The sequence below is a fragment of the Lissotriton vulgaris genome, chromosome 10 (assembly GCF_964263255.1).
Source record: "Lissotriton vulgaris chromosome 10, aLisVul1.2, whole genome shotgun sequence".
Lineage (NCBI taxonomy): Eukaryota > Metazoa > Chordata > Amphibia > Caudata > Salamandridae > Lissotriton > Lissotriton vulgaris.
Genome location: NC_141698.1, coordinates 1,037,996,640 through 1,038,140,818, shown reverse-complemented (window position 1 = coordinate 1,038,140,818; position 144,179 = coordinate 1,037,996,640). Strand labels below are relative to the sequence as shown.

General features: G+C 47.2%; 1 protein-coding gene across 1 annotated transcript in view; it reads right to left on the bottom strand.

The window, feature by feature from the left end:
* Positions 1-139,670: 139,670 nt before the first annotated feature.
* Positions 139,671-144,179, bottom strand: part of ENTPD3 (ectonucleoside triphosphate diphosphohydrolase 3) — a 140,715-nt gene continuing 136,206 nt past the window's right edge. The window contains exons 9-10 of the mRNA XM_086942082.1: positions 142,974-143,111; positions 139,671-141,912 (exon numbers count right to left, since the gene is read on the bottom strand). Coding sequence (XP_086798208.1) covers positions 141,724-141,912; positions 142,974-143,111 — 327 coding nt within the window. The 3' untranslated portion in view covers positions 139,671-141,723. The remainder of the gene's footprint in view (positions 141,913-142,973; positions 143,112-144,179) is intronic.

Here is a 144,179-nt window from a genome sequence, read left to right as displayed (position 1 = left end):
CACGTGAGCATGCTCGCACGCAGCTGCCATCTCTCTCCTTTACCGCCATCTGTCTCCTTTGCCACCATCTGTCTCCTCCGTCACAGGTCATTAAGTTGCTTGTTTTTATTTCCCGTGCTTTCCCCTCTGTCTCTGTCCTATCACTTTAGTTTGAATCCAAATGTAAATTACCATGGTGTGCAAACTTTTTCGAGTTGCATCAAAATAGTCTTATTATTATTAGTCTTATAAATAAACGTATTGGTCTCAAATTTTGTAGTCTTTTCCGTGCACAACCACGTATTTACTCTGCTTGTCAATGCCTACCAACTATACAAATTGGTATCGGGCCTAATTTAATTGCTCCCAACATGCAACTTGCATGGATTACAGTACGCACACAACCACACACAACCGCACACACATAACCACACAAAACCACCCACACAACCACACACAACCACACATATAACCACACACACAACCACACAAAACCACACACACAAACACACCCACAACCACACACAACCACACAAAACCACACACACACACAACCACACACACAACCACACCCACCACACACACACAACCAAACACACACTACCACAAACACACACAACCACACCCACACACACACAAACACACACACAACTGCACACACAAACGCAACCACACACACAACCATACACACACAAACACACACAACCACACACACAACCACACACACACAACCACACACACACAACACATAATCAACCACACACACAAACACACACCCAAACATACAACCACACACACAACCACACCCACACACAGCCACACACACAACCACACACACAAACACACACAAACACACACACAACCACACACACAACCACACCCACACACGCAACCACATACACACCACACACTACACACAACCACACACACAACCACACACACACACACAACCACACACACAATCACAATGCCACACACACAACCACACACACACACAACTACACCAACCACACACACAACTACACACAATCACATACAACTGCTCAACACAACCATACACACAACAACACACAAACACACACACAAACATGCACACACAACCACACACACAATCACACACACACAACCACACATAACCACACCCACAACCGCACCCACAACTGCACACAAAACCCCACACACACAACTACACACACACAACCACACACACACACACAACCTCACCTACATCCAACCACACACACAACCACGCACACACACAATCACACGGCCACACACACAACCACACACACATACAACCACACCCACAAACCAATCACACACACACAACCACACACACACAACCACAAACACACACACACACAACCACACACACAACACACACACACAACCACACACTAACACAACCACACACACACAGCACACACACAGCCACACACACAGCCACACACACACAACCACACACACAACCACACACACACAACCACACCCACACAACCACAACTACACACAGCCACACACACACAACCACACACACAGTCACACACACAACCATACCCACACAACCACCCACACAACCACACACACAACAACCACACACACAACCACACAAACAACAACACACACACACAACCACACACACAACACACACACACAACCACACACTAACACAACCACACACACACAGCACACACACAGCCACACACACAGCCACACACACAACCACACACACAGTCACACACACACACACACACACAGCCACACACACAACCACACACACATCCATACACACAAACACACACAAAACCACGCACACAACCACACACATCAACCACACAGACACACAACCGCACACACAACCACACCCACACACACCCACACACACAACCACACATACACATACAACCACACATGCACAACCACACACACACAACCACACACACAACCACACCCACAACCACACACAAACACACAACTATACACACAACCACAACCACACACAAACACACAAACACAACCACAGACACAACCACACCCACACCCAAACCCACAACTGCACACACACAACCACACACACAACCACACACACACAACCACACACACAACCACATCCACACCCAACCACACACACAATCACACACACACAACCACACACACACAACCACACACAACTACAACCACACCCATACACACCCACAGCCACACAACCACACACAATCACACCCACAACCACACCCACAACCACACATGCAACCACACACACAACCACACACACAACCACAACCTCCACAACACCCTGTTTTTAGGTCTCAGCCTGATCCAGCGCATGTGCTGGTCTGGCCGAGACATTTAGTAGCTGCTTTGGAAAGTGCTACTTTCCTGGCGACCAGCTTACTATCACGCGCACAAGTGCAGGCGAGCATGCGTGTAAAGCAAGCTGGTGGCCGGCCAGGTAGCACTTGTGGTGACGCTTGTGCATTCCACGCGCGTCACCACTCCTAATAGGGCATGATTTCCTTGTTTTCTTCTTTTTTTCCCACCAAAGCTCGTCAGAAGCTTCCCACGCTTCCGCCGACAAAGAACGGGCAGGTGAGCCTTGCGCCTTAATCACAGCATAAATTACTGAATTGCGGTCTAATGCATGAACATGGACTCCTACAATTGCATGTAAGAAAGAGCATCCATGGCAGAGCCAGTCTAACCCTAGGTTTTGAATGCTGTTGTGAAGTGCCAATCACAAATGCGGGATGCAAATGCAAGGTGTTTACCCACAAGTGGCAGGGCGCATTCTTATTGGTCCCGTTTGTCGCCTCGTGCCACCTCATAATGCTCTGTACTTTCATATTTGTAATTATTACTGGAAGCCCTTCAACTGGACATTTTATTTTCAGTCATAACCTGAATTACGTCTGTTAGATCTGGGGGTCTCTCGTTGGCAGAGGTAGGTACCACTGTCCAAATAGGGACCCTTGCTTCTAGTCAGGGCAAGGAGGAAACCCTCTGAGATAACCCCATCTCACCCTCTAGGTAGCTTGGCACGAGCAGTCAAGGCTAATCAGAAGGCAATGTGTAAAGTATTTGTACCAACACTCACAGTAACACAGTGAAAACACCACAAACTGACTCCACAACAGTTTAGAAAAATAAAGGTATTTAATCTAAACTACACAAGTACAAAACGACAAAAATCCAACATACTCAGTTCAAGAATATGTTTTCAAAAGAGTTCTTATGGTTGCAATAAAAAATTCTTTAGGTTGCGATAAAATAATCCACAGTTGCGTGAAAATTTCACAGTTGCGTCACGTTTCAGACACAGTACCTTTAGTTGCGACAAAGTTCCAAAAGCAGAAGCTTGTGCGGTGGAAAACAAGCGATGCGTTGCTCCTGAGACCCTGGGGAAGCGATGCGACAGCCCCGCTGCAGCAGCGGGCGTGTTGTGATGAATCCGATCTGTATGGGGAGGAAGGCCACTTGTATGGATTCCGGTGCGTAGGTTCCTTAGGAAGTTTGTTCTCGCAAAGGCACGATGCAACGATCTTTGGAGTTGCGACGATCTCCAGGGCGACGATGCGCAGACCAGCGGTGATCTTCTCTCTCGCAGCTCCTCGATGCGATGGCTTCGGCAATGACTCTCGCAGCGACGTGATGCGGTCCGCAAGCAGGCAGTGCGGCGATCTCACCCAGCGACGACAGGCTCTGCGACGACACTCGCAGCGACGTTAGGCTTCCCGCACCGATTGAGTGCATCCCACAAACGAAGGATGCGCCGGCTCTGACAGCGGCAACAGGCGCTGCGAATATCTCGACCTTCGTAGCGGTGGGAGTTTCCTCGCACTGTCGGGGATGCGCTCCGCAGCGAGCGATGCGATAACTTTTCTGTAGCAAAGTCTCTCAAATCTTGGTTTCCAGCTTCCCAGCACAGGTACAACTTCCAGAGGCACCACACATGGGCCACACATTCCAGGAAGGACAGAACTCTCTCAGTAGAACTCAGGGGGAGCTGGGGGTGAAGTCCTTTTGTTCCTGGGACTTCAGAACAGGGAGCCAGCTCTTCTCAGGCCCTTGGAAATTCCTTCACGCAAGGGGACACAGCACAGCAAAGTCCTTCCCTTCCCTTTGACAGCAAAGCAACAGCAGGTCAATCCAGCAGAGCAACAGCTGGACAATCTTCCTTCTTCAGTTTCAGCTTTCTCCTTGGCAGAGGTTCCTTCTTGATTCCAGGATGATCTAAATTTCTGTTGTCAGGGGTCCTGTACTTATACCCCTAAAAGTCTTTGTTCTCTTTGGGCAAGTGGGCCCTGAGCCCGGTCTAAACTAGTTCTGGGTGTTTCTTGAGCACTTTGTTTTCCTGGCTTCTCCTTTCCTTTCAGAGTGAGGGGCAGGGTCGTCAGCCGCCCAGCAGGAGGTGGAGCCAGCATTGTGGAAGGCAGGCACAGCCCTATTCAGGCCCAGGTGCTATCTCCTCCCACCACTCAAGTTGCAAATGCAGTCATTCAGCCTAGGGCTGACTCAGCCAGCCTCCTGGGGAATCCCCAGCCCCTGTCACTCTCAAACCAGAAAGTCAATACACAAACAGGCCAAGGCATACAGAAGGGTCAGACAAGAGAACAGCAACTTTCTAAAAGTGCTGTTTTCAAACACAGGATTTAAAAACAACCTTTCCTAAAAGATGTGTTATTAAATTCTGAGTTCAGGGATACTCGACTCTTATGTCCTATCTTGTTCCTATGGGAAGAAATGCTGGTAGCCACTGTAGCCAGCATCCCCCTTGTTAACCTATGGAGCAAGATAACCGTACAATAGTGAAAAACGAAAATGGCTGTAATTCACTACCAGAGCAGGTCACCTGCACGAGTACATGCTCTACCTTTCACATACACTGCACCCTGCTCAGGGGGGTACCTTGGGCCTTCCATAGGGGTGACCAATGTGCACAAAAAGGGAAGGGTTAGGCCTGGTCAGTGGGGACACTGACCAGGAGGACATGGCAGTTCACAGACTGCACACAGGCACTGCTGTGGCAGGCCTGAGACACCATTTTAGGGCCACTCGTGTGGGTGGCACAATCAGTGCTGCAGGCCCACTAGTAGAATTTGTCATCACCAGCCCTGGCACACCCAGTGCACTAAACTAGGGACTTCATGGTGATACAAATATGCCAATCATGTACATCCAATCATAATAACAATTTACACAGGGAGCACTTACACTCTGGCACTGATCAGCAGTGGCAGAGTGTCCAAAAGCATCTAAACCAGCAAACACGAAATCCAGCACAGCATCAAAAATACAGGGGGTAGAGGCCAAAAAGTCAGGGGAAACCACGCCAAAGATGCCAGATCTAACAACGTCATATGGTCTAAAGTAAGCCTTACTCCATTGTTGGACGATTAACTAATCTTAATTCTACAGAAAACACGTAAGACTACTTCCGCTGTGGGATAAAATACTACAGATTGATATTAACTGAAAACCTTTTGATGTAACACAATGCTGAATGGCATTGTGCAGCATCCGTGTCCTTTCAGTGCTGTAGCTTATGACTGTGCACACAGCAGGCAGATGCCTAATAGTCACACTGGAAATAAAATCCTTGGGCTTGGTTTACAACCGAGTGATGTTGAAAATCCCTCTATTTCTGGAGTTAGTAGTAATTCCTTTGTTGAAGGATTCTCTGCTGGAGAATATGCTGGCAACATTTCTTCTGTCACAGGGATAGTACTGTAGAAGTCATTCCACAGTACGTAACTTTGCCACCACCATTGCTTATCATTCTCACAACTCTTCTCATACTCACACAACTGACACAATCCACACCAGTCACATTACTCAACCCACCCACACCGATGAAATCAGTCTATTCTTTCATACTATGACATCATCCAATGACGTCACAAAATGCCCCTTTCACTTGTGTCATAATATTGCTCTGCCCACATCATTCGCACTAGTTAAACAGCCCAATCTGATTACCCCTCTGTATCATAACGCTGACACAGTTCACAACACCACTCTTCCCATTACATTCATGCAGCGCAGAGTGATTCACATATACAATTAATGCACACTCTTCTGTGCCACCAAGCTGTCTAGTTGGCCTGTGACTGTTATCACCCGCCCATGCCCTACAATCCCTGACACCATTCCATAGGATTTCAAAGGCATCATCTATTAATAGCATTGTTGAAAGAATACAAACTGAAAATCCTGCCACCTATTAGAGGGATCCATGGAAGCTGTAAATTATATATCAAAGGGATGCATATACATGGTCTGGGGGCCGACGCTTCTCGGTGCAAGTAGCGTCACACTGGAACTCTTTGCCCCTTAAGATCCGCGCTGAGCCCAATATCCTGCACTTTAGGAAACTACTAAAAACACACTTGTTTCCGGTGTAGGATTGAGTGAGAGCCTTTCTTTTCTGTGTTCACAGCGCCGGGATGCCCCTGGGTAACTGCGCGCGTTACAAATTTTATATAATAATAATAATAATTATATAATAATAATAATGGTCTGTAGAGACATGGGCTGTGATGTGGAAATAAACAAACATGCCATAGAAGATATACACCGGAACTGGTAGAAGCGAAGAAGGATTATACAAACATAGCTTCAGAGATTTAAAAAACTGAGCTGAGAAATGCAAAGTTACAGACACAAACTTTAACATACAGGCAGTGTAAATAGAAATTTGTTGGAAGACCGGACCAAATTATCTGTCAGTGTTCATTGAATTATGCTGGAAGAATAGAAGCTAATTTCAAACATGTATGAATAAACACAAATTTTGTGACAAATTTTGTGGTTAAATTATCCATTCCTTATCCTGCTTCAATGCTCATAGGTCGTGATGCAAAATGACATTATCTTGTGTATAGGCAGAGAAACACAATTTTATTAAAACTGCCCTCTCTACTAGACAGATAAAATTAGTTTTTATCAACATGCAGTATCCGAAATTGCACTCAGCGTAATATAGACATAAAAATAACAAGCATTGGCATAGCCAATAGGTCTCGCTTTTGGGACCTTATACGTATTTAGTTATGCAGCACAATATCCTTGGTGCAACATCAACTGTTGCATGACTAATCACTTATAAGGTCCCAAAGGCGAGACCTATTGGCTATGCCAATGCTTGTTTTTGGCTTTCAGCTGTGAAAAGGAGACCAATATTGCCCCCATTTTTATTATTCTGTATCCTCGGTTCAATTCTGGGGTGCATTATTAACTTGTCTCTAGTTCATTGCGAATTTTACCATTACGAATTCAAATTGTGTTCCCTTTGGCTTATTTGCAATGCAAACTTTATCTCTCTTAGTTGCTGTAACAATCTGCAAACCCGCTATGGAAGCCCATTCATTTGCTAATTATTTTCCACATAAGGTTGCAAGACCATAAAGTGGAGTATTCAGGATTTTGAATAGTTTCTTGTTTTAAGATGTTACTCTCTCCTGCGCACCCACCTCCTGTACTAAGGTTACGAGTGACCTGGTACCCGCCTTTCAGAGGTTCTTGCATCCACCCAAGTCTGGCCTGGCACTGGTGCGTCCAGCCTGGCACACACCGGGTGATGATCTCCGCACCTCCTGCTAGACCCCAGCTCACTACTGTTTGCAGTCTGTCACACACCCCTCACCTCCCTGGAACTCACCCTTCACCCCTCAAACCTGGCAGTCACTCCTCGCATATTGCAATCACCCTTCTCCCTCTCTGGCACTCAGCATTGACTCTGCGTGACACTCAACTGTCAACTCCCTGACACTCATCCATGTCTTTCCTGGCATTCACTACTCGCCCCCTTGGCACTCACCCTTCATCCCCCTGGCCAGGCAGCTACCCTTCACCCTTTGCACTCACCCTTCCTCTCCGTGGCACTCACCCTTGACCCTCCTGACTCTTACGTCTCGCCTCCATGGCACTCACCCTTCATCTCCCTGGCACTCACCCTTCATCCCCATGACCTGCACTCAACCTTCACCTCTGTGGCACTAGCCCTTCACCCTCCTGGCCTGGCAGCTACCCCTCACCCCTGGCACTCATAATTCCCCCTTCTCTTCACTCACCCTTCCCCTCCCTGGTACTCACCCTTGACCCTCCTGACTTACGTCTCACCTCCCTGGCACTCACTCCTCACCTCCCTGGCACTCACCCTCACCCCCAGGGCCTGACAGTCACCCTTGTCCCTCTTGGCTTTCACTCCTCACCTCCCTGCCACTCACCCTTGACTCTTCTGGCACTAGCCCCGTTTCCCCAAGAACAAAAAATAACAAACATTGGCATAGCCAATAGGTCTCTCCTTTGGGACCTTATAAGTGTTTAGCCACGCAACAGTTCATGTTGTTGCACCAAGGATATTGTGCTGCATAACTAAATACTTTGAAGGTCCCAAAAGCGAGATCTATTTGCTATGCCAATGCTTATTGGTTTTGCTACTTGTAGATTTTTATATCGAGTCTCACCCAGTGCGCATGCGCTGATCTGCGAGGCTTCTTGTGTTTACTCCGTGTGGGTCTGACTCCTCCCACACATAGGATTGGCTTTTGCGTGTGTCTTTCAATAATGAAAGCACGCAAATGGCCAAAGCCGGGCACATGTCCCACCTCCTTTTTAATGTTCACTCGATGGGCGTTTTGCTCTCTGGAGCGAGCAGCGGCACGCAGGGTGGCAGCTACATTACTTGTCATGGATCAGGTTACTAATTAAACACAACACTCTGTGCTTTTTTGGGGAAATGCTTGTTGCCCCAGTATTGGAACTTTCATTGATTCCCATGCTTTGTATCATTCCCCGGTCATCGGAATGGGAGCCTCGGTAAATAAAAAATACCATAGCAGTAAGTACAAAAGAGAAAACTAGGCCTAGGCCTTATCTCATTTTGTAGCTTTTCCACCTCTTTTTGTAAAAGAGACCAAAAATTCAGCAACAACCAATCAGAACAGCTTCACCCCTTAGAACCCTCCTGAGAGAGCCTCAGAGCCTCAGATTTTTCTACCGCACGTTGTGCTAGGGAGTCTCCACTGAGCTCTGCTCAGATTTCTCTTCAGATTGGATTCTTTTCCATTTCTTCAACTTTAATATGTCTGACAAGGAGAGGAAGGTTTTATTTAGAGCTTGTGCAACTTGTTCTAAGAAGAGGCTGTTTGTGGAGGACAAGCATGAGGACTGTATCTACTGCTTGTACCCGGACCACAAGGCCACAGATTGTAAAATCTGCAGGACATTCTCTACAAAGACCTTGAGAGACAGGGAAGGCCGCTTGTTGACTTGGCTCCAAAAAATGAAGTCACGTAAGGATTTTTTTATCTGACAGTGAGGGTTCTTCTTCAGCTGCGTCCTCCAGAAATCCAAGAAGAGGGGTAGGTCATCCCTTTCAGCATCCATGGAGCCCCCTGTGAAAGCCTTACAAAAGACCTCTGATAGATGTGAAAGGGCTAGTCCCATAAAATCTCCTCACCAAGGTGTAAAGGAGAGGTTGGGACAGACTGATGAGACACAGACAGCTAAGAAGGTGAAGAAAAGTTTATCTGTAACTTCTCCATCATCTGAAAAGGAGAAGGGAGATAAGAAACCTTATGCTGTCCCTCAGGACGGAAGATCTGACAAAAACCACGTCCATCGACGACGAAAACAGCTGGTGCGTCGACGACAGCTTCCAGAAAGGACTTAAGTTCAGGTACAGCTTTGTCGACGGGCCCGCCGGCAGCAGCTTCGTCAACGGCGGCATTGATATCTTCGTCTACGTTTAAAGTACCTGTTTCCTGATTGTCGACGATGGCGTTTACATCTTCGACGTCGACGGTAACGACAACAAAGATAGTGTCGACGGCAGTGACGACGACGAGGACAACGTCGACGCCGGCAGCCATGATGATTATGACGACGAGCTCATCGACGACTCCGTCGACGATCAATCCACCGTCGACGACCAACCCTCCGTCGACAAAATTAATCTCTCCGTCGACCACGATTCCACCGACGTTACTTTCGACGACGAGTCCGTCGACGACGATTCAAAAGGTCCACATATCTATTAGAAGACAGCAAATTACCCCAGAAATGACATCTCCTCGGCGTGTAACTCCTTTGCCTACCACTTTGCTTCTGGATGAGCAGTCTGATGAAGATGAGGATGGTCCTTATGGGGACGCTTATAGCCCATCCCAACCATAGGTGAAATATCAAGATTCGGACTCAGATGCGTACTATACTGAGGAGCGCCAGTTTGTTCAGCTAGAAAGGCCTCCACAAAAAACAAGGCAGGATATGGTAGCAATGCCGTCCTCTCTTGTTACAGACTTGAAATTGATGTTACAAGACTACAAAAAGAGGTTTCCGTTGCAAACTGCGGAACAGGGGGGGCGTCCTCCTTCTCCATCCATTCCTACTACGCCTGTAGTGGCAGTGACGCCTCTGGTTACTTGGGTTTTGGGACCGGAACCCAGAGAGAGCTGTCAGGAGGCTGTGACATTTGAAGACGATGATGTTTCATCTGATGGAGACCTTCAGGTTGATCCTTTTAATGACCAGGATAGAGGTTGGGACGATGGTGTCAACCAGGATCCTGATTCACCAGTGCCGGATACTGCAACCTGCCCTCCAGCTGACATTGGAGGTTTCCATAATCTTATGGAGAGGGCTTCCAAGAGATTTGGCCTTCCAATTACGACAGTGCAATCAGACTGTTTCCTTTTCGACTTCAAGGAACCTTACAGAAAGTCAGTTTTTTCAATTCCAATAATTGAACATGTATGGTCGGAAGGCACTAAAGTGATGAGAATCCTGCGACAGTTATCCATGTTCTTCCCGGGCTGGAGAACAAATATTAAGCACCGGACGGCAGTCCTGCTTGTCTGACAGGTCAACCGAAGCCGGGCTCAGTCATTTCCCAAGTGGCGCAAAGCAAGTCCAAGAATCCTTCGACACCACTGACAATACCACCAGACAAGGAAGGGAGGCGTCTGGACAATGTGGTAAAAAGGTTTTCTTCTATGGCCAGCCTCCTGATTCGAGCTGCTAATACTCTTGCTATCTTGGGCCGATATGATCGCCAGATGTGGTGTGATTTATCCCCGTTTGTGGACCAACTTCCGGATGCAGCAAAAGATGAAGCCAGGAAGACAATGATGGAAGGGGAGCGTTCCTCTTCAGAGGTGATAGATTGTGCTATGGACATAGCAACAACAGCTTTCCTTGCATTAGCGGGTTGAGCAGTTTTGAGGCGCCAGGGCTGGCTACGGGCGACCTGGTTTCGCCAGGAAGTCCAAAATAAGATCTTGGACTAACCTTACGACGGAGAGATGCTTTTTGGAAAGCATGTAGATGATTTCCTTCAAGGCATCAAGAAGGACACGGACACGGCAAGGTCCTTGGGGTCATTGAATTACTGAAAAGTTCCTTTCAGAGGTGCGAGAGGAAGAGGTTTTCCTTGTACAGAGGTGGCAATCAACAACGCTACTCTTCGTACTCTCAGTCCTCTCAATCTTAAAAGCCGCAATACTCACAGCGCCAAGGTCAATCGGCGTCTTTCTCTCGTCAGCCATCAAGAGGGCGTCAAGAGCGTCAAGGGAGAGACAATTCTAAACGCCAATAGCGGCTTCATGGCTCTTTCTACTGTTACTACCCCTCCGATAAAATCAGTGGGGGGCAGGATTTCTCATTGTCTACGCAGCTGGAAGGTTATTACATCGGACCAGTGGGTTCTGAATATCATTCAGGGTGGACACACTTTGGAGTTTCAACAACTTCCTCCACCCAGAGCTCCAGGAGCCAACGAATTGAAACATCTAAAACGTATACGTCTCGAAGCCCACCAACTTCTCATCAAGGGGGCAATAGAACCTGTACCTCACTCCCAGAGGGGGAAAGGTTTTTATTCCACGTTTTTCCTGGTTCGAAAGACAAATGAACATTGGCGTCTAATATTAGATCTAAAGGAGCTCAACACCTATCTCATAAAACTATCATTCAGGATGGTCACCCTTCAGGACATTCTACGTCTACTCAATCCAGGGGACTACATGGCAACGCTGGATTTAGAAGATGCATACTTCCATGTGCCGATCCACCCAGCTCACAGGCAATACCTACGCTTCACAGTAGGCAAGAGCCATTTTCAGTTCAGAGTGCTTCCGTTTGGTCTCAGGTCCGCACCAAGAATATTTACGAAGGTACTGGATCCGGTGGCGGCGTTTCTCAGAAGACAATCTCTAGAGGTTTTTCCCTACCTAGACGATTGGCTGATAAAAGCTCCGTCTTTCCAAGCAGATTCCAGAGCGGTCTCAAGCTGCATTCAACTTTTCAACCAACTGGGCCTGCAACTCAACAAGGAGAAATCGATCCTTCTTCCATCCAGGTCGGCAAAATTTCTAGGCTCTATTCTGGACACAAATCGCTGCAAGGCCTTTTCATCGGAGGAACGTCAGAACAAGCTTATTCGGTCAGCTCGTCTCTTGCAAAAGAGGGAGTCTCTGTCGGTCCATCTCTACAAGTCCCTGCTTGGATCGATATCATCCTGCATACCAATGATTCCGAACTGCAGGCTTTAAATGCGTCTGTTACAAGAGAAACTGGACAAGTAATGGCACCAGGCGGAAGGCTCGTTCGACGACAAAATCACAGTGACATTAGCAATGAGAAAAGCAAGCAGCTGGTGGTTGGTAAAAGACAACATCTCAAAAGGCTTAACCTTCACGCTTCCCCCATCACCCATGGTTTTAACCACGGACGCTTCACTAGAAGGCTGGGGAGCAATACTTCAAGAGTTGAAGGTGAGCGGTCATTGGGAACCAGATCAGCGCAGGTTCCACATCAATCTATTGGAACTCAGAGCTATTCGCTTAGCCCTACAGGCTTTTCTTCCAAGGATTCAGAATCACACAGTGCTGGTTCGCACGGACAACACAACGGCCACGCACTATATAAACAAACAGGGCGGGACAAGAACCCGGGCTCTTTCAAAAGAAGTTCAAGAAATGTGGAACTGGGCGATTCTATACAACATTATTCTTACGGCAGAACACCTCGCAGGCTCGCTCAATTCAACAGTGGATGCGTTGAGTCGCCAAAGATGGATCAGTCACAAGTGGGAATTGTTCCCAGACCATTCTCGAGGTGATCTTTTTAGTTTGAGGGACCCCAACCATAGACCTGTTTGCAACCCCAGAAAACACCAAATGCCAGTTCTACGCAAGCAGGGATCACCAGCGGGGGTCCTTGGGGAATGAGCTTTTGATAGCTTGGTATGGCGCATTTGTCTACGCCTTTCCTCCAATTCCATTGATCCCGAGGCTGATCAGGAAACTCAAAGCGGAACCTTGCAGAATGATTTTGATTGCAACAGCATGGCCCCGTCAGTTCTGGTACACGGAACTCCTCCTACTGTCTCAAGACCAACCGATTCACCGACACCCTATTCCGTCTCTGTTGACGATGTCTCAGGGTCAGGTGCTCCATCCAGATCCGAGCTCACTCCAATTGACAGCGTGGCTCCTGAGTACAGAGAATTCCAAGATTTGAACCTTTCAAAAGAGTGTAGAAATATTCTGTCTCAGGCCCGAGCTCCAAGTACAAATACCACTTATCGGGTGAAATGGAAGATATTCTGCCTCTGGTGTCAGAGGCAGAATATTCATCCATACACTTCAGCTCCGCATCAGCTTTTACCATATATTCTTTCTCTGGCAAAGTCAGGTTTGGCTCATTCTTCTGTCAAGGTACATCTAGCAGCCATCTCTAGATTCAGGCGGACGTCTTCAGGTCCTTCACTTTGGTCCGATAGGATTATTAAACAATTCCTGATGGGCTTGTTCAGGGTGTTTCTTCCAGTCCGGCCTCCTCCACCAGTCTGGCAGCTTAATCTGGTTCTGGCTCATCTGATGAGAGCTCCGTTTGAGCCCATTCATAGCGCAGATCTAAAATTTGTGTCATGGAATCTGGCTCTCCTATTAGCCTTAACATCAGCCAGGAGGATTAGTGAGCTTCAAGCGCTAATGATTGTGGAACCCTTTCTTCAGCTCAAGAACAATGCTCTGATTCTAAGGACACATCCAAAATTCATTCCGAAGGTCCCATCTGAATTCCATTTGAATGAGCCTGTGATTGTGAAGTCTTTTTTCCCACAACCTACTACACCAGCGGAAAGGTCTTTGCATTCTTTAGATGTTCAGAGATGTCTGAAATTTTATCTGGAACGAACAAAACCTTTCAGAAAGTCTTCTCAACTTTTTGTCTCTTATAGTGCCCCGCGGAAGGGATTTCCGCTTTCAAAGCACAGTATTTCACGTTGGATCTCTAATACGATTCTGTATTGTCATCTGGAAGCGTGCAAACCGCTTGAAAGACGAGTTTGTGCTCATTCAACGAGATCTGTGGCTTCATCAGTGGCTCTATTTTCAGGAGTACCTATCAAGGACATCTGTAGAGTAGCTACATGGAGCAGTATCCACACCTTCACGAAGCACTACTGTTTGGATTCTTCCATGAAGGGAGATGCAGTGGTGGGTGTGAGAAGTTGGCCCGATATGCAGCGTTCACTATTCTAGCGACCACTATGTATCGTTCCAATGACCCTTATGGTGATTGGTTGTAAGTCAACCTTAGACCAGCTATCCTAGTAACGTGGATACGAGCAGTCTTCGGGCTAAACTCTAGAGGGCGTGTTAAGCCAGCTGTTATACCATCACATACCCCTTGAACACCAAGTGAAAGGACACCACACAAGTGTTATGAAAATAAACAGTATATTTATTAGAATCACAACAGCCCTGTACTCTTTATGAGGACAGGGTACTAAGCACAGAACGAAAGCTCTTAGAAAATACTTCAAGTGCACAATTAAAACAAGTGCCCGGGGGCACGGAAAGTTTAGTGGTCTCGGGCGGACCCGATAAGGCAAGTCGGAAGCGAGGGACTCGGGACCCTAGAGTAAGGAGGCTATGCAGGCACCGAAATGCCGAAGTTACCTAGCCACGAGGGCTGCGGCTGCACAAGTGTTACAGGCGTCGGGGTCTTCGCTGACGAGCCAGGAGCCGGAAGAAAAGGAGTTGCTGGCCGGCGACCAGTGATGAATAGTTCGTAGTGATCCAAGCCTGGATCAGTGATCGTTGATACCTGAAAGCAGAGGGGACCAAGTTCGTACTACTAGCCAGTAGTCAGAGGGTACCAGGAAGGCACCGGATGGCCGTCACCTCGACTAGGTGAGTGGGCGACGCAAGGCTCTGCAGTCTCACGGACCAGGAGGCGTTGTCGGCGACCAGGATGGAGGTGCGAGCTGTCCCATGAAGGTTGATGCTGTCGGCGTCGCTGGGCCCAGGATTGGGGCAACAAGCCTTGGCAGATTTCAGGGCCACGTGGTGGGCCTAAAATGGCGTCTTGAGTGGACCAGGAGGGTCCGGGGTGCTCCTCTCGGAAAAGGGAGCAAGGGCCGGTCTGGAGCAACCAGACCAGCAGCGTTGGTTGTCGGATGTCGTCAAAGAAGGGCACAAGCCAGCGGCTAGTGACCAGACAATGTGCTGAGCAGCGAGCAGAAGGGCCCCACGCAGATCGTGGAGATGCTGGGAGGCTGCACTTTGGTGCTGGAGCCACTCAGGGTCGGGGCTTCTCGGACCCCAGAGCACTCACCAGGGAATTGCTTCGATGGTCGTGCTGGTTAAGAAAGCGTGCAGGTTTTGATGATGGCCGGTCCCTCGAGGTCTCGTCGCACCCACAGATCTCAGCTGAGCTGACGACGTGGGTAGAGGTCAGAGGTGCCAGGGAAGCCGGTTCTCGTCGAGCTGGGCCATCGGTTCCTTGAGGAAGGACTTGCAGCAAACCGCAGAGTTCTTAGATGGTGCCCGCTGGTGCAGGGTGACTACTCCTTAGCCACAAGGGAGAAATCTTGAGAAGAGTCTCGAAGTCCTTTCGTAGAAAGTATTCTTGATTCAAAGATGATCTAATTTGGAAGGGTCCCCGCTCCGGCCTTTATCCTAAAGAAAGGGGTGGGTACATGACTAGGTCCTGCCCTAAGGGTGGGACCAGGAAGGGGGGTAGTTACACCCCTCTCCCCCTGCTGGACTTTCCCCAGGTCAGGGGCTGCGCGCCCCTGGAACTGGTTCTAGCCGGCAGATGCGTAGTGAGCACTGGGGTGCCACTCCGCAGTCACCTTCTTGCAAAGCCCTACCTACCCAGAATACACAAACCCTGTCTGGGACGGTGCGAACACCGCCCTCGACAGGAAACCCTTTGTCCAAGCTCTCCTCGCTGGAAGGACTCCCAGCAGCAGGAGGTCAGACTTGTGTCTGTGGTGGCAGCGTCCATTTTGTGGAGCTGAGGCTTCAGTTAACGTTAACCGGGGTTCACAGTTACATACATGTCGTGTCCCTCTAGAAGGGCGGAATGCTAACCTCGTCACCAGAGTTGGTGAGAGGGCAGCACCCCGATTCGTATGACACCTTACTCGACATGTCTTGATAACGCGATAACGAAGTTACCGATATGATACGCGTTATCATGGAACAGCCATTGGGTCTTGGTTCCGCAAGCTGCAACCGGGCTCGGCTCGTGCCAGAGCCCAATTCACACGGTTCCATGCACTCTGCCTTCAGGATTGTCAAGGCCTGCCATAGGAGTGACTGAGAGGAACTCTGGTGTCCATTTTAAGGTTAGGTATAGGGATACTACACCTACAGCAACGTGGCCCCAGCTGTCGTGCAGCCAGTTGTGTCAGATTTAGATGGCCATCCAGGGGTGGCATAATACGTGCTTCAGTCCCTGGTAGGCCCTGGGTACACCGATGCCCTGAGTTACAGGGTCTGACAAGGTTGCCCAGTCCCAATTGGAAATGTACCTAAGGTACATGGAATCCATTTTAGAGAGAGAGCAGTAGGCCTGGGGTCCTGATTGGCAGGGCCCCAGGTCAACTAAGTCGGAAAACCAGCAAAACACCAGACAAAAAGTCGGGGGTAACCATAGTCAGGTATCTACCTTCCTACACAACCCCCCCCCCAAATGAAAGGAGATAAGGCTATCCTTGACCAGGTAAGCCTATATTGCCTGAGTGGCCATATGAGGTGGTACATGCACTGGCATGGTTACCCCCTGTATCATGGTCCACTAAGCAACCCCTCACCCTAAGGGTATCTGAGGGTCTCCACCATAGGGAATCACTACCTGTGGCGTGCTTTGGCAAAGTAAAAGGCTGGTGTGGGAATGGAGTACTGAAGTGAGACTCCACTACTGTTGGGCTCAACTTCCTCCAATCACAATCCACCATATGTGCCTTTCTTTCCCGTACTGAGTTGCTATGAGCTCTCAGGGTCAACCTCTGGCTACCTAAAGCTGGAGGCTGAGTCCCTCTGTTTGGCTTACTGGAGGGACAGGTCAGGTTTGGGGTTTTTAGGCCCCAAGTTTGGCTGTGCCCAACAGTGTCCAGCTGTGAGAGTTCCCTAACTAAGTTTAAGGGGGATCCCTCAGGAGTGTGTTTTATTTTCACTTGGCTAGGACTACTAGCTTCAGTGATCCTAATCTGCTGATTGGGAAATTCTTTTGGACAGGGGGCCCTTTGGGGTCCACCACTGGCCTCCCTGACCTCTACAGCCCTGGGCTGACTGAGGCAGGGTAGAGAGGGGCAGGTTACCTGCTCCAGACTGGGTCCCACCTGGGAAGGTTCCACTGTCATCAGGGGCTCTGCCAGGCTAGGCCTGACTACCTCTGGGGCAGTTCCTTCACCAGGGGTAGAGTCAGTTCCCTGAGGAGGCTGGCTCTCACCTAGTGTCTGGGAGGGGGAAGAATTTTATTCCTCCTCAATGCTCTCTGTTTGAGTGGAGTGATCCATTGTTTCAGGCTTCACAACACTATTATCGGTCTGAGTTTGAGCTGTGGCCATCACAACTCCACCAACCTTTTCAGGAAGGGACTCAGTTTGGGTTTGGGCTGTGACCATCACAGCCTTGCCAACCTGTTCAGGAAAGGCATCTTTCTGGGATAGGGCTGTGACTGGCACAGCCCTCCTGACCTGTTCAGGGAGGACATCTTGGACTGGGGCTGTGGCTATCACTGCCCCACTAACCTTACCATGGAGGTTTACCATTTTAAAATGGGTTTCTTGCTCTACCTCAGCCCAGGCGGAGGTCTCTAAATCATTCCCCAGTAGACAATCTACAGGCAAGTTTGGTGACACTGCCACTCTCTTGTGACCAGTGACACCTCCCCAGCTGAGATTTACCACTGCTATGGGATGATCTCTCTGCATTCCATCAATGTTCACTACCTGGTATGTGGCACCAGGCATAAGTTGCCTTGAGGGGACTAGGCTCTCAACCACCATGGTGATGCTAGCCCCTGTGTCTCGGTAGGCCTCAACTTTTGAACCATTGATGAGGGGCTCTTGTCTGTACCTGCCCAAAGTGTTGGGACAGGCTGTGAAGTTGGCAAACCCCATGCCAGTCCCACAGACAAGAGTATCTAAGTCAGGGGACCTGGTTAGGCCAGAGTCCCCAGGCACACCCGAAGAAAATGCACCCAGATTCTTGGGGGCACTCCCACCACCTGGGGGATTACTACTAGTAGTAACAGGAGGTTGGGAAGCTTTATTTGGGGGTATGTTCTCCTTATTGTTGTTGGCCTTGGGACAACTGCTATCAGTTTTGTAATGGCCCACCTGTTTGCAGGTGTGACAATAAGGTTTCTTTTGGGGTTTGGGAGAAGTTGGGGACCCACCCTTTTCAGAGGAATTTTGGGGCCCTGTGGTTTGATCAGAAGATTTATTCCCACCCTTCTCTTGAGGCTTGGTCGATTCCTTCTTTTGGTCACCACCCTGGTTCCTCGGCCTGACCCTGGTTCTGACCCTTTTGTCCGCCCTCTTACCCAATTCTTGTGGAGAGGTCAGATCAGAGTCTACCAGGTGCTGATGTAATAGCTGGTTCTGACAATTATTTAAGATTTGCTCCCTTATAATTAGATTATACAATCCTTTAAAATCAGTAACCTTACTACCCAGTAGCCAGCCTTCAAAAGCCTTGGTGGCACAATCGACAAAGTCAGACCAGTCCTGAGACTGAGTTTTCTGGGTATCCCTGAACAGCAACCTGTACTGCTCAGTGGTTAAGCCGAACCCATCAATCAGTGTGTTCTTCAGGACCTGGTAATTGTTAGCATCCTCGACTCTAGTAGTGAGGAGCTTATCTCTACCTTTACCTTCAAAGGAGAGCCACAAGATAGCTGCCCACTGGCTCTGGGGCACGCACTGTACAGTGCAGGCCCGCTCCAAAGCAGTAATCCATTTGTGGATGTCGTCCCCTTGCTTAAAGGGGGGCACTATCTTATTCAGGTGCTTAGTGTCTAAACTCCTGGGTTCCCGTGGGGGAATGCTGCCACCAGTGGGAATTGTCCCACTCAACTCTTGCTCTCGAGCAAAGGCGAGTCTCTCTTTGGCTAGGGCAAGTTCTTCCCTCTCGATCCGCAGATTGACTTCCCTCTCCTTTGCTTCGTACATTCTCCTCTGAGGTGATGTCATCCCTCTTCGAGCAGAACCTCGAGAGCCATTGGTTCGAGCGGATCTGTTAGAGCCTCTCGACAGAGACCTAACTCGTCCGTTCCCAATGTTAAGCTGGCCCGAGAGAGGGCCCAGGGGTCCCCTAGTACCAATCTCGTGCCGGCTTAAGTTGTCCTGAGTTAGCTGACTAACTATGACTGGACCTTGGTCTGCCTCGTCCCCAGATGTCTCTGGCTCCTCGTCCTCCTCTTCACCTTCTGCGGAGAGATGGATAAGGTCAGGGTCACCTCGGGTTCCCTCGAGGGGAGGCATCTCCATTTCTGGATGAGAAGGGTCGGTGTTACCCGCCCTCCTAGCATCATAAGTCTCCAAGAGACCAATCAGAAACGGAATGGTAGGGTTTGCACCCTGTTTTAACTTCCGAGATGTACACATCTGTCGCATCTCGTGGAAGCTAAGTGCAGCATATCTGGAGGTGACCTGTGGAAGGTCGACTGACACAAGGGGAGACTCAGAGTTTCCTCCTTTGTCCGACATACTGCTTCTAGTGTGGTGTAAGTGATGCACCTACCTACACTATGGGTTTACCTACTGATCCCTTGCTAGGAGTTGTAGCCAAGGTGTGCTAAGCCTTGAGGAGCTACAACAGCTGGTTCAGTAGAACTCAGAGTATTCTAACCTAAGTTATTTGTACCTGGAGTACTTATGCGATCTTTCACAAGATATTCTTAGGATACGCGTGGTAAAACAACAGCAAGCTCAAATCCCACCGCTGCCACCAATGTGAGAAGGTGGCCCGATATGCAGCGTTCGCTATTCTAGCGACCACTATGTATCGTTCCAACGACCCTTATGGTGATTGGTTGTAAGTCAACCTTAGACCAGCTATCCTAGTAGCGTGGATACGAGCAGTCTTCGGGCTAAACTCTAGAGGGCGTGTTAAGTTAGCTGTTATACCATCACATACCCCTTGAACACCAAGTGAAAGGACACCACACAAGTGTTATGAAAATAAACAGTATATTTATTAGAATCACATCAGCCCTGTACTCTTTATGAGGACAGGGTACTAAGCACAGAACGAAAGCTCTTAGAAAGTACTTCAAGTGCACAATTAAAACAAGTGCCCGGGGGCACGGAAAGTTTAGTGGTCTCGGGCGGACCCGATAAGGCAAGTCGGAAGCGAGGGACTCGGGACCCTAGAGTAAGGAGGCTATGCAGGCACCGAAATGCCGAAGTTACCTAGCCACGAGGGCTGCGGCTGCACAAGTCTTACAGGAGTCGGGGTCTTCGCTGAAGAGCCAGGAGCCGGAAGAAAAGGAGTTGCTGGCCGGCGACCAGTGATGAATAGTTCATAGTGATCCAAGCCTGGATCAGTGATCGTTGATACCTGAAAGCAGAGGGGACCAAGTTCGTACTACTAGCCAGTAGTCAGAGGGTACCAGGAAGGCACCGGATGGCCGTCACCTCGACTAGGTGAGTGGGCGACGCTAGGCTCTGCAGTCTCACGGACCAGGAGGCGTTGTCGGCGACCAGGATGGAGGTGCGAGCTGTCCCATGAAGGTTGATGATGTCGGCGTCGCTGGGCCCAGGATTGGGGCAACAAGCCTTGGCAGATTTCAGGGCCACGTGGTGGGCCTAAAATGGCGTCTTGAGTGGACCAGGAGGGTCCGGGGTGCTCCTCTCGGAAAAGGGAGCAAGGGCCGGTCTGGAGCAACCAGACCAGCATTCCAGACCAGCAGCGTTGGTTGTCGGATGTCGTCAAAGAAGGGCACAAGCCAGCGGCTAGTGACCAGACAATGTGCTGAGCAGCGAGCAGAAGGGCCCCACGCAGATCGTGGAGATGCTGGGAGGCTGCACTTCGGTGCTGGAGCTACTCAGGGTCGGGGCTTCTCGGACCCCAGAGCACTCACCAGGGAATTGCTTCGATGGTCGTGCTGGTTAAGAAAGCGTGCAGGTTTTGATGATGGCCGGTCCCTCGAGGTCTCGTCGCACCCACAGATCTCAGCTGAGCTGATGACGTGGGTAGAGGTCAGAGGTGCCAGGGAAGCCGGTTCTCGTCGAGCTGGGCCGTCGGTTCCTTGAGGAAGGACTTGCAGCAAACCGCAGAGTTCTTAGATGGTGCCCGCTGGTGCAGGGTGACTACTCCTTAGCCACAAGGGAGAAATCTTGAGAAGAGTCTCGAAGTCCTTTCGTAGAAAGTATTCTTGATTCAAAGATGATCTAATTTGGAAGGGTCCCCGCTCCGGCCTTTATCCTAAAGAAAGGGGTGGGTACATGACTAGGTCCTGCCCTAAGGGTGGGACCAGGAAGGGGGGTAGTTACACCCCTCTCCCCCTGCTGGACTTTCCCCAGGTCAGGGGCTGCGCGCCCCTGGAACTGGTTCTAGCCGGCAGATGCGTAGTGAGCACCGGGGTGCCACTCCGCAGTCACCTTCTTGCAAAGCCCTACCTACCCAGAATACACAAACTCTGTCTGGGACGGTGCGAACACCGCCCTCGACAGGAAACCCTTTGTCCAAGCTCTCCTCGCTGGAAGGACTCCCAGCAGCAGGAGGTCAGACTTGTGTCTGTGGTGGCAGCGTCCATTTTGTGGAGCTGAGGCTTCAGTTAACGTTAACCGGGGTTCACAGTCACATACATGTCGTGTCCCTCTAGAAGGGCGGAATGCTAACCTCGTCACCAGAGTTGGTGAGAGGGCAGCACCCCGATTCGTATGACACCTTACTCGACCTGTCTTGATAACGCGATAACGAAGTTACCAATATGATACGCGTTATCATGGAACAGCCATTGGGTCTTGGTTCCGCAAGCTGCAACCGGGCTCGGCTCGTGCCAGAGCCCAATTCACACGGTTCCATGCACTCTGCCTTCAGGATTGTCAAGGCCTGCCATAGGAGTGACTGAGAGGAACTCGGGTGTCCATTTTAAGGTTAGGTATAGGGATACTACACCTACAGCAACGTGGCCCCAGCTGTCGTGCAGCCAGTTGTGTCAGATTTAGATGGCCATCCAGGGGTGGCATAATACGTGCTTCAGTCCCTGGTAGGCCCTGGGTACACCGATGCCCTGAGTTACAGGGTCTGACAAGGTGGCCCAGTCCCAATTGGAAATGTACCTAAGGTACATGGAATCCATTTTAGAGAGAGAGCAGTAGGCCTGGGGTCCTGATTGGCAGGGCCCCAGGTCAACTAAGTCGGAAAACCAGCAAAACACCAGGCAAAAAGTCGGGGGTAACCATAGTCAGGTATCTGCCTTCCTACAGTGGGTCAAGCAGTCCTGAGAAATCTTTTTCAATGAGAGGTGAGCTTTTTCTACAATCCCTCCTTCCTGTATTGCACATTTTGTATCGATTTTATGTATTCTTCTCTGTGGTAACGTGTTTATAATTTGTTTCCTATGGGGAGATCTATGTTGACATGTAAGGATATTCATATAACAAAATGTGTTTTCGTGACTTACTGCTAGCTACTCTGATACAAATCATGGGAATCTATGAAAGTTCCAATACTGGGGCAAGAAAACAAGTTACTTACCTGTAACTTTGGTTCCCCAATATTGGTAACTTTCATAGATTCCCATGCGCCCACCCTCCTCCCCTGGCAAAGCTCAGCCTCTTTTACTGAGATAGTTGCTGTTACACAACGGCTACGAAAAATCTGAGGCTCTGAGGCTCTCTCAGGAGGGTTCTAAGGGGTGAGGCTGTTCTGATTGGTTGTTGCAGAATTGTTGGTCTCTTTTACAAAAAGAGGTGGACAAGCTACAAAATGAGATGAGGCCTAGTTTTCTCTTTTGTACTTACTGATATGGTATTTTTTATTTACTGAGGCTCCCATTCCGACGATGGGGGAATGATACAAAGCATGGGAATCTATGAAAGTTACCAATACTGGGGAACCAAAGTTACAGGTAAGTAACTTGTTTTCTTCCATTCTCTTGTTGTCCACTAAATAAATACTGATATGTCACCGACATTTGCAATAGGAGCTTTTTTACCTTCTGGCCACATCCATATAGAATCACACTGAGTATTCCCCGACCCAGTTAAATCAGACTGTGTACAAATAGAAATCTAGTACTCAGTTCGGAATGAAAGTCTGAGTTTTAAATTGCATTTGTGGGAGCGCCCGGTGTTTTAGGGGGTATTTTCAAGCAATTTCTTGGTTTTTTTTTGCAAGTGCTGCATGCTCTGTCTGACAAGAGGAGGCGGCACCGCTGCAGCCTCCTGTCATGCTCAAGAAGTAGGGTGAGTGTAGTTGGGAGGGTCGACTGATGTACCTAGCGTGTCCCGACTGTGTTCTGATAAAGAACTACGCCACTGCCTATGGAGGTGCTGTGCATTTAATTTTGTGCTTTCATGTCTCTGAAACAGTCACTGCTCTTTTGCGCATTGCGCCCTTCGGTCAAATTGAACCATTTTTCGTTGCTCTGTGCAAACATCTGGTATAGCTATTTCAGCGGCTTCACTGTGGGTTGACCTGCAGGCCTCACACCTCATGGTGAGAGGGAGGGGGCTGGGCTGTCACAACACCTGCAGCGCTGCCTCCCTCCGGGTAGTAGAATGACATGAGCCCCATTCGGAACCCGCCCTGAACAACAGGAGATGAGTGCATCGTAGGAGAGGGCAGCGCCTCTGTCCAGCCTTGAGCTGGAAAGGCTTAGGTACAGTTTTGGCGGGAGTGCGTCCCCACCCATTGTTAAATGGCTCCTCTTAAAAGAGGTCAGAAATGAGAAGTAGCTTTCTGAGATGCAGACGTCTTCTTCCTATACTCTCTATTCCCATCATATGTGAACGACTACTGATATTATGGAAAATAGCTCACTTGATGCTTTACAAGCTTGCAAAACACTACATTCTGAAGGTTACAAGATGAAGCTGGAGCCCCCTCCCACCCAGCTGAGTTTATTTACATTTTACCTACCATGGGTTACAGGCGTTGTCTAAACATGTGTCCCTTCAAGTCACTTACAGGCAGGGCACAAGTCCTAAAAATAGAAGTGGGGGGACTCTGTCACCGGAAGTGACGTCACACCAGGAAGTGACGTCACGAAAGGTGGTTTGCACCATCGGGCTCATTGCTTTCCTCGCTCACCCCTTAGATGCGATTGCACCTGAGAAGTCAGCGCGTGAGCAGCGTGCTGTGAGCTCCGAGCTCCTCGTCCCACAGAGGCAAAAAAGTGAGGTCCAGCTGTTTGGCAAGGGGGAAGGCGTCCACCCGGTAAAATAAGTGGGGGGACGCCATCCACCCACATGGTACCCCGATTTGTGCCCTGCTTACAGGCCTGTTAGTGAACATCTGTGCTACTCATCCCATTTCTTTGTTAAATTTGTACTTTATTGCATATTCAACAAAAGCACACAGCACTCTTCGCCCACAACCCAGAGGCCGGCGACAACAGTAAATAGTATCCGATACAGTGTTCAATAGCATCATACACAGCCGTAATGCCAGCATCCCGGAGGCCTGGCGGCGCAGACAGAGAAATCCTCAAGCATGAATAGTGCTGCCATGTAGCAAGAATGGAATGGACAATCTGTATATCGGAACCCAGAACCGTAGAGTAATGTGCAAGTGCAGTGCAGCTAGAGCGACTGTGCAGAAGAAGTCCTGAAGCCAATAAACAATTTTCGCTAAGTAACAGTACAATAAAAACCCATACTCTAACAAACCCCCTTACCCCCCCAGCAACCGGCCCACCCGTACATGTGTCCACCCACCCACCTGCCATATCTGCAGTGTCTGAATGCTAACAGTGTGCCTACAGCCAGAGACCCATAGGCCCCATGTGTGCGAGTGTCTCCACTGAAACAATCACCAAGGACTACCCTCCCTGTGTAACCTCCCCGGGGACACCCACCCCCCATAGCACAGCCAACAGCACCAAGGGACCAGCGACCACCTCTCAGAAGGAAGCGGTCAAACGTGTAGTATGTCTCTCTCCGACGCCTCCACCCCTCCCTCCTGTATCACATCCAGCTCCTCCCCCTCAGGTTCCGACTCCCCGCCTTCCTTGGCACACAGATATTCCCTATATAGACCCCAGAAATTCTTAGGGCGACTCTTCGGGGGCAGCAGTTCATTATAGACCTCCGACTGCGTGCAGCAGTACAGTAAATCCACCTCCCAACGCCTCTTAGTTGGCATCGGCCCCCTCATCCAGCACAGTGCAACCAGGCGTTTGGCAGTCAGCAGCGCAATATCCGCCAAGCGCCGCACCGCCACCGGCAGCGGTTTGGAAAAGCCTAGCAGTGCCAGTGCCGGGCACGGCAGGACCTCCATTCCCAATATCACACTGAGTTCCAAGAATACCCCCTGCCAGAATGTAGAAATGCTAGGGCAAGTCCAGGTCACGTGTAAAAAATCAGCCGAGGGAAAGTGGCACCGCTCGCACTCCGACGAATCCCTCAGTCCGTATCTGTGCAGTCTTTCCGGGGTGTAATAGACACGCTGCAGATACTTAAAATGTATCAATCTATGTCTGCTATTAAGCGAAATCTTTCTAGTATTCGTGCAGCAGTATTGCCACATCTCATCCGTGACCGTCATCTGGAGATCGTTCTGCCAAGCTAATCTGGCCTTGGAGAGCGGGTACAGCTTGTGTCGGTCCCCCAGTTTCTTAAGATTCGTGACCAACTTACTGGACGAGGGGTTTTTGAAAACGTAGGTGAGCTCCGGCACCTCCAGGGGTTCCGACATTTCCGGGCCCAGTAACACCTGTAGCGCACCACGGACCCTATGATATTGAAAACTGTGCAATAGCGTCTTCCCAGGGTGGGATTGTAGGACCTGTTGCAGCGTTTTAACAGTACGGTTCAGGAAGAGATCGCCCATCTTTTCTATGCCCAAGTCCCGTAATGCCTTAAGTACCCCCTTCTCTGTCAGTGGAGTTAACCACACCGCCCATTCCACGCGCATGAGGGGCGAGTACAGTAGCTCGCTATCCCGCGAGCGGACTAGCTCATGCCAGGCATGGTTCGTAGCCGCAATAGAGTCTAAATTCCCAACCCTATGGTCAACAGGATAGCATATTGTGGCTGGGAGCGGGGTGGGATCTGCAAAGAGGCGTTCAAGTTTCACGTGTGGGATACTGGGGTCCCCATGGACCCAAGGGTGTAGATGAGCCCCCTGCGCTATTCTATAATACCGCTCCAGATCCGGAGCCCCCAGTCCCCCTCGTTCATAGAGGAGCGTTAAAGTCTGCCATTGGACCCTAGGCTGTTTGCCCCCCCCCACGCAAGCCTGATAAGCGTCTGCGTAAGCTGCCGGAAAAATGCCTTTGAAAGCACCACGGGGATATTAGTAAAAAGAAAAAGAAACCTGGGGAGGACCACCATCTTCATAATCGCTATTCTGCCCATCAAGGACAACGGAAGCCTGCACCACACTTCCACATCATCCACCAGTCTAGAGTACACTACACCATAATTCTCGCGTACCAAGGTCTCGGGATCAGTGTGGACACGTATCCCCAAATAGCGAATCGAGTCCGTGGTCCACTGCAACGGGTACTCCGAGTCAAATGGGTGGGTCACCGGGGTCAGGGGTAATGCCACGGACTTGTCCCAGTTGACCCGCAAACCAGACAGAGCTCCAAACCTCACCACTTCCTGCAGGACAGACACCAAGTTCTCCTCTGGTTCCCGAACATATAGCAGGGTATCGTTGGCGTACGTCGATATGCCGATCTGATAGGTAGGAAAATTGATTCCTTCGAACCCATGGTATTCCCTGATAGCGCACGCCAGTGGTTCCGCCACTAAGGCGTACAGAAGAGGGGAGAGGGGGCAACCCTGTCTGGTGCCTCTGCTGATCTCAATCGGAGCAGTGACCGAGTTCCCTATCTTCAACCGGGCTGTCGGCTTGTAGTACAAGGCCCCTAGCATCTGCAAAAAAGGCTCGCCCAGCCCATACTTACGCAGGACCCTGAGCATAAATGGCCACTCCACCGAATCAAAGGCTTTTTCCATGTCCAGGAAAATAGCGACAGCCTTATTCTCTTGCCGGACATGCTGTATGGTGCCTAACACAGTATGGATGTTATATGTCAAATTCCTAGCGGGGACAAACCCAGCCTGTTCCGGGGCAACCAAGTCCGGGACCAGGAGAGCTAGACGCGCAGCCAGAACTTTCGCATACAGTTTGGCGTCTACATTAATCAGGGAGAGCGGCCTATATGAGCCACATTCGTTGGGAGGTTTCCCCGGCTTCGGGATTGTAATGAGAAGTGCTTCCCTCATAGATTTCGGCATACTACCCTGTTGGCAAATATCATCGAAAAGCAACATCAAGTGTGGTATAAGTTTATCATGGAAAGCCTTATAGAAAGCTACCGTAAGCCCATCAGCCCCCGGAGCACTGCCTGACCTCATTCCCTCGAGTGCCTCCGAAATCTCCTCTTTCTGAATCGGAGCCATAAGAAATTCTCTCTGCCAATTGGCTAGGAAGGGCATATCAATATAGCTCAGGTAGTCATCTATTTCCGCCTCTAGGTGACCTGACCGTGATCTGTACAGTTCAGTATAGTAAGCGTGAAATTCCGCCAGTATATCTCCTTCCTCCGTGACCACCCCACCGCTAGATGTTAGTAATTCCTCAATCACCAATGGCGGTCTACTATTACGCATAAGTTTAGCCAGTAGGGAACCAGGGCGGTCTCTCTCCCCATAGGCGCGTGCCGTGGCATATTTCCCCATGTGCTGTATTTCCCTGTACGCCTCATCATGGAATTCTGCTAGTAAGGATTTAAGCCTCTCATCCGTGTCAGTGTCTCCTGCACGCCCCGTTTGTCGTTCCAGATCAGACAGCTGCGATTCTAAGTACTTCAACCGCTGCCTGATAGCTTTGAGCACCCCTGAGTGTTTGGCCATCGTCATACCTCGTATGTACACCTTGAACGCATCCCAAAGAACCTGCACACTATCCACCGACCCCACATTAGTCGCAAAGTAAGTGTCAATGTCTTCAGCCAATTCCCCTCTGAAAGCCTCATCCATAAGTGAGTATGGGGGGAACCTCCAAGTGAACGGGGGGATTCTCCTAGCCGGCGCCTCCAGCAGCATAAGCAGTGGTGAATGGTCCGACAACGTGCGGGGCAATATCACACAACCCTTCACTGAATTAAGGAGGGAGTGGGAGGCAAACCAATAATCAATTTGCGTGTGTATGTTATGATAGGCTGAGTAGTGAGTGTAACCTCCCTTCCCCGGGTGTCCATGGCGCCACACATCCACCAGGTCAAGCTTCACCATTTCCGCCTGCATAAGCAACGCCGAGGCCGCCGGGCATCTGGAAGCGCCAGCCGACCTGTCCAGCTCTGGGTTCAGCACAAAATTGAAATCGCCCCCCCACAGCAACCTGGAACCCTCATACTGTCTGCATAGATCCGCTAGGGAGGAGTAGAAGGCAGGCGTATCATAATTGGGGCCATATACATTCACAACCATCAGATCCTGACCTTTCCCTACACAACGTGCAATTGTATATCGACCCTCCGGGTCCACAACCATCTGCTGTAATTTCAATTGCGATTTGGGATTAGCCCATGTAAGCACACCCCTTGCATGTGTAGTAAACCCCGCTGCAATGCAATTGCCTCCAAGTCCTCTAGTCAACAGCATAGGGCTGGATAGAGGCAGGTGTGTCTCCTGGAGCAGTGCAAGGTCAACCCGGTGTCGTTGTAAATATGCCAATACCTTCCGGAGTTTACGAAAGTCATTCAACCCCCTCACATTCCAAGTTAGCATTCTGATAGAGTTGGGGCCACTCTCCGAACCTAAAACCTCAGCGTCCGCCATTGCAGAGTAATGAGTGTATCGAACTTGCGCAGTTGGAATCGCAGACACAGTCCCGTAGTAGGCCTAACAAAACCCTCCCCCCAACTGTCCCAATTTGTCATATTCAACACGTTCAACAAAAGAATAGAAGAGCATCCACCCACCCACCCACAGCCGACCATCCCCAACCCGGTCAGACAGGCCCCGCCACCACCCACCACCCCCCCCCGAACTACCAACTGACTCTACAAACCCTGAGGGGCTCTCAAAGGAGCCAAAAGCCGAAAGCGCAGGAGCAGAGGTTCCCAGCCAGACAACAGCACAATTGGGTCCGGGACCTTAAACTTCAGTTACTCCTCCACCCCGCCCCCGACCAACATTCGGCACCCTCGCCAGCTCAAATCCTCATAGTCAAATAATGAAACTCCCGCACGCGGGAGGGCCTTCCCCACAGTAACACACGGCCAGTAGAGCGTGCTGCCAACAAACTCCCCAGTACAATCAAATTAGTTCAGGAAGTAACCAGAAAGACCTCACCCCGAGATCGTGTCACAGTGGGCTCGCATCGTCTTTACAAGAGCCAGAGTACGATAGGGCACTGTCGACCCATAAAGGAGGCCATACTCCCGTTTACTCCTGGTCGTCCATGTTAGATGCAGCATCAGCGTCCTCTCGTCGACTCCTCAGGCTGTTGCGCTGTTCCTTGGTCCACTCCTTCAGAGATTTTTTCAGTTCCGTAGGGTCGGTGAAAAAATGTGAATGCCCCTGCCTGTTAATCCGGAGCCTCGCAGGGTACAACATGGCATAGTCAAGCCCAAGGTCCCTCAGTTGTTTCTTATATGGGGCGAGGCGCTTCCTTTCCTCCTGCACTCTTGCCGTGAAGTCTGGGTAGAGGGAGATGTTCATGCCCTCAAATTGCAGATCTCCTTTCTCCCTGGCCAGCCGAAGCGCTAGGTCCCTGTCTCGATAGTTCAACAGCTTCGCTATAATCGGCTGCGGTGGGAGTCCTGGTTGCGGCTTCGGCCCCAGCGTGTGATGAGCCCTCTCGACGATAAACATAGGGGAGAAGACCTCCTCCCCTAACAGGGTCCGCAGCAGCTTCTCCACAAACAGCTCCATTTTACCAGTGTTAGTGGACTCCGCCACCCCAGTAATGCGAACGTTGGAGCGCCGTGAGCGCGCCTCCAAGTCCTCCGTCTTGTCCTGAATGACTTGGAGTAGCCTTCCGAACTGCTTGCGATCTTTATCCCATTCCGTCTGGGCCTCCTCTGCCTCCGTCAGCCGTCTCTCCGCCATATCCAGCCGTTCAGCATGCTTATCGACTCTCTTGGCCATGCGGTCCATCCGATATGTCAATGCATCAATTTTAGTACCAATCGCCGCCATGCTGTCTTGCAAGCCTTTTTCCATCGACACTAGCATTTCATGAATGTCCGCACATAAGGAGCTGTCGGAGGCAGTAGGCCGCGGCGAGGCGTCTGGGGCCGGTCCTTCAGCTCCCTTCGCTTTCCGTTGATCAAACGACAGTTTGGGCTGGGTTCTGTCGCCCTTCCCCATGGCGTTCCTGGTGGTCATCCAGTCGGGGTGCCCAGCCGCCAGCAGTACACCACCAGTGGGTGGTATGAGGGCAAACAGGAGACACTTAGGCAGTGGGCGCCAAAGGGCGAGGTGTTGCGCAGCAAGAATTGCGCCCAAAATGGCGGCCGTCCGCACGATAGTGCGAGTAGGCCCAGCCGCCAAAGAGGTACACCGTCAAGCACTCTTCCGTAACCACACCGAACCAAGACCGGGCAGACGGGTCACCACCACTCCAGATCACAGCACACCTACGATCTAGCAGCTTTCCATAGGTAGCGTGGGGTCCAGGCACAAGCAGATAGGGCGTCCTCCCAGCAGATCGGGGGCCAGCCAGAAACTTCCTCCAGCGGCTAGGATCACCGCAGATACCAGCACTTCTGCCCCCTCCGAAACTTCACAATCGAATGCCAGTTCACCACAACGCCGCCCGGGAACAGGGCGTAGTAGCGCCGCTTAGGACCAGTTGCTCGGCAGTAGGTTAGGTAGACCGGCCCCGCTTCAGTACAGCGAGCCGCACGTAGCGTGACGCAGCACGGGCTGCTCCTCAGGATAGTCCGTGGATTACGGCCTGGTCCGTCTCAGCACCGTCCTCCGAGCAGCAAAGCTCCACCACACCGGATTTCGACCGGGTAAAGGACCCCCACCGAGCCAGGGCGTGGGTAGGGAGTCCGCCGCAACTTTTAGAGCTAGTTAGGCGCCAGAAGGATAAGTTTGATGGAGTTTAACGGGGCTCAGGCGAGGAGCTCAGCGCTCACATGTCTTTCATGGACGCCGGCAAGCTCCGCCCCCCCACTCATCCCATTTCTGAAGGATTGCTTTAGACACACCATAAATTGTACTTGCTGTGCCCCCGCACCTACACCCCCACCCAAAACACTTAGCAGGCTGCAACAATGGCAGGGGAGCGCCAACCCATCATTAAGACTGTTTTCTCAAATGCAAATACAGCAGAGGCTCCTCAAAGACAGTATCTTCTCTATATAGAATAGCTCAGTATGGAATAGAAATAGGTGCCATAAAATACAAATGCTACCAATAGCCCGTTTTCGTCACCTTTGTTCATCTTCTTATTACAAGCTGCCTAGTTCGAAAACCCAAGATCACAGAAGACGGATGGCCAAATTATTTTAGCATATCCACAGAAACCTTACACACTGAAAAGAGTTAAAATTTTCATTGGTTGGTTGCTTTTCATTGATAAATATGTGTACGTGTACCACACGCTGTTGCTCACATACACACATTACAGACACGTGTACACACACACACCCACACAAACACACACACACACACACGCACACACATACACGTGTTACCATCCTTGTGGGGACTATGTGTCAACACCTGCCTTGTGGAGACTCACCTTTCTCAATGGTTTAAAAATATGGAAATAACAGAAATATGTTAAGAAAACATTCATAATAAAGGATCCTGCTTCAAATTTGCAAATATATTGTTTTTTAATGGCGCGCACAGAACCATCATTGTGGGGACTTGAACATGTGTCCCCATCCTTGTGGGGACTTACTCAATAATTGTCATTTGTGATTGAATGCCTTCATAAACACGTGGCTAAATGTTATTTTTCAATGCTGTACTTACATTACATGATCGTTTGTTCGTATATAAATAGCTCATTGTGTCCTAGGAGCACAAGAACTGTGATGATCATGAATTTCTCAGCAGCAGCCTATTGCATATGAAGTCCCTGGAAATGGATTTACAAATATTTTGTCTATTTCTGATTGCTCACAAACATTCAGGAATAAGGAAACACACTGTTAAGATAATTTAGAGGCCACACATCCTGCAATGTGGTCTGTTAGGAAAGGCAAGTTGAGATTCCCTAGGCCCTTTTCATCAACCTTACCATGTAAGCCCCAAAATATATGGTATGTTATTAAAGTAATGTTCTACAGCTGACCGAAGAGTATGCGATGATAATCATTTTTCAGCCACTGCAGAGATAGAGCGTGATTATATTAAAATTGTGTTTCAATGTAGTCACTCCCAAATTCCTATGGGGATGGTGCGTGATTATATTTATGTTCAAGTCCCACATAGATAATGTGTGGGTATACTAATACTTAAGTCTCCAACGAGATTGTGTTTGATGCTAGTTATGTTTTAGTCACATGAGATAGTTTTTCATTACAGCAATGCCCAGACTCTCGCTCAGATAGGATGTGATTTTAGACATGTTTAAATCCTGCAAAACAGTGTCTGATTATAATCTAGTTTGATCACGACAATAGGTAGAGGACCTGCACAGCGGTGATTCAAATTCTAATCAAAAGTAAGATTCTGTGGCGTGCGAGCAGGGTTGGACGCTGTCTGTACCTCCCAGCGAGAGTCTGAACTAATACAAAGCTCCTCCCATTTGGAAGGAGACACCCTGTTGCACAGCTTGAAATTCAGACGAATAAGTCTTTTCAATTGATCATCCAAATTAATTCGACCTCATGTTGGGGGTCTCAACCACAGTACATGGCTAAGACATGGGAAAATCTTTTTGAGATTTATAGATGATATTTTCATCCTTTGGAAAGGAACAGAGCTGGAGTTGACGGAATTTTTAACTACATGGAATGGCATCAACGAGCGAATTCAATTCACTTGGAACATGGACAGAGCATGCATACACTTTTTGGATGTGGAAATACATTGCGACAATAGAAATTGGAACACAACGATTTTTCGGAAACCAACAGACAGGAACTCACTCTTGCACCATCAGAGTTTCCATAGACCTGGATTGAAACGCAACTTACCTTTGTCCCAACTGATGCGAGTGAAACGGATAGTATCCTCGGAAAACACTTGTCAACAGGAAGTCACTAACATGGTTGAAAGATTCAAAAATCGTGGGTATCCACAACAAGCTTTAGACACAGCAGTCAGCCTTATCGGAGACATGAAACGAGAAGAACTGTTACAAACCACAGTCAAACCAGTGAACACCAGAATGGTGGTGGTCTCCAAATACAGCATTCTGAGTAATCGCTATAAGAACATCATATGTAAACACTGGTCACTATTGAGTTTTGAACCGGACTTCCGAGGTATTTTTGATCAACCACCCATGTTTGCGTACACCAGGGGTCGCAATCTGAAAGAGATTTTGAAGAAACCCATCAAAGACAGTGAACCAACCACATTCAGAGGCTTACGACCTTGTTACAATTGCAGCAATTGCAATAATTGTATCCCAGGAAACACCATCAGTCACCCCATGAAGGGTCATCCTGTGAAATTAAGAGTGAACGCCACCTGTAACTCAGCTAATTTAATTTACATGCTCAAATGCCCGTGTGGCAAGTGTTATATTGGACACACGGAAAGGAAGATCAGGACCCGTCTACTGGAGCATAAAAGTAATATAAGAACTGGAAATATGAAATCCACGGTTGCCGCACACTTTGTGGAACATAAACACTCTGTAGCCCAACTAAAGTATGTGGTACTTGAACAAATCACCCCCACTCACAACAACAAACAGACATTACTCAAAAGAGAAAACTTTTGGATTCGCTACATAGCATCGATGCAGCCACACGGTCTGAATGATCGGATGGAGTTTTTGTGTTACTTGTAATTCATATGTTTCAGTTTAACATGCATTTCATTATTTCTCTTCATGTTGTGTGAATGTCCTTCAAATCTATGTGATATCACTATTCATAAGCTCTTCTCACACCAATAGGTTTTAATTTTCCTCACTTAATATGGCCGCTCCGTTTTTGTTTGAGCCCGTTTTACACTTCTTAGTCCGTTTTCACTTCTGGCATGTAAACACGAGCCGGTAAAAACACCATCGAACGCGAACACTCCTGGAGTTCCCGACACAGAGACGGCTATGCGTCCTTCCAGTCTTACTACCATGTGAGTACTCCACTCGGGAGACCTCGTTACAATATGGGCACATGAGTCAGACGTTTGAATGTTGACACGCGCTGTTCTGTTATGTTACAGATATCGCGACGCAGATCTTTAAAACAGTCCGTGAGTATCGGCCTCACGTCAGCGTCTCTTAAGCAGTTTGGGATCTGTTTGGGTTGCACAATTCGGTGATTGGGGAATTTGTTGACAGTGGTTATTTTTGTATGCGACGCACGTTTATTTGTCTGACACATTTTAAGGACTCGCATTTTTTACATAGATTTACCGGGTGACCGAAGAGCATGACTAGAAACTCACAACACATGCATGGCACCGAAGCGTTCGATTAGATATTCTGGCACTCACTGATTGACACGAAGTTAATTTTATGAATCTCATGATGCTAAGTGTTAACTGTACAGATACCATCTATGACATACATAGTGATATGATGATTTGTTCCTTTTTTGTAGAGTTGTCCCCTGAGGAAGGGCTTTCCAATCAGCCCGAAATGCATTGGGGAAGGAATTATATGGGATTAGGTTGATGTTGGATATACAACCAGAACTTTGAGTTTTGTGGAAACTTTGATGAATCATTAAATACTTTTGGAACCCCAACATGAGGTCGAATTAATTTGGATGATCAATTGAAAAGACTTATTCGTCTGAATTTCAAGCAGTGCAACAGGGTGTCTCCTTCCAAATGGGAGGAGCTTTGTATTATAATCTAGTTTGGTTATAGTCCGATTCAGGCCCCCTACAAATAATGTACAATGACAGTCATGCTGCAGTTCATGCTAATATAGTGTGTTATTCAAGAAGTGCCCAGGTCCCCATAGAGATAGTGTGTGATTATTGGCATGTTCAAGTCCCCGCAAAGATAGTGTGTGATTATTATCTTGTTCTAGTCCCCGCAGAGATAGTGTGCGATTATTATCATTTTCAAGTCCCCGCAAAGATAGTGTGTGATTATTGGCATGCTCAAGTCCCCACAAAGATAGTGTGTGATTATTGGCATGTTCAAGTCCCCGCAAAGATAGTGTGTGATTATTGGCATGTTCAAGTCCCCGCAAAGATAGTGTGTGATTATTGGCATGTTCAAGTCCCCGCAAAGATAGTGTGTGATTATTGGCATGTTCAAGTCCCTGCAAAGATAGTGCGTGATTATTGCCATGTTCAAGTCCCCGCAAAGATAGTGTGTGATGATTGGCATGTTCAAGTCCCCGCAAAGATAGTGTGTGAATATTGTCTTGTTCAAGTCCCCGCAGAGATAGTGTGTGATTGACATTTTCAAATCCCCGCAGAAATAGCATGTGAATAATGTCAGGTTCAGGTTCTTGCAGAGTGAGTGTGTCATAATTATATTCAAGTACCCACATAAAAAGTGTTATAATAGTCATATGCAAGTCCCTGTAGAGATAGGGTACGATGGTAGTCATACTGATGTTTATGTGGAAATAGTGTCTCAGTACATTAATGCTCAGGTCCCCACAAATAAAGCGTTTAATTATAGTCACTCTTAAGTCCATATTGAGATAGTGTGTGGTTATATTCATGTTCAAGGTCCCTCAAATATATTTTGTGATTATAGTTATGTTCACATGCCACATAGATAGTGATTGTTCATAGTTCGGTTCAAGTCCCCACATAGAGAGTGTTATGATTGTAATGTTCAAGTTCCCAGAGAGTTGGTTTATTATAATACTCATGTCCCTGCAGTGATAGTATGTTATTATAGTTATAACAAGTTGCCTGCACGGATAGTGGGGTATTATAGTCTTGCTCAAGTCCTGCCGGGATTGTTGTGTTGTACGATCATAGTGAAGCCTAGGCCCGCATAAAGATAGTGTGTGATGATTGGGATGCCCACACCCCCACAACAATAGTGACTGAAGACCTGCAGCGCACGTGTGAGACAACAGTCAAGCACAAGTCTCTCTATGGAATTTTTTTTTTGACAGACACAATCCTATCCCTGCCGGGATAGTGTGTGAAGACAATAATGTTCAAGTTCCCACAAAGCTATAGTGTGATTAAATTGATGGCCAGGTCCCAACAGTGTGTGATTATAGACATGGCAAGGTCACTAGTGAGATGGTATGTGATGATAGCCATGTTTGATTCCTCAAGAAGATAGTCTTTAATGGATTATATTGATGCCCAGATGCCCATAGATAGTTTTTGAATGTAGGGATGCCCGGTTCCCCACAGGGACAGTGTGTGAGTATGGGGATGTCTACTTCCTCACTAAGATAGTGTTGGAGAAGGGTGTTACCAGATTTCCCACAGAGAAAGTGTGTCAATATAGGCAGGCGCAGTGCCCTGCAAGTATAGCATGTGATTGGTAATATTGATGCCCAGGGCCAAACAAAGATAGTGTTTGATTATTGTGATCGCCAGGTCCCCACAGAGATAATGTGTGATTTATAGGTGTGCCCAGGTACCTACAGAGATAGTGTGTGATTATAGAGATTCACAGGTTCCCACAGAGATAGTGTGTGAATATATTCATGGTCAGGTTTTCACAGAGATAGTATGTGATTATAGGGAAGCCAGGTCCCCACAGAGATAGTGTGTGATTATAGTAATGTTCAAGTCCCTACAGATATTGTGGGTGATAATAGCGATACCCAGGTCCCCTCAGAGATAGTGTGTGAATATAGGGACACCCAGGTCCCCACAGAGATAGTGTGTGATTATAGGGATGAACAGGTCTCCACAGAGACAATGTGTGATTATAGAGATGGCCAGGTTTCCAGAGAGATAGTATGTGATTATGTGTCCCCACACAGGTAGTATGTGATTATAGGGATGCCAGGTCGCCACAGAGATAGTGTGTGATTATATTGATGGTCAGGTTTCTACACAGATAGTATTTGATCATAGGAAAGCCATGTCCCCACAGAGATAGAGTATGAATGTAGTAATGTTCAAGTCCCCACAGATATTGTGTGTGATAATAGGGATACCCAGGTCTCCACAGAGATAGTGTGTGATTATATGTCCCAACACAGATAGTGTGTGATTATAGGGATGCCCAGGCCCCAACACAGATAGTGTGTGATTATAGGGATGCCCAGGTCCCAACACGGATAGTGTGTGATTATAGGGAAGCCAGGTCCCCACAGAGATAGTGTGTGATTATAGTAATGTGTAGGTCCTCACAGATATTGTGTGTGATAATAGGGATACCCAGGTCTCCACAGAGATAGTGTGTGATTATATGTCCCAACACAGATAGTGTGTGATTATAGGGATGCCCAGGTCCCAACACAGATAGTGTGTGATTATAGGGATGCTCAGGTCCCCACACAGATAGTGTGTGATTATAGGGAAGCCAGGTCCCCAAAGAGATAGTGTGTGATTATATTGTTGTCCAGGTCCCCTCAGAGGTAGTGTGTGATTATAGTAATGTGTAGGTCCTCACAGATATTGTGTGTGATAATAGGGATACCCAGGTCTCCACAGAGATAGTGTGTGATTATATGTCCCAACACAGATAGTGTGTGATTATAGGGATGCCCAGGTCCCAACACAGATAGTGTGTGATTATAGGGATGCTCAGGTCCCCACACAGATAGTGTGTGATTATAGGGAAGCCAGGTCCCCACAGAGATAGTGTGTGATTAAATTGTTGTCCAGGTCCCCTCAGAGGTAGTGTGTGATTATAGTAATGTGTAAGTCCTCACAGATATTGTGTGTGATAATAGGGATGCCCAGGTCCCCACAGAGACAGTCTATGCTTATAGGGCTGCTCAGGTCCCCAGCGAGACGGTGTGTGATTATAGGGGTGCCAAGATCCCCACCTGCTAGAGTGTGACCGTAGTCAAATTCAAGTCTCCACAATAATGTGTGCAATGATGCCATGTTAAAGATACCGAACAGATTATATTAGTCTGGTGGACTAGTACACTAATGTATTCACTTGAAGGATCAGTGTTTGACCTCCCACTCAAGGTTTGACTCCTGGTGTTTCCACTCAGCTCAACTTATATTTACTTGAGATAACTATAACTGGTGAATGCAGTGTATTTCTTAGTTTAAAATGGCATGTTTTAACTGTAAATATTTAAGCAATTCTTGTTGGTAAATCATGCTTTGACGGACAGACAGGATAAGAGATAGGGAATTGTTAGGTAGGTTAGAAAGAGTTGAGATGGTTGAGATGGTACGGGATGTTAGGGTAGGTGACTGGGAATGTTGGGAAGTGAGCTGTTAGATGGAGAGGAACTTTATGGGAGTAGGTGGAAAAAATTGTATGATTATATGAAAGGGAGCGGAAAGTAATATTTGAAGGATGGGAAGGTGGGTTACTGCAGCACCCTCAAAATAAGTAAGCCGGGGGTCAAAAGATGAATAAGGCATAGAAATGCCTTTAAATGCTGTTTTTGTCTTGTCTCATTTATTCTGTATTAAAAGACTGAGGGGCATTGAGCAGTTTGCAGGAGGATACCAGTGTGGAGGAGGTACTCAGGATGTACAATAGACTGAAGTGATAAGATAGAGGGTGGATACAGAGGCTAGAGTGGTAAGACTGGTATTCAGGAGCATAAGATCTTCTTGGAAAACGGACGCGTAGTGTGCACATTTTGATGAGATTGCAGAGCTTCTCTTTGACAATAGAGATTTTTAGTTTCAGTGGCTGTTCTATTACATGTTACTCTGGTAGTCAGTTTTCCTTATAGGGGTCATAGGAAGGTGGAAGGCGTCAATCTAACAATTAACAGGCATTTACAAAACTTTGGGGCCTTCTGAGGTACTAAATGAGCAACCCAATGGAAAGCAACAATTCCAGGGGTATTTGAGGTTCTCCTAAAAGTGGCGTAGGCATAATCTACAGGCATTGAAGGGTTAAGTGGGCCAAAAGTAATTAACATCAATTGGGGTCACCTATCAGTAGAGTAGGCACAGATCTGGCTTTTTTCTTTTAGGAACCCTTGTTCAGTTGCCACCTACAATTTGGCCCCACCCACCAACCCCTTACATGAATCACAGATCCCCACATTGCATTCTCAGCTGGTTGTGTCTCAGCACAAGATTCCTTACTGCTCGTCACACTTCCCTGTTGGTCCGCAGTCAGTCTTTTGGGCAACATGAATGGATTTGCATCAGTTCCTACCAGCTGCTCTGCTTGACTAACACTGATGCTACATTAACTGATTGCATTTGGATGCAATCATAGCACATATGCAGCTTAGTGCTAGGCATGGGTGAAATGTAAATTATGCAACACATTTCTTATAACTTCAGGTATTTCATGTTACTCTTGTTAATGCAAAATTCCAGTAAAAACACCCTTATGCCTATAATGTCACAATATTCGCTGCTAATCACAAATTGCGCAGTTTGAGTAAAATATTTGCAGTTAACATACAGGAACAGAATGTGAGCGACTGACATGAGGGACTTTGATAGGCATGCACCAGCCATTTGTGTGGGAAAAGAATCCATAAAATGTGCCCTAGTTATAGATAGGAATCCTTCACAAAATTCAAAAACATATTTTCATGAATGAGCATTTTTACATAAAGTATTAAATATTATTTTCTGAATTGGACCTGCAGTCCCTTTTTCCAGAGTAGAGAAAATCAGTTAAAGTTGTGCAGCTACATTTTCCATTGGAAAAGAGAGTATCAATATGGGCACATGGCAAATATGTTACATGACACAAATATTGATTCAAAAAAATTATCTGACAAGAATAATGTGTCAAAAATATCATCACTACAAAAATATTGTGAAACAGAATATCGAAAGAAGAAGAACAGGTTATTAGTATGCAATATTGTTAATAAGGATATTATTGTAATTATTATACTTTACTTTAATATAGCTGTGATCATTATTTTTTAAGCAATTATCTATATGTACATAAATAGATACATTTTATGTGTAAGTCTTATTGGAATACATTTTACTATATTTAAAATATATGTTTGTTATTTCAAATTGTACTTTATAGTTATTTCAAGATAATTAGTAGTTTATATTTTAGTATTATAAAGAAATAGGGCTGGACGTTAATCAAAGTATACATTGTATTTAATGTTAGTTCATTTTCATGTAAATTAAATGTGTGCTTTTATTTTGTGTTTTTGTATTAAAAACTATTTTCTTCAAATGTATGTAGTATATATATTTTTTGTTTTAATATATTTTAATTACTTTATGTTGTTAGGTATTTAAAGATTCTATTAAAAGGTGATTCTATTTTGGAATGGTCTTTCTTTCTTAATTATAACAATTTCCTACTATTGCTTAGTCTATAGTGGGAACAGTAAATCAAACCCCTCTGAAGTCCAATACTTTCCCTAGTATTGTTTAAATTGGAGTGGGAACTATAAATCTAACCCTTCCAAAGTCAAGTTCTATCCCTGCTGTTGTTTAGATTGGAGTGGGACTAACAAATCTAACACCTCCAAAACTCCAACCTTTCCCTGATTTTGTTTACATTGGAGTGGTAATAGTAAGTGTAACTCCTCGCAAGTGTGACTCTTTTCCAACTTTTATTAATATATTCTTTTTTTTTAAATGAATATTTGTTGGTATATTGTTAAAATGATTTATATTGTTGTATTTATATTTAATTCTAAAATATATAAAATCTTTTTTTATTTAAAATTAATATTTTCATTTAATCAAATGTGTTTTTGTTAATATATGTTTTTAATTACTGTTAATGGTAATTTTTTTACTTTGTATATATTGTATATATATATATATATATATATATATATATATATATATATATATATATATATATATATATATATATATATATTCACTGAACATTTTTTATAGGGATGTACAGTTAGGCTCAGATTTTGCCCTTACAAAACCATAGAAATGTAGCAGTTATAGTTACCTTAGGCAACTAAAACTTGCGCTCTCGCAAGAAACTGCTTATGACCTCACATTTTACATCACTCATGACATGGTCAGCAACATCACTCATGACATCTAAAATGACATCATCCAGTGACTGTGAGTGGTAAATATATATACACCAAGGTGCATTGATGAATCAGTGGGTGTGTGAGTGCCTGTATCAATGATTCAGTGGGTGTGGGACTGACTGTATAAGCAAGTGATTAGGTGTCTCAGTGAATGTATGGGTCACCTACAAGGTTGTCTGAATGTCTGTATTAGTCTGTCAGTTGGAGTCCAGGTGGCTGTATGGGGGTGTGAGTAAGCACGTGGGTGGATGTATGGGGAATTGATTGTTTGGAATAAACTGCCTAAAACCCTCAGACAACTGACCCAGGAAAAACCTTTTAGAAGGCTTCTTAAGACCTGGATCTTTACTCTCCCTGACGACTACTCCGAAGCCTCCATCTAATCCTCTTGGACTGGTTTTTTTTTCAGGATCTTCAGCGCCAAGATGCTCCCTCCGGAGCGAACGCCGCGCTCTAGAAATACCCCACAAATATCAAATATACTACTTACCAGTATGCATCTGTTCTTGGCATGAAGGGCTGCTGACATTCATATCTGTGCATAGATCGCCGCCTAGTGTTGGGTCCGGATGATTGCACATTGTTGTCCTGGAAGAGTCTTCGAAGTATCACGAGATAGGTGGCTCCTCCCCTGGACTACAGTGCGCATGGGCATCCTCTCCATCCCCAGATTGTTTTTCGCCATTGTGGCAGAGATGGAGTGTAATACTGAAAGTGATGACCATGCCTGAAAATGATTCTGAGAGCTGCAGCTGCGACAGGCACCGGGGAGGAGGGCGGGCGATATGAATGTCAGCAGCCCTTCATGCCAAGAACAGATGCATACTGGTAAGTAGCATATTCCGTTCGAGGCATGAGGGCTGCTGAATTCATATCTGTGCATAGAATAAATAGCAGTTTCCTCCTTACCGGCGGGTGCCCATGCCAGCTGCAGCAGTCTGAAAGAGAGTTCTGAGAACAGCCTGTCCTACAGCAGCTTGCTGCTTGGAGTGTACATCTACGCAGTAGTGTTTGGTAAATGTATGTATGGTGGTCCATGTGGCTGCTCTACATATGTCCTCTAGAGGAATATTACCCAGGAAAGCCATGGAGGCCCCTAACTTGCGTGTGGAATGCGCTCTAGGGGGAACTGTTAATGTGCGCTTAGCTTTCTGATAACAGATCTGGATACATTTAACAATCCACCTGGCTATACCTGACTTGGAGATAGGGTTGCCTTTATGTTGTGGAGAGAATGCAACGAACAGCTGTTTAGTCTTTCGAAAGTCTTTTGTCCTGTCGATGTAATACAGGAGAGCTCTTTTGACATCCAAGGTGTGCAGTGCTCTGTCTGCCACTGAATCTGGGTTAGGAAAGAAAACTGGCAGTTCAATATTCTGGTTAAGGTGGAACTGCGAAACTACCTTTGGCATGAATTTAGGGTTGGTGCGAAGCACCACTCTATTTGCATGGATTTGCAGGTAGGGTTCCTGAATTGTGAGGGCTTGCAGTTCACTTACCCTCCACAGCAATGTAATAGCTATTAGGAAGGCCACCTTCCAGGTGAGGAACTGTATTTCACAGGAATGGAGTGGCTCAAAGGGCGGCCCCATGAGTCTGGTGAGAACGATATTTAAGTTCCAGACTGGCGAAGGGGGGTGTCTGGGAGGGATTACTCTCTTAAGTCCTTCTAAAAAGGCTTTAATGGCAGGTACCCTGAAAACGGAAAGGTGCTGCCGGTTTTGAAGGTAAGCGGCTATGGCCGCCAGATGGATCCTGATGGAACTGTATGCCAGGTTGCATTGGTACAGATGCAATAAGTAACATATGTTTTGCGTAGATGCGTCCAACGGATTAATGTTATTGTTGGAGCAGTAAATAACAAACCGCTTCCATTGGCCCTGGTAGTCGGTCGTCTTGCCTCCTTGATGATGTTCATGCACTCAGGAGGCAAGTTCAGGTATCCAAACTCTATGACCTCAGGAGCCAAATCGCAAGGTTCAACTGTTGGGGATCTGGGTGCTGAATGTCGCCATGGCTCTGAGTGAGGAGGCTGGGAGTGAGGCGCAGCCGTTGGTGAGGCACCACTGAAAGTTCCAGGAACGTGGTGTACCAAGCTTGCCGTGCCCACGTTGGAGCAACCAGGATGAGTGTCATGGAGTGCTGTCGCAGTTTGTGCGCCACCAGAGGTATGAGGGGGGCTGGCGGAAAAGTGTACGCAAATCTGCCTGACCAGTTCATCCATATCGCATTGACCTGAGACTGCGGGTGTGGGAACCTGGCGGCGAAGTTTGGGCATTTTGCGTTCTCGCTTGTGGCGAAGAGGTCGATGTCTGGATGACCCCACTGTTGGAAGTACGGATGGAGATACGATGGGTGGATCTCCCACGCGTGCATCTGATGACTGTGCCTGCTGAGCAGGTCCGCCATTTGTTTGTCGACACCCGGGAGATGCTCCGCCATGAGGAAGAAGTTCCTCTGAATGGCCCACTTCCACATGCTCTGGGCTAGGTGAGACAGCTGCGGGGAGTGCGTGCCTCCCTGCTTCTGGATGTAATACATGGCGGTGATGTTGTCCGTCCGGACTAACACGACCTTGTTGCACAGGTGCAACTTGAATGCCTTCAGTGCCATGAAGATCGCCATCAGTTCCAACACATTGATATGCATCCTCTGCTGTTGTGCTGTCCATAGTCCCTGCACTGTGTAGTGGAGGACATGCGCTCCCCAACCCTGGAGAGATGCGTCCGTCGTTAGCACTATCTGTGGGACAGGCTCTTGGAACGGTCGTCCCCTGCAAAGGTTTTGTGGGTTCCACCAATGCAGAGAGTTGTAAGCACGACCGGTCACCAACACTAGGTCTTTTAGATGGCCATGAGCCTGGTTCCACTGATGGGCTAAGCATTCTTGAAGGGGTCGCATGTGCAGTCTCGGGTGCGGGACAATGAATATGCAGGATGCCATCATGCCGATCAGTTGCATAAAAACCTGCGCTGGGAGGGATCGCTGAGGTTGGAACCTCCGGATGAGCGTTTGCATGCTGTTGACCTGGCTGGGTTCAGCTGCGCCGTGGCCGACTGGGTGTTTAGTGTGGCCCCCAGGTACTGTTGCACATGGGCTGGCTGCAGGTGAGACTTTGCGTAGTTGGGAGAGAACCCCAGACTGTGAAGGAGGTGAATGGTCCGCGACATGTCGCGGCCGCACTGCATGGCAGATTTGGCTTGCACAAGCCAGTCGTCCAGGTAGGGATACACATGAACACCTTCCCTGCGAAGGTGCGCTGCCACAGTCGCCAAGCACTTTTTTTTTAAAGTTATCTTTATTGAGTTTTTTCCAGTGTATATTCCCCCCCCCCCCCCCCCCCCCCCCCCCCAGGTCATACAGGTTCGGCAAAGAATATTTCACATATAAACACAGAAAAATTAGAGAATTCGTACATTGTACACTAATGGCTAAGTAAATTAATCAAACAGCCAAGAAAACATTTCCCTTCTTTTTGAGGAGATACACATAACATCTAGATAATTTTAGATTTCAAATAATATGCATCTTTAACCATTTAAGTTTTTGTGGTATTTAAATCCCGCACAATATGGCTTTATGTTACAGAGAATTACTTTGAGATTGGGACCACTCAATCAAAGGATTCCAAATTTTCAATCCCCTGACCCTCCTTCTTCTGCCTGTTCTTTTATATATAGCCATTTCCAAATTAAATATAGCTAGCAATCTAGAAAACCATTGTTGAAAGGATGGTGGGTTAGGGTCTAGCCAGGCAGAAGCAATACATATTCTTAGAACCGCCATGGCAATAAATATTAGTTCATGTCCAAGTGATGATTCATTGAGATTGGTTACTCCAAGCAAAATCATTTCATTAGAGAGGATTATTCTGGTTTTTAGAATCTCAGTTAAAAACTGTTCAATACTCAGTTTTAATGGGGATAAATTTACACAGGAGGAAAATACGTGTATGCTATCCGCCTCAGATAATGTACATCTAAAGCAGCATGTACCCCTCCCACTTCCCCATTTAGCGATTCTATCTGGGGTATAATACAAGAAAAAGCATGTTTTATAAAATTGTGTTTGCAATTTGGTTGACATAAGGATGGTTTGGGATAAATCATAGGCATGATTGAATTCTTCCATAGTCATTGTTAATTTTCCCTGCCACTTCTGAAATGCCTTCTCGAGATTGTCCGGGAGAAGGGATACCAAGTGAGAATACATCTCACCAATCGTAAATTTTTTTGGTTTTATTAATGTTTCTGCTGTCGGTATTTTATTAAACGAGGTATTTTCTCTAATTCTTTGGGTTAAAAAATCTCTAATTTGTAGATATTTAAAAAAGTCCCTCCATTCCAAATGATATGTTTCCCTCAAGGTTTCAAACGAGTGTAACCCCTCATTTACGAAAAGACATCCAAAGTGTGTAATTCCAGTCATGGTCCATCTCTTAATGCAGGCTCCACTAAAGATTTCAGGTAGAGCTGGATTATTGGACAGTCGCCAAGCACTTGGTGAAAACTCTGGGAGCAGTAGTGACCCCGAACGGCAGAACCTTGAATTGGTAATGCTGACTGTTGATTGTGAACCTGAGATATTTTTTGTGACTCGTGTGAATGGGAATGTGGAAATACGCATCCTTGAGGTCCAGGGTGGCTAGGAAGTCGCCCTGACGGAGCAGCAGTAGGACTTGTTGTAAGGTTAGCATGTGAAAGTGCTCCGAAAGGATGTATTGGTTGAGGGGTCTGAGGTCTAGAATGGGCCACAAGGACCCGTCCTTCTTTGGAATCAAGAAGTACAGGGAGTACACCCCTGCACCCCTTTCTTCGGCAGGCACGAGTTCTATGGCTCCTTTTTGCAGCATGGAGAGTACTTCTTGCTGCAATAAGAGCGAGTGCTCTGCGGACATAGGACGGTTTCTTGGGGGTATGTTGGGGGGGTGGAGGTTAGTTCTAGACAATAGCCGTAACGGATAAGTTGTCTCACCCACCTGTCTGTTGTGATGTTTTCCCAGAGTGGCAGGAACTGCTGGAGTCTCCCCCCGACAGGTGTTAGATGGTCGGGGGGCAGTGACAAAAAGTCACTGTTTGTTGGGAGTGGAGGACCTGGCGTTGTTATTGCCGCGGCCTCTCCCTTTGGCGCTGTTCCCATGGTATCCGCCTCTGGTGTTTTTAGTGTAGGGAGATTGCGTGTTGCCCTTGGCGTACTGGGAATGCTGTTGAACCTGTCCTCTTGTTGCTCCCCTGTTACCGGAGCGACAAAAGGAACTGCCCCGAAACTGCTGTGACTGGAGAGCCCTCATGGACTTCGCTGTCTCAGTGTCTTTTTTCATTTTCTCAAGTGTTGTGTCAACTTCGGGTCCAAACAGGAAGTCCAGATTAACCGGCTGATTGAGAAGAGTAGTTTGGATCTCGGATTTAAACCTTGAGATGCGCAGCCATGCATGGCGTTGCAGCATCACGCTAGTATTGACTGCCCTCGCTGCAGTGTCTGCTGCATCCAGTGCGCATTTGATTGACGCATTGGAGACCAGTTTTCCCTCTTGTATAACCATTTCCGCTGCCTCTCTGTACATATCAGGCATGTTCTGCATTAATTGTTCTAGGGTGTCGTAGTGCGCCCTGTCGTACCTAGCCAACAGGGCCTGTGTATTGGCTATTCTCCAAATGTTAGCGGCTTTCGCCGCCACACGCTTTCCAGACGCTTCAAAGATTTTGGACTCTTTGTCCGGAGGGGGAGCGTCACCAGTTGATTGAGAGTTAGCCCTTTTGCGTGCATTAGCCACCACGAGGGAGTCCAAGGTGGGGTCCACTGGGGCAGGCCTGTATTTCTTGTCAATCCGGGGATTGATAACCCTGGCTTTGGTTGGCTCCTTGAAAATGGCTGTGGCATGCTTGAGGACCCCCTTAAGCATGGGCGAGTCTTGGTGGAGCGTTCAGATGTGGAGAAGGTGTCAAATAAGAAATCTTCATCCACTGGCTCAGCATGCATTTCATCGTCATGGTTGAGGGCTGCCCGTTCTATTAATGCATTGAATGCTGTAGTGTCCTCAGTTGGAGATGGTTTCACAATGTAGGACTGAGAGTCTGGAGCGGTATGGGGGTCATCAGGGTCATCACCTTGATCTCCTGCTCCTGACCATTGATTTGAGACATCCTGATCAGTGTCAGTATTGTAAGAGAAGGCCATTTGGCCATAGTCCGCATTCAAGGCCTCCTCACTCTGTGTTGGAGAATGAACAGTATGGTGCGAGTAGTCCTGAATATGTTCAACAAGAACCGGAGAGGTGGTGGAGACCATCTTCTTTTTGAGGGGAATCCTGTAACCTTCCAAAGGATGTTCAGGCGCGATCTTCCGCTTGTGGACGGTAAGCCTGCCCGACTCCGAGTCAATAAACAGTTTCGTTTGGTTGTCGTAAGAAGGCTCATGATAGACGACCTGTGCATGTGAGGACACTGTCGCCATCTTGGAAGTCTCGAGATGCTTTGGCCGGGCCGTGGGCGGAAGGCCAAACTTAAGTGGCGTTGATTCCGTATGCTTCGAACCTGAAGCGCATGTTTCGGGTTTCTTCTACGCCTGTGTAGGCCGCTCGCTTTACCACGTCGAATCGAGCTCCCGGCGCGGTGCGCCTCCATCCTTGGACGTTGACGATAATTTCAGGGCGTCCTTGGCCGTGGCTTCGACCCTCTTCGCCAGCCCAGTCTTGAGTCCTGAGAGGGGTGGCTGGAGACCTTTTCCCAACGGAAGTCCTTTGCCCTTCTCGGCATGTTTGGTCGTCGACGCCGGCACCGACGCCGAGGCCTTCGAGGCGACGTTCTTGGTGGCCGAGCCCTGCTTCGAAGTCCCAGTCTTGGCGCCGACGGGTATCTTCGGCGTCGAAGGATCGTCGACAACCTTCAAGGTGGTCGTCGACGTCGAACCGACCACCATCTTGAGTAGTTTCGGTTTCGAATTCGGCTCCGTCTGTTTCGGTTTCGATTTCGCTGAATCGACCGATGGCTCCTTGGAAAGGGTCTTAGCCTGGCTATGTCGCGGGGCTGTAGACCGAGAGGATGGATCTTGGCTAAGGCCTTTCGGCGATGCCTCGACCGGAGCCGGAGAGGGCTGAATGTTAATGATAGGCCCCGGAACTGCGGACAGACTCGGTTCTCCACCGGAGTCGTCATCAACGGCCGCAAGGGCCTGATCGTTGTCCCCTACCTCGACGACGTCTTGGTCGTGGACGAACTCCTCATCTGGCTCGTCCACCTCGAAATTGGAGTCCTGCTCCGAAGCCGGTTCCGACATTTCTTCGGAAACGTCTTCTTCCGCCTCTTCCTCATCCTGGAAGAGTTCCTCGTCCCCGGCATCGAAGATGTTTGCAGGTGCTGGAGCCGACTGCTGGGCCAACTGCCTCACCGCGCGTCAAAGTTTAATAGTATTTTCATCGAGCGGAACCTTGAGCAGGCGAAACATTTTGACTCGTCGTGGTCGGGGGACAAACAGGTATTGCACACTGGGTGCACATCTAAGTTCGAATATTTTGAATTACAAACGGGGCACCGCTTAAACGGGGTCCGTTCCATCGTCGATGTAGTCTGGGCCTGTGCTGTCAAGAGAATCTTCTTTCGACGCCGATCGAAGAACCGAAAGGGCCAGGCACCCAACGATACAATACCGACGCTATGAAGGCCTTTTGGCCTTAGGAATAGAAAGAGTACAAGTTATTTAACTGGAGTTGAGATTAGACATCCGAACCCAATGGCGGAAAAAAGCAATCTGGGGATGGAGAGGGTGCCCATGCGCACTGTAGTCCAGGGGAGGAGCCACCTATCTTGTGATACTTCGAAGACTCTTCCAGGACAACAATGTGCAATCATCCGGACCCAACACTAGGCGGCGATCTATGCACATATATGAATTCAGCAGCCCTCATGCCTCGAACATATGAGTACCTGTGTGGGTATCTAACTGCCTGTGTGGGTGGGTGAGGGTGTGTGTGACTGCCTGTATGGAAGAGTGAGTGGGTGATTCGGTGACTGTATGGGTTAGTGAGTGAGTATGTGTGGGGCAGTATGTGTCAGTATATGGGTGAGAAAGTGGGTATGTGAAAGACAGCATGGGTGAGTGCAACAGTAGGGAAAGTGTTGGATAGCGGAGGGATAAAATGTACTATTCCCACTCCAGTAATTTCAACAGTAGGGAAAGTGATGGATAGCGGAGGGGAAAAATGTACTATTCCCACTCCAGTGAGTGCAATAGTAAGGTAAGTGTCGGATAGCGGAGTGAGAAGCTAGGTTTTGTGCGCCACTGAGTAGAATGTGTAGTCCTGTTCATCGGGGTACTGTAAAAGCCATACATCTCATAGCCCGCAGTCTGCTAGTCAGGCCAGCCCCACAGGAGAGAGAGAGAGAACCCTCAAGTGTCCTGTCCTGTGCCCTGAGCGGTCCAACTTCCTGTCCATGACTATGTTAAAATCTCCTCCCACCGAGACGGCCTGGTCTGGCGACTGCAAGACCTTGGCAAGAGCGTCAGTGATAAAGGTCTCCTGTTGTTCGTTGGGAGCATACAGTAAGGCTATTGTTTAGCGAAATGTGCCTTTTTGAACCCGGACGGCTAGCAAACGGCCCTTAACCTCCTGACAGGTACCCAGGATCACCCCTTGGAAACATCTGGAGAACCGCATTGGTACTCTCCCTCTCTTCCCCCACGCAGATGACCAGATTTGGTGAGGGACTCTCCTAGAGTGCATTCTGAAAGTGTCATGTGCGAGCAGATGTGTCTCCTGAAGCAGACAGATATCTCCTTGTGCGTGTTCTAAAAAAGACAGAATCGCTACCCTCATAGTAGTGTTGTTAAGGCATTTTACAGTGAGACTAAGTAATTTTATCTCCATGTTCTGAGGTGTGAAGAGGACCAAGCAAATGTAGTCTGGGGGCACGAAGGGATCAGGGCCGGATTGGGAACGAAAACCGGCCCTGGCAAAGTGCTCGGCCGGCCCCCCCTCACCCCACCTGGGGAGGGGGAGCGGGGTGATCGAGCTCTTTGTCAGGGCCGCGTCTCTGCCGATTTTGTTACAGGGCCGGTTTTGCGGCCCTTTAACAAAAACGGCCCCTAGGGGCCCAAAACCGGCCCCCACCCTTGCGTTCCACCGGGGGATTTCCCGGTGCCCGCAACGGCCAGTCCGGGCCTGGAAGGGATAGATGTGCAATGTATGGAGATCCGACAAGTAGGAAGGCCATAGCTGCTCCGTGGCATGCTGTGTCGCCCGCCTGTACTCAGTCGGAAGAGGAAAACCCCAGAACCACAACATAACATGAAAAATAAGAATAAACATATTGTCCAGGAAGTCTTTTGAGACTTGGAAGTCCGGGTCCTTGGGGGTTAGCAAGGCACAGTGAGCCAGCTTCGAAACAAAGTAGATTAGCACTCCCTCCCCCACCCGTATGATAGCATCCGTTTTGCCAATGCACAGTACCATATGAGGGGGAGTCACCATCAGGCTTTCTCTCACCAGTGAGGGAACGCAGAACTTCTGAACGTTCCCAGGCCATGGGTGCAGAGTGTGGGCAGTGGGGCATAGATCTCAAAAACTGCCAGAGGCCCCGGCCGCTCCTGCCCTGGATTTTCTGATCATTTAAGGGATGTAGGGATTCCAGAGTCAGGAATTTCGAGGTTGAGAATCTTACAGGCCTCCGTGAAGGAACTCAACTGGTAGGATTTGCCATTCAACTGGAAGACGAGGTGAAAAGGGTGGCCCCAGAAGTATGAGATTCCTTGAGAGTGAAGGTGACCAGTGACAGGCTGGAATTATTTCCGCTTCAGAAGGGTAGAGGCCACCAGTTCCTGGTATATCTGGAGTGGCAGCAGAACGGTCGTCTGATCAAATCTTGCAGCCCTGAGGATCGCGTTTTTCTCAGTGAATGTACGGATACAAAGAAGATATCTGCAGGTGGGTGATGTGATGCTCTGGGGGCAGACTCTGTGACAACGGTCTACCTTGGTGCTAGTCGCGAGTTGTCTCCTACAATGTTTTTTGAATAGGGCCTGGATGTAGCCCTTAAGGTCCATCTCTTCTGCACCCGTAGGGACTCCCCTTATGCAAATGTTATTCCTTCTTGATCTGTTTTCCACGTCCTCAGCATGGGGCTGGAGAACTAATTGCTGGTCCTGCAAGCGAATGATTGCCTGCTGTAGCTCCTCGACCTCTACGCCCCTAGATAGGGAGCTCTCCTCCAGTGCCACCACTCTCTCCCCCACCTCATCGATGTCTCAGTATACTTTCCTTTGCTCTGCAGTAAGAACTTTTTTAACCATTTGTAGGTCTTCACGCAGAGATGAACAGCGCCTCCAGAAATTCACGGGTCACTGAGGTCTCAGTTGTGTCGCCAACACCAAGTGCTTGGAGTTCTCCGTGGGCGGTTTTTCTTGCTGCGGACCCATCTTATTCTTACATAGCATATCTTTAACATATCTGTCTTTCTTCACCTTTATAGCCATGGGGCACTTATCTTGAACCCAGGGGCATAAGAATGCGGGGTCCCAGAGGGAACCGCTGAACTCACGGCCAGCACACTCTACACTGAAGCAGCCCTCGGGCGTCAGAATGCCTAGCAATGTCACACCCCCGGTCACATCATGCACAGGAAGTGCAAAATCGAAAGCCAGGTGGGGGCTCTGAGTGTTGCCCCCAGCAGCCCAGCCAGGGCGATGAGAGTGTGAAGGCACCTGTTAAAGAGACAAACCAGCGATCCTGTTCCCTGACGAGACCCAGGTGGCAGGCCAGCAAGATAGACTCTCCCCTACGGCCAGAGGAGACTTAGGATGATGACCCCTAGGTGGTCCGATTCCAGTGCAGAATGTGCAATAACTGATGGCCTCCCCCGAAGTCCACAAAGCGTTGAAGAAGTCAGGCCGCAGGGGGAGGGCTGCCAGGGCACGAGGCGCAGAATTGGGGGAGGCAGGGCGGTCCATTACCCGAGGTGCGCACAGGACAGACCTGACTCCCAGAGACAGGCCCCTTGAGAAAGGAGGGCTCTTATGCTTTCATCAAGCCGCCAAGGGACTCCAGAGGGTCGTGCAGACAATGGGGGTCTTCAGGCCAGTGCTACCCCCCACCCAGTCAGGGACAGAAACCAGCATTGCCACACTTGGCCACAGATCCTCCACCGGGGACCAGGAGATTCAGTCGTGGGGGGAGTGAGGGTGGACAGTGGGATGCAGCTCCGAGGGTGGGGGGAAGTCCGGGAAGTAGATCTGAACAAAAGCTGAGCAAAGTCACCACCAGCAGCCGTGGTCACAAAGGTTGACCCTGGGCGAGGAGCGGGCCCAACGAAGCCCCAACATAGTCATTGGCCTGGGGAAATCCATTTGTCAACGTAGGGCCTCCCAGACTGACGTTGAGGGTCCGAGCTCACCCATCCTCAAACTGCTACAGTGTTCAAGGCTGCACTCCGTCTGGTGCACACCCAAAACACTTTCCAGGTTTGACCCAGGCCCAGAGCTCAGATGAGGGAAGGCTTGGAGCTCCCTTGTGGCTCCTACGCCTGAGCCTGCCAGTCACAGGGGAACTGACCTCAGCCCTCCCAGGTGCACCATCTCTTCCCGATACGCCCCCGCCGGGGCCTACCTCCACCTCACTCACCTGTCCGTGCTCTTCCAACAGTGGCGTGGCCCGCTCGCGTCACAGGCCAGATCTCTTGGCTCCATCAGGTATATGTCACTCAGGCACCGATCAGCTCCCGGATGCATCGGACCCCCCCAAACCCCCTTCCGAGGCACTTAAAGGGGCCCCTTGCTGTTTATCTAGCCAGGGGGAGGGGTGCAGTTTCAGGTGATTTTCTGGATGGGGATGGATCCCGAGGAAAGCACTCCATTCACTCCGCCATCTTTGCCATGTCCCCATAACACTGTTTTATAACTTTTCAACATGCTGCACAGCAGCTATGCTACTCTAAAACATAGCTTAAAGACATTTGCAGAGCCGAAATCTCCGGCTACACACTTATAAGGTCCCAAAGGTGAGACCTATTGGCTATGCTAATGCTTGTTTGAACTATTAGAGACTTTTTGCAAGTAGGTAGATGATTAATTTCAAAATTGCATCCTCCTTCAAAAAGACCTAAAAATGAAGATTGTGAGGATTTAGAAATGCTCAATGAAAAATGACTAGCAGGTGCAATATGAATATGAATTTAAAACTAAATAAAGAATTGGTGCTGTCAACTAAAACAAAACAAGCATTAGTGTTAAACTTTCTGCACGTCTGTGCATGTGACATCACTGTGCGGTTCCGTTCAATAAATGCAGTTGTACAAGGTGCTTAGCACTTATTAAATCATGAGGGTGCCTCAGTTATTGGCATTTTTATTTTCTAGCGCGAACGTGACCCAAGGGCATTACATCCGGAGAAGGATGTATGACGTTACAACGCATGCTTTTACCACGCATGCTGTTACAACGCAAGTATTACAACGAAAACCTTTACAACGCATTACACTTGGGGGTGCTGGATAGTGAATAGTTTAATTTACTATTCCAACTCCAGCCCCCGTGGACACTAGGGAAGGTGTTGGATAGTAAATTAAAACTATTCCTTATCCTAGAGCGCCCCCCCAGTGTAATGCGTTGTAATGGTTTTCGTTGTAATACATGCGTTTTAACAGCACTGCGTGGTAAAAGTTGCGTTGTAAAGGTTGAATACCCCGGAGAATAAAGGCTTTGCCCACAATCACGGGAGGATTAGAAAACACTGAGACTCGAACCTGGATTCCAATGTCCAAAGAAGGCTGCTGTAGCTTTTATAGGAATGCTAGAGCTCACCATTTACTGCACTTACAAAAAATACTTTTTACATGTTTTTCGTGAGCTTGGACAAAAGTGTTTGCTGTAATCACAGACACGCATCTATGCTTTGAGCAGAGACAGAAAAATGCTTTTGTTGGACAGGCCGCGTGAAAGGCCCGCTCCCTCCCCGCATGGCGGGACCCGGACCCTTGCTCTCCCTGTATCCAAGACAAGAACCATCCCGGCAACCCACCGGGGCAACCCACGGTCCATCCACAACGGAACTACAGCCCCTGAACACCCCAGTATCGGCTGGCCTGGGCCCCCGACAGCACCACTGCCCCGGCCCAGCCGCCATCTTTGGACACTACCTGGCAAGGCCGCTTGGCCTCGGCTCGACCCCAACCCTGGGCCTGGCCAGGCCCCCGACATCGAGGCACCACCATCCACCCAGGGGGTGAAGAGACCACTTGGCGGGTCAATGGGAGAAGGAATGTCAATGGCTCCCCTCCGCCAGGTGTCGATCGCCCCCGGCCTCCCCGGGCGCTGGCTCCACCCCCCTGCTGGGTGTCTGGACTCCCTCATCCCGGACCTCCCGACCTCCAAGTGCGAGGGTCCGGACATCAAAGGAGACCAGACCTATAACTGGGGCAGCTCCAGAGCAGGAAGGCAGTTGTATCTTGGAGTCGAGAGACACCGTGAGGAACTCATCCTTGAAGGCCTGCTGGCGCTGCCGCGGCCCTTTCTTGTGAACCATCTCCGAAGCCTGCTGGCGCCGCCGCGGCCCTTTCTTGTGAACCATCTCCGAAGCCTGCTGGCGCTGCCGCGGTCCTCTGCAACGTGAACCATCGTCCTGGCCTGCTGGCGCTGCCGCTGCCCTTCTCGTCGTGTACCATCTTCGTAGCCTGCTGGCGCTGCCGCGGCCTTCCTCGTTGTGAACAATCATCCTGGCCTACTGGCGCTGCCGCGGCCCTCCTTGCAAGTGAACCATCATCGTAGCCTGCTGGCGCTGCCGCGGCCCTCCTTGCTGTGAACCATCGACCTAAGCCTGCTGGCGCTGCCGCGGCCCATCTTTGCGGATCCCCAAGCTCGAGGATTGTGAGCTTCCTTCTTGCTGCCCTGTACCAGACCGGTACTAAGACTGACCCGCTACCCCTCTCCCCTACAGAGACTAGAATTGAGTGGACCCTCATGTCCCAACACCACTGTACCGTATTACCTTGCTTCAAGATTCGTATATAAAGTGTGTTGAACTCATCTCGGTGTGGTGTCCATCTGTGGGGGGGAAGTTACTTGTCTGTACGATCGCTGGAGACGGCCCGACCAGAGGCCTCTCCCCTGTGCTCGGCTGACCCTCCGGGTCTCCGTCTAACATTGGTGGCCAGCTGCGCGACCCGAGCCAACGCATATCGTACAGAGTGACTCACCCCATGACACACAACCACCATGACAACAAAAGAGAGCGGAACAGAAAAATTCCAGATGGAAAAACTAGAAGAATACAACCACAGAGAACTAAAACAATTCTGCATAGAACTAGGCATTGCTACCACAGGACTGAGCACGAAAGAGGATTTCAAACACGCCCTAGAATCCTGGGCAGAGACGGGTACGACCGTACCCCAAAACCAAAGCCAAGAGACACCCGAAACCAGCCCCGTGCCGACGGAAGAAAGAAGACCGGGTCTCTCACCAGAGGAGGCCCGAGAACGAGAGAAAAGCAGGCTCCACGAATTGGAGCTGGCTCAACTTCGCTTGGATGGAGAACTCAAATTGGCGGAACAAAAAATAACTTTGGAACACTTACGACTCCGAGAGGAGCGAGAAGAGAAACAAAGACAGAGAGAGTTAGAAGAGAAGAAGCTAGCCTACGAGCATGAGCGCAACTTGAAGGAACTAGAGATTCGGAGGCACAACAAAGACCTCGGGGTCCCCGGACACCGGAGCCCCCCTGCCCCTACGGACCCCAAGGTCCACATCCCCAAGGACGTTGTCAGAGAATATTACCGGAACAATGATATCCAGCAATGGTTTAAGGCCTTCGAAGTAGCCATGACCTCCCACCGGATTCCCCGGAGCGACTGGGGAGCCGGGTTATGGGGGAGGTTTGTCAACGAAGGGCGAGACGCCCTGCTGCAACTCCCGGACCATCAGATGATGTCCTACGACCACATGAAGGCCGCTCTCCTCACTCGATACGGACTCACGCCCGAGATGTACCGCCAGAGGTTCCGCGACTGCAAACGGATCCCGGGTACGACTTGGGTGGAGTACGTGAACTACTTTAGCCGAGCCTTCGAAGGGTGGATCAAGGGCAGCAAGGTGACTTCCTACGAACAACTCTTTGACCTTATCGTATGGGAGCACCTCTCTAATAACTGCTTCATCGAGCTTCGGCAGCACCTCCTTGATAGTAAACTGACTGAACCTCGACAACTCGCCGTTGAGGCTGATCGGTGGGAGAGCACCCGAGTTTCCAGAAACGGGCCCACCGACCAGAACAGAGCCGCCCAAGGGTTCCATCGCCCCCGAGGGGGAGGGGGAGGCCAGGGTCGGGGAAGAAATACCGTCCCGGTGGCTCCCGCCAGCAACACCCCGCCCCCGACCGGCCAAGGGGGCCCCCCGATGCGACCAGGTTTCCGCGCTAACGTTACCTGCCACCGATGCCAGCGACCCGGCCACTACGCCAATGATCCGAACTGCCCGAAAAACCAGAGCCCTACGCCCTTTCAGGTCACTGCAGCAGCTCTGGGAGAAGAGCAAACACAAGAAGACACTGAAGAGTACGAGCCAGACCAGCCCGAGTGGGAACCCGCCGCCATGTCCCTGGTTTGCCTAGGGGAAAGAGACCTGATTCGCCGGGAACCCCTTCCCGCCAACACGCAGAAGTACAGCCAGTGGGTCAACATTAACGGACACCGAGCTGAAGCCCTCCGCGACACCGGGGCCAGTGTGACCGCAGTCCGCTGTCATCTGGTGACCCCGGACCAAATCTTGCCTAATGTCCTTTGCCCCGTACGGTCGGCCGACAACTCAGAAAGCCTATGTCGGATGGCCTGCATCCCCTTCGAGTGGGGGGGAGTATCCGGAATGCTAAAAGTGACTTTCCGCGATGATGCCCCTGTGGACTGCCTCTTGGGGAACGACCTCGAAAGTTCTCCCTGGTCAGCCGTCGAGAGAATAGAGCACCTGGGAATGCTGGGCCTTCCTGAATGGGTCTGCGTAACAACCCGGTCCATGGCCACCCGCACCGTCCCCAGTCCAGAAGAACCCGAATGGCCAGCACCTCCTCCCCCGATCGCCCACGAGGGAGCCACCCTGGAAGCCAGTCCTCCAGAAAACAGCGAAGAGGGACTCGATCGGCTCTGGGACCTTCCCGAACTGGCCCAGTGGCGTCATGAGGGTGGCCCCACTCAGGAACAATTCCAACAGGAGCAGAAATAATGTCCTTCCCTTGAGGGACTACGGCAGCAAGCCCTCGCCCAGAGCACAGAAGACACCTCGGGGGCCCACTGGATTTATTGGGACAATGACCGGCTCTACAGCGAGCAAAAGATTGCCGAGCTGGGGGCCAGCCGGGTGCTGGTGGTCCCCCTCCGCTTCAGAGACTTCCTCTTGAACCTAGCCCACGATGTGCCTCTTGCCGGACACCTGGGGCAAGACAAGACGTACAGCCGCCTGGTAACCCACTTCTACTGGCCAAAGATGCGAAATGATATAGCCAACCACTGCCGGGCCTGCCCAACCTGCCAGGCCAGCGGGAAGAGCGGCTGAAAACTCAAAGCACCCTTGCAGCCTTTTCCCATCGTCACCACCCCGTTTGAACGGGTGGGAATAGACATTGTGGGGCCCCTGGACCCCCGAACAGCACAAGGGCACCGATTCATCCTGGTCCTGGTGGACCACGCCACCCGCTATCCCGAAGCCATCCCTCTTCGGACCTTGACGGCGCCCGTGGTAGGCCGGGCCCTGATGGGAATCTTCTCGCGGGTGGGCTTCCCCCGGGAAGTCGTCAGCGACAGGGGCACGAACTTTATCTCTAAATACATGAAGTCTCTCTGGCAACAGTGCGGGGTCACCTACAAATTCACGACCCCCTATCAACCGCAAGGAAATGGCCTGGTCGAGCGGTTTAACCGCACCCTCAAAGGGATGATCATGGGTCTAGAAGAACCCCTACGTCGCCAATGGGATGTGCTGCTCCCGTGCCTCCTGTTCGCCTACCGAGAAGTACCCCAGAAATCCCTGGGCTTCAGCCCATTCGAACTCCTGTATGGACACCCCGTCCGGGGCCCCCTCAGCCTGGTCAAAGAGGGGTGGGAGGTGGCCCCCAAGAAGACTCCTCCAGATGTATACAAGTATCTCCTGACCCTCCGCAACCAGACCCGGCGATTCAGGGAACTCGCCAAGGTCAACCTTGAAGCCAGTCAGGAGGACATGAAGAGATGGTACGATCAGCATGCCTCCTCCATCGAGTTTAAGCCGGGACAACAAGTCTGGGTGATGTCCCCAGTTGAACCCTGCGCCTTGCAAGACAAATGGACCGGGCCCTTCGAGGTGATAGAGCGCAAGGGCCCCGTCACCTACCTGATCGACATGGAGTCCCCCCGGAACCCCCTACGGGTCCTCCACGCTAACAGACTCAAACCACATTTCGTGCGCTCAGAACTCAGCCTCCTGATGGCTACCGATAGTGGGACGGAGGAGGACTCCAAGCCCCTTCCTGACCTGCTGAAGACACTCAAGCAGGACGGCTCCGTGGAAGGGGTCAGACTCTCCGATGCCTTATCCCCAGAGCAACGCCAAGACTGCAGAGATCTCCTGCTACAATTTGCAGATCTGTTTTCCCTCATCCCCGGGGTCACCCCCTGGTGCCTTCACGACGTGGACACCGGGGATAGCCCTCCTATCCGACACAGGGCGTATCGAGCGCCGGATCGAGTGCGCACCTGCATCCAGAACGAAGTCTCTAAAAGGGTGGCTCTGGGAGTGATCGAGCCATCTGACAGCCCCTGGGCCAGCCCAGTCGTACTGGTCCCCAAGGCGGCCGCCCCGGGCGTTGCCCCCGAGCTCCGGTTCTGTGTGGACTATCGGGGCCTGAACGCCGTTACCAGAACCGACGCTCACCCCATCCCCCGGGCGGATGAGTTGATTGACCGCATGGGGGCCGCCCGCTACTTGAGCATCTTCGATCTGACAGCGGGCTACTGGCAGATCGGCCTCACCCCCGGGGCCCAAGAGCGATCCGCCTTCTCTACCCCGGATGGCCACTACCACTTCAACGTGATGTTGCGGATCCCCAAGCTCGAGGATTGTGAGCTTCCTTCTTGCCGCCCTGTACCGGACCGGTACTAAGACTGACCCGCTACCCCTCTCCCCTACAGAGACTAGAATTGAGTGGACCCTCGTGTCCCAACCCCACTGTACCGTATTACCTTGCTTCAAGATTCGTATATAAAGTGTGTTGAACTCATCTCGGTGTGGTGTCCATCTGTGGGGGGGAAGTTACTTGTCTGTACGATCGCTGGAGACGGCCCTCACCGGAGGCCTCTCCCCTGTGCTCGGCTGACCCTCCGGGTCTCCGTCTAACAGCTTTGACAAGATCTTCAGCCTTTCAGCGTCGCACATACTGCTCCTTGCTCCTGGCCTCCTGCTCTGTCTGCTCACAGAGCCACGGTGTGTGTATTAGGCTGGAGGAGCGCCCAACCCCCAGTCTCTGACAGTCACGGCCAGCAGGTATCAACTAAGCATGGGCGGAAAATCCGTTTCGCTCGCGGATTTTGCGGATTTTCGGTAAATTCGCAATCCGCGAGATTTGCGAATCTCCCGCAAAATCCGCAAATCCGCGAGCAGCGGATTTTGCTCGCACTGTTCGCGTGGGTTCGCGGCTTCCCAGTACAACTTCGCGCCCCGCGAATAAGTGCAAAATTGCAGAAATACGATCTTAGCAAAACTGAAACTACTTACCAGGTTCAAAAGTTCAGGCTCATCATTAGTAGCCATTTCCTGTAGTGCTTCCTGAGGGGCCCCTCCAGAGTTCAGTTGCCAGTTGCAACTATTATGTGACCCTGCTCTGAACCTCAGAATAGTTACACATATGCCACAAAGGTCCTGAATTACAGCTAAGGGAGACAAGCAGGAGCCAGGCTGGAAGTTCAAATCCATTAATCAGCCCCTAATTCATTATTGTCAGTTGGGGCAGGGCAGGTGTTGTAACTAATTTTGCAACAATGAAAGCACTTAGCAAGTGCAAAAGATCACTAATCAGGAAGCACTAAGGAAGCAGGTGCCAGCTAAAAAAATATTCTGTGACACATTAATCAGCCCCAAATTAATTCACTTGAGGCAGGGAAGGTGTGCTTGCGTTGCCACAATAATGTACACTGACTGGACAACCAGAGGGTGCTGTGATGAAACAGAGGGTGGCATGGGTGGGCCAGAGGGTGGCATGAGTAGTCAGAGAGTGGCAGTGGTGACAGAGAGTGGCAGTGATGAAGAAGAGTGTCCCAAACAGGCTGGACACGTAGAAACAACAAGTTCGCGAAACTTGCGACCCGACAGGTAAGTTCGCAATTTGCGAAATTGTACAAAACCCTCGCGAACTGGCAGAAACCCGCGCAAACACACAAAAAAAAAATCCGCAAATTCGCGAGAATTCGCGGATTTTGCGGATTGCGAGTTCGCAAATCCGCAAAATTCGCAAACGCGAGATTCGCAAAATTTGCCCATGCTTAGTATCAACCAAGTTGATTACTTGCGCTTTGTTATGCAGATGTGTGAATTTGCAAATCTTTGGCTGCCCCTGGAAACGTCCGGGCGCCCTTTCTTTTTTCTTTGCACAGGAAGGCTGGACAGAGCCTCTGGATTTCTTTTAACAGGATTCGAAAGAACTACGTACTTTTAAACTAAATGTTAGCACACACCCGAATATCAGGAAATATTTAGAGGCACAGGTCAATCATTTGCGGGGAATAATAAAAGCGCTGCACAGGAAGGTTCTGATATTTTTAAGCCTTTCTCCGTTTGTAAATTTACATTTCTTTGATATGTTGGTTATTTTTTCAATAGCTTTTTATCTTCAGCTTTGGTTTTGTACAAGTTTTTTTCTGAAATTGCTACAGTTACATTGCACGATTGATATTTAAATTAACAAAAACTGTTTAAATGGCGATTTTTCTCTGTTAAAGACCAGTATACCATCACCATCACTAGATTCGTTTTTTGTCTGTGCTTTTAAAAAGTGGTTTCCTTATCTTTTGTGTTGCAAGGACACTTCAGGATAGATTTTCAAACATTTTGTGCTGGGTTAGCATCACAAAGTGATGCTAACCAGCACAAAATGTTTTTCTTTTTAAATTTACTTTCTATGAAAATAATCTAAAAGTAGCTACTAGTAGTAGTTATATGGGTGGTAGAAGGGCATTCCTGTCTTTTGACTCAAAACCCTATCTACAAACAATTGTATACAGTGTTTTGTGCCAAAGGTTTATACCACTTCAAGAGAGGCGCTAACAAGATAAATGTTTATATTTCTGTTTTTCTTTTCTGACTTTGCATGCTAGATTTTTAAACATTTTGCACTGGGTTAGCATCAATAAAGTGACACTAACCATCACAAAATGTTTTTGAAGGAATTTACTTTCCAGCGCAAAATTATTTTTGCGCAGGAAAGTACACTAAAAGTAGCAAAAAGAAGAACTGCTTTGTGTTACTTAGTGGCAAGGAGACCGTACATTGGTGGTACATGTCTTTTGACGCAAGCCCTATCTGCAAAGAATTGTGCACAGAGGTTTGCGCCAGAAGCTAACACCACTTCAAAGGAGGCACTCACAGGAGGATTTTTTGTATTTCTCCTTTCTTTTCTGACTTTGCATACGTGCTGTACTGTGCAGCACACCTACAAAGTGGGAAAAGCCTTTAAACTTGTCTATGCATGGTATTTTGTACAGGAAGGATACCCTTCCTGTACGAAACTTATGCTAGACACATGCACACACTGCAGCGCTATGGTGCTAGGGTATGTGCGTGGTGCTCAGCAGCTGAAATCCGCACCAGTGCTAGGGAGAGAGGAAGAGAGCCATATCCCTGTAGATATGGCGATCTCCTGCTTCCTCGCTGTCACGAAGCACAGCCTCTTTGGGTGCTGTGTTGTATATATTTTTTGAAAATTTTCTCCATTGGGGTACATTTTCAAACATTTTGAACTGGATTACCATCACAAAAGTAACGCTAACCATCACAAAAAAATTGAGGGGGGGGATTTTCTTTCCTCTGCAAAACTTGTTATGTGCTGGAAAGTACCCTAAAAGTGTTGCAAATAAGCGGGAAGCACTGCGCTTTACTTTGCGCCATCAGGGCGTTACATGGGCATTTACATACAACCACCCATTTTGTTTAAAATATCTTTTATTGCATTTTTTATGTGGATTGCTTTACATATCAAAAGTACCAATAGTGAAAATGTAACAAATCGTAGTCATATAAAAATATGCAGTAGAGACAACAGTGTGCTACGATGGTATTACTCATGTTCCATATCTTACATGTCAAATATGCAGCCTAAGGCACGGCTACTAAGGAATCATTGTTCCAAGATTTGGTGGGTTCACATAGAAGAGAAAAGGAAATACAATTCAAAATAATTTAGTGCCACATTACCTAAGGTGTTGAAAGGTGCAGGGGATACATGAAGCAAAAGAAATGCAAAGAGTGCATGACATCGTGGTCTGTCTAGCCGTTCTTCCTAGCAGCCGATGATTCTGTTCAAAAGGTATAGTCTCACCTATGTGCCTCTAGTAGTGTGTATCATTAAACAGTTATAGGACCAATGTAACGAAATCCGCAAGCGTAGTCATTGGGAAGAGCCCAAAGGGGTGCTTGTACAAGTCAATATTCAGAACATTGAAACTATCTTCAAAAACTGCAACAATAACGTAATACATAATAATAACAGAAAATATAAAAAAGCAGAAAGAAAAAAAAAGAGAGGCTGGTTGTCAATGTTGTGTTACTGCTAATGTAAAGCATCTGATGCGAGGTGTGGCTTTTTTGGGAGTCAGGGGATATGTAGGTGACGTGGTCGGAGGGGGGGCTCAGCGGGGAGGTACAAGGGTCAATAATGGCCTCAGTAGGGTTTCAGCATGTTAGGAACCGAGTTATCGGAATTTAGTATGTGAATATGTCAACGCTGCTTCGCAAATGACTTTTCCCCAGGTGGAAGCCAGGCACGAAATAATTGCACTGGGCCACCTCTTGTGATAGTGTCTCGCTCACAGACTGGGTCAAAGAGTGCGTCTATGTAATTCCACATTGAAGGCACGCCCGGTGAAAGGCAATCAAGGTGTCATCCCAGGACTGTGCTATAGGGTACGTTCGTAATCCCGCTGTTTCTTCCCTATGTAGTGTCGTGCTTTCCGCTCTCGCCCAATTGTCGAAAGAGCTGCGCCAATGTGCCGCCTGGGGGGGCTCGCTGTTTTTCCAGCGTTTAGTAATTAACCTTTTCGCCGTGATTAAACCAAGGTCCCAGAATCTAGTGGGAACTCTTGTTGTCTTTGTCCTTTTGTAGAGGCCTAAAATGCATGTTTCCCATGTGTGTTGCAATTCCCCGCCTACACTTTCAGCTAAGGAGGCTGTCACTGCACGCCAATAAGCTTGCAGCGAGGGGCATGACCCAAGCATATGCAAAAGATCTGCAGCTACAAGCGCACATCTAGGGCACGCAGACGTTGTGAGCACGAAGTAGCGATTGATTTTGTCTGGAGACAAATAAGGACGGAGTATGATGTAGAACTGAATGAGTTTAAAGCGGGAGTTGCGCGGTATGTTCGTTACGCCAGTCAGTACCACTGCCCACTCCTTGTCTGTCCACTCCCATCCCCTGTCTTCCGCCCACCTGTCCCGCAGGCGCTGGGAAGAAAACTGTGTGTGGGTATGGAGGGCCTGCGCAAGCCAGTGTACCACGTGGGACCCGTTCCACATGACCTGCAAATATTGTATTAGCAGATGAGTTTGTAGTTCTTCAGAGAGGTCGCCCCAGGCCCGTGTTAGTGTGCCTGCGAGTGTTGCATGTAGCAGAAACTGTCCTGCTGGGAGGCCCGTGTCAGTGGCTAGCGTCCCAAAGGGGACCAACATCCCCTCTGCATATAAATCTCCTAGAGTATCTACCCCAGCTTGCGCCCAGCTGCTCAACACCGTCTCTGTGACCAGGCCGCACTCCCTGGGTGTCCCCAGCAGGGGTAGGATCGGAGCGTACGGCTTCATGGAGCTAGTGAGTTTCAAGCTTCTCATATAGCACCTACGCGCTACTGCTAAGTGCAACTGTGTTGGACAACGGGTTTTGGTCAGAGGATAAAACAATGTGTGAATTTGCGCGAGCGTCATGACTGTTCCATACAATCGCCCATGCCTTTTGATGCAAAACTATCTACCAATAATTGTAGGCAGGGTTTTGCACCAAAAGTTAACACCACTTTAAAGGAGGCACTAACAGGGGAAATGTTTTTATTTCTTTTCTTTTCCAACTTTGCCTACGTGATGCACTATGCAGTACACATACAAAGTGGGAAAAACTTTCAAACTTGTCTAGGCATGGTATTTGGTACAGGAAGGGTACCCTTCCTGTATACAACCTATGCTAGACTCATGCACACACCCTAGCGCTATGTCGCTAAGGTGTGTCCGTGGTGCTCAGCAGCTGAAATCAGTGCTGGCGCTAAGGAAAGGGGAGGAAAGAGCCATATAGCAGATATGGCGCTCTCTTGCTCCCTCCCTGTCACGGAACGTAGTGCAGCCTCTTTGGGTGTTGCGCTGCATTGCATGTTATTTTTTTAAAATCTGACCTATTGGGTATATTCTCTTCTGGACCAGTTCATATGCACCTTGGGGAGTGGCTGCCAGTAGAGAATCTGCAAGCGGAAAAAAGTCCAACACAGGAATCATACATCATTGTAATTCTGCTGCTGCATCAGGCCCGGCTTCTGGATTCTACATCTAGGAAGGAAACCTGGGTGTGGGCCATGGGGGAAGCTAGTAAGATTATCAAAATTATTTTAAGATTGCTGTTTAGACTCTGACAAAATCTTTCTAAAATATAAATGTCTAAGAAACTAAAGTAACAGATGTTTAGTAATGTTCAATCCAGTGGGTAGAGTTGTGACCATGCCCAGGACCCATTTTCCTGTCTTTTACTTTAAACTACCTTCTAATGGGAGCTTGCATTCCCTGTCTTTGGTTGCAGTGGAGTATTGTGACATACCATACTAACAGTTTGGGTGATGGGTCTGATAGCATCAGATTTCCTCCTAGTGAATTCAAATCTATCCACATAGCAGATTATTCAGAAGGGTTTGTGGGACCCTGGTGAAAGACTATTTGTAGGATCTAATTCTTGATTGTTGTAAGGATCCAAGCGTTGTTTCTGCAAGAGTGTCCTGGAACCTAAGACAGACCTGCCCCCTCCCACCTACACCTATTGCGTCTATCAAACTCTAGACCACGATGGTGATATGGTGGGAAAGGAGGGAACAAAACAAGGAAAGGAAGAGGGAAGAGATTCTTGTACTGGTTGAGTCTTCAAACAGGCGAGTAGGACACAGGTACTAAAAAAAGGATAGCGATCAATAGACAACAAGAGAGAAAAACACAACTGGGTATTCCTTCATAAGTTTACCTAAGGTCTTCTTGCAGGTTCTCAGAACACAGGTTACTAAAGTTTTCTCACAGGATCCCACAATAGATTGGACCAGAGACTACCACTACTCTAAGCAGCCTAATAATGAAAAGAAAAGAAAAGATATGTGTGAACCGGCTCAATATCTACAGGCTCATCGACAGTGGGCGTAGGTCTTGAGGAATCCTAGGGTCTAATTTATGAGGCTGTGCGTCACTTTTACGCCGCCGGTGCGTCACTTTTTGTGACGCACCAGTGGCGTAAAAAATGCGCCTTGTTGCGCTATATTTACAAAGTGACGCATCTAGCGCCAGGTATAATGTATGCAAGGGGAGCGTTTTGACGCAAGAAAGGGTCGTAGAAGTGATGCAGTGAAAACTATGAGATTTCACTGTGTCACTTTTAGGATGCCGTTGCGTCAAAATCTTGCGCCTGCCTCACAGCAAGCGTAAGACTGACGCAGGCCCTTTCACATGGGGCTTGCCCCATGTGAAAGGACGCATTGCTGGAGTTGCGTCACTTTTGCGACACACTCCAGCAATGCGTCACTTTTGCGCTTACAGATACGTCAGAAATACTGACGTATCTGTAACTCCTTGCAACATGATGCGTCATACATTAAATATGACGCATCAGGAATGTCGCAAGGAGTGCGCACTGAGAAGTGGCGCATCGCTGCTTTCACACAGCGATGCGTAATTTCTCATAAATGAGGCCCCTAGAATCTATCAGTTTACCATGTGTGTTCTGAAAGATACAAGGTGTTGTAAGCTTAAAGGTACATATAATCTGGTGGAAGTAATAATAAAGTAGCGCACTGCGCCGTTACCAGTCTTTCAGGAATTCACTGCCGTGACAGGTGCCTGGTGTCAAGACTTCAATGGTATCCAAGGAGGGAAACAAAAAATAAGGGGTATATGACAATCATGTAGAGCGGACTTCAACAACCACAATGCCCCGGTAAAGTCGACAGAACTGCTCTGACGAAGTCCAGCCGGCCGACGGAACAACAAGTCCAGCCGAAGAAACAGTCTGTTCAGCCTGCGGGACAGAGGAGAAGAAAGCCGGCTCAAAGTAAAAAAAAGAAAGGGAGGTTCTAAGATCCCGCAATGGGAGGAAGAACGGCCAAGCTACTCGGGCGTTTCACAGCTGCAAAGGTTGTGGCTCCGGGGAAGGCCAAGAGCTGCCAGGGGAACTCTAGGAGACGCGGAACCGACAAAAGTTCAAGGGTCTCTCAGGAACGAAGGAAATCTGACGAGGACAGAACAGAGGGTGACGCAGCGAGGCGTAAATGACGCGGCGAAGAGTCGAGCACTAGAACACGAAGCGCATCAAACAGGGGAAGTCAGGCTTTTAAGGCTGCCTGACCTCCTTGCACATGCGTTGTGCATGGTGGCCATATTTGATGTGGAACTGGCAATCGTGACAGTTGTCTCCCAAATGTTTTTGACCATCCATTTCAAATGTTTCCCTTTAATTAATACTGCTGTGTTACTTGTCAAAAGTTGAGAGTACAAAGTGGTAGGCACCGTGTGGTGCCTGCCACATTCATGCAAATGCACAACATTCCTTTTTCGCATTGCGGTGGGTGCTGCTTAAAGCACTGCTCGCCGCAATGTAAAAAATGCTAAATGCCCCCGCCAGTGTGGCGGGCGCATCCTAATCTCCTTCACTGGACCGGCAGCGCTATCCCAGCCCCCAAGGACTTTCCTGCTTCTTAGCGCTTCGTGGGCACTATTGTCTACATTGCCAGAGAAGAGGAGCACAGTCAGTTGTCCCTGGAGCTGTTGGGCCTCTCTAGCGCCTGGTGAGGGCTGCCTCCAGCACCTGCCCAGGAGAAGAAGGTATGTGGGACCTGCAGCACGTGCTGCCAGGGAGAGCTGGTTATTTTCTATACAGCGCCGTGCTGCTAAAGCACTATATATTCAATTCCCCGCATTTTTGCTGCAGCTTGCTTCTGTGGGACCATGATGTCATTCCTGGGAGCTAGCACCTCGTGGGCACTATTGTCTTGTGTGGGACTCAGGATCCTCACCAGCTTCCTAGCGCCTTGAAGGCACTATTTTCTTGGATGCCAGAGGAGGAGTGATGCCTGCAGCGCTGTGCTGGGAAAGCGCTATATTTGGTGGCCTGTTACTTCAAGGAGGTGAGGAGGTGAGGAGCTGACGCCTGCAGCGCTGTGCTGCCAGAGCGCTACTTTATTCTGGGACACCCTGGACTTAGGAGGACTCTTAGCGCTTCGTGAGTGCTACAGCTGTGCCCCAGAAGGAGGTGAGGAGCATCGGCGTGTTGTATCCTGCTTCTCCCTGCTCATCTTTCATTCTTGTCCTTTCTTAGTCTCTTGTACTCTGCTGCTCAGCCTGTCTCTATGATGTCATCCTTAGCTCTATCTGTGTGTCTTGAAGTGTACTGTCCGTTACCTTGGAGGCTGAGCAGCAGGGCAGCTGCTCCCGGTGGGGCATTTACCTTAACCTTTACTGGAACCTGGATTACTACCTTATCTAAATACTGTACTTGATTATTTGATTACCAAGAATGAACACACATCTGGACGCAGCAACACAAGGAGTCATCAATTTATTTTGTTAAATGCAACAGGGCGTTACTTTCCTGTGTGCTGTATTTCAACCCCCCCGCCTCCCCTCCCCCCCCAAGGAGAAGGCCTGTGGGACTCCCCACGTTATTGCCAGAGAGAGCCCTGCAGCTACCGAAGAAGCAGGAGCAGTGCGTGCTCCATTCCGAGAGATGCCAGCAGCGCTGTGCTGTCAAAGCGCTATATTTGGTGGCCTGTACATCAAGGAGGTGAGAAGCTGATGCCTGCAGCGCTGTGCTGCCAGAGCGCTACTTTATTCTGGGACACCCTGGACTTGGGAGGACTCTAGCGCCTCGTGAGCGCTACAGCTGTGCTCCAGAAGGAAGTGAGGAGCGTGGGCACTACTTTCCTGTGTGCTGTATTTCAACCCCACCCCCAAGGAGAAGGCCTGTGGGACTCCCCACGGTGTTGCCAGATAGAGCCCTGCAGCTACCGAAGAAGCGGGAGCAGTGCGTGCTCCATTCCGGCTGCCCCCATCGCCTGCCAGCAGGAAGGGGCCTATCGGGGCACAGTGCGGTGCCCAGAGATTGCGCAAGGACTCCAGGGAGCCCGGTGAGTAGGGCTCAGTCCCATCTTGGTGGGGGTGGTGTTGGGGCACATTGTCGGTACTCGCCTCGACCTGGTGCCGCTCTGAGGGCACCGTGGTGCCCGTGCTGACCTTACAGCAGCCTCGTCTGACAGCGGGCAGCTGCAACCTTGGGGAGCACTGTGAATTTCAGGGGTCCCGGAGTTGGGCCCCCAACTGCGCAGTGGTGCCAGTGCTTATTTTTGGGCCTGACTCCCAGCAGCGTCGCGAGTGCGCAGGCAGCTGCAACGTATTGGGGGCATTGTACTCTTCATGAGAAGAGAGAGAGAGGAGTGAGAGACACTCATGCCCTGCCCCAGCGCTTTGCGCACTTTGCTGTTTTTGCAGCCAGCCCTGACTTTGCGGGACATATGGCATTTGAGCCCCGGAGAGAGGTCAGTTGGCCTCGGGCCAGTTTCAGAGTGTTGTACCTCCGATTGGGGCGAACTGTGTTTGTGCTGGCGAGGCCTTTTGCCCCATATGATTTATTGCATACTATTGTTGCATAATGCATTTGTACCTAGGATGATACCTAATGCTTTTCCCTCCGGTTTTCAGTGCTGATTTTAGGCCTATTGTGTTCCTGCAAAAGAGAAGCCACATGATAATATGTTTAAACCATAGGATTGGTGAAGAGTATGATTGGCAGGTCTACTGTGGCCTGTAGGCTACTGATGCCTCCTACAAATGTAATTCATGCTTAATGAAAGGAGTTTGATTTATGGCTATCGGATGGTGCATTTACACTGGCGATTTTGTGCAGAAGGTGCCACTCTCAGTAATGCCATGATGTTTTCATTATTTGCCCATTGCCAATGAGGTTGATGCCATAAGAGGCTGAAGGTCTGCACGTTGGGTTTTCGCGCCGCAGGAGGTGCTGTGATCCTGCCTAATATATTTTTCCCAAATGTTGGCGCTGCTGATCCTGGGTGTAAGTGGGGTTTGTGTAAAGTGCCCCCATGCTAATGTTTTCCTGCTTACTGATGCCCTGCATGAGGTTCTATGCCCAAGGCCTACTCAGCATATGCCTCAAGTGATTTATGCAAATATGATTATGTCTCCATGCTCATATGTTTTGTGCCTATGGTTATGCATAGTGTGCCCCATGTTCATGATTTGTACCTATGCTGATGCGGTTTTATGTCTACTTCATGCTGTGGTGGTTTCCATGCCTAGTGATGCCTAATGCATATGAAGTTGCATAATGTTAGGTTTTGATGTTCCAGGTTATGCCTCATGCTAAAGTTATTTATACAAATGTGTTCATACTTATGGCTGTGCCGATGGGCCTAATGCTTTTTCCTAGGGTGCACATTGTTGAGGTTTATGCCAAGGATTTCTACTTAGGGCCTGGTCTGGCCAGTAACTACTGGCTGTTATACGTTTACTGCTTATGGACTTTCATTTTATCTGTGTACTTGGTGATGATGTTGGCAGAGGCCCAATTGGCCCTGCCATGTAAATAATCCCCTGTATACGGCTACCCGTGCCAGTTGGCGCTGTGTTCACAACTGTGATTGCATCCTACTGTGTTTGGTATAATACACAAGCTTTTTTTCATGCAACCTGGTGTGGAGTCTCTTTTTGTAGTGTGCCTGGTGTGTCGCCTGTGAGTGTGCTGCGCAGATGCTTTACACATTGTGTTTGGCCCGCCCGCTCTGCACTACGCTACCCGTTTCTAACAGTTCCATTGAACTCACTCTTTAAAGTATCAACTGCAGATGTGTTTTTCCCACTGACCGTAACATTAATGGTTTTCGCATTGCAAAGTATTGATTTATTTACTGTTTGAAAACTGATTGCTCTGGTCATACTGTATGTACTGATTGCATTTTTGTATCTAAAAATATATCAAATCAGAGCTATTTTTCTAAAATGGTGTCGGAAACCTCTCAATGCGTGTCAATTACTTATTGTCAATTTTGCTGATTTGAAAAGCTTCACAATTGTTCCTCTAAGTAGCCTGTGTGGTCTTTGTCACTCCACCAGGACTGATAGAAGGTATACTTGGAGAGTATACTGAGAGGAGGTCTACTAAGAGAGTACCCGGGTTCCATCTTTGCATATTTTATCGGTATTGCACTGTAAGGCACCCCTGCAAGACCACATACTTCGACCATACAGAAACCACACTTTATCACACAGGAATCTCAATCCAAGACGTCACTGATGATTAATCACATCCACCAAACCAGAGAAGCAGAACGAGGACAAGTTATCTCTCACCGCCCTGGAATGAAAGCTACCATATTGCGATAGAGTTTTACTTGGCAGGTTTACATAAGGCACTATTGAAACTCTTTGTTTTTGATCCTGATCTTAAGATACTTTTTCTCATATAATTGTCTTTTTATTTCTGCATTCAAGTGTGATCTGTAAGTCAGGATTGCAGTTGTTGAGCGAAAAAACAAATGCCAAAAGGTTTTTCTCAGTTCCCAGCCAAATATCAAAATCATTATGAATATACTGAAGCAACATTTTCAACTTATGGCTATGTGAGTTTCTAGGATTGAAAATATAGGCTTCGTACAATTGGTCCATGTAAAGTTCTCTCAAAAGGTGATGGGAGGAATGCTTGAAAGTAATCTAACCACGGGCACTTATGCGGGTAGCATTCCCTTTAATGTTTCTTTTGCTCACCATGCCACCTCGGTTTATACCTTGCCTTTGGCAAATCAGTCTTGACCCTGCTCCTCATGGGAACCATCCAGTTGAGCTGCCAGACTATGTCCTCTCTGAAGGCAAACACAAACAAACCAGGTTTGAACCGAGGTGGAAGACAAGAAAACAGAAGTAAGAAAGGTGGTGAGAGTGAGAAAAAACACTCTTTACTATTAAACAAAAATAAGAAAACAAAATAAGAATTGGCAAAATCAAAAGACTGCCAGCCAGTGTCAGACCGATTGGCTTTACCAGTGCTTTTTTCCTGGATACTGTATCAGGGCCTAATCCCGACTTGCTTAACAGGTTTCGACACCTGTACACATTTCTTATTACAGCAATAAGACTCTACACATGGTCTAAAAATCAAAGCAGGCTATACAATAAAAAAGTGTAAGTGGCCACCTTCACTGCAGACTCAGAATAGCTCAAAGGTTTACTGTCCACTCCTCGTTATACCTCACAGTTCTTGGAGTGCCGAGAAGCTCCTCTCAGATATTGTCCCCTATAAGGACAGGTGCAGGACTTCCAAAAATGTATTTTTGGTCTTAGCATCTTTCAGTGTCCTTCTACTTCTGTTGAACACAAGGTCTTAAGTAGGTCCTTTTGTCCAGTTTCGTCTTCTTGATTCATGTAACTCAAACAGCTACTCTGGTAAGATGTAGAACAGATGTAATATACAGCTCAATGGTGCCAGGATAGGGTTCACTGCTTACAAGGTAGTGGCAACATCTAAAATTGCTATCACATCTTCTAGGTGCCCCATTCTATTGGTGATTCAAAAGTCATCCTCTAACAAATTAAAATATATTTGTCCCATTTGTAAAAAGAAACACCTAAAATAAAACAAATTGGGATGTATTGATGCCAGAAAGTAATGAAGTGAAGAGTGGTAAAAGGAACAATATGAAAACGAATACAATGTCAGAAAGGATAAAATATAAAGACAACATAAAGAAGAACAAGGAAATAAAGAGAAAGTATGGAAGTTGGAGTAAGAGAAAGTATACAGTGAGAATAAGGAAAGAAAATATTCTGGACAAGAGAAAGTCCAAGATAAAAAATAGAAAAAAAGCAATGAGGAAAGTTGGAAGCCTATACAGGACGAAAGAATAAAATATAAGACTAAACAAATGAGAAGGCAAAACCCATAGAATTGAACAACGAAGGAATAAAAGAATGTATGAAGAGAATAAAGTGAGATTTAGAAAGCAAAAGTGAGAAAGGCAACATGAAAGGACAAGAAACCCGTTAGGAGAAAAACACAGAACAGAAAGACAAAGAAATCAAAGCCAATGCACGATCCACTTTCATCCAAAATAGGTCAAATTAGCACAAGTTCATGGGTAAACTTGTGAGCAGTAGCACCACGCCAAGGTTTTGACCTTTGCTACTGGACATTCACACCAGCCGTGGGGCAGTGGGAGTACCGGCCGGGCGGTGTTGTGGGAGGGGAAGGGGCAGGGTGGGGTGTAGTAATGTATGTATTACGGAGTTTAACAGGTAAGTAAACATATAAATAAATAAAACTAATTTTGTTGCGCGCACTGCATCACATTTGGTGATGCAGTGCACGCAACAAAATTCTTTTTATTTATGTATATGTTTACTTACCTGTTAAACTCCGTAATCCATACATTACTACCCCCCACCCTGCCCCTGCCCCTCCCGTCACCGCCCGGCCGGTACTCCCACTACCGGCCGCGGCTGCATTCATACCATTCACACCGTCATTCAGGGGTTACCTTGCTGCTCGTCAGATCAGAGATCTGGTGTCCAGCTCCAGATGGGGGTGGTGCCTGGGTTCGTCGAGCTCAATTTGCCTACTGGAGAACCTGGAAAACAGCTTCTTATTTGGCCATACCACACCGACTGGTCCTTGCACCCCCACGTCACAGTGCATGACTGCCTTCTCATTGGCTGCTGCGATCTGCGTGGTGTTTGTTGATTTCTCCTCTGTGAAGGAACCAGGCAAGCTCCTGTCGGGCCTCGGAGAAGTAGAGCAGTTGTGGCCATCCTGTCTGTCTGATGTCAGTCTGAGTGCCCTAAAGTCCCTCACTCACACCACATTCACACCATTCATAGCCCACACACTTCACTCACACTGCAGGCATCCCCGGCTATGGCTCTATATATAGCTAAGTGGTGAATGATGTCATAATATCTGCCAGGGGTGTGAGGAGGTAGATGATGTCACAAGCCTGCCAGGACCCAGGATGTGCTGTAGTACCTGATGTCTCAAGGGATCGATTAAAATGCTGATAACACTCAAGGCTGCATGGAGAGACCAGTGTTACAATATGTTGATAGGTGTAAGCCCGTCTGTAACATGACATCACAGAACCAAAAGATTGAGGGAAGGAAGTCAGAAACAATTAACTAATTATTAAGGTTTCCTGTGTTCTCTTATTGCGTACAGACTTTTATTTTAACTCTAGAACGGAGGTGGCGTCGTAATTACGACACAGCCGCACGTAACATCTATATAGCAGCTAGACGGAAGTATCATGTAGGATTAAAATTAGCAAAAAAAGCCCATTACCTACAGGCAATGTCTTCTGCAGGCCAAGAACAAAAAGCTATCTTTAGGATTGTTAAGGATTTTATCAAGCCCTCAGCTCTATAGCAAGAGATCCCTCCATCACAAGATCTCTGTAACGCGATTTCTGATTATTTTGATAACAAAATCCTAACTATCACTAATACCTTCCCATCAGAAACTACCATCACAACGGATGGTGAACAGATAGCGAAGATGACTTCCCCCCTCCGCTTTGATGAGTTTGGCCCAGTCCCCCTGGAGGAAACTGCCAAAGCTATTTTAGCCAGCAAATCAGGTTCCCCTTTTGATCCCTGTCCTCCTCCGGTGTTGCACCATCTAATAGAGATAGTTAATCCTATGATTAACAGTATCATCAATTCTTCTCTAGCAACAGCAAGTATCCCAGAGGACTGGAAACTTGCAGCTGTCAAGCCACTCCAAAAAAAGGCCCTGGCCGATCCTACTACCCTTTCCAACCTGCGCCCGATCTCTCTGCTACCCATCTTATCTAAGCTGACTGAAAAGTTTGTCAATAGTCAACTGACAAACTTTTTGGAGAAGAATAACGTTCTCCATCCGAATCAGTCCGGCTTTCGGTCAGAACACTCTACCGAATCAGCTTTACTATACTCTGCTGAAACTTTAAGAGCAGCAATGGATCGGGGAAAACAGGCTGTCCTTATCCTTCTTGACCTGTCGGCAGCCTTCGATACCGTGTCCCATAACATCTTACTGGACCGGTTGGCTGCCGCAGGTGTGGGAGGACAGGTGTTGACTTGGTGTAGGAACTTCCTTACAAACAGACGCCAAATAACAGTGCTTGGCCCATATCAGTCTGAGGCTAAAAACGTCAGCTCAGGAGTGCCACAGGGCTCCAGCTTGAGCCCTGTCCTTTTCAATCTATATATGGCACCCCTGATGAACTTGATCGAGTCATTCAGGATCAGTTCTATTTCATACGCTGACGACACCCAACTGATTTTGGTGCTGGATAAGGAACAACCAGGTGCCGAGGAAGACCTTAGGAACTGTCTTGCAGCTACATTCAAGTGGATGAATAACAACCATCTAAAGTGCAACGCCGGAAAAACGGAAATTTTACCCATAGGGATCAATAATCCTTTTTCCCCCACAGTATGCTGGCCATCGGATGCAGAAGCCCCACCTAACACAATTGCATCCGCCCGTAACCTAGGCATAAAGTTTGACAACTGCCTATCCTTCAAACCTCAGGCTGTAGCAGTGGCAGGTATGTGCTTCCAAATTATTAAAGCACTTAGGAAATTTTTTGACCTCCTTCCTCTTTCGGCGAGGAAAACAGTCGCAGTGGCCTTAATACATTCTAGGCTAGATTACTGCAATGGACTTTATGCTGGAGCAAACAAAATCGTGCTCCACAAATTGCAGATGATCCAAAACGCGGCTGCCCGCCTCGTACTGCGTCTGCCCCGTAGATCATCTGCCTCTGCAGCTCTAAATATCTTACACTGGCTGCCAATAGGAAAGAGAATTCTGTTGAAACTTCTCTTGATTACTTTTAGGGCCTTCCATCAACGTGGCCCGACCTATTTACGAAGGGGGTTCAAAAGATAGTACCCAGCACGCTGCCTAAGATCCGCTAGTCAGAACTTACTTACCATTCCCCACTTTAAACTGGCTACAAAGGGTGGCAAATCCATCTTTGTACTAGGAACCAAGGCCTGGAACAAACTCCCCCTTCCCTTGCGTTCTTTCTCCCAAGAAGCCCCTTTTAGGAAGGCATTGAAAACTTGGATTTTCTCCATGTCTGACTCTCTGTGTAGAACCCTAGTGTAGTGGCTGTGTTTAAGAAACTGGACTTCTTTCCCTATCCAACTCTTCCACCTGGGTTGTGTAAGCGCCAAGATACTCCTTGGAGTGGTAGCAGCGCTCTATAAATGCCCATTACATTTACATTTACATTTTGAACCTGCCTAGACAGACAGAAGCTGTCAGAGGATTTGTTTCAGAATTTCTCTTTGTCTTAATTATTCTACAGATGTTGTAGCCACTGGGGTCAATAATTAACAATAGTCATCTTTCAATGTCGCTGCCAAAAAGAATGTCCTTCAAACCCATCATAAGAGAATCTGTAAAGGCGCTGATGAGACGGGCCTAGTGCACTGCACAGGAATGCGCAGCGTTTCATTCTGTTTCCTCCTATCTGCTCTGCCCATTTGACAGGTGTGATTCAGGTATTCAAATGGCAGGGTGGGATCTAAGAATTAGAAGACACCCTGCATCTTTCTTCTGCACTGACTGGCAGAGCCTGGCAGTGGCCTTATGGCTGGGCTCTGAGTCTTCATCTGTGTGAATGCCTCTGTGCTGGCCCGGCTTGCCATAGACTCCTTGTGTGACTCTACACAGCTTCAAGAGCATCGCACCCATTCAGTCAATAGAAGGTAGTTCTGGGTACCCAGGGGAGACGAGGTGCCCAACAAAACTGTAGCCTAAGAATCCGCTCATTACTACTCACAAAATGAACCTTAGACATCATACACAGCTGCAGCTTGAACCTGAAAAAACAATTTATATTTTGCGCAGAGGCATTCCAAGGGTAGAATTTGCATTCCAAACTCAGTTCTGACTATCCAAATTAGAAGTGTGGTTCCAATCTGCATTCTAATGGAATTCTTTTATTTCCTAATTAGAACTCTCATTCCAAACATAGAATCTAATTTACAAAGTAGAACTCATTCTAAATTAGAGCACACATTTCATATTAGCAAGGCCTGAACATCACATAGTGGCTTCATTGTGACACCACAGACACCTTCATTGCAAGTCTTGATGTACATTTGATTTTGCACAAAAACTAAATTTCTGATCTAACGGGTATTGCAAAAAAAGTAACACTACTGCACTCTCAGGGTTTATCATGGATACATTTGGTCAGGTTAAAGTTTTGGAACGTGTCCATGGAAAACTGCAGGGAACTTGGGATGTCTGTCAAAATCAGGGCATAAAGGTGGACGTCAGCTATAATTCTCCAGTGCAAGAGCACAGCTGTCACATAACTGTCCCTGCACAGCATAGCATTTGCCAGTCAAGGAGCCGTCACACATTCACAATGTTCTCTCAGTCAACTTCTTCACCAAAGAAGAGGCTGGACAGGTACAGGACCATTCAACTGATCACACAAAAGGGAAAGGGGAATGGGATGGTAAATGGGAGATGGAATGATATGGACTTAATGTTACCTCTACATGGAACACACAACAACACCTCATTCACATGAATTAGCTCTCTCCAGCTCCAGTAAGAACAGATGTTATATTTCATATTGGTATCCTAATATAGGTCCAAGAAACATTGCACACTTTCTCTGCATCAGCTCCTGTTGTTTCTTATGAACAAGCCTTATAAGGACATAACTCAAAATAAGGACAGAATGCCTTATAAGTACATCACGCCTTATAAGGACTGCAGCCTTTTATGGACTAAACCTTTCACCTAATGGCTAATATATTCTGTGGGGGTGTACAGGGTCAGTCTGCCACCTGACCCACGGTATATGTTATCTGTAAACAGCCTAGGTCCTGCATGACAGGGTACTATTGGAATATATATATATATATTGCAGAAAGCAGGAACAAAGTAGTAAATCCCACCAAGAAGTCCAGCGCCACACCAGAGGACAGTACACAGATTTTATTTGTGCACATAAAGAACAACGCGTTTCGGCAATGCCTTTCTCAAGTTGAGGAATTGCGCTCTATCACCTATAGAAATACACCTCTTGATTCATGAACATGAAGAAAATACTATAGTTTTGGAACAAACCAAAACAATAGACTGCAATTGCAAAAATGATTGTCTTATGTCCTCAATACTTATAAATAAATCAATTTAAAATGTCTGAAGATGCAGAAAATGAGTGCAATAAAATCACATTTGAATCGCCAATGCAATCGTTCCGTAAGCCTGTAATTAACATGGAAGAAATACTACTAAGCCAATCGACGCGCTAGATACATTCCAAATCTAGAGCTCAATCGTGAATACAAATGAATAAAAATTAATAACATATAATTAAAGCAATCATAATCAGAACAGAAATCCAAAAGCGCCTCAGGCTGTGTAAAATGGAACATCTCTGGCAACCTTAATGTACTGAAACAGATTTCTGCATATGACAGCTGGAAGGAAATAGTATTACACAATAAGAGCATGGATTGAATTCTAGTACATGGATAGTTTTAAGAGGCTAATTAATTGTATATCATAGACGCAATCAACACATGTCATATTCTACACAGAACAATTCCAGTGCCACGACGGGGTAATGTACCCCATTGTAATTCTGCATCTAAACTAAGAGCTATAAAAGGTAGTGTACCTTACTGTAACGGCGACAATCTCAAATGTTGTAATTATGCATATGTCAGTAGTATGACATACACGGAGTAGGCAATTCCTGTGTATGTGCGCCTTCCATCCCAAACAAGTGATAAAAATATATATACAAAGTGGTATTCACTGGGTTAGAGTAGACAGTGGGAAGATTAATAACCACCGTAGGTCCAAGAGGGAAATGATGCTGTGGAGGATAAAACTCCCTTGTTCCAAACCTCACCTAGTGTAACGGAAGGCCCTGCAAGGTCTTTTTAGAGCTGAGTGTAAAACCCAGGGTTTTTAATCAAAAGTAAGGAATATTCGGCCACATGCACTGAGATTGGATTTACAAAAAGCAGTCACAAAATGAACAGTGACTTTTTGCAAATTCAGTCTGATTTTGCAAACTGACTTCTGTACTAATAGATCCGTTTGCAAAATAGAAAACTGCTGGGTTTGCAGAATGACCTGCCTAATTAATATTCATGAGGCAGCTTGTAATTTACGACCCCTTGTGGGCGGTGCCAAGCACAGGGAGAGTGGCCTGAAGCAGATAACAAATAGCTGTCCCTGTGTGTATTTTTTTTTTTAAGCAGACCCTGTTCCACAAAGAAACCCCAGTTCCTTTAAAACCAGAAACAAGCATTTACAATGCAACGGTCTCGCCTTTGCAAAAGTTAGAGCTATTGGCATTGTATATGACAACATTTTTATTTATGTGTTGGTTTTGAAAACAGATAAATAAATGGCATTGTCATTTACAATGCCAATCGCTAAATCTCTTGCAAATGCGAGACCTAGTAGTAGAGTGAGGAATAGTGAGTAGTAGAGAGTGAGAAGTAGAGAGTGCGTAGTAGAGGAGTAGAGAGTGTGTAGTAGAGTAGTAGAGTGAGTACTAGAGAGTAATAGAGTGATTAATAGAGAGTGAGTAGGAGTGAGTATAGTGAGTATTAGAGAGTGAGTGGAGAGTAGTAGAGTATTAGAGAGTGAGTAGTAAAGAGAGAGTAGTGAAGAGTGAAAGAGTGAGTAGTAAAGAGTCACAAAGCCACACACATACAGAGCCACACACACACACACACACACACACACACACACACACACACACACACACACACACACACACGTAGATAGATCTCTTTCTCTCTTCAATTTAAAATGTTTGTTTACCTTTATCCATTGTGACGAGTTAGGACAAGGACAGGTGATGACAGGATATCGTGAACAGAAGAAGCAGGCAGGATGCCATAAACCTTGAGCAAACATGCTATTTTTCAAAACGAGACTTAATATTCCAAATAAAGACCAATAGTTTAATTAGCGATAAGGATGCCAGCAGTAAACCACAAGCCATTACAATGTGATAGGTCTTGTATTTGCAAGAATATGAGCTATTGGCATTGTAAATGACAATGCCTTTTATTTATGTGCATTGAAAACCTGAAAGATGTGCTTGCCTAAGCACGTACTTTATACTAAAAGTCCAGGCTTACAAGAAGCAAATCTGGTAGTAAAAGAGCCACAGTTACTGCCAGCCTAGCTTCTCGTAAGCAATGACTACATGTACAAAGTGCATGTTTATGTACCGCTTGCAGGTTTTGAAACCACATAACTAAAAGGCATTGTCATTTACAATGCCATTAGCTCAAACTCTCACAAATGCAAAACCTATTACATTGCAAATGCTTGTTCATTCTTCCAGCTTTGAACGCAGTATTGCAAATAGAGCCCGTTTAAACAACACCAGTTTGCTTCCATTTAGTGTCACCTAGTGGTCACTAAAAAGACTGCAACAGATACAAGAATAGAAGATACACCATCAAGCTTGATGCATTACTAAAAACAAGCATTTGCAATGCAAGAGGTCTCGCAATTGCGATATATTGAGCTATTGGCATTGTAAATGGCAATGCCTTTTACTTATATGTTTTAAAAACTTGTAATAATAAAAGGCATTGTCATTTACAATACCAATTGGTTAAGTTTGTAAAATACAAGACCGATCTCATTGCAAATGCTTCTTATATAGCCGTACTGAAGTCCAAGCAGACCTCAATGCCCAGTATGCTCACTGTGCACAGAGTACTGAAATGCGCTTTTGTATGAAAAAGTGTTAATTTTCTGCGAGTACAGATTATGAAAAACAAAAATATTTCAAATTGGACATAAAACTGTGCCCGTATCCACCTTTGTAATGCAGTATTCTCCTTTTTCCCGATCGAAAGAGGGACTGCAGAACACAGTAGTTTCTACGTTAACAGAATTCCACACATGAAAACCCACTCAACTGTTTTGTGGAGGTACTGTTTCAGAAAGTATGTGCACTTTGTTGAAAAGAAATGTTCAGTGATAAAAATATTACCCTTTAGCAAAAAGCACAAGTTATTAAAAAAAAAGAGGATCATATTAATGGCTTCTAGAGGGTATACTATTATTGAAAATAAAATGGAGTTTAATGGCCGTATAAATGGGCCTGCCAAGCCTGAGAACGGGCTTCTGAAGCCACAGAGATACAGACACAAGTCCTTATCACTCAAGTAAGTTCCGCAATCTCCGAAGAACAGGAATCTTTGGACGGCTCCTGCGTACAAAGGCAGGACATCTAAAAACAAGCCAGAGCGCAGGCTGCATTGTAACAAAAGTAATCAAATAACAAGCTGTCACCAATGCGCGAATGCAGCTGCGTGCTTAGTTTTGCATCGGGCTTTCACTTTAACAATAGCTGTTAAAGTGAAAGCATGATACAACAAGCATTTGCAATGCAATAGGTCTTGCATTAGGAAAGTTTGAGCTATTGGTCTTGTAAATGACGAATGTTTTATTTATGTGTTGTTTTTGAAAATTGCGACTGTAATAGCTTTGTCATTTACAATGCCAAGACTTTTATCTTTTGCAAATGTGACACCTATAGCATTTGTAATATGGCCGCGATGCCCGCCACCCCCTCCCAACACCAATTCCCAATGGGAGTAGACAGACACAGGTTTGAACTTTTGGAAGGCGGGGGGGAGTTACCCCCCCGGCCGTATTTATTAAAATATGAAACAAAATTTAAAAAATTAAATAAAAGTTTCATGAATTATGTACAATTTTACATTTATTACATTTCGATGAAGACATGTTCTTTGGCTAACCTTAACAGATCTCTAATACAAAGGTTTCCTAGCCGAGTCTAGCATCCTGAAAATGCATACATTCTAAATTAAAATTGTACATCCTAGCATTAAGGGCCAACGGCAAGGTCTTAACCAGTGTCAGATCCCTACTACCAAAATCCCGCCCTCACGGTGTGAGTGGCGCATGCGCAGAGGACTTTACCCTCATTGCCAACTGTAACTTCCCTTGTCGTGGGGGCCCCCTTTTCACTCGACGCCATCTTAAAGGTCGTCCGAGTTCCCGTGTGAGGTATCTGTCGGAAGGACAGCGTGGACTCCCCCCATCCCCACACTCTCTATCCGCCGTCGCGGATATCCGGCCCCCGGGAAATTCGTAGGAGGGGCATCTAGCCGCCTCCCCCCTGGGAGGGGCCTATGGCCGTCTCCCCCTAGGCGACCCATCCTTAGTGGGTGCCGCCTCCCCGTGGAAGGGGCCAATGGCCGCCTCCCCCCGGGCGCTCCCATCCATTCTGGGTGGCGCCCCCCTCTAGGGACCTTGAAATTACTGCTCACCGATCATGACCTTACCGCCCGACCAAAAATAAATACGACAGTTGTTTTACCTACTAAGGGAAGAAAAATTCTGACATAGTCTTGACGAGTCATCAACTTCATTTTCCTACACAGGGAAACATTATCCTAAAAACAGAAGCCACATCATTATACGAAACATTCCCTTATTTCTCTACAAAGGAAAAAGGCCTATACATTTCTATCTAATCAAACTTTATTCAAACAAACATTGCCATAAGGGGCTGGTGGGTGGGTCAAAATTGCCGCTTGTTCCGTCAAGGGCTCACGAGCAACGAGTTGGTGCAGCCTTCAGAGCACAGGAACAAGAGGACGTTTCTTCGGATTCCTGCTCTATTTATTCATTTGCGGGAGGGCGGGGACCCTCCTCCGGTGCGCCTACTGGGCGTGGTCTTCCGTGCGGGTGTCTAGGACAACCCCTCCTGGGAGGGAAAGGGCGCGCCCCGGCTACGCCACTTCGGGCATACCAGCCGAGCCACGCCTCCCGCCCAAAATGGTTTCCCGGGGGGATCGGGGCACCCAACCATACGTTCGGGGGGACAGAGTGGTCGCCCCTTTCCATATGGCTGGGATGCCCGCCACCCCCTCCCAACACCAATTCCCAATGGGAGTAGACAGACACAGGTTTGAACTTTTGGAAGGCGGGGGGGAGTTACCCCCCCGGCCGTATTTATTAAAATATGAAACAAAATTTAAAACATTAAATAAAAGTTTCATGAATTATGTACAATTTTACATTTATTACATTTCGATGAAGACATGTTCTTTGGCTAACCTTAACAGATCTCTAATACAAAGGTTTCCTAGCCGAGTCTAGCATCCTGAAAATGCATACATTCTAAATTAAAATTGTACATCCTAGCATTAAGGGCCAACGGCAAGGTCTTAACCGGTGTCAGATGCCTACTACCAAAATCCCGCCCTCACGGTGTGAGTGGCGCATGCGCAGAGGACTTTACCCTCATTGCCAACTGTAACTTCCCTTGTCGTGGGGGCCCCCTTTTCACTCGACGCCATCTTAAAGGTCGTCCGAGTTCCCGTGTGAGGTATCTGTCGGAAGGACAGCGTGGACTCCCCCCCATCCCCACACTCTCTATCCGACGTCGCGGATATCCGGCCCCCGGGAAATTCGTAGGAGGGGCATCTAGCCGCCTCCCCCCTGGGAGGGGCCTATTGCCGTCTCCCCCTAGGCGACCCATCCTTAGTGGGTGCCGCCTCCCCGTGGAAGGGGCCAATGGCTGCCTCCCCCCGGGCGCTTCCATCCATTCTGGGTGGCGCCCCCCTCTAGGGACCTTGAAATTACTGCTCACCGATCATGACCTTACCGCCCGACCAAAAATAAATACGACAGTTGTTTTACCTACTAAGGGAAGAAAAATTCTGACATAGTCTTGACGAGTCATCAACTTCATTTTCCTACACAGGGAAACATTATCCTAAAAACAGAAGCCACATCATTATATGAAACATTCCCTTATTTCTCTACAAAGGAAAAAGGCCTATACATTTCTATCTAATCAAACTTTATTCAAACAAACATTGCCATAAGGGGCTGGTGGGTGGGTCAAAATTGCCGCTTGTTCCGTCGAGGGCTCACGAGCAATGAGTTGGTGCAGCCTTCAGAGCACAGGAACAAGAGGACGCTTCTTCGGATTCCCGCTCTATTTATTCATCTGCGGGAGGGTGGGGACCCTCCTCCGGTGCGCCTACTGGGCGTGGTCTTCCGTGCGGGTGTCTAGGACAACCCCTCCTGGGCGGGAAAGCTAAACCTAATCAGGGGGTCCTTGCTATTTACAATATATTTCCCACAGCTTGTCTGTGTAGGGCTGTTCTCTTTGAAAGTAATTTTCTAAACATATTGTCAAGTATCTGAGCAGTTGTTAACTAAAAGTGGTTATCACTATAACATCCAATTATCTGTTTTTTTATTTCCCAGCCATGGCCAATTTTCAGACCTTTGGGTTCGGTGACGATGAATTCGCTATTTTGGTTGGCACTTCAGCTTCCTCCGGTAGTGCCACCCCTATCACCATAGGTAACAATGAAGGCAAAAAACTAGTAGAATTAAAAAAGAAGCTCATTCGGATGGAGGCTCATGGTGAGTTCATGTTGTCCTATTTAAAAACTGGCATTATTCCGAATGGGCTAAGGGTACGGAATGTACCCGGTCTTTTTGTACACCATAGGCCTTTCCTAGAAAAGTGGAGTCGCATAGCGAATAGATGCTCGCGAGATCTAATGATTCTAATTGTAGGAACATCCAAAGAATTAGCAGCAGCTATTAAAACTGAAATAGAGGAGTTGGAAGAAAAATTAAAACAACTTAATGGGGTAGATGAGGCTATGAAGAAGATAGAGGAATATAACAAAGATTTAGAATCCTTTGCCAACTACCTTAATAAACGAAAAACTGATAAATTGAATGAAGATAAGAGATTCTAAAGTGAAGAGACAGCATACCCATACTTATGTAAGGATTTCTATCAACAAAATCATTTTGTAGATGAATCTAGGAATGTCCAACAAAGGGTTAACAACTTTACAGATAGTTCAGATTCAGAGGGTGAAGGCCTTAACGGCAATTATTATGAACCAGAAGGAGGTTTTAATACGTATGCTGGCTCTAGACCCCAGCGTCGTCCTTTTTTATCCAACAGAGGGCCTCGCCGTGGCCGTCCCAGAGTGAGGTTCCAGGGACTAGGACAAACCAGGGGGAACTTCCACGCAAACCAACAACACCAGCAAATACATCAGCAGCAACAACATCAGCAGCAACAACATCACCAGCAACAATATCACCAGCAAGAACCTCAGTTCATAAGAGAGACCCGAAACAGGCAATATTGGGGTCAGGGAATGTAATTCCCATTTTTAACTTATCATCCAAATCACTAGACAGCCAGAGTGAAACCTTGCTATCTAAGGGCCTTTCATTTGTACCACATACAAATGTTAACATCTTTGAACTGTACAAAGACATCATCTCATTTTTTAGAAAGATCAGGCTTAAAAAGTTTTTCAATACTATAGATGAATCTAATAATGAACAAATTGAACAAAGAGAGTTAACATTACCCTCCACCTTTTGTCCAGGCTTAGACCAAGTAGGTCCAGAAGTAACGGCCTTTGAATTAGTGGTCCTCCAAAAACTTGACAGATCTCTCCGGTTTATTCCTAAACCTTTATACAACTTAAGTAAAGAGGAATCTATTTCACTAAAAGAATTATCGTCTGATAGGAATCTGATAATCAAAAGTTGTGACAAGAGAGGAGGAATCGTGGTACTTGATTCTGACAAATATGAAAATAATATGACACAAATGCTAGATGACAACTCCACATATACTAAGATCAATTCTAATCCCATGATTAGCATTAAAAAGAAAATTCAATATCTTACAAGTGAGGCCTTAACGAATGGAGACATCAATAATAAGGAATATGAATACTTAAATACTAACAAAAACAAAACAGCATGTATCTATGGACTCCCTAAGATACACAAAAATATGCAGAACCCTCCTTATCGACCTATTGTGTCCACAATTGGTACTCCAACCGAACCTTTGTCTAAATTTATAGATCATTACCTGAGACCCCACATATCTAAAATTAAATCTTATGTCAGGGATACAGGACATATGATCAACTTAGTTGAGGATCTGGACTTTATATCAAACAGCGATATTTTGGTTACAATGGATATCGAATCCTTGTATAGCAATATACCCCTGGATGAGGCAATCAAGGCAACAGACTGGTTTATTGATAAGCACAACATAATATGCCCTAAGAAATTTCTTATTGATTGTCTGTTTATTGTTTTAACAGAAAATACATTTGAGTTTGGAGAAACCCTGTATCGCCAGCTTAAGGGAGTTAGCATGGGCGCATCGGTTGCTCCCTCGATAGCGAACATATATATGTCTTCTTTTGAAGACAAATTCATTGATAACGAGGTGGCACCGTTCTTCGAATCTATTTCCCATTGGTCCAGATACATAGACGACATCTTTTTTATCTGGACCAATGGGAAGGAGTCCCTTTTGGAATTCCGTGAATGGATAAATTTGGCTAATACCAATCTCAAATCCACAGCTCAATATAGTACCAACCAAGTTGAATTCCTGGATCTGTTGATAAGAGAAAACAATAACAAATTAGAGGTTGACCTTTTTGTCAAGGAAACAGCACTTAATACGCTGCTACATTTTAACAGCTTTCATCCCAAAAGTCAACGTGAAAGCATTCCCTTTTCCCAATTTCTGCGTGTCCGCAGAAATTGCACGAACCTCACTGACTATGATAGACAGGCTGCCATTATGCGACAGAAGTTTCTGGAACGTGGATATCCACATAGATTAGTTAGAAGCTCGTACAAAAGAGCGCGCTTCTATGATCGGGACTGTCTCTTGAAACCTAAGGAGGTACCTGTTAAAGACCAACTTGTCTGTGTGACCACACATTCTACATTAAATGAACGAGTGAGACAAATCATTAATGCCAATTGGCATATTCTCAATTGCAATCCTACTTCAAAAAATGTGCTTATGAAGCCGCTTTTTGCACACAGAAGGAATAAAAATTTAAAGGATAGAATCGTTCACTCTAGATTTAAGACAACTGATGCCACATCTGGTCTAATTCAGAGGTCCATAATGAATAATTTACCTGTACGAGGAACAGTAAAGTGCTCCTCTTGCAAATCTTGCAACAACATCATTGAAGGAGAAGAATTCATCCACAATGGTTTTGTTTCGAAAGCTAGAGACATGTGGAATTGTAAAACCACAAATGTGGTTTATTTAATTAAATGTGCCTGTGGCCTTGGCTACGTAGGCGAAACTGATAGAGCGCGCAGGTCACCCGGTTCACCGAATTTTCTTTCCACGCACTGGGCCCTGGCGTGTAAAAAATGTTTGTTTATTCAATTTCAATGATAACGTTTTACTGGGGTGAACCAGGTGATTTCCAATACGCGCTCCTATGAGTAATCGAGTGGGTGACTCTTACACCACTCACTATTCATGTACCTGACTTACCACAGGCACATTACTCCTGACGGATCAGGAGCTAGCAGTGGACAGGTGATAAGGGCTTTCCTAAAAAGGGAGAAAATTCTATATTACACATTTAATACCTTCAGTATTTCTTTAATGTATAATGACCACAGACACCTTGATGGTTTTAAGGGTTTTATATAGTATAAGTTTAGAACGAAAATGCCATTACAAGTAGGCAAATGCAAAGTAATACATCAATGATTAGTATCAGAACCAGGATATAACTATGGATCAAAGTGAGTATCATAGAGTAAAAGGGAACACTATAGGGCATGAATCATAATGAACCTTTATCTAATACAGTTTAATCTAGGGCAAGGACGTGAGGAAGACCTAATGTGTGACCTAATAATTTTATACTACTTCCTAAACCTTATGCTATCTTTCTAACTTCACGGCAACCATACTAAGGGAAAGGGAATAAGTGGAACAATCTAAATAAACAGTTGGGTTTCTACAATGTCCTAAAGGAAGGGTAAAAGTGGAACATTTACTAATAATCAATTGCATGAAATTACATTCAAAAGAGACATGGAGAATATCACAGGCAAGATTGCTTTAATCAGAGGAGGAAAAGTTTAGGGTATAGTATAGACAGACACCTATGCCAATATTTACCTAGGTGAGAATGAGGACTAACCCTGGCCACGGGTCAGTTGGGAAAGAACGGGACAAGGACCCTCAAGGATTCAGGAAAACCAGAAGGTGAGCAGGTACAGCTCATGGACAGTCGGGACAGGATACCCCTCAGGTCTGGGTCAGGACTGGGTTCACCAAGGCACGACCAACCCCTCACAGCTTCGGATGTAACGCCAGCGTTACCCCCTTTTCTGCACGGAATCTGCCAAAACCCCCGATTGGGTTTTCGAATCTCCCAGCAAAGTGCTTCGCTTAGCACTTAGGACTAATTTCCACCCCTTGGAGTTTGTGGTAAGTTTCAGGCAGAATGCTCCGCAGCACTCTGTATCAGGCACCTATAGAGTTCGTAGGGTCAGTGACAGGTCTGCTACTCGGACAAGTCGGACAATTTCTCTAAGCTAAGCTAGGCTATATATACTGTTTTGAGTCCCCAAGACCACCCATAAATGTTGCAATATGACAAAATCCCATCTTCTGATTGGTCAAGGGAGGTGGTTTAAGACATTTGTCACCACCTATATTTCTATTACGTATTTCACGTGACATTACCCTCCCCCTAGCATCTGGGTTCCCAGGCATACGTGTGGGAAAGTACAATAGTGAAGAAAAGGTTTGCAACATTGTTGCGCATTTCAGAGTAAAAATAGCAGGTCTTCAAGGGCAAAGGTGCGCCTGGAAAGGACAGTCCCCTTTTCAATAGCCAACTGGCCAGGTTCCATTGCTGCACGTCCCAGATCTTTGATCACGTGATGAGGGATACGTCAGCTTCAAAATGGTTCCCATCCCTACTTCCAGGCCCTCATTTACGCGGTACATGAAAAGTAAGCGAAAACAAATTAATAACACAGAATAAAATGAATACACTGTACACCATGACCAACTACTCTTAATCCCTTATTTTATAATACTTATAGCATTAAGAGTTAGTGCAGAAAAGATGCATAGACAAAAGCGGCTTTAAGATAGCATGAAGCATGATTAGTGACAAGCGGCCATTTTAACACCACTGCGCATGTGCGAACTTTTCCCTCCAGATTGCGAGTGCGTCACATCACATGGGTATGATCGACGCATGCGCAGACTGGATTTCTGCAAAGCGGCCATTTTATTAATGTGCAAGCGTGATTATGATGAAAAAACACATAGGCAAGCCTCCTAGGGACACCCGTGTGTTGGGGAAATACAAATAAAAAAATGACAAACAATCGGAGTTAGTACAGTTATGATTTAGGCGAGGTTCATGAAAGAGAGCAAGTCGCGTTACGTGCGAATCCTTGCTCCATCAATCCCCTCTTTGATGATATTTACTATCATCACTACACATGAAAACAGATGCCAACTTCATTCTTCCATTTCATCCATGTCAATCTCGATGAACTTATTATTGAGCTTTCTCTCCGCCTCTCTGTGAGAATGATTGTTCTTTGCTTTCTTATATATCTGGTTTCTTAATTCTTCTAATTCTAAGTCTTCAGCCTTTCGCTTTCCTCTTTTATTCACTATATATTTTCTGCATTTCTGGCATTTGCAACAGATGAATATGATCAGAACAATCACACCTATTCCAACTATTGGCATCAGTATTTTCCATAGAAGACTTCTACCTAAGTTAGAAAACCAACTACCTACAGAGGAGAGACCATCAGTCAGTCTCTTCCAGGCACTGTCAACCTCTAATGGTTTGAGTTCTTTTTCCAAATTAGTAATATTTCTTACATACCTCTTAATTTCGACACTTTTATCAGGAATGTAAGTGCAACAGTGTTGTGCCCTCAGCATCCTGCAGACTCCGCCCTCTTTTGCCAATAAGGTATCAAGAGCAAGGCGATTCTGTAAAACCATTGATCTGATCGCAACCATTTCAGTATTGATCATCAGGAATCCAGCAGCAGTGTCAGTAGATAACCGATCCACTACTGTAGATAATTTGCAGATTCTATGAGTATTCAGAACTACCCCCATTCCAGGTATCAGTTCACTAAAAATATCACCTACAATTTCTCCTACACTTTCACGTTTGCTACGCACTAAGCCATTAGTAATCTCATTGCTTCCAGCTGCATTGTTCACATGGTATATTTTCGGAAAGACAATGCCAAAGTAGCAGCTTCCATACCAGTGATCCGGCAATTTGAAATACGCCTTGTTTCCACATATATAATAAATTCCTGGAAACACAGGTTCTGACCCATTTTTGAAACCCCAACCTCCAATTACCTTGTAATTATGTTCACACTCGCTGGAACAAATGAATACATTGTTATAATAACTAGTCTTTTCTCTATGAGGACAGAGTTTCCCTTTCCGTTCAAAATCCAGCAACAGAGCAGGAGTAACTTCGCTTTGTGAGGTGTTATCCATGTTTTCTGCCCATCTAGGTGTTCTGTCCTTCTCGTCATTTGCCTTTTTCTGAAACTTTTCCCTTCTCTTCTCTGCCATCTTCAAGAACATTTTCTCTTGTGCATGTAAAGAACAAGTCAAGTTAGCTTTTCTAGCTTCATTTAAGTCTATGTCACCTATAGTCAGGAAATATTCCCCCATGTAGCGAGTCACTCCACCAAGTGTATGTACAAGGTTCAGATTCCCTCTAATAGGAAGTTCTGAAAAGATAACGTCAGTGTTTGAGTAATAGTACTGTAAAGTGCTTCTATAGAACAAGCTCGCTAAAATACTACAGGAGATTCCATAGGTCAGGGGTAAATGGTGGTATGTCACACCATCAGCTACTGAAGTAGGTAGCATCATGCAGACATAGCAATCTTCTATTTCCATAGCTTCTACATAGTGCACTAAAAGATTAGCGAAAACATTTAAGTGTGTCCTGTTCTTCATTTGGTGATAATGTAGTTCACCCTCATCTGATGCTTCTAAGTCAGGTCGTGTATGTCTCAGTCTCACTGAATTGTCACGTCTTTCTACTCTTCGTGGTGTGTCTTCAGTATGTACAACTTCTGCGTCTGGCGTCATCGAGTCCGTAGGATATATGTTAGGGTCTTTGCTTATCATAAAAGGTATAAACACTGTTAATCCTATCCATATCACTATCATTAGTACTATATTACAGATGCAGATTTTACAGCAAGTTCTGCAACAGCTAAATCTGGACCTTCCAGTGACAGTTGAATCAGACATTTTATCTTACAGGTGGCTTTCTCAACCCCTCTTTGTTTCTTTTCAGCAGAGGTTTTACTTCGCTTCACCTCAAGAAGGGTCTTCGTCAGAACTCCGATCAGCAATGGACTCTTCGTCGCTTTTGCCACTGGCTTCAGGCTCATCAATTTCTTCCAACACCAAATAAGTCCATTCAGGGCTCCGATACAGTTTGTTCTGTTTCTTTACTCTGCTGCCCTTTCGGATGAACTTTCCTCAGGCTTCTTTTCCTCCACTTTCAGCCCTTTTTCGGTCCTTTAGGTTTTCTTCGACTGTTTTTATTCTTATCCTTAGTTTCTTCACGTACCGGGGTTCACCCCTCTTTTCGATCTTTTTAGTGGTCGAGGAGACTTGTCCTTCCTCGTGAGCTCTCTTCTTTTCTCTCCTTGGCCGCACTATTGCTTCAGCAGTGTCTTTTTCCCTTCCTGTCTGACTAGTTCCAGGTCTTTCATCTATTTCTTCTGCCTGGTCCTTAAGCTGACCTAGTTCAGGTTTAGACTGTATGTGATCTTGGTTTGTGAGTGATTCACTGTACTCTTCTTCCTGAACATGTTCGTCTATTACTAACTGGCCCTGTTCATGCTCTTCGATCTCTTGATTTTCTTCCGCATGAACTTCGGCTTTGACTACTATCTGTCCCTTTCCAGTCTCCTCTGTCTCAAGAGGAGTGTCGATGACTTGTTCTGTCCCTACTTGGCCTATTCCCTGATCAGATTTTATGATGGCTTTGATGATCTGACCTTCTCCTTCTTGTTCTGACTCACCTGCACTGTCCCACTCACTACCTAGGTAAGAGTATTTTCTGGTTCTTATTGGATCAAGAACTTGGTCGTCGGCAGGAAACCATTCAACGTCTTGACTTGTGCTCGGTAGTTCGCCATCAGCAAGATCCGGACCCTCTTCTGGAGTCTCCTCAGCTGGGCTACCTTCAGCTTCAGTCGCGTTTTCTCCGGTTACCCGCTTCGTGTGGCTTGCATGGATCCACTTTGGTACACCAGCACACTTCACAGCAGTTGTGGTGACAAGGATCACTTGTCGAGGCTTGCCCCACTTCGGTCCAAGGCAACTCTTCCGGGTATGTTTCTTTAACACCACCCAATCACCTGGTCTCAGTTTGTGTGCTGGAGTTGTAGGCCATTCGACAGCAGTCTCACCAATCTGGTGAGAGATAGAACGCACTTGGTCACCCAACTGCCTGCAGTATTCTAGCACCATATCATCAGTAATACTTAGCAGTTTGTGTCCAGGTACCCATGCTTGTCGCATCACTCTTCCCATCAGAACTTCATGGGGGCTCAGGCCTGTCTTTTTGTTTGGAATACTCCTTAAGCTCATCAGCACCATGGGCAAAGCTTCTATCCAGTTCATTTTTGTGGAGTCACACAATTTCGCCAGCCTGGACTTGAGAGTGCCATTTATTTGCTCGACTATCCCAGAAGCCTCTGGATGATAGGCACAGTGCAGCCTTTGCTCCATTTTAAATGCTCTGCAGAGTTCCTTTAGGACCTCGTTTGAAAAATGTCCACCTTGGTCTGTTTCAATTGTCTCTGGAATTCCAAAGCGTGGTATCAGTTCCCTAAGTAATAATTTAGCTACAGTCAGGGCATCATTCTTCTTTGCTGGGTAAGCCTCCACCCACCGGGAAAACAAGCAAACTATGACCAGGACATATCTATATCCTTTGCACAGGGGCATTGTTATGAAGTCTGCCTGCATCCTAATGAAGGGACCTTCTGCTCTCCCAATGGTACTTTGCTCCACTACTGTCTTCTTTCCTGCATTGAATTGCTGACACACTAAACACCTCTGGCAAAGTTTGTCTGCTGTGCTCCTGAACTTTGGACTGTAGAACACTTTTTCAAACATTCGGCACATGGCATCCCTCCCAATATGTGTGTGTTCATGTATTATCCGAGCCATTGCGGTAACCAGTCGTTCGGGGAGTACAGGCATACCAGTTACATGGACCACAACACCATCACTTTCCCTTGGTCGACATTCATCCTGCCTCCACCTGTTCCTTTCTTCCCTGTCTGTCGTCTGTTGTAGTTCTCTCAATTCATCCCATGTTCCCAACCTTTCAAACAACATCAGTTGGCAGCTGCTTCCACCTCCCCATAGTTTAATTAGGAGGGACATTTTGTGTCGGGCGCAGTACTGGGCAATTTGGTCAGCATATCTGTTTCCGGCTGTCACCTCGTCATTTCCAGATCGGTGAGCCGCACACTTGACCACAGCCAATTCTTTGGGCAATTGGATGGCTTCCAGTAAGTTTTGTACTGGTTTCCCATTACGGATGGGAGAACCTGAGGAAGTCATGAATTCTCTTTGCAACCATAGCTGGCCGAAGTCATGAACAACCCCATAACAGTACTGACTGTCAGTATAAACAGTTACTCTTTTGTTTTTCCCAATTTTACAAGCTCTCGTTAGAGCGATGAGCTCCGCTACTTGAGCAGATTTAACTTCACAAAGATAGGAAGCTTCCAGGGTCTTTTCCAAAGTGACTACAGCATAGGCAGCACTCAAACCTCCATCCTCATGTCTCAAACATGAACCATCCACAAACATTTTGAGGTCTTCATCAACCAAGGCCACTTCTCTGATATCAGGATGGGGTTTTGTGCTAAATTCAGTTAAGTCTATGCAGCTATGTTCAATTTCATCTCCTGCCTCTACATCAATGGGAAGGGGCAATAGAGTTGCAGGGTTTAGAATGTTACATCGGGAAATTATTACATTTTCTGCACCAATGAGAATCCTCTCATACTTAGTCAGCCGACTAGGGGTGAGATACTGTGTCTTGGTTCGGGTAAGTAAGATCACAACTGAATGTGGAACAAATACAGTGACAGGATGTCCCATCACAATGTTCTCACTTTGCTCTAGACTAGTACAGGTAGCTGCTACTGCTTTCAGACATCCAGGTAATCCAGCAGCCACTGGATCTAGGGCGGCTGAAAAGTAGGCCACGGGACGTCTAATCAGACCATGTTCCTGGGTTAGGACCGAGAGCGCACAATTGTCTCTCGTGTCACAGAACAGTTCAAAGTTCTTGGAATAGTCAGGCATTCCTAAGGCTGGAGCTGTGCACAGACAATTTCGCAATGTTACCCAAGCAGTCATGCATTCATCATTCCAACAAACTGGGTCTTCCGCTCCTTTCTTTGTCATGTTAATAATCAAGGGTTTAGCTATAGCCGCGAAACCCACGATCCACTGTCTGCAGTACCCAACAACTCCTAGGAACATTCTTACTTCTTTCTGGGTTACTGGTAGTGACATTTCTCGAATTATTTTAATTCTTTCTGTAGTGACTTTCCGGATCCCTTTCTCTATCTGGTGCCCTAGATATTTTACTGAGGTTTTGCAGAACTGTAGCTTGTCTGGTGAAACCTTATGTCCTCCCTTTCCTAGGTGATTCAGCAAGGCAATGGTATCAGTGACACAGTCGTCTTGACTTCTAGACGCTACCAGCAGGTCATCTATGTACTGCACCAGGACAGACTCTTTAGGCAGTACTAGAGATTCAAGGCATTTCTTTAGAATCTGGTTGAAAATCGATGGACTTTCGGTGTACCCCTGGGGGACACGATTCCAGACATAGATCTGACTGTTGAATTCAAAACTGAAAAGGAATTTGCTTTCTGGATGCAATGGGATGTAAAAAAATGCATGGCACAGGTCTATGACAGTGAACCATTCCGCATTCCAAGGAATTTGATACAGTATTACTGCGGGGTTAGGCACTATGGGACAGCAAGGTACTACAATTTGGTTTACCTTGCGCAGGTCCTGTACTACCCTATACTTTCCGCTAGGCTTCTTAATTCCAAGTATGGGTGAATTACAGGGACTGCTCATCACTTCCTGAATGATATTTGCTTTGAGCAATCTGTTTAATTCCTTTGCGACTCCTTCTTTCACTTCTGCACTCATTTTATACTGTTTGGTATTTGGGTATACAGCATTTGCTTTTATAGCTATTTTAACTGGGTCTACATTTGCCATTAAGCCTACATCTTTTCCAGTAAAATCCCAAACTTCAGGGATTACGCTCGATTGGAGTTCTTCAGGTAGACTTTCAATGGACATGGGCTTAATTTCTGTGTCGGGCCTTAGTAACATCAATTTATATAGGCCATCTTCATCTGGGGTCTGAATTTCAACCCCATTTGGTGAGCAAAAGATGGTGCAACGCATTTTGCACAACAAATCTCGTCCTAATAGGTTTACGGGACTGGAATCACAGACCACAAATCTGTGCATTTCCTTGAAATTTCCTATGGAAATTTCCATAGGTTCTGTTACCGGAGTACTGATTATCTGATTTGAAACTCCCACTACTTGGATAGCTTCTCCCGAGAGGGGTAGGTTAGGAACATCCGCTGTTCTCACAGTGGAACGGGTAGCACCAGTGTCCAACAGAAAGGTGACATCTGTCCCTTCAACCTTTCCTTCAATGTATGGTCCAGTCTGGTCTACCGGTAAGGAGGCGCCAAGCACGCACTCCTTGTCCTCCCCTCTCAGGCCTCGTCAGTATTGATCATCACAGAGAAAAGTGTCGTTTAACAGGTACTGTGGAATGGGTGCATTTCTTTCATTCTCTCCTTCCCACACTTCGACCCTTTCATTCTGTTGACCCTGATTCCTATAATTTTGTCTAGGAGCGCGTGGCAACGGGGGTTGATTTACCTGCTGTTGGGTCTTTCGGATCCCCTCTTTCTGCACCTGTGGATTTAAACCATTTACGGGGGCATTATCAGCCTGCAAGTGCGGACATTTATCTCTCCAATGCCCCATCTGACCACATCCGTGACAGGGGAATTTTCCCATAGCCTCTTCTCTACTCATTTTTACCCGGGGCCTGCCTCCACCCCCAGCATTCGGATTTGGTGCATTATTGGTATTAGTCATTTTACTTAACTGTTTTTCTTGTTGTTCAGCTAACTTCACCTGAGCCCACATTACTTTCTCCTTTAGGGCTTTCTTTTTGTTCTCGATTTCATCTTCGCAGTATTTGGCATACTTGAGAACATCATCAATGGGTTTCCCTTGCCAACTAATTTTGTTATCTCTAATCCACTGGGATATTTCAGGTCTCAATCCTAACACAAATCGATAACTGAAATGGGTCATATCCTTCATGTCCACATTATCGATTCCACTATAAGTTTTGAACACCTGTAGTAACCTTTCATAAAAGGAGTGGACTGATTCATCACGCTCTTGGGTAGTTCTATCTATACGGGTCCAATCAGTTTCTTTTGCAGGTACCTTTTTCTTTAGGTATTGTATGACTTGGTTATATTTTCTCATTACGTCAGGTGAGGGAGCTCCAGTTACAGAGTCTCTCTCGTACTCCTCATTGGGCCAATCAATTTCAATTTTACATTCGGTCCATAGGTCTACAGGTACCACAATGTCGAAAAACCCATCCAGGTCTTTCAGGAGACATTTCTGAACCTTTATGAAGCGTTCAACCTGTCGGTACCACTCAACCGGTTTCTCCCTCAATTTAGGGAAGTCATTGGTAAATGACACTATATCTTGTCTGGACCAAGGGACATGGACATATTTTCCCCCTGGGACTTCTCTCATGGGACATAATTTTTCTGGTTTGTCCACCTCTTGTAGGACGTACTCAGCAGTCCGTGGTCTCTCCTTGCTATCCTCCTTTTTCTTTGCCCACCTGGCTTTCCACTTATCTAGATCTCCCCATTTCTGTACTAGGTTTATCAGTTCCTTAATCTGCATCTTCTTCCCTACTGTATTTAGGTTTTCTAAATCCTTGTCTGAAAAATCTACTCTGTAGGATTTTTGTAGTACTTTGGATCTGCTAACATCAATTCCCATGCATGCTGCCGTGTCCATTAATTTTTCGAAAAATATTTTTGCATTCCGGGTGAGATTCTTGCACATGAACAACAACTCCTCTTCATCCCGGACATTCAATCGGTCTAATCCCACATTTCCTGCTGTCAATTCCTCTAATTCTATTCTTAATTTACAGATATCTAAAGGTTTCGGATGAGAGTCTCCTCCTTCTAATTCTCGGGTCCATCTCTCTATTTCCTCAGGAGTTACTACCCTAGCACTTCGAGTCCCTGATGAAGACTCTATTAGTACGTCTTTGTTCCTAGTCTGAGTTCCAGTTCGAGACATACTACTTCCCTGTTCCTTATTAGGCAGATCCATCAAGGAAACCATGGACTCGCATTCACTTGCTTGGTCATCAATAATGAGTGGTTCCCTTCTGGGCGGGGGCATCATCGGGGTTATGACTGGAGTTTTGGGAGTATTCATTCTGTCCCCATATAGAGGAAAAACTGGACCAATGGTTACTGGAATCGTCAGGGCTTCAGGATTTGGATTAATCTGAGCTATGGCATGTATGAGATCGTTTCGCTGTCCTCTCAGGGCCTCCCTTTCCTGCTCGTGTAACACCCTATTTATGGGGGGGTCCTGTATCATTTGGGGTACTAGAGAAGGATAAATATTCGGAGCTGATGGAGTTGACAAAACTGGTCTTTCCTCACCAAAGGGGTTGTAATTCGGGACCACGGGGTCGGGTCTACCAAATCCCTCTCCTCCCGCTCTTCTCTGTTCTATCCCTGTTGAATCGGCTTCACTAGTACTTCTTCTTCCTGAAGGTCTCAATGGAGTAGTTAAGCTTTGAGATCTGGTTTCTTCATTATAAGGCGGGGGACCTTTCATAAATAAGTCCTCTAAAAATTCATCTTCCGATTCACCCAGGGGCATCATGTGTCGGGTTTTCTCAGTACATTTCTTCCCTCCCATCATTTCATTAGCTCCGAACATGGGGAATAACCCTCCTACCATCATATTTTGTCTCTACTGTTTCAATTTCTGCTCCTTGGTTTCCTTTACCATTTTTGGATACCATCGGGTCACTCCCTTGTCCATTCGGGGTCTGTCTCGCTCTAGAGCCTCAATTTCCCATTCCTCTAAAGCTTCATACTGAGTTAATCTAGGTTTGGGATGTAATTCATTCATTCGGGTCCTCAGGTTAAAATGGACTCTCCCGTTAAAAGTACCATCAATGGGAAAGGCTAAAACTCCATCCTCCGCAGTGTACTTTACCCAGTTCTCTAACCATACACAGGTATGATACCCTTTTTCTAACATCATGAAAGAGGCTGGAGTATCTGGCGGAGGAATGATCACACCCTCCCTAGTTCGTACGGGTTTGTCAGTTTTGAAGAAATTCTTTATTTTGCTGGCAAATGACATTTTTCTCTTTCCTCCGTACATGTTGTGAGGTCTGCCTCTGCTCATCAACTCTTTATGACACCCTAGATTTCGTGGATCAGGCAGAAAATCAGGGTACCACATACACCGCTCGTAACAATCTATAAGCTCGGTGCGGAAAATTTTTACTTCGTTTGTGCTTCCAATGCTAGCGCGACTCCAATTTCTCAACAACCAATCAGTGCAGAGGTTGCAAAAAGTTCTTGACCAATGGGTGTGCGGCCTTTCGCGAGATGCGTTCTCACGCTCCGGCACTCACCCCTCCCTTACAATTTCGGCTTCACTACACACCCGCTGGTTTAACCAATACCAGCGCGGCACGGAGTGACGTCAGAGCAGCCCTTCGGCTGTCTCCCTCCTTTACAAGGTAACGGAAACTTTGTATTTTCTCTAAGGTGCTATTGTTAATTTTAGTCAACAACATGTAACATTCGCCATTGTGTAGGAGTGTTCTAAAGAGATAGAAAGTTCTTCTTTTACTGCAAGTAAACCACTTCTGTCTACTTTTCATACACTTCGGATAGACTTCTCTTGCCTACCCTCACGCAAGCATTAGAAAACCTGCTATTACCCAGTCTCATCCACTTCTTCCCGGGATATATACTAAGCCTGGGGTTTGTCAGCGTTTCCCTTTGCTATCATACAAGCTCCGATGACTCTATTACTCCCTTAGTGTGACCCTTACTAGGTGATATCAGACCAAGGTTTCTATCAGCAGTCCCGTTACTTTCATTCATACAGTTTTCCGAAAAAGACCTAATTAGCGCTTCCAGTTCCACTTGAACCATGCACTAACCTTTCCTCCCTACAAATGACCTCAGAACGGAATGGATTCTACTTACCATCCGTTATACAATTCCCCGGGGATTTCAGACGACACTCAACAGTCACACACAATTGGTTAATAAAACATATAATATTTAGCAGCAATACATATATATAAATTTATCTCAAAACAATTTAAAATATTTTATAAACAGTTGCGCAATAAAATATTAAGTAACATAATCAATATTAAAATTTTAGCAGCACATTTATTTTTCACGGTTTATTTTCTAACTATCTTATCTACCTATCTTACTAGTCCTAACCATTCCTCTGCTTACCAGAAATTACTGATAGAGCGCGCGGGTCACCCGGGTCACTAGATTTCCAAATTTTCCACGCACTGGGCCCTGGCGTGCATATGATGACAGTGTTTTGCATGAACCGGGTGAAACCTCTGTCACGCTCTTATGAGTAATCGAGTGGGTGACTCTTACACCACTCACTATTCATGTACCTGACTTACCACAGGCACATTACTCCTGACGGATCAGGAGCTAGCAGTGGACAGGTGATAAGGGCTTTCCTAAAAAGGAGAAAATTCTATATTACACATTTAATACCTTCAGTATTTCTTTAATGTATAATGACCACAGACACCTTGATGGTTTTAAGGGTTTTTATATAGTATAAGTTTAGAACGAAAATGCCATTACAAGTAGGCAAATGCAAAGTAATACATCAATGATTAGTATCAGGACCAGGATATAACTATGGATTAAAGTGAGTATCATAGAGTAAAAGGGAACACTATAGGGCATGAATCATAATAAACAATATTAACTAATATGGTTTAAACCAGGGCAAGGACGTGAGGAGGACCTAATGTGTGACCTAATAATTTTATACTAATTCCTAAACCTTATGCTATCTTTCTAACTTCACGGCAACCATACTAAGGGAAAGGGAATAAGTGGAACAATCTAGAAAAATAGTCGGGTTTATCAATGTCCTATAGGAAGGGTAAAAGTGGAACATTTACTAATAATCAATTGCATGAAATTACATTCAAAGGAGATATGGAGAATATCACAGGCAAGATTGCTTTAATTAGAAGAGGAAAATTTAGGGTATAGTATAGACAGACACCTATGCCAATATTTACCTAGGTGAGAATGAGGACTAACCCTGGCCACGGGTCAGTTGGGAAAGAACGGGACAAGGACCCTCAAGGATTCAGGGAATACCAGAAGGTGAGCAGGTACAGCTCATGGACAGTCAGGACAGGATACCCCTCAGGTCTGGGTCAGGACTGGGTTCACCAAGGCACGACCAAACCCCTCACAGCATCGGATGCAACGCCAGCGTTACCCCCTCTTCTGCACGGAATCTGCCAATACCCCGATTGGGTTTTCGAATCTCCCAGCAAAGTGCTTCGCTTAGCACTTAGGACTAATTTCCACCCCTTGGAGTTTGTGGAAAGTTTCAGGCAGAATGCTCCGCAGCACTCTGTATCAGGCACCTATAGAGTTCGTAGGGTCAGTGAGAGGTCTGCTACTCGGACAAGTCGGACAATTTCTCTAAGCTAAGCTAGGCTATATATACTGTTTTGAGTCCCCAAGATTGCCCATAAATGTTGCAATATGACAAAATCCCATCTTCTGATTGGTCAAGGGAGGTGGTTTAAGACATTTGTCACCACCTATATTTCTATTACGTATTTCACGTGACCTTACCCTCCCCCTAACATCTGGGTTCCCAGGCATACGTGTGGGAAAGTACAATAGTGAAGAAAAGGTTTGCAACATTGTTGCGCATTTCAGAGTAAAAATAGCAGGTCTTCAAGGGCGAAGGTGCGCTTGGAAAGGACAGTCCCCTTTTCAATGGCCAACTGGCCAGGTTCCATTGCTGCACGTCCCAGATCTTTGATCACGTGATGAGGGATACGTCAGCTTCAAAATGGTTCCCATCCCTACTTCAAGGCCCTCATTTACACGGTACATGAAAAGTAAGCGAAAACAAATTAATAACACAGAATAAAATGAATACACTGTACACCATGACCAACTACTCTTAATCCCTTATTTTATAATACTTATAGCATTAAGAGTTAGTGCAGAAAAGATGCATAGACAAAAGCGGCTTTAAGATAGCATGAAGCATGATTAGTGACAAGCGGCCATTTTAACACCACTGCGCATGTGCGAACTTTTCTCTCCAGATTGCGAGTGCGTCACATCACATGGGTATGATCGACGCATGCGCAGACTGGATTTCTGCAAAGCGGCCATTTTATTAATGTGCAAGCTTGATTACGATGAAAAAACACATAGGCAAGCCTCCTAGGGACACCCGTGTGTTGGGGAAATACAAATAAATGACAAACAATCGGAGTTAGTACAGTTATGATTTAAGGCGAGGTTCATGAAAGAGAGCAAGTCGCGTTACGTGCGAATCCTTGCTCCATCAAAACTAGTAGGTCCATTCAAGTGCGTCTGACAGAGCACAGATCTGCTATCAGGACAGAAAAGATGACAGCACCATTAGTTAGGCATTTCCTTGAAAAAAATCATAAACCTGAAGACTTCCAGTGGCGCATTTTGGAAAAGATACGGATTGCAGACAGTAAAGGCGGTTGTGCCGTCAGGAAGAAAAAAGAAGTTTACTGGATTTTTGTTTTTAACACCTTTAAACAAGGTTTAAATAGCGAAATTCCATGGGAAAATGAGATAATTTAAATTACCAATTTTCCATATACCCTGCGTCAGCTGTCATTAATTTTTTCGAAGTCATTATATATATATATATTATATAATGAAATGTTATCCTGAGTATGGATCCATTTGCCGGAATTGATGGGTAAATTTCCTTAAAGACAGAACATTAAACGTAAACATTGTCTCTATTAGGATTAACATATAATGGCATTATGGCACTATAAATACCGAAGTGTTTTCTTTGAATTCCTAAGAATCTTTCGGGTTTTCAAGTTTGGATGGTCAATGTGGACCACGTGGATATATCTCAGCATTTCGGCAGTGTCCGATGTCGGGTTGCCACGTAATGCGTGCCCTTCCTTTCCCTCGTGGGGATGGTCCCCATAGGATACTTAGCATCACGTGTCCCCGTGTATTTAAATACGGCCCGGGGTTAACTCAGGTGATATACCTTTTCTCACGACCCCGAGAGACGCCAGCAGTTAATGAACGCAGCGTCCGTGTCAACTCGGTAAGAAGTAGGTAAAATCCTTTCGTGACTATGTATAGTTCTTTAGAAGTAATTTCGCTCGCATTTGTATAATATGGGCACATCTAATCTTTCCTAGTATCATGTGAAAGAGAGCACGGATAGGAATATTATCGAGCACACAACCCACTCAAGAGACGATCGGTTCAGTGTTTTCTCTAACGGCTCCGAGACGCCAGCAGTTAATAAACGCAGCGTCCTGTATAATACGGTAAGAAAGAGCGTTAGAGGCCTTTCAGAAGCGTTCCCGAAATTATGTTTGCCCACAGAGTAACATCGCATACATTATTGTAAATGGAAAATATTTATTACTTTTTAGTAACACGTTAAGGGGAACACAGATGTAAAAGTCATCGTACAAGAATATATTGATTGTGTTCAATTACGGTAAGGAAATAGAAGCATTATTTTCTGAAAACCTGCAATGGGTTCTAACTTTGCACATGAAGTATTTCTGACGTGTAACATACGGTCTTACCTTTTTATTTAGAACCGTACTGAAAAGTAAGAAGCCTTGAAGAAACTATATCCGATAATTTAAACGTTTGAAGGTCGTTGAACCGAATAATTTAGATATCTCCACAACTCGTAATTTAACAAAGCACTTTAAAATGTGAGTAGTGCATCGCTTAAATATAGAGAAGTTATGTAACAACTCCAGAGTTTACTGTTGGATCAAAATTACTTGGGAATCTTATCATTCCTTTTATTGTGTTTTTTATGTTCGATGTTTAGTTTTATCAGAATCAGACACGAGGCAGTTTTTCTGAAACGGGAATTGTCACGGTCAGAATCCCACATTTCCACTGATTCTTTTAACACGTATAGGTAAGCCCATACATAGACTAAAGAGACCATCTTTTTGGTCCTATTTCTGTGATAGGTTTAATGAGTAAACTAATATATACGAATGGGTTAATAATAACTTTGCGCCACACCTAAGTTGGCTCTATTGAATAAAATGCCCAAACACATCGTTTTTGGAGTCCGTACAGCATTGTGTTGCTGTCAATAATGCACGATATCTTCATCATGAGAATCTTTCTTGCAAATCAAATGTCCATGGAATCATTATTATTAAGCAAATTGTGTTGTGCTGGTTAATGAAATCGGTTCGAATAGACAACAGGATACCTTCTTTTATATGAGTAGGATGTCTTTACAGCGATCATATCTCTGGGACTTAAATCGCAAAATGCAGGAATAGAATAGGACACTAAGGGTGTGACCAATTATTAGTAAATGTAGGGTGTAAAGTGTTCCCATTTTCTAATTCTGAGAGAACACTTCTTCCCCAAGTTTTTCTATAAATGTAGTTTGGGGTTAGTACGACTGCTCAGATACATATATACTAGTTTTGTAACTTGTTTTGCAAATGATCTATTGCTAAAACATGTAGGGAGGGTTTGTTGCAATGGAATTTTTATAGGAATGTGTCTTGAACTGGTTTCATACAATGACGATTTATATGATCTTTGCTAACTTTTTTAAAAAATTTGTGTCAATGAATGTATTTTTTATGTTCCATGATTATGTTTTTCAGGTATTGAGTGTGGCTCCTGAAGAAGGCGTTGTTCAGAACGCCGAAACGCGCGTCGAGTATTAATTGCCACTTTTTTCTTTGAATTTTTAATGATTATGTAATGTATTATTGTTTAAGTTTTTTATGTAACAATTTTTATATAAAATGGATATATGTCTAATTGTTGTATGAAATTTATTTCTATATAATATTTGTTTATTTTAACTGGATAATGGATTAAAAGTGATTTTTATATATAATCTTTATAAATTGTTAGAATTCCTTTTTGCAACTACCCTCATTATTGCTTCATGATTTTTATGCACACAACAGCGTGGACTCCCCCCCCATCCCCACACTCTCTATCCGCCGTCGCGGATATCCGGCCCCCGGGAAATTCGTAGGAGGGGCATCTAGCCGCCTCCCCCCTGGGAGGGGCCTATGGCCGTCTCCCCCTAGGCGACCCATCTTTAGTGGGTGCCGCCTCCCCGTGGAAGGGGCCAAAGGCCGCCTCCCCCCGGGCGCTCCCATCCATTCTGGGTGGCGCCCCCCTCTAGGGACCTTGAAATTACTGCTCACCGATCATGACCTTACCGGCACAGGCCGGATAGTTGACCGACTATCCGGCCCCCCCCACTCCTCCTAAAGGTCATGCTTCCTCAAACCCCTTAGCCATGCTATGAAGTCTCCTATGAGTAAATCATTCCCCTCCCTGGACAGGTGAACCCCATCATTCAGATACATGTGATCACCCCGAATACACCCGTGAGGAATGCTATGCAACTGCGCGGAGCGAAACAATTTCCCAATTTTATTGTTGACCCTTTTCACTGAGTGGTTCAACGCTGACACTGAAAGGCCCCCCCCGCCAAGTCTTCCTGGGGATCACGTGGGACCAGGCAATCGTGCACCCCGGGAGTTTCTTCGCCAACCAGCTAACTGCCAACAGGATCTGTTCTAATAACACTCGTCTTCCCAGCTTCACTAAATCATTGCCTCCCAGGTGTACTATGACTACAGATGGCGGTGACCTTTGCCGCCCTAAAAGACCCTCAAAAAACAATTGGAATTGGTCAAGACAGAGCCCGCCCTTCCCATGGAAGGTCACTCTGTACCCGTATTCCCCAGATGCGTGAGTCGCGTCACCTGCCTTGAATACGTCCCCGGCGTGCCTCACATTTGAGTGGCCCACGACCCATACCACTCTCTCTCCAGTCGGTGATCCTCGACCGCTGGTCTCCTGATGCTGGGTCGACTTCCAATTCCGCCCCGCGTGACAGGCTCGCGAAACTGTAATTCAAACAAAAGACAAGAAGCGTGAGTGCATGTCAATTGATCTTCACAACATGTGCAATCGCACATACCTTTTGAAGCAATTCGAGGACCAACGGCCCAGCTGCTTTACTTCCTCTGCACTCTGACCCCGGGCTGTAGCCTCAGTAGCAGCCCCAACCCTAAATGAGTGGGTCCCAAAATCGCACGGATCCATGCCCGCGGCAGCGATTGACAGTGCCAGCACCCTCTGAAACTGAAATCTCGTCAGTTGGGTGCCATCCTTTTGCCTCAGCAAGCCCCCCCCCCCCATGTAGCCGTCCTCAATGCCAAGTATTACTCTACGCATTTTATCGGACAAGTGGGGGACCCTCGTGCGCGCTGCACGACAACACTATCACCCATAGCTCCCTGGTCAGTCTTGGACCTGGCTATCGAGATCACCATCGAATCACCCCTTATTTGGACGTGATCCCTGCCCAGGCCTCCCTCTATATCCTTCTTGTTCCTTGCGGCCAGTTCGCTCACCCGCATAGCCCCATGGAATGCCAAGGCGAAAGCTTCCCGGAACAGAACTGCTTCGTAAAGGGAGGAGCACGTCTCATATAGCTTTGCTAAAAGTAGAGACAATCTGTCTAAACCAATCGGGCGCCTCGTATCATGCTTGCGATCCTCGAGGCGTTGCCAGCCGCGGAGTGCCTTCCTAACCAAAAAGGAATCCGTCGGGTCTCTTATGTCATGCACCTGTGCCATGAACGAAATGGCCGCCCTATGTCTAATGGCCGTTGCCGCTGATCGGCCTCCTCTGTGCAGCGCAACCAGGAACCCCAGGAAGGAGTCCCCTGACCCCAGCTCTCTTTCCCTGATGGACCCAAAAATGTGCAGTAGGAACGAAACGCTCCTTCGTATGCCTTCCTTGTTCTGGGCGCTAAGCTGGCTGCCATGAGGTCTTGTAGTCCGGGGCACCGATTAGCCATAGTGCTTCGGAGAACGGTGCCGCCACTAGGTCCGCTGTGGGTAAATAGCCCCTGAAAGCCTGCATGTGTGAACGAGAGAGTGCATCAGCTGCATAATTCAGTACTCCTGGCACATGTTTTGCCCTGAACTGTACATTCAATCTCATGCAACGTAATACGATTTCTTTCAATAATCTCAAGATCCACTTGCAGCGGGCTGCCTGCTGGTTAATGCATTCAACCACAGTCATATTATCAGACCAAAACACCACCGAGCGGTCCCTGAAGTCGTCTGGCCATGCCATCAGAGCAACCCAAATGGGGAATAGCTCCAAGAACCCAATGTTACCTGTCAGACCGCTGGAGTGCCACCACGTCAGCCATACTTGTGCCGACCATCGATTACCAAAAATGGCGCGAAATCCCACGCTCCCAGCTGAGTCAGTCCACAGACCTAGTTCATCCGAAGAAGCTGGTGGCTTGCTCCACACAACCCGACCGTTGAAGTCCGCCAGAAATGCCAACCAAATGCGCATATCCTGGCGAACCTCTGCCGACAGTCCCGTACGGTGGTGTCCCTCCTTGAGACCAACCATAGCTTGTGCAATAGAGCGTGAGAAGGGGCGGGCCATTGGTATCACCTTCAATGCAAAGTTAAGCTGACCCACTGTTTGCTGTAACTGGTGCATGGTCACTTTCTCCTTGCCCAGGCATTGTGTCAAGGAAGCCCTAAACTTGGCCACCTTTTCCATCGGTAAACGGAAACATCCTTCCACAGAATCGAGCTCAATTCCCAGAAACTCCAGTGAAGTAGATGGTCCGACCGTCTTACCTGGGGCCAGTGGGACTCCAAACTCCCGCATGAGGATGCAGAAGTACCGTAGCGCCTACCCACATTTCGTATCGCCGGCTGCTCCCAAAAACAAGAAGTCATCCAGATAGTGCAAAACATGCCTATGCCCTGTGGCCTCGGTAAATGCCCATTCTAAAAAACAGCTGAACATTTCAAAATAGGCACAAGACATGGAGCAACCCATAGGCATGCATTTATCCATGTAATAACTCCCTGAAATGCAAAACCTAACAAGCTCTGATCTCGCGGGTGTACCGGGAGCAACCGGAATGCTGATTCGATGTCCGATTTCGCCATCAGCGCTCCGGGGCCCAGGTGATTTAACATGGCCACAGCATCATCGAACGATGCGTACCGCACCGAACAAATATCGGGGTCAATGGCTTCGTTCACCGAAGAACCCCTTGGGGCAGACAGGTTGTGAATGAGTCTAAACTCCCCAGGGTCTTTCTTCGGGACCACAGCTAACGGGGAACACACGAAATCCGCCACCGGCAGGCGATGAAAAGGCCCCGCCACCCGCCCCAAGCTGACTTCTTTGGAAATTTTCTTTGCAGCTACGCTTGGGTTGTGCTGGACAGAAAACTGATTTTTACAAAAGAAGTCCCCCCGAAAATCCCTTGCCGGGATGTTGAAGCCATATAAGAATCCATTCCTCAACACCCCGGCGGATGCATGATCCGGGTATTTGTTCAACCAAGGAGTCAGAGCCATGATATCTACAGGTGTGGGCAATCGGTTACAAAGTATCACCTCAGTCTTGCTTAGACCCCCCTTTTCCTCCCGTTCCGCTGTTTTTAGATCTACAGCTACTCTCCGGGTGTGAGGAGTTCCCACAGCCCGCACACGCATGCCTGAACCTACATGTTCCCTGGGGCCTGCTACAGTTGCCTCTATTGAAGCCCCAACAAACCCCCCGCTTGCCGCCATTCCCGCCGGTCTTGGGCTGATAGTCCCCACCGGCGCCCGCTCGAAAGGGCACCGCGGGCTTTTGGCGAGCTGATCCCGACCCGCTCCCGCCCGGCGAGGACGTACCTGCCGCCCCAGGCAAGAGCTGCTTGTGCCATGACACCGAGTCGAGGCAATCCCAGGTCAAAGTAGCATCAAACTCTTTCGCTTTTCGGAATTTCATATCGTAACCTTTCCACTCGTCCCCCTCGTACATGGTATAAAAATCCATAATTCTATTCTGATAACAGGTCAACTCGGTCATGATTTCAGGCTTTCGTTCCCCCATGACTGCCGTAAATATCGAAAAGGCCTTTACCCAATTTGCTACCGTCTCATCGACCCTAAATTCCGCCATCTTGGCCCGCCATACACTGGGGTGCCATAAATCTTTCTGGGATTTTGCATATTCCATCTCGCGATGGTCAGTCAACAATGAAAACATATTCACATATTTCTCCCCCCATATCAGTTCTTTTGTGGCCGCAGGGATGTGCTGTGCCACCCTTTCGCGCCTTGAAGGTAATGAACCCTCCCCTGCCATTGGCAATGTGTGCTTACCAGGTTCGGCCGTCGTGTCTGCCGCCGTTTCCCGGCTAACCGCAGGTCCTCCCGGCGCCACCTGTGGGGGAACAAGAGGAACATTCGCCGTTGCGGCCTCTCTCGACTGCCGTAACTGCTCGATTATTAGTCTAGCCTCCTCGGCCGGGTCCCCCGCGGCCACTGCCCCCCCCGCTTTCTTCTTGAGCCATGGCAACACTGCCGCTAACTGGATGGCCAATTCGGGGGGCATCTCCTCATCGTTAACAGGCATAATTACAACCGGGATCAGTAAACCTATATCTGGGTTTGGTACCGGGCTGTCCGCCGGTGTGATGGGGGCGATTGGGGGTACCACAGAAACCGGAACCTCCCCAGAAACCGCCCTCCTCTTAACACGCTTCCCCCTACCCTCAGGGACAACTCCCGGCAAGGCCGGGCCTATTACCTTCTTAGGACGGCCTGAGCTGTTCTGGGCCGCTAACTGTTTTTTAACATCGGCCAAACCTCGACTGATCGAATCAACTTTTCCGCTTTTTCGGTCCATAATCGCCATTCAATTCGACAAGGTGCGCAGTACCTTCTCCAACTCGGAGCTCTTTCCTGCTTTCTTGCCGGCCATAGCTTCGTGTATTCTGCGCTGGTTGATCAACGAGGACTGGATCTTCCGTACTCCAAGAAACTGAAAGAGAAACAACAAGATTACAAGTTCTCAAAATTGCCGCTTGTTCCGTGGAGGGCTCACGAGCAACGAGTTGGTGCAGCCTTCAGAGCACAGGAACAAGAGGACGCTTCTTCGGATTCCCGCTCTATTTATTCATCTGCGGGAGGGCGGGGACCCTCCTCCGGTGCGCCTACTGGGCGTGGTCTTCCGTGCGGGTGTCTAGGACAACCCCTCCTGGGCGGGAAAGGGCGCGCCCCGGCTACGCCACTTCGGGCATACCAGCCGAGCCACACCTCCCGCCCAAAATGGTTTCCCGGGGGGATCGGGGCACCCAACCATACGTTCGGGGGGACCGAGTGGTCGCCCCTTTCCATACAACATGTTTTGTATTTACGTGACTTAGATGTATTGATATTACAAATAACAATGGCTTTACATTTTCAAAAAAAATTAATACTTAAATAAAAGTTATTGTAATGTATAATGGCAATAGCTTAAACTTTTGTAAATAACTTTTGTGAAGATTATCTTCAGTGTATTTTATTGTGACGAAAATCCAAGAACAGAAGTTGAAATATTAACATTTTTTTGTGACATTTGTAATAAAGCTTGAAACATTGTGAGAACGTATTTGAAACCTGTTGTTGTTGAATGGTTGTACAGATTGATACTGTAGTGGCGCTGAGTGATGTTGTGGTGGCCACGAGTGATGCTGTGGCGTTCAGTGATGCTGTGTTAGCGCATAGTGATGTTGTGGTGCCCCTGAGTGATGCTGTGGTGCCCCTGAGTTATGCTGTGGTGGTGCCCATGAGTGATGTGGTGGTGTCCCAGAGTGATGTGGTGGTGTCCCTGAGTGATGTGTGTTGGTGTCCCTGAGTGCTGTGTGTGGATGTCCCTGAGTGCTGTGCGGGGATATCTCTGAGTGCTGTATGGGGATATTCCTGAGTGCTGTGTGTGGTTGTCCATGAGTGATGTGTGGTTGTCCATGAGTGATGTGTTGGTGTCCCTGAGTGATGTGTTGGTGTCCCTGAGTGATGTGTTGGTGTCTGTGAGTTATGTGGTGGTGTCCCAGAGTGATGTGGTGGTGTCCCTGAGTGCTGTGTGGCAATATCCCTGAGTGATGTGTGTGGTTGTCCATGAGTGATGTGTTGGTGTCCCTGAGTGATGTGGTGGTGCCCATGAGCGATGTGGTGTTTGTTTATGTTTATGTTTATTAAAACTTTTATAGCGCGCTCTATTACCACGGGGTATCCTGGCGCGGTGAGTGATTGGACAACAAGAGTGCTGGATCAGGGCCTGAACGAGCTGTTAGAGGGGGGCATTGAACAGATGAGTCTTGAGTTCCTTCTTAAAAACAGTGATGGTCGGCGCAGCTCTAAGGAACAGGGGGAGTGTTGCCCCAGAGTGATGCAGTGTTGTCCCTGATTGGTGTAGTGGTGTCCCTGAGTGGTGTGGTGGTGTCCCTGAGTGGTGTTGTGGTGTCCCTTAGTGGTGTCCCTGAGTGATGTGGTAGTGTCCCTGAGTGATGTGGTAGTGTCTCTGAGTGATGTGGTAGTGTCCCTGAGTGCTGTGTGTGGATGTCCCAGAGTGCTGTGTGTTGATGTGCCTGAGTGCTGTGCAGGGATATCCTTGAGTGATGTGTGTGGTTGCCCATGAGTGATGTGTTGTTGTCTCTGAGTGATGGGGTGGTGTCCCAGAATGATGTGGTGGTGTCCCAGAGTGATGTGGTGGTGTGTTTCAGTGATGTGGTGGTGTGTGTGAGTGATGTGGTGGTGTGTGTGAGTGATGTGTGGTGGTGCGTCTGAGTGATGTGGTGTCCCGGAGTGATGTGGTGGTGTCCCTGAGTGATGTGTGCTGGTGTCCCTGAGTGCTGTGTGGGGATGTCCCTGAGTGCTGTGTGGGGATATTCCTGAGTGATGTGTGTGGTTGTCCATGAGTGATGTGTGGTTGTCCATGAGTGATGTGTTGGTGTCCCTGAGTGATGTGTTGATGTGCCTGAGTGCTGTGCAGGGATATCCTTGAGTGATGTGTGTGGTTGCCCATGAGTGATGTGTTGTTGTCTCTGAGTGATGTGGTGGTGTCCCAGAGTGATGTGGTGGTGTCCCAGAGTGATGTGGTGGTGTCCCAGAGTGATGTGGTGGTGTGTTTCAGTGATGTGGTGGTGTGTGTGAGTGATGTGGTGGTGTGTGTGAGTGATGTGTGGTGGTGCGTCTGAGTGATGTGGTGTCCCGGAGTGATGTGGTGGTGTCCCTGAGTGATGTGTGTTGGTGTCCCTGAGTGCTGTGTGGGGATGTCCCTGAGTGCTGTGTGGGGATATCCCTGAGTGATGTGTGTGGTTGTCCATGAGTGATGTGATGTGTTGGTGTCCCTGAGTGATGTGTTGGTGTCCCTGAGTGATGTGGTGGTGTCTCTGAGTGATGTGGTGGTGTCCCTGAGTGATGTGTGGTGAAGGTCCCCGAGTGCTGTGTGTGGATGTCCCCGAGTGCTGTGTGTGGATGTCTCCGAGTGCTGTGTGTGGATGTCCCCAAGTGCTGAGTGGGGATGTCCCTGAGTGCTGTGTGGGGATATACCTGAGGGTTGTGTGGGGATATACCTAAATGATGTGTGTGGTTATCCCTGAGTGATGTGTTGGTGTCCCTGAGTGATGTGTTGGTGTCTCTGAGTGATGTGGTGGTGTCCCTTATTGATGCTTGGGGGTGTCCCTAAGTAGTGTGCCGGTGTCCATGAGTGAGGTTAGGGTGTGCCTAAGTAATGTGGTGTTGACCATGAGTGTTGCCCCAGAGTGATGTTTGTTGAGAAAGTGATTTGTAAAAGGTGACTGTGAATGTGAGCATGTTTACTTAAACAAGTAGAAACTATTCTTGTTGCGTAAATTACAACTTTTTAAAAAAACGTATTGTAAGTAAACAAATGTAAAGCACCTGCAAAATGCTAGCATAGAAAAATATAAGAAAGACTATTTGTCGGTAAATTATGGGCCATGGAAGTAAATGTAAAAGGCGGAATTCGTGGTCAGATAGGAGCCAGTGAGAACGCGCGGCGAAGCTAAAAGTAAAGTCGAGCGACCATATGGACAGGGAGGGGGTGGGCTGCCTGCAACTTGAGCGAGCATAGGGAGGAGGGTGTGGTCTGCCTACTAATTGTCATGCGTGTGGCAACAGAGAGAGAGCGTGTCGCGCGCCCCGCCGAAAGGATGCAGGATTTAAGGAGGAGTAATGTTTAGTTATTGCTCTCCTGGCTCCGCTGGTCTGTTTACTTGTAACACTTGTTAATTGGCCCATTGTAAGGGAACAGCGTGGAAGTGGCGCTCTCGGCATGCCTGCACCCTAAAGCCCACTTCGTGTTTCATTTACTTATAAGACAAGCAGGGCCAGGCAGCGTGCTGCTGATTCTCTATACACGGGGCTGCCGTCAAAGTACAGTGCACTGGGGTTGGCTTTCTCCATATAAATTTGCCGCTTGGTCTCCCATCTACTAAATAATTCGCACATTTGAACTGAAAACTGTTTACATTGAAAATAGTCATAATTTATTCAAATCGCTGCACCCGGAGTTCTTTTGCAGAAGTTAAGTGGCCGCCTTTGTGTTGTTGAAGGCTGTGTGTAAGCATTTCCAAGAACTGACTGACAGTTTTGCTTAGATAGTGTAACAGTCTTACTTGATCCACTGGGGAGGGCTCCTGCCTGCATCCAGATTAAAAAAACACAAACTCATGGAATGTGATCTAAATAGTGTAGAAGAATGAGTCTTTTTGTATCATGACATGGCTTTCTTAGCGTGCGAGGTTTGTGTTTCTACTCTGTTTATTCCAAAAAGAAATCAGCAAATGAAGAGGTGAAGGGGAGGCAGGTTCCAACCCTGAGAGGCAGGTGGGGCTCATCCTGATATTACGGGGTGCTTTTGTTGGGGCTGGCCAATGTCACACTAGGTGCTGTGCATGGGGCAGGGCATCTTTGATGCTCCCAAGGGACTCTGCTGTGGGTAAATCCCTTCTGGTTTTTGCTGGGGTCAGATTTCAGTGGTGTGCCTTGTGCCGGGTGTTTCTGTTGCCGTAATTGTAAGCTCAGGGTGCTGAATTGTGGTGGGTGAAAGTGGATTTCAAACATTGGGGTGCAGGTTCAAGCGTAAAGCCACCAATCTGCACCTGTAAAAAGTTTAAGGACCGTTTGTGAATACCCATTGCAAAGAACACATTCTCCTGAAGCAGCACAGGGCCATTTTGCTGTGCCAGTGCTTCTTTTGGCACTAGTTGCCTCTGGATTTATTACTGTGGAGCTTCTGCTGCATCATAATAAGAGGGCAGGGCACATCTGTGATTATGGGACATGTTGGAGATGCTTTACTTCTCTGGAAGTTAGGCCTGTAGCGATATCACGTGTGGATTCTGGTTTTGACCTTTGCTGCTGTGGGGAACATTGAAGCTCAAAGGTCAGTGTCCCCAGTGACGCCCACACGCCTCCTTGCACCGTGATTCTGAGGACACATCATGCTAGAATAATTGGACAGTCAACAGAAGTGTGAATCTTTAGAAGTTAAGTGTAAACAAAGGGAAATGCTAAGTTGTTGTTACAGAATATATTAATGAGGAGCGCAAGGTCTAGGGGGCTGGTTGGAAAAGCAACTGCCTGAAGACGCAGCAGTCTGAAACAAGAAAACAAGCTTGTTGGTAGACAGAGAATAAATAAACTATCCCCTAAGGTACATTACATTTATATTGCACGTCACCTTGGAATTCCATTATAAAATCAAGTAACTCCATTGTGAGGTGCCAGCCCTTATAATGAGACTCCTTACAAAAACAACCTTAGCTCAAAACGTGTTGCAGATGCATTCTTGTTTTCTTGTAATGACCTCCAGCGCTGGCGCCCTCGGATGCCCTGGCTGTGCATCAGGATGATCTGCAGCATGTGTGGGGAGATTTAAGAGGCTGAGGAACGTGAATCAGACCTCTGCCTTGCACATCTGTGACTGATTGCCGTGAGCTGGCACCGGCCCGCCGCTCTCTGCTGTCGAGAACCGTCGAGAGGATGTGAGTAGGTACATCATGTTCTCTCTCCGGTGTCGGAGCGTGCAGTGTGCCACGGCACGGATGGGGGAGTCCAGGGGGTGGAGTGGAGGACCATACGAAAAGGAAATCACATGAGGGACATGGATAGGAAACATAATAGAGAGGAAAAAAATGGGGGGGGGGCGCTGAAAGCGCGAGGGGAAAGGAAAAGTGGGAATAGGAGAGTAAAAGAAGAGAGCCAAGAGAGAGTCGGATCGAGTGGAAACGGGAGAGTAGGGTGGAAGTAGGTGCGTGTATGCAGGGAAATGCGAAAGATAATGGGGAAAGAAGGGAGAAGTGAGTGATTAAAAAAGAGACTGGGAAGAGAGGAATGTGGGACGAAATACAAGGGAAAAAGGCAGAGGAAACTGAAGACATAGTTGTGAAGAAATATGGTGAGTGGGAGGCAAAGCGGCCGCAAAATGAAACAAGTCACGGCCTGGCGGCCGTGAAGTGTGAAGCAGTGGGCGGGGAAGCAGATCCCTTTGAAGCTCTCGGAGGCAGGAGCAAATGTTAAGGGGGGGGGCAAGCTCATGCACGAGGACGTGCACTTCTGGAAATCCGCATTTGGTTTAGCTTTCTGGTTTCTCCTCAATAGGTCTCTCTGCGAGACCTGAAAATAAACCTGTGGCTGCCTTTGCAAAAGCAAAATGAAAAAATATGCTTACAGACCTAATTGAAGGAGTCCGTGTCACACCGCAAGCAAAAGATCCAGTCCGGATGGGCCATCCCAAAAGGAGACAGGGCGGTAAGCAAGAAGCCTCATTTTGAATCTGAGGCCAGCGTCTAGCATAAACGATGCAAAGCAAACAAGCATTAGCAAAACCAGTAGGTTTCACCTATGCATGATCTATTGGCGTGCTCAATTTTTTGAGACATGTTGCACAACAGTGTGGTTTGCTATGCAGCATGGCTTAAATTAAAGAAAAGAAGCACTATGACACGGCCAGCATTGACCGTGTCATAGGGCCTGATTCACAGAGGTAACTTACACATTTGTGCAAGTTTACCCTTTTAGGCCTAGGCCTACCCTTTCTTTTTATGTGCGGAGTTCTTCACCCGAGCGCAAAGTCTCTGGATTTAAAGCGAACATGCAAAAGTCTCAGATTTTGAACTTTTCATACACGCCCACACACAAAGCTGCTTTGCGCGCCTGATTCCCCTTTGAATGGGCAGCTGATACCAAACCATGCTTACGCATCTCATTGGCCTGGACTGTCCTTAAAACATTTGACACTGACTATGTGATCCTTACCTCTGAAACATGCAAAGCCCTGTCAACTTGGAGCTGTCTGTGTCTCTCATGGTTGGGACAATTTGCCGCAGTCAAGATGACTATTCTCCCACGCATTCTATACTCATGTCAGACTTTACCTTTGTCCCCCCGCACCAAATGCAATACGCCCCCGTCGATTGGACATCAACAAATTTCTCTGGGGCGGCAAAAGACCCTGCATCCACAAGCACCTCAAATATCGCTCTAAACGAGACAGTAGTTTGGCAGTACCCCTTCTGCTCCACTATTTCCAAGCTGCTCAAATCAGAATTTTTTTTTGTGGAATGGAACCACCCTCTCTGTGAGAAGTAATGGACCTTTATGGATCAGGTCATTGTACGTATCAGTATATGGAAGAAAATCTGGCTCCACGATAAACACAGAGCATAAGGGCGTCTACTCTTACCCAGAGGCAAGTGCTACACTTAAAGTATGGGACTCTGTGGTGATCAGAGCAGGCCTGACAACATTCCCTTCCCCTATGACCCCAATCCCGATTTTGATCCTGGGATGTAACCAGAGCGGTTCCGGCGCTGACTAGACAGGGGCTGTAAACCTGTGGGAACTCCCTCCCCATCCACCTTCGGCTGACCCAGGACCACCTCACCTTCAGGAGACTACTCAAGACCTGGCTGTTCGAGCAGTAGCGGCCCCCTTCCCCCAAGCGCATTGAGACCCTTCCGGGTGAGTATCGTGCTATACAAGTGTTATGATTGATTGATTGATTGATTGATTGATGCCTTTTCAACATGTACGGGCTTATCCTCTTCGACCATCTCAAAGCTGATTGCTCCGTTGCTGACTAAGACCATGTACCATACCTACAATGTGACATTGGGTGACTGGCTCAGGGATACAACAAGGAACCAGAAGACCAATGACGCCTTTTGAGAAGTGGCTACTTCTTAAAGTTGACTCCAAACGTCTCATAACAGAGCTTTACTCCTTACTGGGTGGGGAGGACGCCCCTGATCTAGAGGGAAGCTCAGAAAGGAGACTGAATTGAACAGCTCACTCTCTACTAAGGAATGGGAAGATATCTTTTGAAATGTAATGAAATACCAGTATTGGTAAAGTGCATAGCTACGTCCGAAGTGGTGTCCCGGCGCCGGGGGCCGTCGGGAAGTTTAAGCGTGCTATTGCCCAGAGTCACATGGAGCTGGGCTAATCTGCCGCCAACACCGGGGATCGAACTATGAACCATGGCTGCTGTGCCACACCTCTTCCACAATTTGCACTGGGCATCACAGTGCATAATATGGCCAGTACTCAAACTGCTTATAAAATTGTTTCCTATTGGTACCTAACCCCAATGAGACTTCAGAAATGGAGATCAGGACACTCAAAGGAGTGCTGGCGGGGTTGTTATGGCACAGGAACCCTACCCCACCTTCAGTGGCACTGCCCAAAGCTCACTCGATACTGGAGTCAAGTTTTAGATAACATTGCTTCTCCTTTCAATACTTCCAACCCGAGGATTCCAACATACACCATACTGGCTTTTATGATTCCCCTCACTTATCCGTTGCATTCTAATAGCAAATGACCCTTGACCTGGGGGCAGCCCATTGGGTCATACTCGCAGGCGCGTCGGGCTGGCCATGACGGAACCGCTCCGTCATCAGCACAGCGCCACCGCGGCTGATGACGGAGCGGTTCCGTCATTAGCACGGAAAAGGTTAAATCAACAGAATTACCAGGCATGTGATCTACTCTGAACCCAGAGGGTAAAAGGCCTTCTTGGTGAAGCCGGAATAAGGGCTTGATGTGTTTTCTTGTTCATGTGGCACTCTGGCCTTGTGTGAGCCTCAGAGTGAGACTGTAGAGGTACTGTTGGAGGGGGATATTGACATCAAATAGGAGTAGCAGGGAGACCAACTGTTGCTCCTTGTCATCTCTTTTGGTAGCACTGGCCCTACCCTTGCTCGCCATGGGGTCAACGATCATGAACACAGAGACAGAAAATGAAAGTAAACAAGGCTCTAAGAACGCTATTTACTTTCTGTATCATGGACTCTTCTTGCCCACCAAGTTGTAGCAAATGGGAGACTAAGGCAGAGCTAAGAAAGCGATCAGAGAGCAAACCACTGTGGTAAATTGAGGTCAAATGTCTTCTGGTTTCACTTCCTTTCCTATTTTAGAAAATCAGCATCCATGTGACGAGAATTTGACACCCACTAAAAACAGAGGAGCATATTAACAATGGCTAGCGATAGTTATCGCTGGCCGTGCTTAGCGATAATTATATTATCGCAAGCTATCTCTGGTATTTATCGCCCCGATAATGCGTAATTAACAACGCGTTACTCCAGGGCGATAAAAATTCCAGAGATAGCGAGGTCATCGCCCTTTTGCAGGGAAGATCTCTGGTTTTCCTGTGATGTTCCCTGCAAAACGGCGATAACCTTGCTGATACGACCCACAGTGTCGTATCAGCATAATCCACCCCAATGTTGGGGATAGGTAAGTCTGCATTTTAGCAGATGTTACTTCTTGGAGAAAACAGCTGTTTTCTCCAAAAACGAACGTGTGCTATAATGCTGGGACAGCCTTGTAAATATTGCGATGTCAACATCAGCGATATTTGCAAGGTTGTCCATCCGGAGTACACCCAGTGACGCCCACTTTGCATCTCATTAGAGATGCAAAGGGAGGCGTTGGGAACAAGGGTGCTAACATGCGATTACGCATGTTAGCACCCTCTTGTAAATAGGGTGATAGTTTTATCTCCGCTTTTTGGGCTTTTTAAGCCAAAAAAGAGGAGATAAAGCCCTTGGAAATATGCCCCAGAGTTTGACGTGATTTCTCTTACATCCCTGCTTACATGAAAATGACAGTAGTATGTTTATATATGAAGAAGCATAGAGTAGAACAAGCATTTGCAATGCAATAGGTCTCGCATTAGGAAAGTTTGAGCTATTGGTCTTGTAAATGACACATTTTATATTTATGTGTTGGTTTTGAAAATAGCGAAATTAATAGCTTTGTCATTTAAAATGCCAATACTTTTAACTTTTTCAAATGTGACACTTATATCATTTGTAATGCAACATGTTTTGTATTTACGTGACTTAGATGTATTGATATTACAAATAACAATGGCTTTTAATTTTTTTAAATAATTAATACTTAAATAAAAGTAATTGTAATTTATAATGGCAATAGCTTAAACTTTTGTAAATACCTTTTGTGAAGATTATGTTCAGTGTATTTTATTGTGACGAAAATCGAAGAACAGAAGTGAAATATTAACGTCTTTTTGTGACATTTGTAATAAAGCTTGAAACATTGAGAGAACATATTTGAACCAGTTGTTGTTGAATGGTTGCACTGATTGATGTTGTGGTGGCGCGGAGAGATGTTGTGGTGGCGACGAGTGATGCTGTGGCGTTCAGTGATGCTGTGGTAGCACATAGTGATGTTGTGGTTCCCCTGACTGATGCTGTGGTGCCCCTGAGTGATGCTGTGGTGGTGTGATAGATAGATAGAGGGCGAAAGATAGAGTGAGGGCGATAGATAGATAAATAGAGTGACGGCGATAGATAGATAAATAGAGTGACGGCGATAGAGAGATAAATAGAGTGACGGCAATAGATAGATAGACAGAGTGACGGTGATAGATAGCTAGAGTGACGGCGATAGATAGAGTGAGGGCGATAGACAGATAGAGTGAGGGAGATAGATAGATAGAGTGAGGGAGATAGATAGACAGATAGATAGAGTGAGGGCGATAGATAGAGTGAGGTCGATAGATAGAGTGAGGGCGATAGATAGAGTGAGGGCGATAGATAGAGTGAGGGCGATAGATAGAGTGAGGGCGATAGATAGATAGATGGCGATAGATAGATAGAGGGTGATAGATAGATAGAGGGCGATAGATAGAGGGCGATAGATAGATAGAGGGCGATATATAGAGGGCTATAGATAGACTGAGTGAGATGGATAGAGTGAGGGCGATAGATAGACAGATTGAGGGCGATAGATAGACAGAGTGAGGGTGATAGACAGATAGAGTGAGGGAGATAGATAGACAGAGTGAGGGAGATAGATAGACAGATAGATAGAGTGTGGGCGATAGATAGAGTGAGGGTGATAGATAGAGTGAGGGCGATAAAGTGAGGGTGATAGAGTGAGGGCGATAGATACAGTGAGGGCGATAGATAGAGTGAGGACGATAGATAGATAGAGGGCGATAGATAGATAGAGGGCGATAGATAGATAGAGGGCTATAGATAGACTGAGGGAGATAGATAGAGTGAGGGCGATAGATAGATAGATAGCTAGATAGATAGAGTGAGGCAGATAGAGTGAGGCAGATAGATAGATAGATAGATAGATAGATAGATAGATAGATTGAGAGATAGATAGAGAGTGAGGGCGATAGATAGAGAGTGAGGGCGATAGATAGAGTGAGGGCAATAGATAGATAGAGTGAGGACAATAGATAGATAGAGTGAGGGCAATAGATAGTGTGAGGGCGATAGATAGAGTGAGGGCGAAGGATAGAGTGAGGGCGATAGATAGAGTGAGGGCGATAGATAGATAAGTAGAGTGACGGTGATAGATAGATAAGTAGAGTGACAGCGATAGATAGATAGACAAAGTGAGGGCGATAGATAGACAGAGGGAGGGCGATAGATAGATAGAGTGAGGGAGATAGACAGATAGATAGAGTGAGGGCGATAGAGTGAGGGCGATAGATAGAGTGAGGGCGATTGATAGAGTGAGGGCGATAGATAGAGTGAGGGTGATAGATACAGTGAGGGTGATAGATAGATAGAGGGCGATAGATAGATAGAGGGCAATAGATAGATAGAAGGCTATAGATAGATTGAAGGCTATAGATAGATAGAAGGCTATAGATAGAGTGAGGGCGATAGATTGATAGATAGAGTGAGGCAGATAGATAGATAGATAGAGTGAGGCACATAGATAGATAGATAGACTGATAGATAGATAGAGAATGAGGGCAATAGATAGATAGAGTGAGGGCAATAGATAGATAGAGTGAGGGCAATAGATAGAGTGAGGGTGATCGAGTGAGGGCAATAGATAGATAGAGTGAGGCAGATAGATAGATTGATAGATAGATAGAGAGTGAGGGCCATAGAGAGAAAGAGTGAGGGTGATAGTGAGATAGAGTGAGGGTGATAGAGAGATAGAGTGAGGGCGACAGAGAGATAGAGTGAGGGCTATAGAGAGATAGAGTGGGGGAATAGATAGAGTGGGGGAATAGATAGAGTGGGGGGAATAGATAGAGTGAGGGCGATAGATAGAGTGAGGGCGATAGATAGAGTGAGGGCGATAGATAGATAGAGTGAGGCAGATAGATAGATTGAGGCAGATAGATTGATAGATAGATAGGGAGTGAGGGCTATAGAGAGATAGAGTGAGGGCAATAGATAGATAGAGTGAGGGCGATAAAGTGAGGGCGATAGATAGATGTGTGTGGTTGTGTGTGTGTGGTTGTGTGGTTGTGTGAGTGTGGTTGTGTGTGTGGTTGTGAGTGTATGTGTGAGTTGTTGTATGTGTGTTTGGTTGTGGTTTTGTGTGGGGGGTTGTGTGTGTGGGTGTGTGTGGTTGGGTGCGTGGGGTTGTGTGTGGGGTTGTGTGTGGGGTTGTGTGTGGGGTTGTGTGTGGGGTTGTGTGTGTGGTTGGGTGTGGTTGTGTGTGTGTGTGGTTGTATGTGTGGTTGTGTGTGTGTGGTTGTATGTGTGGTTGTGTGTGGTTGTTTGTGGTGTGGTTGTATGTGAGATTGTGTGTGTGGTTTGGTTGTGTGTGTTTGTGTGGTTGTGTGTGTAGTTGTGTGTCGTTGTGTGTGTGGATGTGTGTAGTTAGGTGTGTGGTTGGGTGTGGTTGTGTGTGTGGTTGGGTATTGTGTGTGTGTATAGTTGTGTGTGTGGTTGTATATGTGGCTGTGTGTGGGGTTGTGGATGGGTGTGTGGTTGGGTGAGTGGTTGGGTGTATGGTTGGGTGTGTGGTTGTGTGGTTGGGTGTGGGTGTGTGGTTGTGTGTGGTTGTGTGTGTGTGTGTGGTTGTATGTGTGGTTGTGTGTGTGGTTGGGTGTGGTTGTGTGTGAGATTGTGTGTGTGGTGTGATTGTGTGTGTTTGTGTGGTTGTGTGTGTGGTTGTATGTGTGTGTGTGTGCATGGTTGTATGTGTGTGTGCGGTTAGAGAAGAATGTATGTGGAATAGAGCAGCAGATCAGCACAGCAGAAGAGAACAGGGAGTTAAAGAGGGAGGCGGGTGGAAGAGAGCAGATTAGCACAGGAGAAGAGAACAGGGAGTTAGAGAAGGAGGCGGTGGAAGAGAACAGCAGATCAGCACGGGAGAAGAGAACAGGGAGTTGGAGAAGGGGGCGGGGTGGAAGAGAGCCACAGATCAGCATGGGAGAACAGACCAGGGAGTTAAAGAAGGAGGCGGTGGAAGAGAGCAGCAGATTAGCACAGGAGAAGAGAAGAGAACAGGGAGTTAAAGAAGGAAGTGGGGTGGAAGACAGCAGCAGTTCAGCACAAGAGAAGAGAACAGGGAGTTAAAGAAGGAAGCGGGGTGGAAGAGAGCAACAGATCAGCAGAGGGAGAAAAGAAGAGAACAGGGAGTTAGAGAAGGAGGTGGGTGGAAGAGGCAGCAGATCAGCACAGCAGAAGAAAACAGGGAGTAAAAGAAAGAGGTGGGGTGGAAGACAGCAGCAGATTAGCACAGCAGAAGAGAACAGGGAGGTAGTGAAGGAGGTGGGTTGAAGAAAGCAGCAGATCAGCTCTGGAGAAGAGAAGTGAACAGGGAGTTAGAGAAGGAGGTGGGGTGGAAGAGCGCAGCAGATCAGCACAGGAGAAGAGAACAGGGAGTTAAAGAAGGAGGCGGGTGGAAAAGAACAGCAGATCGGCACAGGAGAAGAGAAGAGAACAGGTAGCTAGAGAAGGAGGTGGTGGAAGAGAGCAGCAGATCAGCACAGGAGAAGAGAACAGGGAGTTAAAGAAGGAGGCGGGTGGAAAAGAACAGCAGATCGGCACAGGAGAAGAGAAGAGAACAGGTAGCTAGAGAAGGAGGTGGGGTGGAAGAGAGCAGCAGATCAGCACAGGAGAAGAGAACAGGGAGTTAAAGAAGGAGGTGGGTGGAAAAGAACAGCAGATCGGCACAGGAGAAGAGAAGAGAACAGGTAGCTAGAGAAGGAGGCGGGGTGGAAGAGAGCAGCAGATCAGCACAGCAAAAGAGAACAGGGAGTTAAAGAAGGAGGCGGGTGGAAGAGAGCAGCAGACCAGCACAGGAGAAGAGAACAGGGAGTTAAAGAAAGAGTCAGTGGAAGAGAGCAGCAGATCAGCACGGGAGAAGAAAACAGGGAGTTAGAGAAAGAGGCGGGTAGAAGAGAACAGCAGATCAGCACAGGAGAATAGAACAGGGAGTTAAAGAAGGAGGCGGGTGGAAGAAAGCAGCAGATCAGCACAGCAAAAGAGAACAGGGAGTTAAAGAAGGAGGTGGGTGGAAGAGACAGCAGATCAGCACAGGAGAAGAGAAGAGACCAGGGAGGTAGAGAAGGAGGTGGGTGGAAGAGAGGAACAGATTAGCACAGCAGAAGAGAACAGGGAGGTAAAGAAGGAGGCGGGATGGAAGAGAGCAGCAGATCAGCAGAGGGAGAAAAGAAGAGAATAGGGAGTTAGAGAAGGAGGTGGGTGGAAGAGGCAGCAGATCAGCACAGCAGAAGAGAACATGAAGTTAAAGAAGGAAGCGGGGTGGAAGAGAGCAGCAGATCAGCAGAGGGAGAAAAGAAGAGAATAGGTAGTTAGAGAAGGAGGTAGGTGGAAGAGGCAGCAGATCAGCACAGCAGAAGAGAACAGGGAGTTAAAGAAGGAGGTGGGGTGGAAGAGAGCAGCAGATTAGCACAGTAGAAGAGAACAGGGAGGTAGAAAAGGAGGCGGGTTTAAGAGAGCAGCAGATCAGCTCTGGAGAAGAGAAGTGAACAGGGAGTTAGAGAAGGAGGTGGGTGGAAGAGAGCGGCATAACAGCACAGGAGAAGAGAACAGGGAGTTAAAGAAGGAGGTGGGGTGGAAGAGAGCAGCAGATCAGCACAGGAGAAGAGAACAGGGAGTTAAAGAAGGAGGCGGGTGGAAAGGAACAGCAGATCGGCACATGAGAAGAGAAGAGAACAGGGAGCTAGAGAAGGAGGCGGTGGAAGAGAGCAGCAGATCAGTACGGGAGAAGAGAAGTGAACAGGGAATTAGAGAAGGCGGTAGAGCAGTGGTCTTCAATCTGTGGGGCGCGCCCCCCAGGGGGGGCGCGCCGCCATTCCAGGGGGGGGCGCGGCACTCCTGCCGAAAAGCTTCCCTTTGTGGAGTTGTTTTTCTCTTTCTTTTCGTCACGCAAGGAGTCATACAATTCTGATTGGCCTGCTGCTCCGGCTTGTCCCAATCAGCATGTAGAACGTCACCAGCGACGTTCCACCAATGGGAGTGGCAGCAGCTGCAATTGCAGGAAGTGCCGCGAAATTTGTGGCTTTAAAGCACCTGCATTGGAAGGTAGCTGCCTTTCCTGCTTTTCTTTTTGGATGTTTTCCGCCACGTCTCGCTGTGAAGGCTTGCTGTGATCGGCCCCTCATCGCCGGAAAGGACTCTGTGCCCCTCATCGCCTCCTCGCTGGAAAGGCTTGCTGAAATTGGCCCCTCATCGCCGGAAGGGACTCTGTGACCCTCATCGCCTCCTCGCTGGGAAGGCTTGCTGGAATCGCCTCTCCTCTGCGTGTGCCTCTCGTTGGAATCTGCGTGACTCCATCATCGCTGGAATCTGCCCTCATCGCTGGAATCTGCCCTCATCGCTGGACTACTGGTAAGAGGACTTTGTAGAAGTGGGGGGGGGGGTGTTCCGGCCGTCTTTGTGTGTACATAGCGCGAAGTCAGAGGGGGGCAGGGGGGAGGGGGTACACAAGCGAGGCTTCCTTGCACTTGAACGCTGGTGGCAGCAAGCAGTCTGAGAATGGATTTCTCCTCTAAAAGGGACAAACGCAGAGGCAAGCCATCCTTTTTAAGTCATTTGTCGCATTGAATGTGAATGCCGTCCTCCTGCCGTATGCCTCCTATGTGCTGTTCCCTCTGAATGTTTAGAGCAGTTTTGCCATCAGCCTGTTCCAAGTGATCGGAATGGCTTTGCGATCTACGTCCCTCTGTTTTACACATGCAGTCTATTTCCAATGCCGAGGCTAGTGTGTCTGGGTGTACTCAAGGTACAGGGCAGTTTGCTGAAAGGCTGGCACCTTCAGAATCCTATGTGGAGTGTGGTGTTTGACTGGCATGTACCTGGATCTACAACAGTCCACTCTGTGAAGTCAGTGATGCAGGGTCTGCTGAAGTCAAACATGTCTGGCAGTGGCCTGTCACTCTCACATTATTGGTGCCCTTAAAATGTGCCTGCCCAGTGCTTAATTTGAACTGGTGCTTGCAGGTGGGGCCTAGTAGCACTTATTTTTAGGGACCAGCACTTATTTTCCCCCAAAATAATTTTACCCCGAGAAAGAGACAAAAACACACAAGGGGGAAAGAAGAAGGTGAGTATGTGTCTCGCCAGCTAGATTGCCGACTTTGGTGCTGGAAACAAAGGTTCGAGCCTCAGGGTCGCACCCACATCCTGTTAATCTGGGCAAATCACTTAATCCCCCTGTGCCTGAACGTGACCTTTTTTTGTGTGGAGAAAGACGGAAAAATAGTGAGAAAGCAGGAATGGAAGGAACCTGATAAGAGTGAAGAAGTGATGGGTGGCGGATTAAAGAGGCATGGGTTGGATGCAAGACTATGCAGCCCTGGTATTCCGCGTTCCTACCTTCGATAGCGTGGGCCATGGGCTTCTAAGCAAAAGTTTGGGCACCTGCACTTATTGTGTTGGTGGCCGCCTTTCGAGAAAACAGAAGGGTTCCATCACTGTCCAGTCCACCTCTGAGAATGGATGCGTGGCAAAATTAAACAGACAACTGACACACTCATGCCCAGTTGCCTGGTTCTGACAAATTTGACAAGCAATTTCTTGAAACCAACTTGAGTCACATACCCAGGGTTGGATTGGGATTTAAAATCGGCCCGGGCACGCTACAAAAAGTGGACCACATTTGCATTTAGCCTTTCTGCAAAACACTGCTTTCGTGAAATTTTATTTAAAAAAAGGTGTGTGTGTGTGGGGGGGGGGGGGGGGGGGTAAAAAAATGCACAGATTAGTGTACACTAGTGAAACACACCTGAAAACAAGGGAGGCCACTTCTGCTCAGATCCCCTGCCCGCACTCAATATGCACATATTAATGAGCCGAACCAGTGGGAGAAAGAGTGACACCTCTGCAGTTGATAAAAGGGATGTAATGGACGCCCTTCTGCCTCCTGAAAGGCCACTCAGGCACTCACAGGGGCGCTGGCAGCATTGAACAATGCAGAAACCACCCAAATCGGCCCACCAGGCTGCTCAAAAAAGCAGCCCACAGCTGGAACTAGACACCGGCCCCTCGGGCATTGGATGTCTTTTACCTTCTCAAAGTCAGAGGGGGGCAGGGGGTGGGGGGTGTTGTACTGAATGCCTGCTTGGCCGGTTCCTCCACACCTGGCTTGAACTGGCAATGGCTATTCATCCTTTCTGCCCACATGAAAAAGCCAGGCTCTGACCGAGGGCAGCAAAGTATTTCACTGTGTGGAAGATGCAAGAAATGCTGGATAATGAGAAGAGACGTGGTGAATATTTACTTGAGTTTTTTCCCCAAACCTGTAGCTCTGTTTCTTCATAGGACGTTTTGTAAATGTCAAGTCATGCACTCCTGTCACAGTCCGCGTGGGTCTTTGGGTTGACTCAATTAAAACTTTGATTTATTCCTCTCTTTTTTTTGTTGTGCACAGCCGGTTTAAATGCCTTTTACTCATGTTTCACTGCTGTTCACACTGGGTTCCACACATGGAAATCCCAAAAGATTTGGGGACATTTGTTTGACGTTTACAATGTGGAATGAGGTGTTAGGGTACACTTAAGTCAGAGTTTTTCCATCAGGGGTCACCATCCCAGAGCGATGCCTTCAGTGGTACCTTTAGGGCAGCAGCCCCTGGGCCTGCACAAAGAAGCTAAATTACACCATTCCAAACCTGTTTGTAATTATTTGGGGAATGTAGAACGAAGTATGTATTCATTTGTAATGTGACTTTTCTGTCATTGTTTCCTTTCAGTCACAGATCTTTCAGGCAGCTCTAGAACACAATGTAAAGTGCTTTCTATTTCTATTTGCTATTCAAAGTATGCACAGATAAGTGCTGAAAATTCAGTGGCTGCTTTTTTTGAACCGCCTGGGATTTTTCCCAATATATCAAGGTCGTATCTTAACCAATGGAGTCATAGCTTTGGCATATTTAGCTTTATATTTTGAATACACATTTCAAAAAGGTATAGAGTGGCAGTACGGAGTATCCCAGGAGCCCTCCTTGTTCTGTTCCAGATGCCTTTCAGCTGCACATGTTGAATGAACACTTTTTGATGCTGTAGATCACGTGTTTTTTTCCCAGTGCTCTTTTGCCCTGGCCGTCCATCTGTAATATTGCGTACATATCGAATAGTCAAAAAACCACAATTAAGACCTCTGAAGTTGAGATTCAAAGGAAGTGCAAGTGTCTCACAGTACCTGCCACTGGGTCCTAAAGTTGTTCCAAAATGCATGCTCATCCAATCCTGTGCTTCTCTGCAGAGTGCACATTACATTAGTCACGTGTGCCAGTTGTGATTCTGTGCAAAGGTCCAAGGAGGAACTGCACAGGTGTTGAAATATTAACATGGCACGAGTAAAATAAAATGTGTGCCTACAGGAGAGTGGGTGTATTGTGTATGGGGGATATTGAAGTGAAGGAGCCTCAAGGAAGCAATCAATTTAACAAATTAAAAAAATGGAAAGCTAATGTGGTCCTGCCAGAAATCAAATTTTTAACTGGCAGATCATGGCCATCTTACCAGCCATCAGGACGTCAACTAATAACTTGAGAACATGCAAGTAATATTTCTTCAACATTTTCTCTTCATTGCAAGGGAAAAAGATACTTGGTCGCTAGGCTGTGGACTCCCATTCAAGCAGAAGAAACATCTGAGGAAGTGAAAAAGAAGGTACGCATTTGTCTTTGAGTGATGGGTGAAGAGGCAGGGCTGAAGTTTGCCCTCACTAACCTTTGAACAAGTAACTCCCAGAGCCTCATCGGTGGTATACAGTATATACATACAGCAGCAATTTTGGGAGCACCTACGTAAAGGCTGGATGAGCTGGAATTACTTTTTTGCCACTTACCACAGAATTATGCTTTTATCCAAATGTATTTTATTTAAAACATAAGATATTTTTTTTAAGGATTTTTTTGGCAACTACAACGTTAAAGACCTCCTGTACCTCCTGCAGCTGTAACATTGCAGCCATTTACTATTCATTAACATGCAGCTTCAAATTTTATATCTTAGGTTAAGCAAACATTTGATATGGATCGTTTTATGCTCCGAAAAGATGGTGGAGTGCTCAAGCGAAAGGCTGAAACAGAAAGCGACGGAGAGAGAAAAGCTGCAAAAACAAGGAAATATGATTCCTCCTATTTGGATATTGGTTTCACCTGCATTGTTGTTAGTGGAGAAAGTAGACCGCAGTGTGTGATTTGTGGCGTGATCTTAGCTAACGACAGCTTGAAGCCAACCAAACTAAGGCGGCACTTTGAAACGAAACATGGGTCTCTAGCAGGAAAAGTAAGAGATTTTTTTGCCAGGAAGTTGACAGAGATAACCCAGCAGAAAGAAGCGGTGAAACATGTGGCAAGTACTCCAGCAAATGCATTAAAAGCTTCATACCAAGTAGCATACCACATTGCCAAAAACAAAAGGCCCTTTGTAGATGGAGAAAAGGTGATTCTCCCAGCATTGCTCGACGTAGCTAGGACAATGCTTGGTGAAAAAGCAGCAGAGAAGTTCAAAAGTATACCAATCTCAGATACAACAGTTTGCCGCCGCATCGCTGACATGTCAGAAAATATCCAGGGACAGCTCATAGCCAGGTTGAAATCAAGTTTGTTTGCTTTACAGCTGGATGAAGCAACTGATGTGTCAAAGGATGCCCACTTAATTGCATATGTTCGTTACTGTTATGAAACACTTGTATTAGAAGATTTTTTATTTTGCAAGCCAATCAAGGGGCGGGCAACAGGATCCGATTTGTTTGCCATGATCAATGACTTCCTGAATATCCATGGCTTAAAATGGGATAACTGTGTTGGAATCTGCACAGATGGTGCTCCTTCAATGTGTGGTGCTAGGGCTGGCCTAAAAGCTAACGTATTGAAAATGTCTCCACATATTCTTTGGACCCACTGTATGATACACCGGGAAGCCCTTGCTGTTCGAAACATAGACAGCGAACTAGAGGATGTGCTGAATTCTGCCGTAAAAATAGTAAATTTTATAAAGACCCATCCCACAAGAGCTCGTCTATTTGCAATTTTATGTGCAGAAATGGGATCTGAGCATGATGGCTTGCTGTTTCATACAGAAGTGAGGTGGCTATCCCGGGGCAAAGTGCTGTTTCGCATCTTTGAATTAAGGAATGAAGTACAGCAGTTTCTTCTGTGTTTGGACCCCGGCAAAGCAGAACAACTATGCAATCCCCGCTGGCTTGTACTTCTAGCATACCTTGCTGACATTTTTGAGAAATTAAATGCCCTGAATCTGTCTCTGCAAGGAGCTGACATGACTTCCTTTAATAAAAGAATAACTGCATTCAAGAAGAAGCTTGAATTATGGAGAAGACTAGTGGAAGAGGGCCTGTTTGAGCAGTTTCCATGTTTAGTAGATGCTCTTGCGGAGACTGAATATGAACTTCCAAGTGTTGCTGAGGTAATAAAAAATCATCTGACTTCTTTCAGGGACAGTTTGCAAAAGTATTTTCCGGAGGACAACAATCACTTAAATGACTGGGTCTTTCAACCATTTCTGGCAGAGGTGACAAGCCATCTCCCAATCCGTATGCAGGAAGAACTGATTGATCTCCAAAGTGACCGCACTCTGCAGATGCATTTCAGCAAAGTCTCACTGGGAGAGCTTTGGCTGAAAATTTCTGCAGAATATTCAGCTTTGCAAGAAACTGCCATCAAAACTCTCTTGCCTTTCAGCTCGTCCTATTTATGTGAGATTGGGTTCTCAGCACTTGCGGTACTAAAGACCAAGTACCGTTCAAGACTGGATGTGGAACACAACCTGAGGATGGCAGTGGCAAAAATCCATCCGCAGATTGACCGTCTCTGTGGTGAAAAACAGGCACACCCATCACATTAATGTTCGTGGTGTTATTATAAATCTGTCATTTGTAAAACAAAGCATCCTAGTCAAAACAATTTACGCACATTTTATCTTGGAAAATTTTGTTTTGAGCTGTGTAATAAGCCTCTGTGATTTAACCACACCCACTCACAAACCTACAGTTAACTAAACTCTTATTGCGTTGAACATTATTTACCGGATATGGGCCAGGACACGCGGGTGGCGATCAATTATATAGTGTACCAGATTGCAGAAATTTCTGTCAGGTGGTGGGGGGGCCTGACATTTAAAAAAATTAAGCAGGGGGGGCTCAACCTACAAAAGTTTGAAGACCTCTGCGGTAGAGTGAATGAGGGCGGTAGAGTGAGTGAGGGCGGTAGAGTGAGGGGGGTAGAGGGCATTAGAGTGGTAGAGTGAGGGGGAGGATAGATAGAGTGAGGGTAGAGTTGGAGGGTGGAGTTGGAGGGTGGAGTTGGGGTTGGAGGGTGGAGTTGTAGTTGGAAGGTGGAGTTGGAGGGTGGAGTTGGAGTTGGGGTTGGAGGGTGGAGCTGGAGTTGGAGGGTGGAGTTGGAGGTGGAGTTGGGGTTGGAGGGTGGAGTTGGTGTTGGAGGGTGGAGTTGGTGTTGGAGGGTGGAGTTGGTGTTGGAGGGTGGAGTTGGAGGGTGGAGTTGGGGTTGGAGGGTGGAGTTGGTGTTGGAGGGTGGAGTTGGTGTTGGAGGGTGGAGTTGGAGGGTGGAGTTGGTGTTGGAGGGTGGAGTTGAGGTTAGAGGGTGGAGTTGGGGGTGGAGTTGGAGGGTGGAGTTGGAGGGTAGAGTTTGAGGGTGGAGCTGGAGGGTGGAGTTGGGGTTGGAGGGTGGAGTTGGAGGGTGGAGTTGGAGGGTGGAGTTGGGGTTGGAGGGTGGAGATGGGGTTGGAGGGTGGAGTTGGAGGGTGGAGCTGGGGTTGGAGGGTGGAGTTGGGGTTTGAGGGTGGAGTTGGAGGGTGGAGCTGGGGTTGGAGGGTGGAGTTGGAGGATGGAGTTGGAGGGTGGAATTGGGGTTGGAGGGTGGAGTTGGAGGGTGGAGTTGGAGTGTGGATTTGGAGGGTGGAGTTGGAGGGTGGAGGTGGAGTGTGGATTTGGAGGGTGGAGTTGGAGGGTGGAATTGGAGGGTGGAGATGGAGGGTGGAGTTGGAGGGTGGAGTTGGAGGGTGGAGTTGGACTTGGATTTGGAGGGTGGAGTTGGATTTGAAGGGTGGAGTTGGAGGGTGGAGTTGGAGGTGGAGGGTGGAGTTGGATGGTGGAGTTGGAGGGTGGAGTTGGAGGTGGAGTTGGGGTTGGAGGGTGGAGTTGGTGTTGGAGGGTGGAGTTGGTGTTGGAGGGTGGAGTTGGAGGGTGGGGTTGGAGGGTGGAGTTGGGGTTGGAGGGTGGAGTTGGTGTTGGAGGGTGGAGTTGGTGTTGGAGGGTGGAGTTGGTGTTGGAGGGTGGAGTTGGTGTTGGAGGGTGGAGTTAGAGGGTGGAGTTGGGGTTGGAGGGTGGAGTTGGGGGTGGAGGGTGGAGTTGGAGGGTGGAGTTGGAGGGTGGAGTTGGAGGGTGCAGTTGGAGGGTGGAGTTGGAGGGTGGAGTTGGAGGGTGGAGTTGGGGTTGGAGGGTGGAGTTGGGGTTGGAGGGTGGAGTTGGAGGGTGGAGTTGGGGTTGGAGGGTGGAGATGGGGTTGGAGATGGGGTTGGAGGGTGGAGTTGGGGTTGGAGGGTGGAGTTGGGGTTGGAAGGTGGAGTTGAGGGTGGAGTTGGGGTTGGAGGGTGGAGTTGGAGGGTGAAATTGGGGTTGGAGGGTGGAGATGGGGTTGGAGGGTGATATTGGGGTTGGAGGGTGGAGTTGGAGGGTGGAGTTGGAGGGTGGAATTGGAGGATGGAGTTGGAGGGTGGAGATGGAGGGTGGAGTTGGAGTTGGATTTGGAGGGTGGAGTTGGATTTGGAGGGTGGAGTTGGAGGGTGGAGTTGGAGGTGGAGGGTGGAGTTCGATGGTGGAGTTGGAGGGTGGAGGGTGGAGTTGAGGGTGGAGTTGGGGTTGGAGGGTGGAGTTGGGGTTGGACAGTGGAGTTGGAGGGTGAAATTGGGGTTGGAGGGTGGAGATGGGGTTGGAGGGTGGAGTTGGAGGGTGGAGTTGGGGTTGGAGGGTGGAGTTGGAGGGAGGAGTTGGGGGGTAGAGCTGGGGTTGGAGGGTGGAGTTGGGGTTGGAAGGTGGAGTTGAGGGTGGAGTTGGGGTTGGAGGGTGGAGTTGGAGGGTGGAATTGGGGTTGGAGGGTGGAGATGGGGTTGGAGGGTGGAGTTGGAGGGTGGAGCTGGGGTTGGAGGGTGGAGTTGGGGTTTGAGGGTGGAGTTGGAGGGTGGAGCTGGGGTTGGAGGGTGGAGTTGGAGGATGGAGTTGGAGGGTGGAATTGGAGGATGGAGATGGAGGGTGGAGTTGGAGTGTGGATTCGGAGGGTGGAGTTGGAGGGTGGAATTGGAGGATGGAGTTGGAGGGTGGAGATGGAGGGTGGAGTTGGAGTTGGATTTGGAGGGTGGAGTTGGATTTGGAGGGTGGAGTGGGAGGGTGGAGTTGGAGGTGGAGGGTGGAGTTGGATGGTGGAGTTGGAGGGTGGAGTTGGAGGTGGAGTTGGGGTTAGAGGGTGGAGTTGGTGTTGGAGGGTAAAGTTGGTGTTGGAGGGTGGAGTTGGGGTTGGAGGGTGGAGTTGGTGTTGGAGGGTGGAGTTGGTGTTGGAGGGTGGAGTTGGTGTTGGAGGGTGGAGTTGGTGTTGGAGGGTGGGGTTGGAGGGTGGAGTTGGGGTTGGAGGGTGGAGTTGGGGGTGGAGGGTGGAGTTGGAGGGTGGAGTTGGAGGGTGGAGTTGGAGGGTGCAGTTGGAGGGTGGAGTTGGAGGGTGGAGTTGGAGGGTGGAGTTGGGGTTGGAGGGTGGAGTTGGGGTTGGAGGGTGGAGTTGGAGGGTGGAGTTGGGGTTGGAGGGTGGAGATGGGGTTGGAGATGGGGTTGGAGGGTGGAGTTGGGGTTGGAGGGTGGAGTTGGAGGGTGGAGTTGGGGGGGTAGAGCTGGGGTTGGAGGGTGGAGTTGGGGTTGGAAGGTGGAGTTGAGGGTGGAGTTGGGGTTGGAGGGTGGAGTTGGAGGGTGAAATTGGGGTTGGAGGGTGGATATGGTGTTGGAGGGTGGAGCTAGGGTTGGAGGGTGGAGTTGGGGTTGGAGGGTGGAGTTGGAGGGTGGAGCTGGGGTTGGAGGGTGGAGTTGGAGTGTGGATTTGGAGGGTGGAGTTGGAGGGTGGAATTGGAGGATGGAGTTGGAGGGTGGAGATGGAGGGTGGAGATGGAGGGTGGAGTTGGAGTTGGATTAGGAGGGTGGAGTTGGATTTGGAGGGTGGAGTTGGAGGGTGGAGTTGGAGGGTGGAGTTGGATGGTGAAGTTGGAGGGTGGAGGGTGGAGTTGAGGGTGGAGTTGGGGTTGGAGGGTGGAGTTGGGGTTGGACGGTGGAGTTGGAGGGTGGAGCTGGGGTTGGAGGGTGGAGTTGGGGTTGGAGGGTGGAGTTGGAGGGTGGAGTTGGAGGGTGGAGTTTGAGTTGGATTTGGAGGGTGGAGTTGGATTTGGAGGGTGGAGATGGAGTTGGAGTTGGAGGGTGGAGGTGGAGTTGGTGGAGTTGGAGGGTGGATTTGGAGTTGGAGGGTGGAGTTGGAGGGTGGAGTTGGAGGGTGGAGTTGGAGTTGGAGGGTGGAGTTGGAGTGTGTAGTTGGATGGTGGAGTTACAATGGCAGCAACTGCTCTTTAGCTTTAAACATCTTAAGCTAAAGCGCGAGTGCTGTGAATGCTTCAAAAGTAAAGAAATAGAAAAAAGGCATGTTTAAAGCTAAAGTGGGGCACGCATGACTCCACTGAAAAGTAAACAAACAGAATGTGTTATAGCGTTCTCAGGACTATCCTTTATTGGTTGCCAAGAACATTTTTACCCCACTATGGATATTGGAGTCTCTTCAGGACAAGAAATTCTGGGAACTCGAAGTATGATATGGTGTTATTGAGGTTTACAATAAATATGTAAGGGCTACAAGATTTTATATGATGAGAAACAGGGCTTACCTAGGGACACTTTGGCTCTTGTCAAAACGCCAATTAACTGGTCTTTTAAATCACCAATGGTCCTTACCCTTAATTCATTGGCTTCGGGTGAGGATCAAACCTATAATGGAGATGGCCGAGGTGGAAGCTTGTTTCCAGTCCAGGGAAGACATGGCTTGGCAGTTCGGGCTGGACTGTTCCCATGAGGCACAGGGTCAGACTGATTTGCATATAGCCATGTCTGAACTGGGGTGGCAGAGTGGGCAAAAGAACGGTGAGGGATTAAACCCAGATCTTTTGACTGGGTGTGAATGTTTGATTGATTCAAATGCTCCGTCCATCACCACCCCCTTTTGTACTGCTTTTGGCCGCCATAAGTGTGTCAGGGTATGCTCAGACGTGAGTCCCTTGCTCACTTTGCCCCTGGATTCAAGCAAGCCGGGCTGAAGACGGCTGGAATGCCAGAAACCGGTTCCCGGAAGCTTGTTTCCGGTCCAGGGAAGACATGGCCTGGCAGTTCGGGCTGGACTGTTCCAATGAAGCACAGGGTCAGACTGATTTGCATATAGCCATGTCTGAACTGGGGTGGCAGAGTGGGCTAAAGAACGGTGATGGATATTAAACCCAGATCTTTTGACTGGGTGTGAATGTTTGATTGATTCAGATGCTCCGTCCATCACCATTCCCTTTTGTACTGCTTTTGGCCGCCATAAGTGTGGCAGGGTATGCTCAGACGTGAGTGCCTTGCTCACTATGCCACTGGATTCAAGCAAGCCAGGCTGAAGACGGCTGGAATGCCAGAAACCGGTCCTCGGAAGCTTGTTTCCGGTTCAGGGAAGACATGGCTTGGCAGTTCGGGCTGGACTGTTCCCATGAGGCACAGGGTCAGACTGATTTGCATATAGCCATGTCTGAACTGGGGTGACAGAGTGGGCTAAAGAACGGTGATGGATTAAACCCAGATCTTTTGACTGGGTGTGAATGTTTGATTAATTCAGATGCTCCGTCCATCACCACCCCCTTTTGTACCTGTGGTGGTTATAGGGCATGCTAAAGTGGATCAAGTTGGTAGCCTGCTGAAAGGGGAGGAACAGAAACTCACACTCCAGGAGTATTGAATGTCGTCAAGATAGATAGTTGGATTTTCTAAAGACAGGAGGGGTATTAGTCAAAACAGTTGCACAAATGGGATAAAGAAATAGTATGGATGGCAATGGGAGTTCTGAGCTTACCCAGCATTAAATGCAAAATCAATCGTAATGATTGTTTCTGTTACGAGCTAATCCAGTCCTATGTACGCATGAATGTAACTTTATTGAGTGCAGGACGTAACGTGGCAATAATTGTAAGGCTCGCCACAAATCCGGCAGCCTGCCTGACAATTCTGGATCTGTGGAGCAGAAGTCCCTATTAACGAGTGTCCGGGTGGACTGATAAGTTATTGCAGGTCATAACAGGACTGTTCACAAGCAGAGTTTATAGATCTGATGGGGCCTGAACATAACATATCATCTTATCTGCAAAGTCCACGTTCACCCAGGAGAGATGTAATAACAGTTTTTTATGTTTCTGTAAAATAAAATCTGAACAGAAATGTATTATACACCGACCTAAGGCAAGCTGTCACTGTTGGTCTGAGTGCCTCATTAAACGCCTATCTATTATAGTGTTTTCTATGACAGATTAAGTTGAACATAAAATTTTGTTTTGGAGGGTATTTTACAGTGCGTCCTAATCGAAGTACATTGGAGTGAAATATGTGTCAGCAGTGAGAAGTAAGAAAAAAAAAGTATGCAATTTACAACAAGCATTAGCGGCAGCAATAGCGGCCGCAAAACGAAAATTGGCCGCGAAAGGAGCAGGCGAGTGAGCGAGTGGGAGGGAAGCGCTGGCGACAGGGGGCTGGGGAGGGGATCCCTTTGAAGTCTGATGCCACGGCTCGAGCATATGGGGTGTAAAAAAAGTCTTCGGAGTGGCATTGCGCAATAAGGGGGCGGGGAGAGCATTCCTTTGAAGTGTGAAGCTCTCGGCATTGCTGTGGCGGGTCTGATGCGATGATGTGAGGTGACTCGGGGAGCAAATGGCAAGCGCGTGTACGGGCACACGCACTCTGCGTAATCCGCCTGCCAAAGCCCCTTGATCAGCTTTCCTGATCCACCTCTATATGTCTCGAGCTGCAATGCACTTGCGTATTGGCAGGTCTCGACCTAAACATTGCTCATCTCTATCACTACTGGTTATGCCAGGTAACTAATTAATACGTGCTTACATCTATAATTATTTGTTGTTGACTCATGTTTTGTATCTCGTTTGCCTCTGTGTCTTTGTTTCTAATTAAAGTGCTAATTTATTATTTAAACACAGGTCCTAATCACAATCAAAAATTTATCTATCAATCTAAAATTATCAGGAATCACTGGGTGACATGTATTTGCTTTGGCAACAAGATGGAAGCCACACTATGTAATATATATAACCAAAAATTCATTAATGAGGCTTGAAAGGTTGAGTTGCTCCAGGAAGAGGCTGGGAAAAGCTGAGGTAACACAGGAGGAGGCTAGAGGAGTTGAGATTCCAACAATAGCCTCCCCATGGGGTTACCGTACCCCAAGAGGAGGCTCGAAGGGCTGAGATGGCCCAATAGGAGTCTAGAACGATTGAGCTACCACAAGGGGGGAATGGAAGAGTTGGGATAACTGAAGAGGAGGCTGGGAGGATTGTTTAATTCAGTGCGGAAGCAGAAGTGCAGTGTTTTATCCTTTGGCACGGAGAGAAGCAGTCCATTATGTCTTGGGTCGCGAGTGATGCTCCAGCAGCCACCAGCTTCAGATAGCGCCGGGACACTCTTGAGTATCTGTGCGCGATATAAATTAATATAACATAACATAACATAACATAACATAACATAACAGTGTTATCTCACCCATGCTGCTTTCATAGTAGCTGCCTCACTCACCTCACCATAAAGAACGAACAGTGCAAACACACAGCTTTTTCCATAAAAAATATTTTTATCTTTCCCTGTTGTTCAGGAAAATTGTAAACATCCAAGTCTTTTGTTTGTCATGCAAACTCGGTACAAAGCAATCTTATGCAATCTTCTGGCAGTGTTGTCACAAAGGAAGACTGTAGCATGGGGTAACTTGTGAGCTTGCTGACAAAATAGCTCCAGTAAAATCCATAGAACCCCAGTTCTGTACAATTGCAGCAGACGGGAGGAGGCGAACATGGTCACGACACACGATAGCAAAGGAGAGGCGTCCAGTTTTCAACACAATAGTCCACCGCACACACGAGTCACCTTATACCCTTCTGGCCCAGGCTGATATAGGAGCAGCCTGCTGCCAAGTCCTTCTTTTTTGGAAAAGACTTCCCATCTGCTTATTAGAGAATCACTCTTAATTATTCAAACACGACAGTACTGTAGGTGCATCCATACCAATGTGTGCTCAAAATGCAAGAAGAACAGGCCTGATGACAGATACCAAGGGAATTTAAAGACTCTGGAGTCGAAAGCCAAAGCCAACCCAGTCTCCCCCTGCCCCTTTATACTTTTTGTGAAAAGAAGGCATAACATTCCATGCGTAAATTCATTGGAAATCCTAAATGTGTTAAAGACTGAAAACTTCAGTTTAATTTCGGAGAGTGAATGGCTTCTATGACCAAGTCAATGCACCTCAGTAACTGGGTGAGTTTCCAGGTGCAATTCTCCTAATTTTGATTTTCAAGTCTTATGAAAAAAAATGAACATCAATCAATAAGGTGCTGGATTAGGAGCGGGTGAAAGTTCCCACCAAAATGCTGTTATTTGATTATCTGCCTTTTTCTTTCATAATCAGCAAATCAAATGTTCTCCTTCGGGCTAGAAAAACCCATCCCTCCAAAAAACAGTGTTGGCAGAATTAGGGGCAGATTTACAAGCCCCGTGCGCCACTTTACCCATGTTAAAAATTAAGTAAAAGTGGCGCAAGAGGCTTGTAAAGAAGCCCCATAGTGCCTCCATGGAATGCAAAACAGCCCAAGAAGGTACAAGTTACTTGTGTTATTATGAGTGAATGCCCAGCAGCCAATCAGAATGTGGAGGAGTGTGGCTCACTGATTAGAGCGCGAAATGTAAAAACAAGGGAAACCCTACTCACAGCGGAACCAGGGCAGTACGTTTATATAGAAAAACAATGGTTCCTATGGCATACGATTTTGTATAACTTAATATTTATAACAGGCTCAATGGCAATGAAAACATTGGAAGGAGGGTGGCAAAAGAAAGAGAGACGCACACTTGTACCATGAAGGATATTTCCTTATATTTAAGAATTGATAATGAAAAATACATGTAAATAACTTGCGACATACAAATATTATACAAAGTGCAGTGTATCCCACGTGAATATTAAGCGAACCAAGAAAGTGTATAACAAAGTGAACTATACAGGTTTCAGCTGTGAATATTTACAAAAAACAGGAAACTAGACTCTAAACCAATTATATCAACAAATGATTAGCCAGCTGCTATAAAATTATAGAAACTGTGTTGGTCTGATTTGTTTCCTAGGGCGTCGACGGCGTTTCGACCATTAGAATAAAGGTCTCATCAGGACTGGGCAGTGAGGGACACTCCCCTTACTAGAGGTTTGATCGGAGCCAGCCATCGAGCAGCACGATTTGAAAGCGCCAAGCACACCTGTGAAACTTGGCGGTGGAACGGCATTGACCGCGAATATCTAAAACTAAACAAAATAAAGACACGCTACCAACTGTGCCTACAGTGTGCCCGGCCGGGTTCACTGTAAGTAAATTCAGTTTACTTTCACACGCTTGGGCTACTATCACCCTGGTGCAAGATGTCCCTCACTGCCCAGTCCTGATGAGACCTTTATTCTAATGGTCGAAACGCCGTCGACGCCCTAGGAAACAAATCAGACCAACACAGTTTCTATAATTTTATAGCAGCTGGCTAATCATTTGTTGATATAATTGGTTTAGAGTCTAGTTTCCTGTTTTTTGTAAATATTCACAGCTGAAACCTGTATAGTTCACTTTGTTATACACTTTCTTGGTTCGCTTAATATTCACTTGGGATACACTGCACTTTGTATAATATTTGTATGTCGCAAGTTATTTACATGTATTTTTCATTATCAATTCTTAAATATAAGGAAATATCCTTCATGGTACAAGTGTGCGTCTCTCTTTCTTTTGCCACCCTCCTTCCAATGTTTTCATTGCCATTGAGCCTGTTATAAATATTAAGTTATACAAAATCGTATGTCACTGATTAGAGCGGCAGACCCTGATGCAGAGGTCTGGCCCGGGACCAGGGTTCAATTCCCGACCCGGGACCAGGGTTCAATTCCCGACGCGGCAGGGTCCTGAGCCCAAAATTGTCCACGGACTCGATAATTCTTGCCTCGGTGCCTACTCTAATCATGGGGTCCCACGCTGCAACTCTGGGCAATAGCTTGCTTAATCTCCACTATGGCGGCCCACCCGCTGCGGGAGTCTTGGCTTTCACCTTGGGGATGCCCAGTAGGGGTTATCTCACAGGGAAAAAGCCAGGACGGGTTCCCAAGGCCAGCGCCTTGATGCCTTTGGGTGATATGTGCGCTATATAAGCCACAATACATACATACATAATAAATACAGAGACCAATTCTGACTGGCTTAATGCACCAGTCATTTTGATTGGACACTTCGTGACCAATCAAAATTGTTTTAGTGTAGACCACCCTGATTAGTTGCTTGTCAGGCAGACAGAATAGCTGTGGTATGTGATAGCTTTTCTGATCTCCTTGCAGTTCAGGAAGTTCCAGGTGATTATGCAGGATTCCCAAGCTTATCTGGGCCACAGCACACCAGGATGTCCGCAGAATTTTGAATACTACTATAGCAATTTGATCACTATTTGCATGTTTTCCAACACAAAGATACAGATCTACCTGGCAATCTTTTGTGGTCCTTCGAGAGGGAAACCTGCCCTTTGCCAGGGTTACATAAACCTTTCCTGCTTAGGTAAAAAGAGCTTTAGTGCTGGTTCTTCTGGGTTTCATCTGTGTGAAAACTGGGGCAAAAAATATTTAGAATATGTGTTGAACAAAGTATGCAAGTTTTCCATTTTGAATGAACATCCTTGTGTCATGTACACATGCATTTCTAAAATAAAAGTATCCCCAGTGTAAGTTACAGCAGGAGTTTTTTATCCCATCCACAATACTTGCACAAGCAAGAACAAGCAGCTCCAATGCTCCTCTAGCCGGTGATGGAGATGAGTATGCAGTCTGATCCCCAGACATGTAGAAGTCTCAGTTTGGGGAAGGGGAAGGAACCTGGGAAAGCCTGTTCAGCACTTTAAGCAAAACTTCTGAGGCTCTACAAGTGGAAGTGATAATGGTTGTGATATTTTTAACGTGCTCTGACAGAGACACGCCTTGGTGCTGATCAGGGATACACAACATGACCAAGGTGGCCAGGGGCTTCCACTGGCGGAAGCCTGTGACCGGGCGACCAGCCCCTCAGGCTGCTGGATCAGAGTGGAAGAAGCTGCACACTAACTAGTGCAGCGCCGCCACCACAGATGCGTCCTTCCTGCGACCCTCGTGCAAGAAAGGAAAATAGTCAGTTGGCCATGATGCTTAGGAAGAAAGTGTCCTCCACATCACCAGCATTTGGATGGAGATCCTGGTTATGGGGCTTCTTTCTGCAGAACCTTGGCATTCAACTCTGCTGAAAGTGCACCCACCATTGAAGCAGACGAAGTGTCAACACAGTAATAACCACCAGGCAGGTTCAAATGGGGTGTGTAGTCCTCCTCCAGGGTGTGGTGGGCGGGTTTCTGCTTATGCGCCAGTTCCGACAGGCTGCCCATCCAGTTTGCAATGAGACCTTTATCCCTACATTTAAAGGGACATTTTCACTGATATCCTTAAGGGCTGTTACCAGAAACTTGAATAGTATTGTTTTCTTGACTGGCACCCAATGGGCAGCTTGTAATGTGAAACATAGCATGGCCATACGTATAGAGGCCTCCGAACACTGCAGCAGCAACATTTGGGGCTTGTTGTGGAAACACTAAATCTATGAGTGTTTTTACTTCCTGGTACCAATTTTGGTATTTTGTTTTACCTCATCAGTATTTTAAAGCGTCCTGAAAGGCATTACCTAAAGGTGGTGGCCTTCCCTGCTTCACAAGGTCAGCCTGGTGGCACTAACAAGATACCGCGTCAATCAATCTGTGGGTCACTGCTTTTGAACTGAAAGCAAAAATAATCTCAGTCCCCCATAGACCCCACAAACCCCCTAGAAGAAATGCAGATTTGTGCCACAAACATCATTGAGAGCAATATTGGGTGAGAATTTCATTGTGGTATGCCCCTTTTCGGCTTTAGTCTCAACTGGCTTCTTGGAGCACACTAGAGTTTAAGTTTCTGTTTAGGACCAGGTAGACTCAGGTAACATGTTCAGGACTTTCACGCAAATGCAAAATACTGCACAATCACCATGATCAGTCAATACAAAGTTCAACAAGCGGAGGGTAGAATCATTCGAGTGAGCTGCCGCCTGCACACTGGAAGAGATGTCGACACGTTGCGGCAGGCCCCCTGTGTGCAAGTCGTGGAATAAACCTTTGCCGCTGAGGGAGGGCCGTTCAACTGTTCCAACATCCTTGTGGGCTGTGTCCAGTCCCCAGTGTCTGTCTCAGCAGGCGCGAATCAGCGAGATAACCAGGAAGATCAAGCACAGTACAGACAGAGCCGTGAACAAGAAGAGAAGTCCAGCAAACACTGAAGCACTCATGGGCATCTGGATAAGTTTGCTCTCCGCAGGGATCATGTTTGTGAGGTTCAGCATGTATCCCAAGGACCAAGCAATGCTGCTATCGCCAACCTGTAATAGAAAAAACAGAGCAAATTAGAAGAACCTCAGGGTTTCAAAGAACAACACAAAACCATTATCCAACAATTGATAACACAATGTTAGACGAGGGCTAGGGCACTGGATTAGAGGGTCCACATTGGAAGTCAATGGCCCTTCCCTGTACTCTAGTTAACGACAACTATGGAGTATACGCTCACATTAGCAGGGGTTGCTATTGTAATCAGCTGCTGTTTCTGCTAGTTAAATGCATGGTCAATAGAACTGATCAGTTGGATCCATAACTAAAACAAGAAAAATGCATGAAAGCATTCTCTTTTAAAAGCAGGTGTGGGGAAGCAACATGGGGCAGAAACAACACTGGGGGTTGGGCGGAAACCTCAAGTGGGTGGAAGCAAAACAGGGAGCATGGGTGGAGGTGGGAGAAGCAACATGTGAGATAGCAACGTGGAGCAGGTGCAGTAGAAGCAGACAAGCGAGAAAGTAATAGGAGGAAGTACATGAAGGTGAGGGCAACATGGAGGGGGCGAGGAGTAACACATGAAGGACAGAAAGCAACACAAAGTGCAGGAGGAGAGAAGTTCATGAGGGAGTCAGCTGGAAAAACTCTTTTGTGCTTAACAAAAAAGTAGTGCTTGAAAAACAAACAGTGGAAGCACAGAAGCCAGGCAATTAAAAGTGATGATAAAGAGTCAATGTGTCATGGGATGGACAAACACAAGATTAACCAGCTGGGACACGAATAACAAGCAGATAAATAAGAGTGGCAGGAAAGCCAACCAATGACAAACAATGGTTGGATTCCAAGCCCCGGTATGTTCTTGGTAATCCCAAAATATGTCTTATAACAGATAGTGCATGAGTGCCAAGAGACCTAACAGGACGGCTTACAGGAATTTTATTCAGGCAGATTCTATGCACTGACAATTGAATAAAGTGTGATACGGTAGGAGGAGATAGGCATAAAGTATTCCTCGCATATTTTTGACTACGGTTATTGTAACAACATTTGGAAACTTCCCGTAGCTGAGGTAGCTGAAATGAGTGATGGGAAAGTAGAAAATGATACAAACCTCTTTTTGAAACTGAATTTGAGACCAGGTATCTGCATCAAACTTATAGCCATGCACGAGAAGGTAATAAATGTAGTTGGCCGAAAAACAGTACGATCGAGCGTATTTCTCCTCAAACTTGGCCACCATGAGTGGAATCTGAGAGACAAATCATAAATCATTTTTACAACAAATATTTAACCCATTTACAACACGCATTACAGATTTCATAAATATACAGAGTTTGATTTTTTAGACATATGGATTTGACCCGAAAACATACAAACATTAAAACATGATCAATACAATACTACCTCCTCTGACTAAACAAAATTTGTTTCTCAAAAACTGCACCAAACACTGAATCTGAACCGTATGCGACAAATGGCATCTAAAAGACAATTGGTACAATCCAAAATGTAAGAGCAAAAGGTGGATATTGATAAATCACAGTATGTGGACGTGTGAGGAGAACAGCAAATAGACATGGGCGGGTCTTAGGATAGATACCCTTATATACGGAGGACCTATCACATTGAAGGCCGCCACAAACAAAGTGTGGTGGAGCAGGTGAAGGGAGCATGGGAGAGGGAGTGCGGGGTGTATCGCACAGGGGTTTATTGTGCGGGGGTGTTAATAATATTTTTGCTTAAAAAGTATCTTACCTTAAGCTGCCGGCCACCTCCCACGTTGCGCCTCCATGTTCTTCCTGGTCCCAGAAGACACTGGGACAGACTCCCTGTGCAATCCCGGCACTGCTCTCATGCTATGGGAGCAGCGCTGGATTGGCCTGAGCGGGTGGAAAAGGCACTCCGCTCAGGAGTCTGTGCTGTTGCTCCAGCCCAGCTGTTAAATACAGCCAGGTTTAAGAAACCTAAGTGCGCATGTGTGTTTGGCCAGACTGAGACGGGTGGCCAAACTCACATGCGCACTTAGAAGTGCACATAGCAGTCCCCCCTCTCCCATTGCCCGGCCTCCCCCTCCCTACACACGCTAGATCAAAGCCAGAAAATGAACAGTAAAACATTGAACAACATTGTTTTACTTTTTCACCTGCTGGCTCAGAGCCAGTGGGGCAATGCTCCTTCGCCATTGCAGAGGAGCCGCCCCTGGACCTTTCCTCTTTCCTCTGCCCTGGTCTTGTACTTATCTCAAGTTCCCGCTACCCTCTGGGGATGGCCATAAGATGTCATAAAGCACTATACCAATAACCAACATAAAATAACG